At 42.3% G+C, this 123687-nt stretch overlaps 4 protein-coding genes, 2 long non-coding RNA genes, 1 other non-coding gene and 1 pseudogene across 8 annotated transcripts; 7 read left to right on the top strand and 1 right to left on the bottom strand.

Annotated features, from left to right (window-relative positions):
* Window positions 1-8300: 8300 nt before the first annotated feature.
* Window positions 8301-14871, bottom strand: zdhhc21 (zDHHC palmitoyltransferase 21). Its single transcript, XM_086284065.1, has 9 exons — window positions 14674-14871; window positions 14372-14437; window positions 13561-13737; window positions 13339-13437; window positions 13094-13205; window positions 12783-12921; window positions 12336-12452; window positions 11779-11822; window positions 8301-11474 (listed from the first exon to the last, which is right to left on the bottom strand). The coding sequence occupies exons 3-9, from the start codon at window positions 13712-13714 to the stop codon at window positions 11342-11344; spliced, it is 798 nt and encodes a 265-aa protein (XP_086140191.1). The 5' UTR covers window positions 13715-13737; window positions 14372-14437; window positions 14674-14871; the 3' UTR covers window positions 8301-11341.
* Window positions 14872-15090: 219 nt separating this feature from the next.
* plaa (phospholipase A2-activating protein) lies at window positions 15091-25615 on the top strand. The gene is made up of 14 exons (XM_086284004.1): window positions 15091-15321; window positions 15714-15907; window positions 16023-16123; window positions 16230-16350; window positions 16638-16805; window positions 16975-17110; window positions 17314-17483; window positions 17568-17719; window positions 17808-18027; window positions 18159-18224; window positions 18307-18378; window positions 24397-24501; window positions 24655-24825; window positions 24930-25615. Exons 1-14 carry the CDS (start codon window positions 15173-15175, stop codon window positions 25496-25498), a joined length of 2394 nt encoding a protein of 797 aa, XP_086140130.1. The 5' UTR covers window positions 15091-15172; the 3' UTR covers window positions 25499-25615.
* Window positions 25616-26602: 987 nt separating this feature from the next.
* Window positions 26603-34558, top strand: haus6 (HAUS augmin-like complex, subunit 6). Its single transcript, XM_086283982.1, has 16 exons — window positions 26603-27126; window positions 27278-27373; window positions 27475-27553; window positions 28340-28472; window positions 28631-28775; window positions 30500-30562; window positions 30638-30698; window positions 30877-31050; window positions 31352-31539; window positions 31923-32052; window positions 32220-32322; window positions 32414-32477; window positions 32837-32978; window positions 33116-33214; window positions 33372-33507; window positions 33606-34558. The coding sequence occupies exons 1-16, from the start codon at window positions 26984-26986 to the stop codon at window positions 34313-34315; spliced, it is 2466 nt and encodes an 821-aa protein (XP_086140108.1). The 5' UTR covers window positions 26603-26983; the 3' UTR covers window positions 34316-34558.
* Window positions 32535-32665, top strand: LOC147335928 (small Cajal body-specific RNA 8). The gene has a single exon (XR_015128676.1).
* Window positions 34559-35995: 1437 nt separating the features above from the next.
* LOC147335926 (DENN domain-containing protein 4C-like) lies at window positions 35996-74780 on the top strand. Of its 2 annotated transcripts, XM_086283964.1 has the most exons (34): window positions 35996-36349; window positions 51547-51857; window positions 55758-56010; window positions 56100-56169; window positions 57788-57957; window positions 58059-58300; window positions 58413-58479; window positions 58608-58666; window positions 59356-59500; window positions 61630-61805; window positions 61971-62071; window positions 62838-63062; window positions 63680-63825; window positions 64048-64086; window positions 64367-64497; window positions 65699-65831; window positions 65951-66157; window positions 66273-66401; window positions 66524-66671; window positions 67196-67345; window positions 67486-67605; window positions 67697-67822; window positions 67978-69068; window positions 69152-69347; window positions 69455-69552; window positions 69645-69820; window positions 69932-70090; window positions 70438-70636; window positions 70726-70836; window positions 70939-71076; window positions 71621-71738; window positions 72293-72449; window positions 72577-72641; window positions 72761-74780. In XM_086283964.1, exons 2-34 carry the CDS (start codon window positions 51559-51561, stop codon window positions 72895-72897), a joined length of 5781 nt encoding a protein of 1926 aa, XP_086140090.1. In that variant the 5' UTR covers window positions 35996-36349; window positions 51547-51558; the 3' UTR covers window positions 72898-74780. The 2 variants fall into 2 exon arrangements, with proteins under 2 accessions (XP_086140090.1, XP_086140096.1); XM_086283970.1 differs by lacking the exon at window positions 64048-64086.
* A 3521-nt stretch (window positions 74781-78301) lies between these two features.
* LOC147335925 (uncharacterized) lies at window positions 78302-79927 on the top strand. The gene is made up of 3 exons (XR_015128617.1): window positions 78302-78374; window positions 78576-78866; window positions 79572-79927. It is a non-coding gene; the product is annotated as an uncharacterized LOC147335925 (long non-coding RNA).
* A 14775-nt stretch (window positions 79928-94702) lies between these two features.
* Window positions 94703-97073, top strand: LOC147335924 (zinc finger MYM-type protein 1-like; annotated as a pseudogene).
* A 12383-nt stretch (window positions 97074-109456) lies between these two features.
* Window positions 109457-110992, top strand: LOC147335923 (uncharacterized). Its single transcript, XR_015128616.1, has 3 exons — window positions 109457-109529; window positions 109731-110019; window positions 110736-110992. It is a non-coding gene; the product is annotated as an uncharacterized LOC147335923 (long non-coding RNA).
* Window positions 110993-123687: the final 12695 nt, after the last annotated feature.

The following is a 123687-nucleotide window of genomic DNA, read 5'->3' as shown; positions in this document are numbered from 1 at the left end:
AAATCAGGTCTGATAATGTTAGTGTGTCAGTTCGCATTGTGCTATTTTCTCCTTGGAGGTTGAATAGATTTAGTCCCTCTGACTATTAGCCTTTGGATTTAAAAGCCCTCCTTCAGATCATTATTGAACGGAAATTTTAAATAAAAGTAAATAAATAATTTGTGACACGTTCAGTTCACATTTCTTAGAATGTTTTAGTCTTTGTTCATTTTACTTCTTATTTGCTGTTAATGTTACCATAAAAGGCCGAATCATTATCTCATAATGACTCCATTCTCTCTCTGCCTCCATTAATCCAGCCCTGTATCGTGCGATCCACCGGCGCACATGGCAGGAGCCCTCACAGATTCAGCACTCTCAACATGGAGCTACCGCCCCCATGTGGCCGCAAGCAAAACTGCAAGGTGGGGGAATAAATTCTGTGGTCGTTATAGTGTGGTACAACCAACACCAAGCGGGTTGTCACAAGCATGCACAGGACCCACAAGTATTTTCTTTGACTTACTAAAAGTCTGAATTTCTCATCGAAAATACAAATTTACTGTAGCTCTGCTCTGACTTGTCACAGTAGAAAAAGTGCAGATGTAACCATTAATTATTAACAGCAGTTCTATGAACATGTCAGTCGTTTGCAATCCAGCCATCTTTCATTTTATTATTCATTTATTATTCATAGAGCATAGACCTTTGAAAAACAAACTCTAAACATACTTTTTTAGTACAACAGTGTTATCATGGACCTACCATTGGATCTACCATTACGCTCCAGCAGTGACCTTTTGGTTTTAAACTCTAGCAGGTTCCACAGTTAAGGAAACAAGAACACAAAACACAATTTTTGAAATGTACATAATCTGATTTGAGTTATTTTAATTAAGCTGCAGTGTGAATAAAGGGCTATAATCAGGGGAATGTACGGTTGTACTTAATTACTTTACTTTATATGGAATTTTATCCCTTTTCCCTCTTATTCCACATACTGAGACGATGCACCACATTTTTACTGGCTTTAGCTTACAAAGCTCAACATGTAAGTCTCTCAAGACTTGTGGCTAAAAAAAGAAATTTAACAAAAAAGGAGAAAGATGGCACATTTTAAAGCTAAGATAAGATGACCTTTATTAGACCCAGAGTTGTGAAATTCACGTCATATTACTCAACACTAAATCATTGACATAAAGCAGCAGAGACACGACGTTTCAAACCAGGAACAGATCCTATGTGGTATACTGTACATGACAGACAGAAAGTTTTTGCATTGTAACTCTTTATATGACCTTTTTTTTACCCCTTCTAAAAACATTTGGTGTCAGTAAGAGGTTGTTTGGGTGAAAAGATCGTTCAAAGTAGGAACATAATTGATAAAAGTTTGAAAAATATATCCCTAAATATAATATAGGGCGCTGCTACTGCTATTGCTGCTTCTGTGTATTTAATTGTGCATTTCTCCTGCAAAAAAAAAACAAACAAACAAAAAAAACCCCAAAAAGCAAGAAAAACAATACAGATTTTGTGCTTAAATGGGTTGGATCTGCAACTTCCTACCAATTGCACAATTTCCTACTTTCATAACATCGTTTTTTATTGCAAGAGAGCAGCTCAGTGTATCTCAGCTAAAGCCTTCGCTATTCTAGCCTTCAGCATTCACATTTAATGAACTGCTGTTCCTGGCAGTGATGCACTTGACATCGTCTTCTGTCCCCTGTTTGCTTGGAACTGTGCTCATAATGAATCCCGAATTCTTAAAAGCACGTATTCTTTTTTTTTTATATCCTTCATAACGGCGTGAGGTAAATGTAATTCTGTGCAGTGTCCAATTAAAATTACTCACAAACCACGAGTGAAAACAGGAGAAAATAAAGTAAAAACCGAGGAAAGAATGGGGGGGGTTGTATACACTGATACACACAAGTTAAACCCTGGAGATGGGGCACAATAAAAGCTCGCCTGTGCCCGGACAAGTAAATAAATATTCAGAAAGAAATGTCAGCCTGTGTTGCCTCTTCAGCATGGGAAAGGCGCGGGCTGGACAAGGGCTCTTTGTGCAACACTAAATTAACACTGCTGAGGGTGCACGGAGAGGTGCACTTGAGGAGCGCTCTTATGCTAAAAGGCAGGTTGAATACTTCCTTTAGTTAGCTATCCCAGTGAAAATACAAAAAACATTGTTCCAGTCCATCCTCACCTTAAAATCCTCTATTGTGTGCAGCTAAACTGAAGCATAACTCAATTTACAATGATCTGAGTTAAAGCTACAGGCCTGAAGGAAACGAACGTCAGTGCCAAGGATGCTCTTAAAAAATGGATCAAAATGAAGGCTGTGAAAGGAACTTGACAAGACAGTTTGCTCTGCAGCCAAAATCTTTTATCGGGAAAGCTTTCCTCACTATATCGCTCTCTTCCACAAATCCTGACTTGGAAGCAGACACGGAAAAGACGCAGACTGGAACATGGACGGGAGAGCACAGGGCAAAGAGCAAAGAGAGCACTTACCATCCACCACGTCCTGGCTGATATATCATAGCAAAGCTGCCACTTAATGGATCTCTCAGTCAGTTTCTCAGCCATCACAGGGCTCTCAGCTCCAATCAAACTCAGCTCGGCGGTGGGTGAGACACCTAATCAAAGGGGCATCAGTAGAGGCATGCTGAGCCACGTGTAGGACAGTCCTTGATGATGTTGCATTATGGGAAGACAGAAAAAAAAAATCAGCAACAGCTTGACCAGTGACTTGAACCTGACTGTGGTAATTACAAGAGCCATGACCCAGTAACCCTCACCATCCCCCCCTCCCACACTAACCCCCCCTTACTCCCTCCCCTCTGCCTCTCTTACATTTGTTCCACCAAGTGCTCGAGATGAATTGCAGCAACATGGAAAAGAAATTTGCCGCTCAATTTACTGCCATGTAAAATGATCATCTGCCAAAATAAAAATCTGGACAGAGTCAAACCTTTTCATTTTGGAAGAATATAAAAGGTAAGAAGCAACTTGATTGTGACCCAGCGCTGACATTTTGGTCTCCCCCATCACTCAACCTCATTTTCATTCAAGGACAAACCTGCCAGTGCTGGGAATCACTCATCAATACAACCGAGGCGGTCTGATGTCACTGTGTGGGTATCTGAAAATACTGAGGTCCTCTATATTCTGCTGTGAGGATTTTAAGGTAAAGGATTATCAGATGTCACTGTTCCTATTGAAAGTTGCCTCATTTTATAACAAAAGCAGCAAAAAAAGCCATAAATATCAAGTAGTCATCATGAGACCTGTTGCTTTAGAGCTTCTTTCAGAGTCTTTGGGCTTTAATGGAACCCACTGTATTTTGATCCATATATTAAGATGTTAGGCGTGTCCATGTAAATGTTATCTGAATGCCAGCTGAAAAGACCTTTTCTCCTCCTGCCACATTCCAATCCTCCTCACTGAGGCCACTCCGTGGCAGCTGGATTTCCCAGCAACAGGGCAGTGGGTGGACTTAGCAACAGTAACTTAGCATTAGCTACAACAAATAAATGAGGTGACCTAAACAACAAGGAGACAGTGAGTAGAGGAAGGCAAATGTCCACTCAGAGCAGAGTTTAAGACAAAGGAACGTAAGGTGTCAGTGAAATCTGTGGTTTACATGTGAAAGGAACAGAAAGAAATCTGACCCATTCAGAAAAAAACAACTGTCCAAATGTGGTGCCGGGACCGTTTTCGTCCTGCTAAGGTTCTGAATTTCTGATATTTGCAAATAGCGATGAACATATAATGATGGTAGACTGACTGGATGTGAAAAAAGCTGAGACATCTCAGGCCGATCAAGTTGTAGCTCTTTAAATGAGAAAACAGAAGTTGGAAGATGATTTCTGTTATAGGTTATTGTGCAATGATTTTACTGATGTGCCCCAGCTGAGATGAGGCCTGTGAACTGAAACGTGGTTCGCATCTTTAGCTCGGCAACACACTTAACATTGTATATCGACACTGCGTGACTTTTTCCTCATTTGCAGAAAAGTACGCAACACCTATGTTTGGAGGCCCCAGCTGTTAAATACTGTGGAGTTTCTGTGTTCAGTTTGCATGTTTTCAATCTGAGATTGTCTTTTTAGGAGACTGAACTCAGTATATGTTCCTTCATTTGCTCTGTGCAAGTAAAAAAAGACAAAAATAAAAAATAAAAAATCAAACAAGACACCGGACACTTTATTGGGTATGCCTCTTCAGCTCTTGCTGGTTAATGCAAATATCTCACCAGTCAGTCACATGGCAGCGATTTAATGTATTTAGGCATGTTTGTATTTCAGAAACTGTTGATCTGCTGGGATTTTTCCCACACAACCATTTCTATGGTTGAGAGAAAAGAGAAAATATCCAGTGAGCACCAGTTCTAGGGTGAATATAAATGCCTCTTTCATGACAGAGATCAGAGAAGAATAGCCAGACCGCTTCAAGCTGGTAGAAGGGCAATCAAAGTAAATGAGTTAAAGCAGCAGAAGGCCACAATGAGAAGGACGGCTAAAACGGGAAAAAACAAAACTGGGCAAGTAGTGTCCAATTTTGGCCAAAAAAGTTCCCTGGTCTGCTGGTCAGAATTTGGCATAAACATGAAAGCATGTATCCATCCTGCCTTATATCAATAGCTCAGCCGGTGGTGGTGCTGTAACGATGTGGCAGATATTTTCTTTGTAGCTCATAGTACCAATTAAGGATTGCTGAAACACCACCACAGCCTACCTATTGCTGCTGACCATGTCCATCTCTTTATGACCGCCATGTACTCATCTTCTGATGGCTGTTTCCAGCACGTCACAAAACCCATATCATCTTAAACTGATTTCTTTAAGGTGGCCTTAAAGTCACCAGATCTCAATCTCACAGAGTACCTTTTGGGAGACTTGCATCGTGATGTCCAGCCAACAACTCTACAGCAACTTTGTGATGCTATCATGCCAATATCGACCAAAAATCTCTCAGGAATGTTTCCTGTTGAATCTATGCCACGAAGAATTAAGGCATCTCTTAAATGAGACTAGCAAAGCGTAACTAATAAAGTGGCAGTGGGTGTATATTCTATAGAGACATGAGGTATTGTTATGGGCATAATTATGGGTTTTTCTACAGTTGGGTCATAGGAAAAGTAGGATTTACATATATTTGAACAGAGCACAAGCATTGACACAGTTGGATGGATTTAAAGAATTTTCTTTCAGTAACTTGATATCCTGGCAGATAGAAAAAAAACCAATAACATTCCAGAGCTATTACTCAGTTGATGCAAAGCGTGCGCTTCGCTCTTTCGGAGAAAGCACTGAGCTCTCACGAGAGCGGCGTGCACCTTATTGATTTTGAGGTCAAAATCGATACATTTCATCGTCTTGAGTGGATTAACTTCAACTTTTAATTGGATTTCTACTTTCTACAATGAAAGCTTATTTGAAAATCAATACGCCAATCAATACCTCCATGTTCAGAAAGTTCAGCTGTGGTGCTGGAAATGGAGGAACGTAGCAGACACCTGCTACTGGAGAGGCGCGCACATGAGTCAGTGAGGTCTAACAAATCTAATTAGCATGCATTTGCTACTGATCTGCACAAATAACTTCTTTCTTCATCAGACAGCAATTAGACAGGAAGTAAGAATTGTCATTTTAGGTCTCAAAAAGATGTTAAGTTTGCTTTGTGTCCACTTTTGTAGATAAAAAGACCCAAGAGACCCCAACAGGTAAGGAAGCATGTTGGAACCAGCAATCGAAGCAAAGTATATCTAATGATGGGGGTGATTCTGCTCATTATGCCATTTCAGATACGAGGCCCATATGGATAGAATTATGAAAATGATCGTGTGCCTCATAATTAGCGTTCCAGTAATAAATTTCGGTGTTCCTTAGCGTTGACTTAATCCGAGTTTAGCCTGGGCAACATAGCAGCAGAACACGCCAAGCCACTAACTCTAATCCTAGACAGGTAAACAGCCTTATATGATAACTGTTCCAAGCACAGTTTATTTTTATGAAGCATGTGGCTAATTATTTCTTTTGTTCAGCCAGATGTCATAGACCATGAGACTAGCAGGTGGTCCCATATCTAATTAGTCCAGCTGACCAACTAGTAGCAGAGATTAGGAGCACATTTGACCCTGGCTGCTGCAGACTGGTCCGCTTAAATTAACATCCCAAAGCCCAAACTCACCAATTAAATTTAAGGCTTACTGAAACCAATGCGGCATTCTTGCGATAGTGTCGTTTATATGAAATGTAAAATACCTCTTGGCTTGACTTTTTAGTTTCTGTTGCAGTTTTCACATCATTAAAACACACAGGATGCTTCTTTTATTTTGAAATCTATTCCAAAATACCATAAAAAGTTTATATGAAGATCCAAGCACACTCAGGAAGCTGGACATATCTGAAAATCCTGGTGGGTGCTTTCTTAGAATTGGGATGATTATAATAGGTGAGCAAAATAAAGCGTATTGAGAAAATATTGCAAACAAGTATGCATGCTCAATTTCTTTAAAACCCAAATGTCATTAAGAATAAAAAAAAAGGACACATGCACACACAGAGTCTCGATCTCATCTTTTAAATCCATCCACGATGACTAGTTGTTGGAGCTGTAGACAGCTGAAGGTCAAAACCATGATGGCTATGTGTGTGTGTGTGTGTGTGTGTGTGTGTGTGTGTGTGTGTGTGTGTGTGTGGTTCAGAGTATGCTAAAAGCATGTAACCATTTTGGACGGCACACACAGATTATGTTCACGGATCGTGCACACATTAGGCACGCTTCACTGAGACTTAAGAACTTTTCAGAACAATGACCGTTTGGCTGGAAACAATCGCTCGTATGGTAATTGTACACAGAGACGCAAACAGCAATTAAAGCAGCCAGGCAGCCTGACTTTAGTGTCGCAGTTGTAGGACACTCACTGAAAAACTGTGAAATAATGTCAAAAAAACATTTATGCTCCTGTTTAAAGTGGATGTCAGTGTGCGCACGGCAGGGACCGTGCTGCTCTACTGTTCATTCAGACACCGAGATCCATTAAATTCAAGTAAAACTACATGCTCAGCAACTTAGTGGGATTAGTTTTGTGATGTTTTGTTGCTGGTCTACAAGTTTTAATATTATACAGACTGAGGTCTAAAGCAGATTTTTTTTATTTTATCCAAAACTCACAATAAACTCAATACATACAATATAATAACGGTTGCATATTCACTGGATTCACCATCTCATCATATTTCAGATGTCTATGAGTTATTCTTAACTCATATTCTTAACACATTTTGTTTTGTTTTTGGGTCAAAGAGAAAAAAAAAAGGGAAAAAACAGAAGGAATATCCACTAATCACCTCATGATTCTACAAATATAAACCTCAAAGCTGGCTTCGGGGTTCAAAAATCAGCTTAACAAAAACGATCAGAGTTTAACTTTATTCGCATCAGCTCCATCTCGATCAGTGGCAACGTCAGAGTGCTGCTAACCCATTAATGCTGTTGACATTAGCCGCTTAGCAGTTATATATAATAATACTCAAAGGACATTTTCATAGTAAAAGTTACAAATAGAATCCTGAGAAAATGTATTTTATTTGTAATGGAGCATTTGTACAGTATGGTGTAGTGTAATCAATCTGACTGTTTATTCTAACACTTTCTATGTGTAGTTATTGCTCTTTCACTTGCACTGGGAAGTTATTGCAATGAATGCTGAATCACATCCATGATGTGAATCTCCTATTTGACCACATCTCACAGGTGCTCCATTGGATTGAGATATGGTGGCAGGGGATGCCATCTCACTATGGTACTGGTAGTACTAACCAATATCCAGGTTGACTGTGGTGCTAAATCTTCAATTCCCATTTGGTATAAATGGGCCTAAAGTAAAGCAAGCAAATATCCCCTTCACCATTACACCAACAACAAGAGCCTGAATGGTTGATGGATCCATGCTGTCAGGCTGTTTATGTCAAATTTGCATTATAAATTGAGACTCGTCAGACCGAGCAACATTTTCCAATCTTCTGTTGTCCAATTGTGTTGTGGATTGTGGGCTCAGTTCCTGCACTAGCCCATCTGCTAAAAGGTTCAGAGATGGTCTTCTGCATACCATGGTTGGAACAAGCGGTTATTTCAGTTACTCCTGCCTTCCTATCAGCTTGAAGTAATCTGGCCTCTTTGATCTCTGGTAAACAAAAAAATAAAAACCTCCTTTCCATCTCTTACAAGCAACGTTTTCCTTTGATAAATGCCATTTAGCCATCATGTGCTACACTAACTTCTCAACTAACTTTAATTCTAAAAAAAAAAAAGAGGCTTCAGATGAAGCAAAGATGTAGGTGAAAAAGCACAAAAAAACAAATTACACAAATTTGTTCAGAATCAAATTTATTTGAATATGAATACCTATATACCTTTTATAATCACAATAGTACTTTTGTAACATAATAAATTGGCAACTTGTCATAGGCTTCCTAAACATAAAGAAACATATTTATGGAGTAACAAATTAACTTACAAAACATAACAGTTCCACTGTTTGAGGTCAGAATTAAACAAAATAAGGCCTGTAAACTCATTTCAAAAAACTGAAAATGAACAAGATGCATGGATTTAGAGATCTGGGGGTGCCAGATGGCAGCTGAGAGGGGAAAAAAGTAAACATATTAGAAATATTTAAACCTACAGCTTGCTGCAGGTTACGACTCAAAATAATTCATTTCAGCTATTCCAGTATAATCAACATGAGCTGTAGAGGCCAACATATTGTTAATCGATTACTTAACTAACTATTAGCTGACAATAAACACACACCAGTGTGTGCTGCAGAGGTTTACTGAAATAAGGACAGATGTTCAAGTCGTGTAATTACTGGTTCAGGAGTGATGACTGAAACCCATCCACTAGTTCATAAATTTCACACTACATGTCGGAATTTCACTAAAAGATGGCTTTACTGATACACAATGCTTATTGCTTCAAAAATGATAACAAAAACAAAAAAGTGCCAATCATGCAAATTTATCTCCTCATTAAACCGACCCCAAAATAATAATAAAAACACACACAGACACCCAGGAACCTGAATATGCATTATAAAAAAAATCACAGAGTCATCAATAATACACATTCATGCAAATGCAAACAACCTGAACACATAAATATGAAAAAAGGCTTCCTTTCATAAGTACCACGATTGCAATAAAACGAGACTGTGTGCGAATGTGAAATTCAGTGCATAATATTGAACCGCTACCTTCAGAAATTTGGTGAAACATGCACTTACTGTATGCTTGATGACTATTGCAACATTTCCCCAGGTCTTTGGCTTGTAGACAGCCATACAACGATGATTATGGACTGTGACAGTAAATAACAATGAAATAAAGTAGACAGGCACTTACAACTACTTGGATATTGTACTATTTCCCAACACGTGACAAGCTTTGTTTACATACAGGTTTAGCTAAGAGATTGCCAAGTATTGAAGACAACCACGCAATGCTAGTACTATCATTACCTTAAGTATCTCATTAATGAAGTCAATAAAATCTCTAAACAGTTCCACGCACTTACAGTAAAACCACCATAAATAAGTTGCCAATGTCTTGTCAAGGGTTAACTAGCTGTAAGTCACCACAAGTAGGCTAATCTGCCAGTTTTGCTGACAGCATTAACAAAGTTTGCGTGTTCAGATCCATTTAAGACCTACAGCAGCAGCAGCAAAAATATGGTAAATATCAATTAGAAATTATATTGTCAACAGTCTAAATTTAAAAAAAAAATTGGTCAAGTTGTTTTTGCTAACAGATTGTACTGTACATACATTTTAGCTAAACAGACTGACTTAAAGGAAAAGGCAAACATTTGGGGGAAAATCATGGTGTAAACAAAACTGATATCACTTCTACATCCTTCAGGTACTATGAGGCTATAAGCAAGCCATGTAACTTAGTTAAACTAGCCAGTAGCTACCTAGTTTAGCTTAGCATTACGCTAAACTAGCCAGTAGCTACCTGGTTTAGCTTAGCGTTAAGCAAAACTAGCCAGTAGCTGTGATCTTAAAGCTACCTAGCTTTAAGACCATAAACTAAAATTAGCTTGTTAGCTTGGTGTTATCCAAGAAAATCTCACCAACTGCTAGGATTTATCTTACTGACTTAAAATATTTTTTTTAAGTATTTAAAAAAATGTTAGTTGTTTATGTTTACACAGTTTACATCATGCTAAGCTAAGCTAACTAGCTGCCAGCTATAGTTTCACATTTGCAAACATAAGTGGGGCATGAGGTTAAACTAGGCATTTAAGAAAGGCAGCTTGATTTAAGTTATCTTTGAAGGCAGAACATGACACCTAAATGCCTTCTAAAACAAAGTAATACAATGTTGTAATCAAGTCATTACATTAATTGGCCAAGGAATGTTATATTCTTGATTATGCAGCAATCTGACCACAACATACAACATTGATTGTATAAGCTCGTTTCTAATGTGGATTTTTGCCATAGGAAAGTGGGAATTAACTGCTCTCCATAACACAGGTTCATACCAGGCTGCCTATTTGTTATAAAAAGGACTACAAATTGTCATTCAAATGATCAACTTTGTTCTGCTTCATTCTTCGTAAATTAATGGTTCACAGAGTACTTCTTCATAGAACAATCCCAAATTAAAAAACAACAACAACAAACCCCAAATGATTTACAAATCCTCAAATTATAAACAGGAAAAAAACATCGCTGATAATAGACAGATCCCTTTACAAAAAATTATAAATAAACAAACACAATACAAAAAAATAAAAAAAGCTTCCAAACTAGAAGTAGCTGGAAAACATCAAACAAACACACAAATTAAGAGGACCGCTAAAAGAAACAAGGCACAAACTTCTTACAAAAAAACGCCAGTCTAATAGACACACTAAAATAACCGTTGTTCTGTCTGTAGATGATTAAAGGTCAGTAGTCAAGGCTCTTTATTAAAGTAACCTGAGAGGGGGGGTTCCTTTGCCAGCTGCTTACAGATGAAAACCTCCATCCTTCTTTTGCAATTAGCCAGAAAAAGTGGTTTCCAAATGCTTAAAGTAGCAGTCACAGTGAGTTAAAAACACAACATTTCCCATTACTCCCAAAGGTGTTTCTTGACCCTGTTTTCTGCCAGTCTGGGCCTTGTAGAGAAAGGCAAAGGGAAAAAAACAAAAAAAACTTGGCATATCCACTGAAAAACCAAGACTGCTGCCCAGCTCTCGTAGCACAAAAGAGGATGGTGAAGGCGAGCAGATGGATTCTTAGGTGTGTATACAGTGTTTCATCAGGGCAGCTCCTACCATCTGTGCAGGTGGGAGCGCTACCGGCCTACACGTGTGAGCGGAACTGGTGGCTGGCGTTAAGTGGCTGTCTGCTTCGGAGTGGGATGAGCCAAAGGAGTTTCCAGCGAGTGCCACAAACTTCAGCTAGCGCCCACTGCCAGGATCTCTTTGCGCCATATCTGATAAGAAAAAACAGGTAATTGTTCAAGTAAAAATCCTTTTTGTACCAAACTGTCTGCCAAAAAGTGAACGAGGATCATAGATTGCATATAAAAGAAGGAGAGTGACACTGCAAAAAATAAAAAATGAAAAATCCCCCACTGATCTGTCACTCCCGTTTTGAAACCACAAGTTCCCTTCTGCTTCGCCTTTGGTATGCTATGTAAATGGCTGGTCTCTACACATACGATAGATTTATCTCCCAAAAGATCGGCCTATTCCTCTGACGCAGCTATTCCTGCTATAAGAAGAAACGGAACTTACGTTTCATTTGAAAAGTGAGCCATTTTCTCGATGGTGGTCATATCCTGTAAGACAAGAAAAATGCAACATGAGTGACTCATTTTAAAACATTTCAGATAACATCTTTTCACAGACCTGCCAAACTATTTAATAAATGAAATGTTTATTCATGTCAGCAGAGGTATGGCAGATGAACATGTTGCTGTTGTGGTTTATAGTAATATGAACGCACTCATGTGCACACTTTCTCCCCTGATTCTTTCCTATCTATCGCTGCATTACTGGCATTGATCGTTTTATTTCTGTACACCATGTCATGTTGTTTTGTCTGAAGCTGCTACATCATTTTTCTTCTTTTTTGTCTTCAACTTGCTTTCAAGAGGACATGCAAGCTGAATAACGCTGTGAATGACGCATTTACTGATCCTACAAACTGATATTCAACACTTAGCTTGGAAATATTAGCCGCATTTAATTAGTTAAAGACATAATCGCATCAAGACGATGGCAGCAGGAAATGGGTGGAGAACTTAAACTGTCAGCTGAAACGAGAAAATAAGTCTTTACTCAGTACTCACTGAGAGGATGCCAGTCATCTGTGTGTAAAACAAAGAAGACATGCCTCCAAACATGACCACGCCCATTAGCGCAGAGATTCGCAGCAGAGCCAGTTCGTGACGTGTAGTGAACTTTTCCTGAGTGAAAGAGAACAGTGCCCTTTGTTGTGAAAACCTCTTATCATCTTAAAGTTCCATTTGCTGATTTTCCCACTGTCAAATATGAATGTTTATAGTTTTCCATTAGTGTAGCTAAATCTCATAATAAACATGGCCAAAGTTTCAAATAATGAGGTCAGAGTATGAACATCAATCGCTGTAGAAGAAAAGTCATTTTTTATACTCTTGGCTCTCTGTGATGTAGGTGTGGGCAGATATCCCTATGTTTAAAGTTACTCAGCAGAGAATAAAATTATGAAGCTGGAAATGAGTAGAGGCCAACTTTTAAAAACAATCCCATGGACCTACCTGGTCTAGTCCTGTCAGAGGCTGGAAGTAATAGTACTGACAGAAGTCCAGCACCAGCGTGAATAAGCTGAGGACCTGAGCATAGAAACACAGCTGCAGGAAGAGCCAGTGGTTGTCCTCTCCCACACAGTTATTAATCCTGCAAAGGAAATAAAGTGCATTTAGCAAGTGATCACATATTTCTTTATCACAGCAGTGGACACACATGGCATGCTATGATATGTTCAGTCATTAAATAAGCTTTCAAATCTCAGTAATTGAATAAACAAGAATGGATGGGAGCATGAGAGTAGGTGTTCGTGTATGATTACCAGGGACAGTGATGGTCCATCCTGCGCACACAGTGGCCACAGCGACTGCAGTGGTGCGACCGTTTAGGTCTCATTAAGTTGCACTTATTGCACAACTCCCAGTGCTCTCTCTCTGAAACACAAAGACAACAAACACTATGTAACAATCATCGATCCGAAGAGAGTTGATACTGCTAGTCGGTACCGGAGTAACAGACAAACTGGACATATACAAACAAGCGGTAAGCAGTGAGAAAAGCATTTACCAGCATGAGGTATGTGTGGGTCCGCAGGAAGACGGCCTGGATCTGCTGTGGAAGCTCTGAACAGTGCTGCTAGGCAGAGTCCTGATGCTATGTAGTAACCTAAAGAAATACAGTGTGTTTTAATTCCACTGATGAGGTGTGATCGGGCACATTCATTTCCAATTTCCAAAGAAACTCATTTTCAGTTTTTCACGTGTCAACACAAAAGGTAAGGAAACTCACAAACAACAATGGCCCAAGGAATGTGTCCCTCATTGTAGTGTGGAAACAGAACCAGTTTGGGAACAAAAAAGGTGTTGTAGAGCCAGATCCCAAATACCACACTGATGCACAGCCAGCCCATAGGGTCCACCACGAAGTGCAATCGAAGCTTCATGGCTGCTGGGAATTCTGGGAAACCTACAGTGTACCAAACGCAAACACACACACAAACTTAAGACACTGACAAACATGTTTTGCAGTTCTTTAGTTTGCAGATACTTGAAATGATATGTTTCAGGCAAAATACCCATCAGTGAGACCTGCATTTTGCCCTGCACATTATAATAGATCTATAACTTAACTACAGAAGGATTAAGGATACCTTTATAAGATTTGTACGTACAAGGACATATCAGATACTGTGTGGAAATGGTCGTGGAATGTGTCTTAAACAAAGGCCTAACCTCTGTGTAATACAAAGCAGATGCTTATCAACCAGGCACTTGATACCCTGAGCAATCTACCCCCCAAACCTTACACTGAATCTTATTATCAGCATTATCTAGTACAGTAACACTGCTAGAACACAGTACGAACAGCCCTCGTAACCACGTAACCACTACCAGAGCCTCGTTATTTGTAAAGCCTCGCCTGCTCCATCATTCATACTGCTGACAACATTCACAATCGTGATGGGCTGGGCTCTAAAACCCTGACTGTGTTAGCTAACATCTACGGGCCAACGCTGCTCTTTACTTCAGTCGCGTAAAAATGAACCAACGCGTTTATTGTCAAATATACATCTCGTGAGCTAAAATGAAAAGACACTTACTTTTTTGTCAGCGAACGAATCAGTGAGACTACTTCCTCATCGCCTCTGTGGGACCTGTTTTGCTACCTGCAATGAAAAAAAAATCACATTTCCGATCTAAAAAAATAAAACCGGAACAAGCATTATTTGCATTTTTGTCCTGGGAAGCATCGAAATTGTTAATAAAGTTATTCTATTTCATATTACATAAAACGAAATAATGGAAAACTAAAAACAAACCAAGATACCGAAAATGTTAAATTACTCATTAAGGCAATGATTTGATTAAAGAAAATCACAAGTCATTTGCTAGCGAGACTTACGCGTTTATTAAGCTGTTCTAAGTCTACATAAAAGCTTGGTATTAGCATTAAACTCTCGTTTGACGCGATAGATAAAGCGAATATGATTTTTTTTTAAACAGCGGCACTTTTTACGTTTGAGCTGTTATTTTTACGTCAACATTCCTAGTTTCCTGCTCGGTCCGCGTAGTCGGCAGCTTGATATTGCTGATGTAGCAGGATGGTGGCGGCCTCGCTCTGCTGCCGCCCTCTGGTCAACTGTGGTCAATACATTTTGATAAAATATAATCGAAAATACAAACCTAAAATACAGTTGGAAAAACACTACTCTAATGTTAATGTTATAAACGTAAGACAATTTATATTCAACACAAATAATTAAACATTAGTTTGAAAGGTGCGCCACTCCTAATAATGACGTAATTCAACTTCCGCTAGCAATAGCGGCTGGTGTTTGTTGACAGCGACGCCGCATAGCTTAACAGTGCCACAGTAGTTTCATTGTGCTGTTGGAGCAAAAATGGCATCATTCAATTCGTACAAACTCAGGTGTTCAATCCCGGGCCACGAGATGGACGTCAGGGGACTCGCCGCTACTGTTTTTCCAGAGGGAGCGTTCGTGTCTGTGTCCAGAGACCGGACCGGAAGAGTCTGGGTACCAAACTCAAGGTAGCTAGCGCTAGCTTGCTGCTCAGAAACTGCTGCCTGGCTACGATTAATTTCAGGGTACAAGTCACTCTGCGCAAAGAGATTGACTTGTCCGGACAAGAAAAGTGTCAAGCCAAATCACGCCTTACTGAATATTTTACTATTTCTGATTTCATATGTATAAAAATGGTTAGTAGCTAAGTTAGCCAAAAAGCACAGTGCTAACGTTTGCTCAAATTAGCTTTGTCATTCATTCAGCTGCAACTGTTCTTTTACGAAACACGAAAGTGAAACAGATTCGGAGTGCTTATTTTTGTTAATTTGCCTATCCTTCTTACAGATTAGAGCCAAAGGGACCTAACTTCTTCCCTCAGTAATCATTGTTAACTTTCGTCTTGTTCTCCCTCTGACAGCTCAGACAAAGGCTTCACAGAGATGCACTCTATGTCTGGACACTCAAATTTTGTATCCTGTGTATGCATCATCGCACCCAGTGAAACATACCCTCGGGGACTTGTTGCTACAGGCGGGAACGATAATAATATTTGTGTTTTCTCACTGGATCGACCGCAGCCCCTCTTCACTCTCAAGGGTCACAAAAATACAGGTGAGTTGTGCTGTCCTCGCTGTTTGGATTTTTGTAGTAGTGAGGATTAACTGGTTGCTGTGTTACTCGTCACAGTGTTTCTGGTTCCTGGCTTTCTAACTTTAAACCTCCACAGTTTGCACTCTGTCGTCTGGGAAGTTTGGGACACTTTTGAGTGGTTCCTGGGACACTACAGCCAAAGTCTGGCTCAATGAGAAGTGCATGATGACCTTGCAGGTACGTGGTCCTCTACGCTTTTCAGCTTGCTTGGATGGTGATTAGTGTCTCCATTGTTTTGAAAAAATTGACAGAACATGTTTTGTGCTTGTTAATTTTGTTTCAGGGCCACACTGCAGCGGTGTGGGCAGTGGCTATTTTACCTGAACAAGGCCTTATGCTGTCGGGATCAGCAGATAAGACCATAAAGCTTTGGAAAGCAGGACGATGTGAGAAGACGTTTACAGGTGAGGATATGCAGGTGTATATTGGACATGGGTTTGTTTTTTTTTGTTTTGTTTTTTAATCTTTTTTTGGGGGGGGGGGGGGGGGTGCGTGTGTATACAAAAAGTAGACTGGCTGATGAGTAGCATGATTGGTTGTCTGTCTTTGATTATGTGGTTAATAATATAAACCAACAGTATTGTAGGATATGGGACAAAGCCATAACTTTGTCAAAGTAAAAATTTAAATTGGTAGCTGCATATTTTTTAGGGTTAAGTTATGGTTAAAAAAATATTCCCTTCCATTATAGGTCATGAGGACTGTGTGAGAGACCTGGCGGTGATCAGCAACACTGAGTTCTTCTCGTGTAGCAATGACACAAGTATCAGAAGGTGGCTGGTGACAGGCGAATGCGTACAGGTCTACTACAGCCACACCAACTTCATCTACAGCTTAGCTGTCTTCCCCAATAGCCAAGGTTTGTTGATTGTATCAATATTTAAAAACAAGGGATAGAACTGAGAGACTTGAAACCAGCAGTCAGTGATGCTCTTCTGTGGTTTATTCAGCCGGCTTCCATTTTCATACTCTGAGATGGTACCTACTTCCTACACCCTGCCCTCACCCTTTTTTTTTTTTTCTCTTAGATTTTATAAGCACAGGGGAGGACCGGAGTCTGAGGATATGGAGGCAAGGAGAGTGCTCTCAGACCATCCGCCTGCCTGCTCAGTCTGTGTGGTGCTGCTGTATTTTACCTAATGGTGACATAGTAGTCGGAGCCAGGTAATAGAGCTGCTTTTGGCATGTTAATATGCAGTCAGGTCATAGTGATTTCCTTGATCATGTTACACCATAAATATTTAAAAGCCCATTAAAGACAGTGTTCGCTGTCCTCATTCGTCGCATCTCTCCTGCATTCAAACAAATGTTGAATGAAGCAGTAAGTAGTTCTGTGGCTAAACCAGAAGCTTCTCCTCTGCCCACAGCGATGGCATTATCCGCGTGTTTACGGAAGCTGAGGACCGCATGGCTAGTGCAGAAGACCTGCAGGCCTTTGAGGATGAACTTTCCAAAGCCACTATTGACCCCAAGACCGGGGATCTTGGTGACATCAAACTGGAGGATCTTCCTGGAAGAGAACACCTGAACGAGCCTGGTAATGCAGCAGTCTGCTATTTATTTTGTCATATAAAACGGTGAAGCTGTTCTCTGTGCATCAGGGTGGTTTTGTTTACAACAGGGAATCGCGATGGACAGACACGGTTGATCAAAGATGGACAGAAGGTGGAGGCATATCAGTGGAGCGTCAGTGATGGCCGCTGGATGAAAATTGGAGATGTGGTCGGAGGCTCAAACCAACAGACCTCCAAGAGTGTCATGTATGAAGGAAAGGTGAGGCTACAAGCTCAGAGTTAGTAAGCGGGACGTCGCATATGAGCTGTCATTAATGTCCGTTCCCCCCCCCCCAATCTGCGTGCAGGAGTATGATTACGTGTTCAGCATTGATGTGAATGAGGGAGGGCCATCCATGAAGCTGCCTTACAATGTGACAGACGACCCCTGGCTGACAGCGCACAACTTTCTGCAGAAGAATGACCTCAGCCCCATGTTCCTCGACCAGGTTGCCAATTTTATCATTGAGAACACCAAAGGGCACGTGGTGGGACCAGCCCAGCCCGCTGGTGGTGACCCCTTCACTGGTGAGGTCCAAAAGATGGATACTGCTGCTGGCTTCTTTGCTTTCTTTGCTGTACATTTAGATTAATTTCACTGGAACGATTAAGGGATCTTAGATTGAATGTATAATGTGTTTCGCCTCTTTATTTGACAGGAGGAGCTCGCTATATCCCTGGTTCTTCCAGTGATACTGCAGGATTTGGAGCTGATCCTTTTACAGGTATAGTTTGTTTACTCAGAGGTGTTCATAGTCTGAACTTGACCTGTAAGTGCAGTTTCACAGCTGTGTTTTTTCTTCACAGGCACTGGTCGCTACATCCCAGGATCAGGCCCAAACCCAGGTGCTCCTGTTGGTGTAGCGGATCCCTTCACAGGTAACTTGGTATCGAAAGGAGCAATTGGGACTTGTGAGATACAAATCCCAGTGGTACCTTTCTATGGAGTTATGAGGCCTTTCTCTCTCTCTCTCTCTTTTTTTTTTTTTTTGCCTTTAACCAAATGGCTCCAGGACTGCACTAAATTATCGTTTTTTAAGTGTCCAAAACAGCAGTGTTTGTTGTTATAGTCACAGTAAAAATCTTTACTGGGAAAAAGATGGTGGAAGTCCTGAATGAAACTAGCTTTTCAACAAGCTCTAGCGTAAAGAAAAGGGAACTTTGCAGCTGCTCCCATCCACCACTGTTTATCTTACACAGTGAAAAGCTACAGAAGTTAAAATAAAAGTGTGTTTAAGCAGATTAGCTGTTAACTTAATCTGATGTGATGTTTAAATCAAGCAGCTTACTGAAGGCTGTCATCAGCCGTCCTGCTTTCTGTCACAGCAGCTAGCACGCGGCAATCTAAAGTGTACCATTATTTCAAGGCTTTAGTAACATTATTTTGTACATTTAGATTCATATAAAAAGGTTGGCCATTGAATGAATATTGGCATTAATTATTAACATTTACACTAGGGCTGCTCAATTAACGAATTTTAATCACGATTACGATCTGGGCTTTCAACGATTATTAAAAATGACTGACTGATTATTAGCCCCTCCCTCGTGCTTTACTCTCGCGCTGCTCCGTGTGGCAAATCCAGCGCACCGCTCTGCATTTCGAACACGCATCACAAAAATTAAGAGGACCCAAGGGAAGCTCGGAAAGCTAAGCAGAAGTTATTTGGAGAGGAGAGTGACTGCCATTGGTTGAAAAGAGAGGTAAAAAAAACTTCAGTGGTGTGGAAACATTGTGGGTTTGCGGAGTCAGACGTGGATCAAGTAGACATAGTGTGTAAACTTTGCTACAGTGTCATAGCTGCACCACAGAGCTACACTGCCAAGTTCACTAAACATAGATGTTTACATTTTTCATTTATTTTTTATATTGCAAACATTTGCACTGTTATCAGTATTTGCACAGTATTTTATATTATTTTTTAAAGTCATTATTCAATACATTGTTATTGTTAACCCTTTAAATCCCTGTAGAACCATAACCGCGTAAGCTAGCGCAATAATTTATTTTGCATATGAAACCAGAGGAGTTGTACTTACATCTTATGCCATCAGCTTGTCCTAGGTCACAGTTTCCTTCCACATATAACTTTGCAAAAATTGCATAAAAAGCGCTTGCAGGAACAAAAACATAATATTCCAGCTGTTCGTAACACTTCCCACAATGATAAAGATGTCAATGCGAACTATCGCATGTCCGCCATTTCCTGTCCGAAACCGGAAGTGACGTCATTTTTTGCGGAAAATGTAGTTTTTTACTTTTACCTTAAAAGCCTATACTGGTGTTTTTATAAGTCATGTTTGACTCTATACTTTTCTGAATAGTTTCTGGGATGCTTAAAACTCGAATTGCACTGCTGGAAATAGTTTATTTTGATGCACCTGCTGTTTCCTTTGCAAATTTGCATCATAGGATTGTTTTTTGTTTTTCCTGCAGTATATAAAAATTGCTATATCTCCAAAATAAATCTATGAAGACACTCAAAATAAATTTTCTGTGGTGGGAAACTATTTTTTGCAACTTTTTTGTATTTAAAGTTTTGAGGGATAAACCTCTTAAATTTCCCCATAAATAAATAAATAAATATATATATATAAATAAATATATATATATATATATATATATATATATATATATATATATATATATATATATATATATATATATATATATATATATATATATATATATATATATATATAGCAGCTGGATAGCGGAGCAGCTGGATAGCGTAGTGGTTAAACTACACGCCTTTGGAGCAGAGGATCGCAAGTTCGATTCCTGCCTGGGGCGTCTGTATCCAGTAAGGGTCCTAAGGCTAGACCCCCTATGCTAAGCAAGCCTACCGCAGACATGAGCGAGACAGATAAATATGAAGGCATGCCGGCTCGGACGTCGCCCGGATCAACAAGGTCCGCGTCAGGTGTTGAGGAACCAGGGCACCCTGACGAAAAGTGGGCTACTGGAACAAGAAGGCATCGGTGGGCAAGGGACGAAAACAGGGCGTTGTTGGAATGCTACTACGCAAGTAACCCCGGCGGAAGGGGCTACATGAATAGGATGAGGGACCTATGGATTCTTCGATACCCAACATCCACAATGACGGCGAAACAACTAGTAGCTCAGTGTTCCAACATTCGAAAGAAGGGACTGCTCTCACAGCTAGAGATTGACGAGGTACAACACAAATGCTACGGCAAGGAGGAGTCAGGACGCCAGGTCAGGGGGGAGATATCATCACCCCCACCCGAGATTGGGTACATAGCCCCAAGTGCGATAGGAGAAGGATCGTTGAGTGCGAGAGGAACTGACCTGAAAAATAGGATCATGGCCAAGCTTGAAACCTGGATCCCCCGTAGCCGGTTACCAAGATTACGTGAAGTACCCTCAGAAGGTCTGCTAGATGATGTTAATGCAGCACTACGGGCAATACCTACAACCACGATTACCGACACTAACAAGCTGATCTACAATACGGCAGCAGTGATCAGTGAGATGCTTGGCTACAAGTTGAACAGCCACAAGGGGCAGTACCCTCCATGGAGAAGGAGGCTAGAGGGCAAGATCAAAGTAGCACGGAGGGAGGTTAGCCAACTAACGGAGTTGCAGAAAGGTGCGACAAATAAGGTGCCTAAGAAATACAGCAAGTTGTCCATACCTGAGGCCTTGGAAACTGCCAAGCAAAGACTCACAGCCTTGGCCAGCCGCTTGAGGAGGTACACCAGAGAGATAGAAGGCAGGAGAATAAACCAGCTGTTCTCCACAGAACCAGCAAAGGTGTACTCTCAGTGGCAAGGGAACAATAAGAGAACAGCACCACCAAGGCTGGAGACGGAGCAATACTGGAAGAGCATATGGGAGAAGGATGCAACCCATAACGGCAATGCTCAGTGGCTAGAGGATCTGAGGGCAGACCACAGCGACCTCCCTGAACAGGGTCCAGTAACCATCACAGTGGCAGATATCCAAGAAAGGGTCTCCAGTATGAAGAGTTGGACAGCACCAGGGCCCGACATGGTTCACGCCTACTGGCTGAAGAAGCTGACTGCACTCCACGAGCGTCTGGCAGCACAAATGAACCAGCTGCTAGTTAACGAAAGACACCCGGAATGGCTAACTGAAGGCCGGACGGTCCTGATCCCCAAGGACCCCAAGAAGGGACCGGTCCCCTCCAACTACCGACCAATAACCTGCCTCAGTACTACATGGAAGCTCCTGTCAGGCATCATATCGGCTAAGATGAACAGGCACATGGGTCAATACATGAGCGGGACACAGAAAGGAATTGGCAAGAATACCAGAGGTGCAAAACACCAGCTACTGGTAGACAGAACAATCAGCCGAGACTGCAAGACCAGACTGACCAACCTGTGCACTGCCTGGATTGATTACAAGAAGGCCTATGACTCAATGCCCCACAGCTGGATACTGGAATGCCTAGAATTGTACAAGATCAATGGGACCCTAAGAGCCTTCATCAGGAACTCAATGGGGATGTGGCGTACAACACTAGAGGCCAACTCCAAGCCCATAGCACAAGTTACCATCAAGTGCGGGATCTACCAAGGAGATGCTCTGTCCCCACTGCTGTTCTGCATAGGCCTGAACCCCCTCAGTGAGATCATTAACAAGACTGGCTACGGATACCGACTACGGAACGGAGCAGTTGTCAGCCACCTCCTGTACATGGATGACATCAAGCTGTATGCCAAGAGTGAACGAGACATCGATTCACTGATCCACACTACCAGGCTATACAGCAATGACATTGGAATGTCGTTCGGACTGGAGAAGTGTAGTCGGATGGTAACAAAGAGAGGGAAGGTAGTCAGAACTGAGGGGATTGAACTACCAGAAGGCAACATTGCAGACATAGAGGACAGTTACAAGTACCTGGGGATCCCGCAGGCAAATGGGAACCATGAAGAGGCCGCTAGAAAGGCTGCAACCACCAAGTACCTGCAGAGGGTCAGGCAAGTCCTGAGGAGTCAGCTGAATGGTAAGAACAAGATCCGGGCCATCAACACATACGCCCTGCCCGTGATCAGGTACCCTGCTGGGGTAATAAACTGGCCAAAGGAGGAGATAGAAGCCACTGACATAAAGACAAGAAAGCTCCTGACCATGCATGGAGGGTTTCACCCCAAGTCCAGCACCCTGAGGCTGTACGCTAAGCGGAAGGAAGGGGGCCGGGGACTGGTGAGTGTCAGCACCACAGTCCAGGATGAGACAAGGAACATCCAAGAATACATTGGGAAGATGGCCCCAACTGACCGAGTGCTCAGTGAATACCTCAGGCAGCAGAAACCCAAGAAAGAGGAGGGAGACGAGGAACCATCATGGAAGGACAGGCCCCTGCATGGTATGTACCACCGGCAGATAGAGGAGGTGGCTGATATCCAGAAATCCTACCAGTGGCTGGACAAAGCTGGACTGAAAGACAGCACAGAGGCACTAATCATGGCAGCACAAGAACAAGCTCTGAGTACAAGATCCATAGAGGCTGGGGTCTATCACACCAGGCAAGACCCCAGGTGCAGGCTGTGTAAAGATGCCCCAGAGACTATCCAGCACATAACAGCAGGGTGCAAGATGCTAGCAGGCAAGGCATACATGGAACGCCATAACCAAGTGGCCGGCATAGTGTACAGGAACATCTGTGCCGAGTATAACCTAGAAGTCCCGAGGTCAAAATGGGAGATGCCCCCAAGGGTGGTGGAGAATGACCGAGCTAAGATCCTGTGGGACTTCCAGATACAGACGGACAAAATGGTGGTGGCTAACCAACCGGACATAGTGGTGGTAGACAAACAGAAGAAGACAGCCGTAGTGATCGATGTAGCGGTTCCCAATGACAGCAATATCAGGAAGAAGGAACACGAGAAGCTGGAGAAATACCAAGGGCTCAGAGAAGAGCTCGAGAGGATGTGGAGGGTGAAGGTAACGGTGGTCCCCGTGGTAATCGGAGCACTAGGTGCGGTGACTCCCAAGCTAGGCGAGTGGCTCCAGCAGATCCCGGGAAAAACATCGGAGATCTCTGTCCAGAAGAGCGCAGTCCTGGGAACAGCTAAGATACTGCGCAGGACCCTCAAGCTCCCAGGCCTCTGGTAGAGGACCCGAGCTTGAAGGATAAACCGCCCGCAGGGGCGTGCTGGGTGTTTTTATATATATATATATAAAACAAAAACGATTGTCAATTTTTTTTGTAGTTTATTGCACTTTTTTGCAATTGATGTAATTACTATGGATTTAATGCATACATATTATTAAAATATGGGCTACAACAGTTGTATTGATGTATAGCAACTTGAAATGCTCCCAAAAATGGCACTACAGCATGTAAAAAAATAAATAAATAAATAAAAATATAACCTCTGGCGGACTTGGTTCTATGGTAGGTCTTAAAGGGTTAAATAAATATCGTCAAATAATCGAGATCTCAATTTCAGTGAAAATAATCGTGATTATCATTTTTGCCATAATCGAGCAGCCCTAATTTACACCATCATAGCATTTATTTTCTGCAGTAGGAAACGTTGCATCAAAGCACAGAGCAGACCTCTGAGAATGCTGACATGCTCGCTTTTCTTCTTTGCAGCTGGCACATTCTTCTTTAAAGACTCACACACACTCATTCATTCACAAGCAATTTAAACACATACACGGGAACACACAGCATGCTTGCCTCATTCATGAGATGAGGCAATAGTGTCAAACTTTTTTTGTTTGCCTCCTGCTGATGTTAGAAAGTCTTCTAAGAAGTTAATGCTCTCTCTCTTTTTGCCTGAGTTTAGGTTGCATGTATAACTTATTAATAGTATACTTGTCATTGTTTTCGTTTTTTGTTTTTTTTTGCATTTAATATTATTTTTCCTTTCTGTCTCCCTGCTTTGCAGGAGGTGGTGCATACTCCTCAGCAGCCTTGAGACAAACAACCAACATCTACTTTCCTAAGACTGATGGTGTGACCTTTGAGCAAGCCAACAGCTCTCAGATCATTGGTAAGCATTTCAGTGTGATTTGTTAACTCTCGCTGAATAACTTGTGCTTTAAAGTGGGTGATATTTGGAACCTTCATATATTTTAAGAATGTTTATTTTATTCTTGTCCATAACGTAGTGTAAGAAAATGTGTTTTCCACCTGTCCTTAACAGCTAAGTTGAAGGAGCTAAATGGAGGTGCCCCTCAGGAGCACAAGCTCTCTGAAGAAGTTCTGGAAAGCCTTGAGAGGCTTTTGTTGTCTGTGTGTGGACTCAACTCCTCTGAGCCTGCTCCGACCATCCAACAGATCAACCTGCTTTGGAAGGCTTCTCACTGGCCTGAAGGTAATAAAAAAGTATCCCATCCCAATTCATGTGTGTTTTAATGCTTTTTAGCTAATTTCTCTTCACTAATAAGACCCTCCCCAATCTTTCTTCATGTTTTGTAGATATTGTGTTTCCTGTCCTGGACATTATGAGGCTGGCAGTGCGCCACCCGCAGGTTAATGAGAGCCTTTGTGGAGAGGCAGAGGGTGTACAACTGTGCAACCACCTCCTGAACCTAATGAGGCCCGAGGGGCGTCCTGCCAACCAGATGCTGGCACTGCGGACTCTGTGTAATTGCTTCAGTGGCAGGCATGGCCGAGCCCTCCTCATGGCCCAGCGTGAAACGGTGCTATCACGTGCTGCTGACCTGGCCACCGTCTGCAATAAGAACATCCATATTGCCCTGGCCACTCTGGTGCTTAACTACGCTGGCTGTCTCCATCTCCAGCCTGACCTTGAGGCCAAGGCCCAGTGCCTATCTGTGGCCAGTAGAGCCCTGGAGACAGTACAAGACAAGGAGGCTGTATTTAGGCTGCTGGTAGCCTTGGGAACCACAGTGGCCTCAGATCAAACAGCCCAGGATCTGGCTCGCTCGTTGGGAGTCAGCTCTCAGATTTCCAAGTACTCATCAGTGTCTGATCCATCGAAGGTGGGAGAGTGTTGCCAGCTGCTTTTAAAAGAACTACAATGATATGAATGATTTAGACAAAAAAAGAGCACTTGTTTCTATTACTCTGTTCTACTTAACCAGTTGTGGTGGAGATCTAAATAATTGTATGTTCCACAATAAAAGAAGGACAAGTGAAAATTTGCCATACGCTGACTCTGTTTTTATTACTGCAACACCTCTCCAAAGCCTTTTGACTGATTTATTTTTTAAAGTATGTGGTTAACAGTGTATGACTGATTTACACTGTAGAAAACAGTTTGCTGTGTAAAGTTACATCTCGATTGATCCATTTTCTGCTTCTTATCTGAGTCTAAGCAGACATATCCAGGCCTCCCTGTCCGCGGTGTCTCAACTGACTCAAAAGCTGTGACAGATAATGTGACGTGATGTCATTGTGTCCAATAAAAGAGCAAAAGCATTTATTTGAAGCTAACAGGACTGAATAAAGTTACGCAACAAAAAGCCATGAAATGTCAATAGTGTTGTCACGTTTGCACTCAGGAGCACTTAAATATCTTATTTAAAAAACAAAAGTTTTTTATATCAGGAAACACTGATGACCCAACCACATCCAGTGGGTGCCTTGCAACACACACAAAAGACCTGCCAGTCCTGCAACCAAATACTTCAGCTTTTTCCAGGATAACATCAAGCTCTTCAAGCTGGAGAAATATGCTGGGTTTGCTGCAAGACCTCATCTTGTTTGAACAAGACAAACGGAACTAAGGGCAGAGTTAGGTGAAGCACTTGTGGATGTTATGATTGCTGGACTTTGACCTGTGTACAATCCTAATAACCCAAGCAACTATGGGTAAAATACGGGATTTCTAGTATACTTAAGCTATAAGCTGCTTTTTAGGTGGAAGACTTAGCTGGTAATATCACACGTGGTTTTCTAGAAACACTGTCTTCCCAGTGAAATCTAAACCAGTAATAGCTTAGGAAATTTTTAGAGCATAGTACAGCTGCTCTTGCCAAAGTCCAATAAAACTTTGTATCTGTCAGGGCTACGCCTTTATATGTCAAATTTACCTTCGACAAAAACTGCAAAAAATATAGTTACTTATAGTGAAAAATACAATAAGAAGAAGCACGTTAAAATAGTGAGTTTTTTTTGTTTTTTAAATTTCCAATGGGAATCCCGTGCGTCGCTACCTTCGCTAACCGGAAGTAATTTAAAACATCCGGGTAATCTTTAGAAAAATTGGCGGTTTGTGTCCTTGCGTTACCTTTTTTTGTTTTCCAGTTCTCAGTGGACTATGAAATGTGTGAAATGTATATTAACAAACGTCAACGTGGATTTAACGTCAGCGGCAGCCTCTCTTATAATGTAACTGTTTCCTGGCAGTGTTTGTTATTGTGAATGGGCCTTGTTGGCGTAAGTTAGCGAAGAGTAAACGTCGTTGCTAGCAGGGAGGCTAGCGGACTAGCGGTTTTCTGTTTGCCAGTCTGGAGCTTTGAATTCGCCTCCGGACACAATCACGGTGCTTCTTACTCCTCTGAATAATGGCCAATCCTGCACTATTGCAGAAGAAGAATGGACAGTATTTGTGGTTCTCTCTTCTTGGGCTGGGATTTCAACCGGACGTTGCAGTGTCGTCAATCGCTGGCAAAACCAATATTAATGCTAAACACATCATCATGGGGCCGTGAGTTTGCTTTTCATGTCTTTATGAATAATACTAGCTATTTCTTACTGTGCGAAATGTCGCTACTTTAACTTTGCCTTGAATGTACGTTGCCATTCACTCTCCCTGGAGCGTAAGCGTTTCCTGCTAAGTTTAGTTTTATGTCCCACAGGAACATATTTGACAAACCCAACAAAGATGCTTTTTACATAGTGACCCATTTCCTGCTGGAGAAACTCAACCGGACACGGTTTCATGAGGCATATAGGTAAAGACAATTATAACCAGTCTTGTATGCTCAGATAGATGATTCATTGTCTTCGCCAGTATTTGTTTTTAATCTCTTCTCATTTATCCTTGGGTTTTCAGGCACTGCTGGCCAGTTTTAAACCCAAAAGCAGACGCCGAGTTCCGCAAAGTTACCTGCGCTTGGCTGCGAGAAATCATGGTGAGAATCAAAAGAATAAAAGAAATTGTACGAAAGTTTAAGACTGAATTAAACAGACAGGGCACTTCTTTAAGATTTGCATTGTGCTACATTTATGTTAATCGTTGCAGACGAATAAGGCGTTTATTCAAGTGCATCTCCTTGAAGCAAAGTACAGTGTTTTATTTCATTCATTGTTCCTGCATGATGGATGGGAATAAAACTCAAAGTAAAGAGCTATGAGATCCCTCTCTTATTCCCCCCTGATTTTAGAGTAAGCACAGGTATTTTCACTTGAGAAAAATGACTGTGTGTGTGTGAATAATATATCATTTGATTAGTATGTTGACCCATTTTCTTGAAGCTTTCATTACTCACTATGTTTGCTAGACACCTATTTTTGGCCAAATGGAGTTGCCTTGGTGTTTACAGACTCTGTGTGTGCTGTATGGATACGCAGATGTGCGGGATAGGGTCGCTTTTATTGATGTTGAAGATTCACATTAGCATTGTGAAGTCCACAAACTTCACACTGTGCTGTGCGAGAACAGTTGCAATTGGCACTTGCAGACACATCATTGGATGCTAATTCTGGGAGCGTTGCTTTGCGTTCTATTGACAGAACATGCATTTTGAAAATTTCTAATGGGGAATTTCTTGAAAAGCCAAAGTTTTGTTCAAGATTACAATTTGATTAATTTTGTGGGTCGTATAGTAATCTATAATGAAACCTTTTTATTAGCAAAAACAGTTTGTATTTAGGTCGCTGACAGCCATCTGTTTGTTTGTTTTTTTGACGATGTGCAGGAAGAAACTGCAAATACTGGATCCAGAGTGGTGGCATCATTGTTTCTCTCGCCTGGAGGCCCCAAGTTTGTCAGCTTGATGCTTCATTTGGCCAAGCATGTCATGCTGCAGGAAATGAAGACCTTTGCTACAGGTAGGTCTTGTGTAGCCTCTCGAATCTACAATCCCTAAAGTTTAAAGTGACAGAATTAAACATGACTTCTGTTCTCCTATTAATCTCATCTGCCATGGACCTGGCTTGCAAAGATGCCAACCAAATGATGACGTGATCTTGAACATTATTGTTGTCAGATGGCAGCTGGGTACCTGAGGCGGCGGCAATGTCGGCTTCGACGTCGAACTTGGCAATTAAGAGGTTCAATCTGGTCCGTGCCAGATTTTTGAAAACTGCAGTGGAACAGGATCGTTTTCTCCATGAATACCAGAGACGGGCCCAGTAAGTGCACTTTTGGTTTAAGCAGCTTTACAGAGTTGTAAAGTATATATATTTTTTGAAATGTCACCAAACTAAGAAGTTTTAGCTTTTTACCAAAATAAAATAATCAGGACTTGTATATAATTAAGAAAGGAAAAAAATGTGTGACTTAATTTATTCAAGTCTATGGGTTTGTTTTTCAAATGCCAAAAAATATACATGCTGCCATTTTTATGCCCCGGTGGGTATTGAAGTGAAAGGGGTCGTGGAAGACCTAAAATATAACCTTTAACATAATGGTAAACACAATAAGACAGAACAAAATGACTACATCAGGTAATAATTGCTCAGAACAGAGTACAGTTAAAATAGTAACAAGTTAAACAGTTCAATTACTAAAACTTGCTGTGAAATACAATAAAGTGCTTACTAAGTAAATGCCTAACAAATAAATTCAGGTATTGTGGTGTGAGGATTCCTGTATCAGGCTTTGTTGAAGCAGAACAGAAGATGTTAGAGAAGTACAAGGTATCAAGAAAAATGTAATAAATGTTTACTTAGTATAATGATATAAATGTACAGAAAATAAACTTCCTGTCACTTTAAATTATTTAAATTAGTATTAAATTGCAAATTGTACTAAACTAGTAAAGTCAAATAAATCTTAGTACTCCGTTTCACTGCTCTATCCAAGGATGTTTTGTCATTTCCTTATTCTATTCACTGCACTACTAAAATACAGCTGACATTTTTCCCACACTAATTTCCAAACCTAACGAGCTTGGAAAGAAAAGCAACTGGATTTCTTAAAGTTTCTTGAAGACGTTGCACCTTTCGCTGAAGAAGCTTCTTGGAGCTTCTTCAGCTCTAAGAACAAATGTTGGAGAGTAACAAAGCAAAAAATAAACACAGTGAGTGGATTGAAAGAGGAGTGAAAGAAGCGATCTATCCCCATTGTAAACGACCATCTTTGAACAGAGGTGGTGGCTTACGACACCAATTGTCTGCCATCTATAATCCAGTTTTGGGATCTCTTCTCGGATGCCTTAACGCCCACTCACATCCTGGGTAATTTGATCTCAGTAAATCACATGATAGGGTGGGGCAAGGTCTCACAATGGGAAACCCGAAACTTTGGCTGATTGTGACCCACACCCGTTTTCACACCTTTGCTCATATGATTAGGCAGATGATCAATACTGGCATCAACAACCCTCTTAGGGACACTGTGACTCTCAGGTGCTCTTAGAACAGAAGAAGCTTCTGGGATGAGAAGCCTTCAAGAACCTTAAAGAAGTCCAGACGCTTTTCTTTCCAACCTCCTTAGATTACCATGACCTGTAAGACTGAGAACCTTCACAGACAAACCTGTAAGACACAGCATTTTACTTTTAGTCTTTGTTCATTGTGTTATTTCAATTATTTTACTTGCTTCCTCTATTCTTATGTGGGTATAAATTTATGGCTGATGCTATGTATTTGTTTGTGCTTCACTTCCCTTCTGTGTGAAAGATATTTTGTAAACGACAGGCTCACTTCCGCCGAGTGTCTCAGTAACCTGTGAATGGAGGCACAGTACATCACTTCAAATGATGTGTTTCAACTCTGCTTCCTGAGCTCTGATATAGCAATGTATCCGCTGTGACTACAGCTTTGTTATGCTGAAGGTTTGAATGTAGAAATGGAAGTTAGCTTCTGCTACTTTAAAGTTGTTTTAAGTCTCTTTTTGTTTCTCTCTTGTGAAGACTTTTGGTGAAGTCTATGAGGGACATCAAAGCAGAAGGTGTCAAGTATGATGAGCTGCTTAAGTATGTATAATTTCTCTCTCAATATGCCAGATTTAATTTAAGACCCATTGAAGTAATGGAGCTGTGTCCTTTCAGGCGCTACAGCAATGATTGCACTCAGGAGAAAGGAACTTCTACAGCTGAGAAGCTCAAAAAAGTACGTAATGTTAACTTTTCAAAACGCTGGAGAGTCTTTGTACTATTTATTTAAGGAGCAACTGTGATGTGACAGTCTGTTTTCTAAATGCATTCATGTTATTTTCAGATGAGTAGAGACTCGTGTGCCGAGGTGTCTGTTTTTCTAAGTGCTCACAGATGTTCTCTGTTATCCTAAGGTGCGCTCCCTGTGGTCGGCCATTGATGGAATGTTGTCGGCCATCAAAGAGGAGCAAAGTGCTGTGGAGAGTGTCCTGAAAGGAGACGTAGATCAATACACCCTTGATGGGACTGATCAAGTTCTTAAAATTCCCCGCTGTCTGCTGGAGAGAATTGAACAGCTCCCACATCAGGTGAGTGAGAAGAGATGGATGGACTCTGGTTATTGCTTAAATACAACAGGGAAACTTCTTTGAAATCTTGTCTGTGCTTTTTCTTTTTCCCTTAACTAAAACTATACACTGTATTTGTCCCTTATGATTGATGATGATTAGGCATTTCGCGAGCGCACACAAAGCTACTGTCTCGAAACACTCGAGACAGCAGCTACAGAAGATGTGGAACATCTTTCAGGGCTAATATTGGTAGATTTGTGTTTCATGTATACTTTTATTTATATAATTTTTTTACATTTATTTTTTATTTTAAATCCAGTTAAGTTCTGGGAATGTGTATGAAGCCAACCAGCTGAACCTCCTCTGTGTGATGGAGCTGATGACCCACGCGGCGCAGCTCTTAAAGGAGGAACGTTGTCGGGTCTCTCACGCCCCTGTGCCCCAGCTCAACCTGCAGGAGACGTCTCGCCAGATGGCCCGTACGCTGCAGGACCTCCACCTCATCAGGTACCCATTAAGCTGTACTCGCTTGATAGTGCACACTTCTACCTGAGCTGATTAATTCCCCTTTGTTCTTCTTCCTCCTGCTGTTCCCTTTAGGGGTCGTCATCTACCTCCATGTCACCCTATCCCTAGCATCTTCTTCTGTCACACCAACCCTCTGCATGTCCTCCTTCACGACACCAATCTTCCCATTTTTCTCCTTCCTGGCAGCTCCATATTCAACCTGATATTTCCACTATTCCTCCTGTTGCACCCGCATTATCTGTAAATCCAAGTTTCTGGATGCTTGTCGTTTGGAAAATGCTGCGTTAATAGATTTGTGGTAATAACTGTTAACATTTCTTCTTTTAATAACTACAAATGTGTCCTTTAATCTCAACTCCCAGGCAGAAGATTTCTAAGGAAAAAATCCCTGAAGTCAGGAGTGCCATTCAGGATTTGGAGGCAGAGTGGGACAAGAAGTGGATGGACACTCTGAAAGAAACACCCCTAGTCTCTTTTCTGAATGAAGATCCTGTGAGTGGTTGCTTGATTTTTTTTGTTTTTTTTATTTTTATATATACATGCATCACACCACACAGGCACTTATTTTAAATTAAGTTATTGTACTGTGAAAAATGACACGAAGACATTCTATTGTTAATGTTGCTTGGAGCTTATGTGCCCGCCCACTTCCTCCTCAGGCTCTTGGCTTCCTCTCACCAATGGCTCCACTGTCTTTTGAGCCGGCGGCTGAAGCGAGTTATAAAAGCAGTGTGTTCTCCCAGTACCCTGCTAAACTTCTTGGTGAGCGGAATCGGATTATAATAAAGTTTTTATGAAGGTGTAACGTTTAAATTTTGTTTTTAATTAGCATTTATTTGTTTTCCCCCCTCAGAGGAGAAGCACTTGGAGAGAGGATCACAGGATGACGTCAAGATAAATTTTTCCAACCTTAAAAGGTAATATTATCAGGGATATTTGAACTTCATGACAGCATTATTCCTTTTGCTTTCTGCTGGGAGGCAGATACCTGGGCAGTCCTGAGCAGTGCTCTGCCTGTCACCAGTCCTCCCTAGAACATCCCTGCTCTCTGATGACCGCGGCGAATTGAGAGAAATCGCCACGGACAGATACGGAGCAGACACTTTATTTCTGTATAAATATGATGATAGAACAGCATGACGTGAATGAGCTTAACCTTGTTAACCTGGAGCATGTAGTGAAGTACCTACCTATACCACAAATTGATTACTTTTATATCAAAAGATGTGATGCGCAAATGTGTTTGGAATAATTAAGCACTTTCTTATCCAAACAGCACTTTACCGGTGACAGTCGAGAGGCCCGAAAGTCCTGTTGTCAAGACTGAAATGACACGAGCGAATACCTCTCTGGACTGGCTTTTTGACACGCCCCCATCTCCTCCTCCTCAAAGAGCTGCACCACGATCATCACCTCAGGCAAGTGTCATATTTCACATTTTCTCTGTTTTCAAAGTTAGTTTCATATTTACTGAATTCTGTTCTTGAAACAATGGTACACTTGTTCCACTAATATTTAAATAAATGAATACATAAAATCAATGTTTGTGCATCAGGTGAGTGTGAGGAAGATGACCCATACTGATTGGAAGGTGACTCCCTTGAGGACAAAGACTCAGATATTAAACATGGAATATGACAACCTTGCTGATCAGGTATTTTAAAGATTCTCAACTAAACTACTGAAATCTGTAGTAAATGCTGTATAACTGAGAATTTCATGAGGGTTCATACGTCTAAAAAGGGGCATAGCGATTGTTGAAAACAAGATTTTCTGATTCATTGTTGACATTTGTGTGCACGTGGTGTTAGTTTGCAGATGCTGTAACTACAGCCGCTCCTTCAGAGGGCAGGGTTAAAGGTTTGGAGCTGGAGGCTCTTCTCAGCAGTCTTCAAAGAGATCCCTTCTCTGCTCGTAAGCAGCTGCCACGTACCCCTGAAAGCTTGAGTAAGTGCTAAAATATAGGACCTGACATTCAAAAGCTTCCCTTAATGTGTTCCTTTACCTAATAAAATGGCTTTTGTCCTGGCTATTTCTTCCCAAAGTTATGGATGTCAAAAGCTCCTGGCGTAAGGCAGTCGAGGAAGACAAAGTGAAAAAAAATCAGCCTCCTGCTGAGTTTAATGACAGCATAATAGAGCAACTCACCCCGGTCAGTGAGCACCACGATGGGTCGCCAAGCTCAGAGTCCCCAGGTTCCGACACGACCACCCAGACTGTCCCATCGGCTGTCAGGAGCCACAGCAGCCCTCCAGTCTGCCAGCAGGGGGCCTTGCCCAAGTCCATTCTTGCATGGGACACCTTCATCACAGAGGCCCACGACAGCCCAGGTGGCACAGGCAGCAGTGTGGTCCACTTCAGCCTCGACCAAGAAACTCTGCCAGAAATTCCAGGGTGCGACAGTCTGCTCAGCCTCGATGACGAAGAGATGAAAAGCGAAGACGATGACGAGCAACTGATTCCCTTACTGAAGCTCGAAGTGAAGCAGCCACCGTTAAACTGCCATCAGCATGAAGCAAGAAATGACGGCTTTTTGATGGAGGGCACGAGGACGCCCGAGTGCCTTCTGTCAGATTACACGGTTTCTGGTTTGGACAGAGACTGGTCGGAGGAGCCAGCATCATCAAAGGAAGCCACAGATACGATTTTTTCACTCGATCTAGATGCACTGAAGACCCCTTCACCTCTAAAGAAGCAGGAGTACAGGCTTCCCGAGCTGATCACATTCTCCCCAATGGATGACATGAAGTGTTAGGAAGTGTCCAAGTGTCCAGTCTTCAGCCTCCTGTTTTGGGTCTTTTTTTGTTTTTTTGTTTTTTTTAAGTAACAAATATGAGCATGTATATATTTTTTTGTTTGTTTGTTGTGTCTGTCTGTAAATCGAGATTTTTGACTAGAGTGTATTATGCCTCCCAGCAATTTACACTGCACCACTGGCTCAGTTTCCAACATGATGGAAATAAAGAATTCTCTCAAAGTGTTACTTCTCCAATAATCACTCGAAGAATTCCTTGTTTTAGTGATGTTTAAGTTTTTCCTGTTAATTGTGATGCATGGAAGGTATAAAATGAATTGATATGAAGCTACTAGTGTTTTGTTTTTCTTCGTTTTTGTTTTGTCTTTTTTTTTTTAATAGGTGTGACTTGCAGCAATTTAAGATGGGGGCGTCAAATTAAACGTGAAGCAAAGCACTGGTAAAACCGAGAAAAGGGAAGTCGGCGTGTTACTCCTTCACAATAAAAAGTTCAGCGTATGGGCACAAACATTTGACTTGAGTGGTGCTGTGTAAAATACATGAAATCCTGAATGAAACGAATTTGCCTTCATTTCCCACTAAGTTTTTTTCTCCCCTTCTATAAAGTGGGGAAGTCTATATAGAAATATGGGCATTTAGTCCCCTCCCATCCAGATGTGCTGTTTGCAGTGGGAAGCTTAAGACTGGTAACTGGATCGAAATTACTAGAGGAATGAAACTTTTTCTTTTTCCCCCAGATGGATTTGTTTAATTTAATGAAATGAAAACAATTTAGAGACAAACTATAATCTGGGATTTAAAAAATTCTTTAAAAAGATATGGGTGGGTCATTACTCAGACTTGTTTTGCACCGAAGGGACAAGTGAGGTGAAACCATACAAACACCTAGATCCTCCCATTTGTATATATTGATTTACATATTAGTGTTGCATGACAATATATTTCGGCTGCATCTGGAATTTTATAGAAGTGAAGCTGGTTGGACTATATAGCTGGAATTTCAGACTCACTTTATATTGTGGGCCTACTTTGATCTTAAGTGGATCTTAAACTGCCCTTTCAGTCAGTGTAAAGACATTTACCTAAACATTTGATCCCTGAGATGTCATAATGTTATAAAAGAAGTCCAGTAACAGTACATCTCAGTTTCTTTACATGATAAATGAGTAAAATTTAACTGCCCAGACAGTCATGTATTTATAAAAACAATGTTTTTGTTAATTTACAGGTTTAACAAACGGGTTGTTTTTAATGTGGACCTATCATAATAAAAAACAGAAATTTCTGTTGTAGCTAGTAGAAAAACTGGAGCTTTTCTGTTATTCAATTGTTGATCTATTACATAACTACGTTAATGCGATATCAGTGGCAAATAAGGTGGAGTCTTTATCGATAAGAAAAGCTGCAAAACCCACGACAATGCAGCTAGCAGTTCAAAATCTATCACATTTTCCAAAGTCTTCCAGGGGGCCGGTTGGATTCTTTGCCCTCCACCTTATGTCCCCCCCCCCCCCCCCCCCCCCAATTGACAGAATATTAACTTATATAAAATACACACATGCAGCGTGAATTGCATCAAAAAGTTGAAAATCATTTCAAAGTCTTTTACTTTGAAAGGATTCACCAGAAGCGGCTCCTTGTTCGCGAGCGCGCTTGCTCGCGCTGTCAGTTGCAGCGGTGGTTTGTTAGCAGCGTTTCCTTTTCTCTGGGCGGTTCCAGTCTGAGAGAGAGAGAGCGAGAGAGAGCGAGAGGTTCAGAGGAAAGCTCTAACTCTATCAGCCCAGACACAAACATGGCGCCTGCCTCCGCCGACAACTTCAGATGAAAGTGTGGCGAAGAAGTAACTAGCAAAGTACAAAGGAGTATTTCCGAGTGGCGTTTTCACCCTTCTTTTTAACTTGCCGTTCTGGTTTGACCAGTTTTTTTGTTTTTGCTTTGCACAAATAAGTCTGCGGGGTACTTCGAGGAGGTAAAACAAGCAAGTTGCCTACATGTCAACATTGTCTCTGTTTCTCACTGCGGTGTAAACAGCTGGTAAGTACTCGTGTTTTGTTCCGTGGAGATAACCGTTAGGGATCGCGGCATGTTGTGGAAATGAGAGGGAGTGGATGAAGTGCATTAGGTTAACTTTCGCTGTGTGTGAGTGCGCTCAGCCGCTGTAAATGCATTTTCCTGGTGTTGCGCTGCTGCACTTTCAGCGTGTTATCCAACCACGGAAAGAGAGAGAGAGAGCCACGTATGAGCGCTCGGGGTGATCATGGGAGGAAATTTCTTTTGTTATACCCACGACGAGGTGTATTTCCTGCATCAAAGTTGACCTACTTAAGGTTGGGATGCAACAGTTGGGAACATAACACCCCTCTCCTCCGCCGCCTCCTCTTGCTGCTCCTGCTCGCCTCTCCTCCCCGGGCCCTCCCTGTCGCCAGATAATCAGACTCAGCTCTCCTGGAGTCTGTCTACCCTTGCAGGTGTCTGCTCCCAGAAACAAACCCAACTTCCTGCGTGGGATCAAAATGTGTGTTGGGGTTTAAAGCTCAATTTTAGCAGGACCTTCTTGTCATGCAGTCAGCGCCGTGTTCGTGTAGAGGATCAACTGGTCTGACTTCTTTGTGAGTTTGCTTTTCATCCTTTTCCTAGCCGTGTATGATGTGGCACTATGCAGCGCCAAGGTGCTCACATATCTATGCCTCAGCACTTGACTGCTTGCCAGTCAGCAGCAGTCTAACCCCTGAGGTTAGCAGAGTGCTCCCTCTGCTCCGTGCTCCCATCACAGCTGTGGTGAATCATGACTGGCATGTGATATTTCTGCTCCGATGGTACAAGTTCCAGCAGAGCTCAGCTTGGCACTTCCTCTTCTGTTGTGCTCAAAGTATTCATAATTTCAATTAGGTGTTTTACCAACTGAGCTGGCTGCAGGAATGCTGTGTAATGACAGGATAATCGAGGCACGCGGAGTGTGAAAAACATGGAAATTGCTCTGGCAGAATCCACTGAGCCGTTGCCACGTGGAAACAAAATAAAATAAACCCTCTTCCTTGACCTTGGCTTGCCCTGACAGGCGCTGGGAAAGAGGAGTGGAGCAAACGTTTCCTCCCACTATAACCTCTACAATACTGCAGGTATAAAGTGAGTCATGGCTGCGCGGTGGCTTTGTGTACATTGAACTTGCACTTTGTGGCCTTCCAAAGGCTCTGTCAGGTGACTGGGGGGAAGGAGGTGGATTGGCTCAAAGGAGCAGCAGCAACAGGCAGTATTTATTCAGTGGGAGAGTGATATGTTGAGATACGTTAGAGCGTACCCGTGTGATCTGCTTCATTCTTTCATTCACAGTTGTGTTCACTCTACCTCACCCGGCAAATAGCACGGTGGAGCTACCTTTATCCCCCCTTCAGCCTCCACTTGAGTTGACACTTTCAGGTTGATTTATCACCCACACTTTCACTGTCAGTTTTCTCAGAGTTTGAAGAGCTTATTGGAGTCCCAACATCAACTGACACTTTCATGTCAATGAATGATTCGTTCTATAAATGAAAGTTCAACTTGTTTGAGTCACATTGTTTTGACAGTGTTAACCACCCCTGCTTGCTTTAACTCCTTCCATCAAATTATACCACCCAGCATGGCATGCTCACTTTTTGAAGACAGACTAACGACTTAGAACCCTAGTTGTTGTTTTTTTAAATAAACTCAGTTAGCTAACATTTTCTTTTTAGTTTTCCTGTTATAGCAATACATAAATATGAAAAACAAAAAGTAGGCAGAATACACTAACATTTTCTGTTAAGTAGTGGGAATCACCAGACCCCCACAATACATTATCACAATATTTCACTCATGATCTGATGATAGCTTGATTTTTAACATTTTGTGATAAGCTAAAAACACGTAATACAATTTATCATCTTTTATTTCAACTGTAAGTTATGTCCTCAAAGTTGTTGTTGTTGTTGTTGTTGTTGTTGTTTTTCCAATCTGTTTTATCTAAGCAGATAAAGTTATCTCACTTCAGTGATTCTTTTTTGTTGCAAAATGAGATTGTCAAGCACACCAACACTGTCACTAAAACCTACTATAAATGCTGTCATAAGACATAATCAGCCTGCAGTCAAATGGGATCAAGCTGGCAGTTATGTACTATGTTAAGTGTCCAGTTGACCATCTAGCTTCTTTCGCTGTTTGCCGTTGGTGTGTACTGTTTTGTGGGGTTTGGCTGGCTGGAACTGAAATTTTCCGAGACATGGATTACTCTGTCTCACCTGTGTCTGCTGTCTTTTTCAGCCCTGCTTCTTTGCCTCTTTCACCAGGTGTCTCTACATCCTGATCAATACAGAATTTTTAAGACCGATGCCAATACTTGATGATTTAAAAATCTGATACATCGGCCGATATTTCATTTTCTGCCAGACGCACAGAACATAAACAGATTTCATTAACAGTTGTTGCGTGTCTTTATTTATGAGTCCTTACTAAGATAATGTGACAGTGCTGATTATGAATTGTCGTGTTTTACTGTCGAAACAACTCATGGATTATCAGTTAACTATCTGTCCAACTCAGATTGGATTAGCTAGTTGTTGTTGGTGAGTCCCTGGTGGAAAAACTACGTAACATCAACACTCATAACTTGATTAAAGGGTGTTTCTCTCATAGCTTCTGTACTCTTTAAATTTTCATGTATTGGCCGTTACAAATGCTGATACTGATATATCGCCAAATAGCCTAATATCATTCGAGCTTTAGTTGTCTGTATCTTCAGCTCATTCGGAGGTTGCAGAGAAACTCTTGTGTGTGTCTTTAATGGCATTTTCGTTTCTGTTTCCTTTCAGTATTCAGTGTTAAGCACATGTGGTCAGCCTTTCAACTATTTAAAATCTTTCAAAGTCAGATTTCGCAGTGTTTGTATAAACCATTCACTGTGTAATATTTGTGCTTGTGTAAAGAAAGTTTTCCTCCATGAAGAGCTCAGAGGTTAGTGCCAGCAATGCTGTAATATCTGAATCAAGGACGCTTTTGCAGGCTTATCATTTCATTTACAGTCACACTTTTTTTTTTTTTTTCTTTTCTCAAGGTGTTTCTACACAATTAGCGGACAGATCGTGGTTTCTTGTCTCTTTGGAGCCAATGTGTACCTGAAGAAGCACTGTGCGTTCTGTTAAGCCGCCTGTTTGCACCTCTTAAGTTAAACCAAACTCAACATAGTTGTTTGTAGCCAAAGAGCAGCAGGAAGGCACTTGTAATCCGCTCCTCTTCCCTCTCAGGTAACCTGCTTCCCTCCTCTGACCCTTGTACTCTGCTGTGGTGTGCCAGCATGTCTGTTGTTTTCTTTCAGTAGCTCTCCCTCTGAGTCGGTGTAGACCCAGCTAGTTAGTACGAGCAATGAGTTTGCCTTCTCTCTCCCGTCTCCTTACAGTGGAAAGAATGCTCTGTGTCCACCGGCTTGTCACGCTTCAGGAGGGAGGCAGTCTTGTGACGTTTCTGCTAAGCCTGCCTTCGCTCCTTGCATCTACCCAAGCGGATTTTAACTGTAAATAGTCATATTTTTGAGGGAATGTGTGGTCTAAATGCTGCTTTTGACAGGTTTCAGTAAAGTGCCTCGTTTTCTTAAAAAAGAAAAAAACAACCCCACCTGCTTCACACAGTGGAATTAGAGACCCACTGTGATCCAGGAAGAAAAGTGGAAAATTTTCTGCTCCGCTCATTAGAATTCATTCCACGTCACTCCTGACTGCCTTTAGCGTTAGCGCTGATGCTATCTCTGAAAGTGTTGGACTGCTTAGAGTTCAAGATTTAGAGTTAACATACTAGGAGGGAGCAGACAATATGGGTGTTTGTCATAGTGCTGAAACAGCAGGGATTCAGTTCATTTTTTAATATGTAAATATGTAATAATCTGTTACAAGTGGGAGACACACCTTGCTTAAAACCTGTAAAATTGTGAAATATAGAGGTGGGTTTTTTTGGTTTTTTTTTTAATAACTTAAGTTAGAGCTGATGCCCAAAAGCTCAAATTCAAATAGCCTGAAGCAGCAGCAACAACAAGCAGCGTCATCCGTTCTGTCTGTCATCAGTGTGATTTGCCAACCAGATGCCTATTCTGAGAAGCTTGTTGACAACTGCCGTCTGTGCTTACATGAAATTGAACTTTATGTAGACATTTATGTGTAAAAAAAGCAGCGTTCACGGCAGGTCTTCGGCTTTATTCAAGCACTACAGAGAGAGGGAGGTGTTGTTAGCATATGGATTTGATAATGCCGAGCTATCACACAGACTCCACCTCTCTCACACACACACGCTGAACAGCAAATATTGAATGGTAAGAGGCATTTCTTGCAAGTGCACATGACCTTGTTGGAACATTTCTGAAAGACTTTCCTTACTGTCGTAATTACTTGAAGGCTGATGTGGATCACTTCTGTTAAGTCTGGCTTTTAGGTTCATCACAGCGTGCTGTTGAGATTAATGAGCAGAGTGAGGTATTTCTAGACCGCACTTTAACAGCCAACTATGTATGTGCGTGCATACTTCAGCTCACGCCGTATGAATGCAATCATACATCAGCTCTACCGGCTTTCCTTTATCTGCCCTAAAAGCAGCATTCCATGTTTTTTTCTCTCCCCCTCCTGTGGTTGTCTCCTTGTAAAGTGGCGGTTTCATCACCTCACTGGCACCTTGTACTCAGTCTGGCCTAAGCCACTGACAGCACACTGTGATGACAGGTGGCAGAGAGGGCCACTTTGCTCTTCAGATCATCCAAAGCCCAGAACTACAGAGTGCCACTTGAAGCAGGCTCTGGTGCTGCAGAGTGTGATACAGCGTGGCTCAGCAGCTGTTTCAGGCAAGCTGTGAGTGGATGTGCAAGGCAGGGCTCCTGCTGAAGTAACCGAGACGGACACAGCACTCGCTGTTGTCCAGCATCGCGCACAAACACACACAATCTTGTGCATGCGCGTAATCGCAGACAGGCTCTTTGGTTCCCCCCCCTGGGGAACGAGCCTCCAAGCTCTTTTGTGTAAAAGGGATGAGATCATCGTGGGGCATACCATGAGGGGATAGAGTAAGGGGTTCCACCTAAATAGAGAAATCTCTGTTTTTTTTTTCTGTCCCTTTCTCTGCATTTCTCTAGCCAACTTGAGTTTCCCTCTGCCCTCAGGGGTTGTTGAGGTCCCTTTGGCATGTTTGCAAGTGAGTTAAGACCAGTGTCCCCCACAAACTCCTTTGTAGTGCAGGAAAATCCAGTATTTTAATGAATGGCTTAGAGTACTGTTAGTGAGCTGATTTGAAATGTTGTATTACAAGATACGGATTCCTTTTTTTATTTTACATTTTGGGGTATTCACTGCACCTTGTCTGGTCCCATAATATCTGTATAGGTGCCCTCCCTGTCCCCTCCCTATTGATCACAGTTGCTTGAAAGTTCTGATTATATTACAAACAAGCCCTACTGAGGGATGACAATGCAGTTGTTGTCACTGCAAATCCAACTAAGACAGGAAGCTGTGCTCCAGGAGTTGTTGATTTGGCTTTTTCAGGGGTTATTGATTTAAAAAAAATGGTGGTTATGAATGCTGAAAAGGCACAAATTGTCTTTCCATCAAAATAGTTTGCATCCTCCTTTTTTTTTTTTTTTTTTTTTAAAATATTTGGTGGATATGATGGGATAATCAGTTTATCTAGATCTTTAACTCTCAGTGAGAGTATTGCTATAAATTGATCATTTTTGGTCGGAGGTTTTTTTGTCTTTGTCACGGTTCTCTGAGTGAAAACCAGACAAAGAGCGTGTCACACGATCATCAGGCCTCACGAGTAACAGAGGAACAGGTTTTCAAATGGAAAGGGAGGGGCAGGGCACTACCTTTTTAGAGGCATGGTCTCAAATTACAACACAAGACTTCAGTGTAGTGAAAATGTAATGGAACAGTTTGTCTGCCAGTTTGACCCTTGAACCATAAGCACTGTAAGATTTTCTTCAGATTAACAGGTATTTTTTTCGCCCCATCCCTCTCATGTTGCTTGCCATTAAAAGGGCAGACAACCCCGGATGCAGCTTTCACCTCTGTTTATGAATACTTTAAAGCTTTTAGCTCTAATTTCTTGTCAACACCGGCGTTTAAGACGAGTACATAGTTTTATTTGCTCGCCAGACGATAAAGGTAGCAATAAAATTTGCTTTGCTGCTATTGTCTTTCATGTATGTCTAAAACTAAAACTAGGCTTTTTTCAGAAGTCTCCGAGTCTGCCTTTACAGAGAGCATGGCAGCTAAGCTGAATGTACCCTTGAAAGATCAATTTCCTCAGCCAGAGTAACACTAGTCGCAGCTCAGGGTCGTGCAGCCTGGTATTGTTGGGCCTCGGTTGCTATGGCAGCGGCATGTATTATAAGCTGTCGAGAAGAGATATTTGTATGGTTGTGGGGCGTGTGGTAAATGCACGTGGGACTCTCTAGGGCTTCATGCTTTAAAGTATTGTGCCCGCCACTGTGGGCGCACCTGATGACATCAGGGGATGTTTGGCCCTGCGAGAAAAGAAGATAAGCAATGTCAGTGCCGTTGGTGGATGTGACCTGATTGTGCTCCACAGTGACAGATATCAGTAGCTGTATGAGCTATTCAGTGGCTAACCTACCCTCTTTAGTGCACACAATCAATGTAGTATAAACTATCACAGATTAATCCCAGTTCTAATAGCAACCTGGTAACAGCAAATAACGTGTTCCTTCAATGACCCATTTTCTGAAAACAGGAAATGATATGCGGTGGTTTCTCTGTGGTGGATGTCATTGATCATGGCTCAAAATGACAACAAGTATTTACGTCAACCTGCATTAACTTCTGTTAACTTATTAGAAATAATATTAATGCAGCACAACAGTGAAACCTAGGTAATATGATAACCGCAGTTCAGTTTTATTTACATAGTGCCAAATCACGGCAGCAGGTGCCTCAAGGTGCTTTATATTGTAAGGAAAGAGCCTACAAAAATACAAATATGACCTGAACATCCACTTGTTGACAGTAGGAAGGGAAAAACCCCGGTTTAACAGTAAGGACTCTCTAGAAGGGTTTAAAGAAGGGCGGACAAAAAACACTGAGTGGAAGAGAGCCAGAGATGAATAATAACTAATGATTAAATGCAGAGGGTTGTGTAAATACATAGAGAGTGCATCATGGGAAGCCTCATGCAGCCTAGGCTTATTGTAGTGTAACTAAGGGAGAGTTCAGGGTCACCTGATGCAGTCACAACTTTATGCTTTATCAAAAAGGAACGTTTTAAGCCCAGTCTTGAAAGTAGAGAGGGTGTCTGGCTCCTGGATCCAAACTGGGTGCTGGTTCCAGAGTAGAGGGGTGCTCATTTGGGATGATATGTTACTATGAGTTCTTTAAGATAAGATTACGCTTGATTATTCCTGATTAAGGATGTTGGATTTAACAGGGAGCCAATGAAGAGAAGCCAGTTTGGTCGAAACATGCTCTCCCTTTCTAGTCCCTGTCAGTGCTCTCGCTGCAGCATTTGTTTAATTCAGTACTGAATTTATTTTTTTTTTGAAAAAAGGGGGGCTAATTGCATGAAAGCAAAATGTCATACCAAGTGTCATGAATGGCACGCCAGCCTCGATGTTGTATTTTAGCATTTTTTGTGAAGTGCTTCACTGGTTTAGTGAAAATTCACAGGGAAGCAAAACCCCTAAGTGGTAATCTATGCCAATTATCTTAGGAAGCTGTATGACTCACAGCCTTGATATTTTTCATGCCAGCATGACTGTTTTACAGGAGATGGCATGCAGAGGTTAAACTGTGCATGATATCCAGCAAAGCCGACTCTTACAAGTCAAGAAAAGGAACCTAAAGTCCTTTCCTGCTGATCACTTTCTTCTAAATACAAGAAAACGAGGCACTGTTGAGTAGTTGCTGTTACATGACTGGTCCACAGCCTGAACTACTGTAACAATGAAGGCAGTCGATGAAAATTACATTTCATTTGCCTCACTGTATCTCATTAGGGATATATTCAGGTAGTCAAACCTACCCAACTCCCTCCTTGTATTGTATCCAGCTATAATCAATATTTTTATCTTATGGCTCAAATGATCATAACATAAAAGGTTTTGCTCAAAGTAACTGCAGTTCCCTTTAGCATAAGTACACGAGGGCTTACACTGTGTCTACACTGGGAGCTTTGAACTTTGCTTTTATTTCATTTTCACCGCTCACTCTTTTGGCCACTGCCACTCTTTGTTGCTTTCTTGCTGGCATAGCCCCTTTAATGGGAAATAAATGTGTATGCGTGTGTCCCTCTTGCTCCTACGCCACCACAGCTCAACTAAGTGTTTAGCCTAGCTTGACTCCTCTGGGAGCATTGACGTGTACTCTTATTTGAGCCAAGTTCTAACATAAAAAGAGCTGAAGTGAAACTGAGTATTGAAAATAACGAAAAGTGTCCGTGGAGCTGCTGTCTGTATTTTTGGTGCCGTGAACTCAGTTTTTCCGGTCAACTTGTCAACCAATCAGCATACGGCCGACACACTCGAACAATGTGCAGTTGAGATTTGGAGGCAGCACGTTTCCATTGGTTGAAAACCTCTCTTCGTAGGCAAATACGCACTTGCAGCACCATAAATTAAGTATAATGGCTTTTTCATGGTTTTATGGTTTTTTGAGGTTTCATATTTGTCTGCTGTCACCAGGGAGCCGTTGCTGGTCTATCAATCAGCCAGAGAAAAGAGCCAAGTTACAAGATACAAAGAGCTGAAATGACTCTGACTGTTCTTCATGTCTGTGCTTTTCATGCTGTCTTTGATGGTTTTTCACGCTTCTGCAGTTTGTTAACTCCACAGTCACTTCCTTTATTGTTTCAGCCAATCAGCGTTTGACCTGCACACGAGTATCTTCCACATTAAGCTGTGGTCTGTTGTGGTTTGTGTAGCATATACCCATGGAAACAGATACAAATGTGGTACTATAAAGCCAACATAACGTGTGGTGACAAAGAGAAATTTTGGGAGAAAGTAGTGTGAACTTAAATTAGGTGAATAATTTTTATACTTTTATTTTTTCCTTTTTATGTATTTTTTACACCTTTTTGCTTAATGATATTAGGAAACATTGGCACTGTACTGTCTGCACCTCACAATTACTGCCTTTGTCCTCTCCACCACTGCCACCACCACCATTATCACTACCACCACTACTATCTTGACTTTGTTTTTAGTATATTTTTCAATTAATTACTTACACAAATGTTTCTTTCAGTGTGGTTAAAATATTCTAGCAGACCACCTAAGAATGTATGTTTTTGCGAGTGTTTGTCCTGTCTTCCTCCCCTCACCCCCAACTGCTCGTGACAGATGGCTCTTCCTCCTGAGCGTAATTCTGCTGGAGGTTTCTTCCTGTTAAAAGGGAGTTTTTCTTTCCCACTGTCGCCAAAGCACTTGCTCTTGTTGGGGGTTTCTCTGTTTTCTTTGTATTAATGTAGGGTCTTTGTTTTGGAGGTAAGTTGGCATTAGCTGATAAATTGAAACTCATTTGTTTTCTGGCTCCACAATATCAGACTCCAAACTCCTAAGATGTATTTTATAAACTAATATGTGCACCGCTGACTATATCCATCTTTTACATACAGTCTATGGGTTTAGCATATTGTAATTGTAAATTAAAATAAACGTTAAATTTCAGTTACTGGCTTAGAAGCTGATGGTCAGTTCATGTTTGTGGACTAAACTTTTGAAACAACTGCTCATTTGTAACAGACTCCCTGGACCATTTTCCATGTCAAGTGTTTTGGCTGTAAAGAGGCACTTATTTACCCACAAACACAGAAAGCCCATCCAGTCAATGTTTAAACCACCAGAGAACATTTATTGGCCACTTTGGTGAGAGCACATTTAACAGTGTGGTTTGTTGCTGTGCAAATATGGAGAAAACGGCATTTTGCTTTTAAACAGGTTTTTGACAAGTGAGATGTAGCCATGGATACTGTGCAGTAAATCTTTTCAGAGCAATAAGTCTTAACTCTGCCTCTGCAATGATGTTGTCACATAATAGTAGTGATATGTAGACACAAAAATAAACAAGTATCGGGGACATGACTAAACGTAGAGCAAATAAACACACGGCCATGAGTACAGAGATAAATAGACGTTATTGACTGAAGTGAGTAAACCCGGTCAGATAGATCTCGATAGATCGCGGATCCCTCCTGCCTCTTACCTCCTGTCCTCATTAATGCACTTTTTTATTGCGTTTTCTGTTGGTGGTAAAAGTAGAAATCATTCCGCCACACGACATTAACCTTTACTGGTTTCGCTGCTTAAATGGCTGTGTTGACGCATTGCACTCGGCTCTTTTTACTGGAGCGTTTTCCCAGCATTGTAATGAAAAGGAGGCCATATCCTGGGAAGATGTCCAGTTTTAACTGTTGAAAGTTACCTGGACCGTAGAGCTGGCAGTCTTCTCGAAACAAATCAATTTTGGCACATTCTCATAGGCAGCAAGCCAAGTTTGAGCCCAGAAAGTGGCACTGCATGAATTCTTCGTTTCAATGAGTCATGTCCTGTGTGACAATAATGAAACATAACTTGAAATGTCTGTGACACAGATTATACCGTGGTTGTCCCAGAATGTATGCTGTCAGTGGTTGAGAATCTAGAAAGGATTTGAAACTGTGTGGAAAGTGTGTTTGGTGCGTTTGCCTCACTGTAGCTGAATATTTCCTCCCAGGTAGGCCGATCTACCACACCTTGAACTGCAGCCTCCTGCACACAAACGTAGCCTCACGTGTATTCTTTTTGATTTTTACCTCTCCCAACTTTCAGATTGCCTGCATTGTTGCTTCATGATAATACCGTGGCATTATTGCAGTGCGTTATCATGTCGACCGGTAAAAATAGAAACAAGAAGACTACAAAGAACTGCATTAAGCTGTGTCATAAAGTTCAGGGCTGTCTGTGGCTGTACAAAGTGGCTTCTTTTTCTGTCCTGCTGCAGATGCTGACTCACCAGTGGAAAAACCGAACTTCCTGAGTTGGTCCTAAAAGCTCTTTGAAGAGGGCATAGACGCGCTTGCCTTAAGACTCTAATGTGGAACCTTTTCCCTTTTTAAACACCCCAAAATGACTGGTTTTATATATTTCTTCACTTGCCTACTTACATTATGCTTCCAAAAATGTAAAGACCAGGAGAAATACATAATTATATTTAATGTACCGCTCTGTTTTATTTGTAGTTTCCTGCCGAGTATAACATTATGACAATAATCAACATGCTAGTAAAGAGAACAGTGGCAGGCTGCCCCACTATTGATTTTAACTCATAATGTTGTCTGTGGTGGCTTTATGGGTGGTCGTTGGCTTATATGATCTTCAGGAATTACTCAAACTAACGTCATTTGTGGCTCGCTCATTAGAATGAAATAGCAATAAATGACTGAGTTACTTCAGATAGATCATCACTGGCAGTGATGAAGACATCCCATGATCCCATGCTACTTAATTATGGCTTCAAGCTGCATCTTCAATAAGTGATTTGATTGTGAAAACCCTTGTGGGAGAAATTATAAAAAGTAACTAAGTCACCTTCTCCTTGTTCGCTCTGTTTCTTAACTGTTTAAGTGGCAGATTTGAGATGCATATTTACCTCACTATCTACTGAGGGACCACCTGTTATAAACTGAACAGGAAACAAACTCTTTAGTTTTAGCCGCAGAACCATCCTGCGGATGAACCATCGCTCTCTGCATTTTTAACCATACAGCAGTGTGTGACTGTGTTGCGTCTTGGTCTGTAACTGATTACTAAGTCCCTGACAGTGAACTTTATACTTGGCATTGTGACTCAAAGGTTTACTGGGAAAGCATAAACTTCTATTAGAAGTTCTCCTCGAAAACATGCAATACACGATGCCTAAAGGCGCATTATACCAGTGCCAGCCCAGTTTGAGACCATATTTCAGCAGTTTTGTAGACTTGGATGTCTGCTTGATTTACACTCTCAGTGGCATTTCTGAGCATTCCTCCAGCCTCGGCCGCTCTGCCTTGGCTCGTCGCAGCCACCAGAGCTTTAACTCTCTCGACTTGTTTGGAGCATTGCGGTGATATACAGTGACAAGGGTGTTTGGGAATGCCAGCAGATCCAGTCCCCTCGTTAAATCTTGCGTTTCCCTAGTGTGTGTGCGCTCCGGTGGGGTGCGACAGTCTTAAAGGATCCTTTCATTGCATTGACCACAGTATTTATTTTCTGGGGAATGCATGTGAAACCCATCCTACTGTGTCAAAGTCAAATGTTCTTCTGGCTAAGACGTACTTTCTGCTGCAGTTATAGTTGCAGACCTGCAGATCTTTGATGTACGTGACCCACATTAAGGATGTCATTTTACCTTGTGTGCCACATGCGGCCCACTTTGATCTTCAATCTGGCCTTTCTGTCAATTTAAAGAAGTTTAACTACAGATTTAATCTCTGACATGTCTTTAATGTAAGATAACGAAGTGCAGTTTCAACAACACATCTCGCTTTTTCTAGGAAAATAAATAAATATGTTAGTGTAACATGGTAGACTAATGTGCCTGTGTTAATTCAGCTCCATATTATTGTGTGAAGTTGCACTGGGTTGGGAGTGGTTTTGTGTGTGTGTGTGTGTCACATTTTTGGTGAGCCAATGGCTGGAATGGGGTTGGACTAATTAGAGGCAGGTGTACTTGATTGCACTGATACACTGGTCTACTTATAGCCCACACTACAAACACTGCTGTGTCGTTTTGTCTCTCTGTGCAGGTATGTAATGTGATGAAATCAGATATGTTTGGGATGGATGGATTTTGTGCTATGAATTCTATAGTGAAAGTGTCGTTTTGTCTCTCTGTGCAGGCCAGGGCCTATTATATGCCACAGCCTAAAGGTAGCAGAGTTGCAGAGGCTGGAGTGACCACTGGCTATATGCTTGCAGGGTGGTGGGTCTCCAAGGACAACTTCTAACCCTGTTACAGGCAACACGTGGAGTGCAACTGGCCGTGTGGCATAGCTGGCTCTGGCCTTGGGACTGTGTTTTTTATATAATTCATAAATGGGACACTGGACTGTTTTATCTTTTATCTCTTGATATATTTTTTTGTCAATAAATTATCTTTTAGAATTTTATTGACTGTCATCTTTTTGCCCACGACAGAGACGGTTGGTCAGACCTAGAATCTTTCTTTGGGTGTGTTACAACTGGCGTTGCCGACAGGATCTGGCTACCATAATCTGTAGTGGGCAAAAGCAAGATGACTGATCAGAGTGAATCACAGTCTGGCCCAAATAGAGAAGCACCAGTTTCTAGTGCAGGGTTTAGGCCCTTTGGTATGATCCCTATGTTTAATATGGTCACAACTAAATTTAGAGGGAAGGATTCAGATATTAGTCTAGGTGAATGGAAAAGTAATTTGCAGACAACATTTTCTTTGCAAGGAGTTCCTGTAGATTTTAGAGCAGAATTAACACTGTTGCTTGGAAGGCAAGGCTAAAAGAGAGATTTTAATTCTAGCACCAGAGAAGCGTAATTCACCTGAGCTAAATTTTAATGAGTTAGATAAGTTGTATGGGGATAAAACAACTGCTTCGGTCCTGCGCTCTCAGTTCTTCAACGCTCACCAAGAAACACATGAAGACATCAGTTCATTTGCACTGAGATTACTAGAACATTTTCTCAGGTTAAAGAGGAAGGACCCTAGAGGTATGAATGACGAAGATATTCTTCTCAGAGATCATCTGGTTGAAGGCTTGAGAGACACTGCCCTTAGAGGTGAATTCAGAACAAATTCTAATGAATGATCAGTTGACTTTTGCAGAAATTAAAGCAGAACTAATCCTGAGGGAACACGTTTATGGTGAAGTGGTTGATCCAGTCCAGTGTTTTGCTGCCAAAGGTGAAAGATACAAGACCTGTAATGCTAAGGATATGGAACAGATCAAATCAGAGTTGTGGGAGGACATGAACAAGCAAATGACCACACAATTCAATAATTTATCACAGACTTTGATCAAAGAAATCCGATCAGAACTTCATCAAGCTACACAAAAGACTTTGGACATTCATATTGTTTAATTTAAAAGATATGTATTCATGTAAAATATTTATGCACATATAGTTAAATAGCCCATACATAAGATATAAAATGTTAAATGGAATAAAAACAACACTATGGACAGTGTGTTCGCCACCATCTGAATGGCCCTGAACGAAGAAGCTCCCGTTGATCGACGCGCTCATCTTCTGCTTCATGATTGCTCTTTCTGTGTCCATCTTGTGTTTACGAGCAGTGAGGCAGTAAATACTGTGGATCCTATCCAAGACCTTGGGTAGCTTTTTGACCTCCTCAGTGCGTTGCTTGTCCTGCAAGCATATAGCCAGTGGTCACTCCAGCCTCTGCAACTCTGCTACCTTTAGGCTGTGGCGTATAATAGGCCCTGGCCTGCACAGAGAGACAAAACGACACTTTCACTATAGAATTCATAGCACAAAATCCATCCATCCCAAACATATCTGATTTCATCACATTACATACCTGCACAGAGAGACAAAACGACACAGCAGTGTTTGTAGTGTGGGCTATAAGTAGACCAGTGTATCAGTGCAATCAAGTACACCTGCCTCTAATTAGTCCAACCCCATTCCAGCCATTGGCTCACCAAAAATGTGACACACACACACAAAACCACTCCCAACCCAGTGCAACTTCACACAATAATATGGAGCTGAATTAACACAGGCACATTAGTCTACCATGTTACATTAGCATGCCTCTTTGGGATAAATTGTAATAATTGTATGTGTAAAATTGTGAAAATGCTCTGTTAGCTCATTGCACAGACTCTCCTGTAATTGTAAAACTTTTTTTTTTTTTTTTTTGAAAGCTGACAGAATATGTCCCGTTTTACTTTGAACCTAAAATCATAAATCATACATTTCTACAGTAGATGGTGAAAAAACAGGAAATTTTCTGTCATTTATTTGTTTATCTGTTGCTTCACTACATAAATGGAGGTCTGTACCACTGGTTAAAAATCCAAAATGTATCCCCTCCTTCACATTTTCCAGAGCCACCCAGTTGGACTGGATTAGAGTCTTTTGCAGGCTAATTCTGTTTGACACCCATGTGCTTTGTAAGAACATTTAAATACAGTATAGCATAGAAGGCTACAAGAAGCTTTGCTGTATATGAGGTTGAAATCAAAAATGTAAATTTTTTGTTCTTTCTTCTCAGGTACATCCAGCCATGATTGAGGACAAGGGTCACCGCGTGACCGACTACTTTGTGGTGGCCGGGCTGACCGACAAGTCCACGCCCCTGGAGCAGGACCTGTCGGAGACTAAATCCACCGGGCCCAAAGCTCCCATCACTGAGTTGGCCGTCATTAACAAGTCAGCAGGGGAAACAGTGCCTGAAGGCTTCACTTGTATCGAGAGCACCCACAGCGGCCAGCCAGCCAACCTTAATCATGGCAGTCTCAAGAGCCCCGAGCTCTTCCTCTGCTACAAGAGAGGACGGGGTAAACCTCCGCTGATTGACATCGGGTGAGTCAGCCATTTATTTACAGTATGCTGGTGTTTGTAATCACAAATGCCCATTTGCCTGCAGGAGGAGGAGACCATTATAAGTGGGGTTATTTAGCAATTTTAGAACTAGGTTTAACTGATGAATAGCACGAGAGAAAAAAAATCCTACATCATTTTAAACTCATGTGTTTAAAATGATGTAATCGGTACACAAGTTCTCCTGTAAGCTGTAAATTCAGACAGATGAAATATGTATGGTTCATCCAGCCAAGTATATAAAAATGAAGAATGAGATTTATTTTTTTATCCACTTTGTTGTGAATCTTTAGGTTCATCCTACTGCTCTGATTTCTTGCTGTGTTATTGTGATTAAGGCAGGTTAGAGAAGTGAGCTTGTGTGGAAGAGAAACAAGCTGATCAATTACACCTGCTACAAATTGCTGTCATTGCTGTGCAGATTGCTAGCTGACATGCTGGCAGTTGATCATACGCAGAAAGCAGCCCTGTGGTGAAAAATCTGATCAATCAGCTAAGTGGATCGTTAGTGTGCCGGTGCTGTCACGTCATCATTCAGAATTTCACATGAAAAAACCTTTTCAGCAGCGTCATTTGATGACTGTCACTGTCAAAAACCCCTTTTTTGTTTTTTGGGGGGGGGGGGTTCCCCCCTGCCAATCAAAACCTGCCACTGTTAGGTTTGTCAGTTTGTGTTTTATACCTGACAAAACATTACTGCAGACATTCAGGAAGTAGGCGAGTTAGCTGTTTATTCACTCTCCCCTATTTTGTGACAAAGTTCCCCCTCTCCGCCACGCCTCTTGGCTCGTATCTGACAATAGAAATTTCCCTGCTTCCTACTATTATGTTTTAAAAGGGAACTCCAATATATTTCACTTCACGCAGCGAGGTATGCCCTAAGCCTTACTAGCGTCACAGGAAGCCGAACTTTTAATCTACATCTCATCAGCAGCAGCATTTTATCCTGTTACCTGAGTGAAGGAGCAGTATCTCATGCAGTAATGCATCTTTCAGAACAGTGATGCAACCTCTTAAGGCATTCACGTTCTTCACACACCTGAGCTTTGTCTAAAGCCTGTTTTTTTTGGGGTTTTTTTTTTTTGTTTTTTTTTTTTCCTCCTGCTAACAAACTGGAGATTCCAGTTACAACTGCCAGCATTCTCCTGCTCCCTCTCTGAAAGATTCCCCTCCTCTCTGCAAAATCAAGACTGGATTAAATAAAAAAACGTCGATCTGGTGCCTCAGACTTTATTTCCATTCTGTAAGGAATCTACTAATGTGATTTCCTCCTCCTAGGTATCGCTTTATAGCCGTGACTCCCTGCACACACAGAAGATTGTATGCAAAGTCATATTTCCTCCATGAGATTGTGCAATCCCCCTCAGCATGCAAATAGGAAAAAAAATAGAAGTAAACTTGTAAAGCTGCTTTGTACTTTCATCATCAGTTGAGACACTTATGCCTCTGATGAGGCTGAATAACAGCGTGGTCTTCTTGCGGGTTACTGTTAACAAATATTTAGACTCCTAATGTAAAATTTGTGAATTTAATACAAAAGCTGTTTGAGAAGATGCTTGCTTTTACTCCACCTTCCGCTTGTCCAGTGAATAAATGTAAATCTAGTGAAGCGTAAATCATTTATCGCTCCTTCTGTTGTCCAACATTCCCAGCCCGGGGCTCCAGAGCATGACTGCTTACCGTGCCCATTAAGACCCTGTTTTTGTTGCCTAAATGAGAATTTTGCTGGCAACTGTCCTCCCGGCCTCTTTTGATTTGTCCTGCACTCTTTTCAGAATAAATGGAGTGTTTCAGGACTATTATATCTGCAACGGCTGGCTCTACCCGTGGATCAAAAAGTGTGTTTTTAGTCCTAGTTTGTAGAGGGTAGGAGTCAAAGCTTTTGGCCTCCCACATGGCATTGTCCAGATGGAAAGGGAGGACATGGAGCATGCTGCTACAGAAGCCCTGCAGTCATGCAAAAAATAAAAAAATCCAACACAGTGGGGCAGTGATTGCTTTCCAGACTGCAGCTCTTGGCTGTGTGAAATTCAACGTGGGAGCGAGCAGGTTGCAGAGACAGGTAGCGCACAGAACGTTTTAGCTGTAACATCTAAAGGGTTTAATCTGTTGTGAGCTGGATACGAAAACCACTTTACTGTCTGGGATGTGAATGAGTCAGCTACTAAGTCTGAATCACATCACTCACTGAAGACAGACTTACCGAGGCTTTAAAGAGAAACCAGAGCTTTCAGAATAAAGTAAGCAGTGCTGACCACACACTGATCCTCTCTGTAAAACAGGAGAACCAGAGATTATTCTTACCACAGAGCCACAGTTTAACCCCTTTATTTAGTGTCTCGCTGGCATACACTTTGTTTCCCATGGGAAGGATGCTTTCATATAGTAGCAGTGCGGTGCTTATGCTTTGTCAGATTTGTGCGCCTGAAGAAATTGTAGTTTCTTGCATTTTAACTACGTAATTGCACTGAAGCAAAGCTGCGTGGAGTTTACAGAAATCAGTCCTTCTGTGTTTTTCTGTAAGCATGTTTCTGACAGCTTACGAGACTCAAAGCTACAGTTACTAGTATAAAACCCTTAGATCAGATAACTCCGCCTGCAGTTCCTGCTCATTTTAGCACCTTTCTGATTATTATTTGGGGTTTACAGCTTGCACGGTTACTGTTTAGGTTGATCAGATTTTAAAAAGCAAACACCTGACTCAGTAGCTGCTCCACACAGCAGAGCATTTAGCAATTAAAGAGGCAGATATCGGTGTAGCCCTAAAGAGGAGGAAGGAAAATGACTCTTTGATTGCTAATGTTTGTTTTTCCATTGTGGAAATATGTTTCCCAAGACTGTGAGCATGTGATGTGTTAATATTTAGTGTGCAGTTTGTGGTGGTAACAGAGTGTCCAGATTAACCGTCTACGCAGTTTAGAGAATAATGTGATGTTGTAAGGTGACTTTATATCATGCAGATGGAGATTGAAATCAGGCATGTTGTTCTAGGTCTTCTTATGAGCAGCACAGGATTCAAGTAATAGTAAATGTGTTTGTTTTTTTTAAGACGTGGGTAACTTTTCTGTTAGATTGTAGGTTTCTGTCAACTTCAGTCTTCTCTTTTTTGGGTTTAGCTGCTGTTTATTTCTTATCTATGAAATAATTTAGTTGTTTATCTCTTTTATATCAAATATGTCCTCTTATCAGTTTCGGCGCTGCTCTGTTTGTCACTGTTTTCTATTGTCTGCGTCCAATCAGGAAATAAAAGTTGGTACACGGAAGATGGAAATAGCTAGTAGGCATAGACGTAAGACACCTGGGAATTTATCCTGTCAATAATTACTTTGGAGGATTCTGTGGAAACCTTCACTTCAGACTGTTAAGATCATTACTTGGAAAATTTACTGCTAGGAAAATATAACCAACCAGAGAGAGATGCTATTTTTTTTCCTTTGGTTTTGCAGGGGGGCAAAGCTGTATTAGCACCCATAGTGTCCCTGCATTCTCTTATTTATGATCTTCTTATCCTTCTATGGTTGTGTAAGTTGTATTTATTTATCACATTGATTGGGAACAGTTCCCCGATTCTTTTCATTGAGTTCCATGTCTGTACCTCACATACCAGTGTGGTGGTGCTCTGCTACTTATGAGATGAAGTTGGTGGTGAGTTTAGCCTCTAACTGTGAATGTAAAACTATGTACTGGTCCTCAGTGAGGACAAAAAGTGAATATGCACGAAGACCAAACGTGGCTACAATATGTGTAAAGTGAACTTTAACAGATTAAAGTTGCAGTTTGATTTTGGCAATATTGGATTTGATGGAGAGAAAAAAAAGTAAATAAATAAATATTCAGATGTATTAAACAAAGTAACATTTTTACTTACTCTTTGTCTTTCAGGGTGCTCTATGAAGGTAAGGAGCGTCTCATCCAGGGGTGTGAGGTCATCCAGGCAACACCATACGGACGCTGCGCGAATGTCAACAACAGCTCTGCAACCTCGCAGCGCATCTTCATCACCTTCCGCCGAGCACCACCCGTCCAGCCGCAGAATTCGCTGGCCGTGACGGACATTTGCGTCATCGTCACCAGCAAAGGCGAGACGCCGCCGCACACCTTCTGCAAAGTGGACAAGAACCTCAACTGCGGCATGGTGCGTCTGAATTTAGTTTCTTAGCTCTCTTTCAGTAGCATCATTCATGAAAGTTCAAATGCATAATAAGAGTGTGATCGGTCTTTCAGTGGGGCTCCAGCGTGTTCCTGTGTTACAAGAAGTCTGTGTCCGCGTCAAATTCCATCAGTTACAAAGCCGGTGAGTAAAAGTGATCAGTTTCAAAATGCCATCTTCAGCTGCTATCTGTTTCCTGCAGCTGCTGAACAGTGGTTACTGCTGTCACATTGTTGTGTCCGTCTTCGTGTAATTCAGTTTTTAGTCTTTGATTCATCTGATTTCACCTCACTATCTCTCTCTTTTTTTTTTTTTTTAAAATGATTTGCTCATGTGGTGTTAAAGCTGTTTACAAGAGCAGGTAGTTAATATATATAACTGAAACAATGTTTTGCCTTAGTTAAAACTGTACTGTAATATTATGCAAAACGTAAAAGGTTGACAGTAATAGTAAATACAATATATCAGTAAATCACTTTGATCATTGTGTTATTGACACAATGATGTGTTATTATTGTGTTATAGTTAGATAATAGTGTTTTAAACAGTAGAAGCAAGCAGAGTGTGTGTGAATGAGAGAGGCACATGTAACCGTTGGTTACACGTGGACTAGTTTAAATACCTGGGTCAGCCATCCAAAGCAACAGACTGTGCACAGGTGAGGTGTGTGAGAGTGCAGGCAGGGTGGAGATGGGTGGTGATGCGTGTCAGAGGTGAACTGTGATGGAAGGATTGCAACAAGAGTGAAAGGGAATGTTTATAGGACAGTAGTGAGACCTGCTCTCGTGTATAGTTTAAGGACAGCGGCACTGACAAAAGGATAGGAGGCCGAGCTGGAGGTGGCAAAGCTGAAGATGCTAATACTTTCATTGACCAGGATGGACAAGATTAGAAACGAGTGTATCGGAGGGACAGTTCAGGTTGAGCAGTCTGGAGACAAACTTGGAGAGCGAGGCTGAGATGGTTTGGACCTGTGCAGAGGAGGGACAGCAGGGACACTAGATATACTGGACAAACAGTGTCCAGGCAGGAGGAAAAGGGGAGGATGTTTTGCAGTCATGAGTCTTTCCACAATGTGCATTTATGTTAAACACTGATAACAAAACTGCAGCAGCGAGACGTGTTGGGGCATTGTGTGTCGTCACAATGGCCACTGCTTACGTGTTTAGGTCACCTTCAGCGTGTATCGCTGATCTTTGGGTGACATTTTCACTGACTGAAAGCTTCCGCAGTAGTTTGGCCTTCTGAGCGCTGCGTTGCGTAACATCATCAGGGTTAACATGTGCACACACACACAAACATACACGCCCTGTGGAAACATGCAGGCTGGCTTTATCTTCTGGCCGGCCTTTTTCCTGTGAAGTGGCTGTTTATTCATCTCGGACAACTGCACTTCCTGCCACGCCCTTTGGTGCGTCTGCTGTGCACGCACGCACATGTGTGCATCCATGCATGCTCAGAAGAATGTGTGTGTTTTTTCATAGTGACAGACATCAAGTTGAGCTTCTTATTTCCTCAAAATGAGTTATACAGGCTGCTGACTGTAAGAGCATCAGAGTTGCAAAATATTGATCTCCCTTTTCTTAAAGGTAAGAGTTTAATCCCTGCAGGGAGACTGGGATTAAAGGCCTGCCTGGAAGTTTGAAGACCTATTCAAACTATTCAATAAACTTAAACGTTACCATGTGTCTTGCTTTGAACAACCACATTGTTTCATCATGTGATTTTTATTTATTTGTTTGTGTGTTATTCTGTGCTCCAGGTCTAATCTTTCGTTACCCAGAAGAGGACTATGAGTCTTTCCCTCTGTCAGAGTCTGTACCTCTGTTCTGTTTGCCCATGGGTGCCAACATCGAGTGCTGGGCACCGAACACTCGTGACCCTCTGCCTGTCTTTTCTACATTTGTCTTAACCATCTCCTCTGGTGAAAAGGTAAGACATAGCTACCAAAGGAAGATTTAAATTTAAGTGTTTAAAACTCTCCGCCGAGCCAAAATGTTTCAAACACTTTAACGTCCACCTCTTGTTGCCAGGTGTATGGCTCAGCCATCCAGTTTTACGAGCCATATCCAGCAGATCTGTTGAGCGAGAAGCAGAAGATCCAGCTGGGCCTTCTCACCACGGTGGAGAAGAAGATGATCCCCAACCGGCCTGTGAACACCAATAAATGCATCTGTCTGCTCTCCCGCTGGCCCTTCTTTGAGTGCTTCCGCAAGTTCCTGATGTTCATCTACAAGTTCTCCGTCTCAGGCCCGCACCCACTGCCTATTGAAAAGTAGGAAACTACTTGGCAGCTGTGGAAACTTTCAAAATCATTCATTGGCCACTTTAATGCCAACCTTTTAAAAGGAAACATCTAACATGAGTTTTATTATTTCCTTCAACAGGCACATCTCGCACTTCATGCACAATGTCTCATTTCCTTCCCCACAAAGACCCAGAATCTTGGTCCAGGTCAGAGTTTTTCTCTCTTGCTGTCGGTCAAAATAGATCAGAGTTTCCACATGTGCAGTACTCAGGGAACATTTGTTGTGATATTTTTGTATTTTTCTGTCACTGATGTTATTTAATGTCCTCTGCAGCTCTCTGTAAACGACACTTTGATCCTCTCCCAGCCTGTGTGTACACCCTTACCGCTCAGGTACCTTTGCCTACTCAATAAATGCATAACAAAGTCATTTCTCTACAAAAAAAACATGTTCAGCTAATTCCTGCATCGTTGTCTTTTTTTAAAGCCTTTTTCTGCTGCTACTTCTGCCATTTTCCAACTGATATGAGTAATTCAGCTACTTTATTTTCCTTTTTGTAGTTCTGGACGCTGCCTTATGCAACCTTGAAACCTCATAAAAATGGTGATTGACGGGCTTTTGTTAAAGCTAGCACCGGCTGCTATTGATATTCAAAGTAATGTGTGCGGCAGTCTCTACAATAGAGATTTAAAGGAGACAGAATTACTGCACAAAAGGCAGTCACTTTTAAGTTGTGGTTATGAAGGCTTTTAAAATGATTGGTTTGTTAGATTATGAAAAAAAGCATCTGAAAACAGAGCGCTTTAGCAAGCTGAAGCAGTAAAGCAGACAGCGAGATTGTTAAACAATACATTTTATGTTGATGGTGTTATTTTGACTCTGTGCCTGTATTTCTGCCTTTTCCTTGTTTCCCATTTGATTAATTCCGGTTACATTTGGTTACAGACCCAGCAATGAACTCTTCTGTTTCCAAATTCTTTTCCCTTTATTTTTCCCTCTCCTTTTCTTTCTGCTGTGCTTTCCGTTCCCTGTCCGAACTCATCACTTCATTCCTCTCCTCTCTTCTCTCCCTCCGTGCCAGCGGGGCAGACTATGGCACTCTGCTGATGAATCTGGGCTCGGAGAACTGCGCCACACTGCTGCACTTTGTCCTGCTGGAGAGCAAGATCCTGCTGCACTCGCTCCGACCCGCCGTGCTCACCGGAGTGGCCGAGGCTGTGGTGGCTGTGAGTAGGCTCCAACATGCACTCTCATATTGTCATACTCAAATGTATTCAAATATACTCAAATAGATATAATTTATTTGCTGGATTGGATTTTAGCAAAGCTTTTCCTGCTTAGTCTGATTACAGTTTTAGATTAGTTTTAATGTCTTTTATTTATGGCCAAAATTCGGATTTTGTTCATTTCTCAGTGTCGACAATTATAATGGCTGAAAACGGGGTGAGAGAAAACAAAAACAAACAAGAGACGAGAGAAACACCCTTCAGCTGTATTATCAGTATTGACGTCGCCTAGTTTGTCCACCAGAGGGCACTCTGAAACGTCTCTGTTTGCAGCACTTTTTTTAAATGTCACAAAACAAAAGAACCAGCTGATCCGAGCATAGTCAGGCAGAGTGTAAATGAGTAAATAAACATCCACAAAAAATGTCAATGAAATCTATTTATTTTCATTGTGTCTGAAAGAAAATAACATCATTGTTTTTGAGTCCATTTAGCTCATATTTGCCTGCAGTGTTTCATTGCCTTTGCTGTCAGTATGGAAAGAAATGAATCATCAGCTTGACCTAATGCTGACATGCAAAGCGACCACACAGCCACTGTTTCTGCTCATAAATACAGAATATGTCCTGTAAGTGCCTGGGCTGTTTTGAAAATCAATCTAATATTAACCATGTGATTAAAATGAAAAACATACACATTAAAAGTCAAGAAAACAACATTATGACTGCAGGCTGTGGTGTCTCAGTTGTGCAGTTGTTTAACTTTTCAATCTGCACATGCGAAACATTGACACTTGCATTTCCTTGACTTATCTGAACTTTTTAGATAAGAAACATATGGTTAGCACTATAAAGTGTTGCACAATAACATCTCATTAAGGAACACGGCAACAAAAATATATTTGCAAAAGGATTAAATGAATAACACGCTGCAGATGCACTGTTTAACTCCACTGTGTTTGGATAACCCAACACTTTCCTTTAAAGTGACATAAGTAGTAGTCACTATTGTCGAGTCAACATTCATCAGAACTGCAGAGAAGAAAACTGTCTGCTTACTTAAATAAAAACACTAATTAAGAGCTTACAGAATGCACAGCTTGTTATTTAGGCACTCGATGCTCAGACAAGCCTTACATGTACAAGCAGATGGAGAGAGAGATACAGCACAGTGACATAAGCTACATTTAGTAAATGATATATGCTGTATATGTAACAGTATCAGTAATTAGTCAAAGACAGCTCAAATGGTCCACATGGAGGAACTGTAACTATTAGTTTCATTTCCTTTCACTTATGTTTTATGGCTGTAATGAAAGAGCATTAAGATGAGTCAGGTAGAGCAGTTTAATCCAGAAAAGCAGCAGCAAGAAGAGGAACAAGTTTCTGAGCAGTGATGTGAGCAGCACTGCACGTCTTTTTTATTTATGTAGACACAAAATCAGTAATGGAGCCCGAGTGACGCCTACACTGTAATCAATACTGTAAACATATTCAACTCTCAATAATGTAGCCCTATTGAGTATTGGTAATGGTGGTTTCCACTTATCCATTTATTGCCTAATAATGTTGCAACACAGTACCATGAAGTCCAGACAATGTTAAAGTAAAGCATCTTTCTTTTAGCTGAAAATGCCTGTCATGAATGACTAGAACCGCAAGTTAATGACTTCCTTTTTAAACTTGTGACAATTTTAAATTGCTTTTATAGCTGATCATTACTTTGTGTCTCACATGCCCCTGCCTGCAGGCAGCGAAGTATCCAAATAGCTCTGGAACTACTCAGGCTTTTTGAACTTGAGTTTTTTTTTTCACTAATGTAGTTGCTTATTCTCCAGTTCCAGAAAAGTAAGGATTTCACAATTCTCAAAATCAACCCAAATAGGTTTCAGCTGTTACAATAGATCAGTTATGCAAGTGTGACACCCCCCCCCCTAAATTTGTCTTATTTACCTTCGGTGTTCAACTTATAGATGTTCTTGAGGGGTGGAGCAATATGAAAAAATGGGCTCGTGAGTAAGGAAAGAAATATGCTGCTGTTGTTTTTGGGGTTTTTTTACACATGGGAAACCCTTTAAAAACATCTGTTTGGGAGTAATAATCCTGATTCTGGCTTTTGTCTCCTTCCAGATGATTTTCCCCTTCCAGTGGCAGTGTCCCTACATCCCCCTGTGCCCGCTGTCTCTCGCAGGCGTCCTCAACGCGCCGTGTCCATTTATAGTGGGCGTGGACTCCCGCTACTTTGACCTTTATGACCCCCCACCAGATGTTGTTTGTGTGGATCTGGACACGAACACTATCTACCTGTATGTTGTGCTTTGTTGGAGAAAAACACACTTTGTCTTCTACATTAACAGCTCTCATTATGTTGAACAACTCTTTCAGCAGCAGATTTGTGAGCCCAGATTTTTGTTTTCAGCTGTCTTTTGGTTTTTTCCAGTCTACAAACTTTGTGGTTTTGTATGTTACAGGTCAGATGAGAAGAAACACAGCAACTGGAAGAACCTCCCAAAGAAGCCTTGCAAGAGTCTCATTAACTCACTAAGCAACTTGCACCACCAGCTGGCCACTGGTACAAACAGCATCTCATTTGTATAGCAAAACCTGGATCACTTACCTGTTATACCAAGTTACCACAATTAACGTGGACAGGATTCTTAATCTTTACCTGAACACTGTAAGCTTAAATTACAAAATGCATCATGGTATTCTTTTAGTAAATATGGTAGTCCAAAGCTGAAAATAAAACTATACCTTTAAAAAAAGCTAACAATGCATTACAAAACTTTACATAATGGGGAAAAAAAGCATCTGAACTATATGCTATTTCCTTTTAAAAAACAAATACGCTTTCATATTTTCTTTTCTGGTTGCTCGGTTGATAAAATATCAGAATTATTTTACTATGTCAAATTTTTGATGCAATAAAAAGTACTTACAAGCTAGCTAGCTTAACTGTAAACACTTTTGTCAAAATCCACACTGAGCATGCTCAGTCTCCATTATAAAACAGCAACAGTTAATGCATTTGATTCTAATCATTCATACGCTGTGCTTATATAGACCTGTCTGAACTTTTTGACAGCACCTGAGGCGTTTTGGTCAGAAAGCTAATGCTAACAGCGTTAGTAACCTCATTGTTCTGTGACTCTCATAATTTTCTCTCTGCATCATTACATTATCTCCATCATCAAGCATTATTACAGAAAAGTAAATGTGGGGAGACCTAATTAATAAACGTATTATTAATTAAGAGTACATTTAATGACACTTTATAAAAGGAGAGAGCTGAGAAATTGATATAAATTATTTAAACTGACCACACTGGCTTGTTTTAGTTTCGCTACGCCCAGTGATGCCGGATGGCTTGGCTGTCGACATGACTCCCATGGACGCGGACTTCACCTGGCACAAGAAAAGGACGGCCCTGGAGATGGAAATCCAAGAGGCCTTCCTTCGTTTCATGGCCTCCATCCTGAAGGGCTACCGCTGCTACCTCAAACCCATCACCCAGGCGCCCTCTGAAAAAACCACGGCTGCAGACTCCCTCTATGACCAACAAGGTAAACACGTGATTCACCAAACACTATGGATTTGTTGATGGCTTCCTGGATCTGTAACCTTTGCATAATTTACAACTTTAATTCAGATGGGCTCAACTCATGCATACTTTTATTGGCATCTCTGTTTCAAGGAGTCAGGTTGACCGAATGGTTGAGAGGCTGAGCACATTCATATGCCCTTTAGTCCAATTCCCTGCCCTCCCTTCCATGTACTGTAATGGTTTAAAATAGACCATTAAAGGTGTTTTTAGAAATTAATCACCTTTCTCATCAGCCATAAGAGTGTTTGTTGCTGGGAAATAGGCTCCTGGCTCCATTTAATTCCCCTCTCAAAGATCAATTTTAGATGATGTGAAAGAGACTCTTCTTCACGCCACATAGTTTAACACTTTTATAAATAGCTGCACATTGATTTGATGAGGGTCACTCAGGAATAATTAATATAATGAGGCCAAAAAGGACAAAACGTCTTATGTTTGTCCTTTTAAGATGCAGTAAAGACTCTAATTTTGTTCTTTGCTAAGTTACGAAATTAACGAGTGACACTGAATTCATAAATTCCGTAAACTGAGATGACCGTGAAGCTGACGCCGCACTCTCTCCTTCCCTTCCTGCAGGGTTCCTCAAAAGCAGAGACCGTGCCCACCAGAAGTTCTACTCCCAGCTCACCAAGACCCAGATATTCATCCGCTTCATCGAGGAGTGCACCTTCGTCAGCGACAAGGACACAGGCCTGGCCTTTTTTGACGATTGCGTCGAAAAGGTGATTACCATCCCGGCATCATGCTGCCTCCAGGCGTGTAAAAAACGCATGCTGGTCTTTGTTGTTTTGTTTTTCTCTTCCGTTGGAGCGTTGCTTCCAGGAACAGGCCTTTGTGTTACAGTGGTTCATTGGCAAAGTAACATTTGTACGCTGGGAGGCTAAGGAAGCCATAATTTCCTTTGATTCATTCTGTTCCCTTCGCTCTCTTCCCTCTACTTGCAGCTTTTTCCCTCTGATAAAATCACCGACAAGGGCACCAAGGTAATTGCTGATAATGTAATCAGATTTCCTTGCACCTTTTTTTTCCCCCTCTTCATATATTTTTAATTTCCCCCCATCTGATGAATGCATTCAGTCAAGAGGCATGGATTTTTCCTGCTTTTCCTCTAACTTAATCACAATCAAATAAGCATGCTTTACTGCTTAATTACAAAAGCTTTATAGAGTATCCTCGTAACCTAGTTTATTTACTGGTATCAGACAGGAAATGGTCTACAGCCTGTGTCGTTTTCTAAATCTCTGGATGTGATCCCCTCTGCAGGTTGAAGGAGAGTCATCTGAGGACACAAGACTGCTGGAGCTGGATGAGTCTCAAAAGAGTGAGCACACAGTCTTTGTAATGCCTCCTGAGCCTCCAGTAGATGATGGACCGGATCCTGCTCCTCAGTACACGTAAGACTTGTAGTGCTTTAAGCGTACACTCCACAAAATTATAGTAACACTTTAAAAACACATCAGAGCTCAATAGGGGAAAAATCATGCTGAATGTCAACACCGATATGGGCATGTGATCAGTCTACAGAGGGCTGAATTCCAAGACACCCCCAAAAATCACAGTGATAAAATGATGCAGCAGGAGAGTCCATTTTGTCACCGCGTGCTTACATGTGTGCCTGAGAATGTCAGGGGAGTGCTCATAATAAGAAAACGGATGGTGCATCGATGAGCTCCTGGACAGTCTGAGGTGCAACCTGGTGGTGTTGGATGGACTGAAACATAATGTCTCAGAGGTGAATTTAGGTCAGGCGAGTATGGGGGCCAGTCATACAGTTTCTTCATCCGCCAGGAGCTGCCTGCATACTCTCCCCACATGAGACTGTGCACCAGGAGGAACCCAGGACCACCTGCACCAGTGTAGGTTCAGACAATGGATCCAAGGATTTCATCTCAATACCTAATGGCACTCAGGGAGTTGTTGCCTAGCCTGCAGAGGTCTGTGTGTCCCTCCACTGATATGCCTCCCCAGATCATCGCTGACCCACCACCAAACTGGTCATGCTGGCAGCAAAATGTTCCCCACGGCTTCGTCAGACCCTTTCACATCTATCACGTGTGCTCAGGGTGAATCTGCTCTCATCTGTGAAAAGCACAGGGTGCCACTGGTGGACCTGCTATTCTGGTATTTTATGGCAAACGTAATCGGGCTCCAAGGTGCAGATACCGCTCCTGCTGATGGGTTAAGGACCTTCTGTGGCCCTGTCCAGCTCTCCTAGAGTTAACTGCCTGTCTCTTTCTGCCAGTGGTATTAATGTGTCAACCTGGAGGAGTTGAACTACCTGTGCAACCTCTATAGTGTCTATGCATTGCCCCATGCTAACAGCAGTGACACTGACCCTAGCTAAATGCAAAACTAGTGAAAAAACAATCAGAAAAGAAGAGAAGTGGCCTCCATCTGTAAAACCATTCCTGTTTTTAGGGTTTTCTCGTTGTTGTCCCTCTAGTTCACCTGTTGTTAATGTCATTAACACCAAAGCAGCTGAAACTGATTAACAACCCCCTCTGTTACTAAAACGATCAGATCAATATCCAACAAGTTAAACTGACTTGATGCTATACTCTGGTTTAAAAGTGTTCCTTGCTTTACATTCTGCAGGTATAAAGGGTTCCCCAAACTGCAGTTAAATCTATTTGACCGTCCAAGAGAGTTACGTCCTGCACTCAGCACCAGAGCAGCAGGGGCCAGTCTGTCCAGCAGCCCTGCACTACTAGCAAAGAGGACAAAGCAAGTACGTACTCACACTATCATCCTTAGCAGAAGTAGGAACGATACCTGCTTTGACCATGCTCTTCACCCTTTGTCTTTATCAACGTGTTCATCTGACGTGTGCCCGTACTGCTCCTATAGGAGGTCAAGCTCTCATACAAGATGGCAAAGCGTTTCTACTCCAACCCGCCTCTGTGGGCCCGCTGTCTGTTCAGTCACTGCTACAGTCTGTGGTTCATCTGCCTGCCAGCAGCTGTACGGATGGCCAAGTCAAAGACCCGGGCAATGCAGCAGGCGTACAACATCCTGTTGAAGATGAGAACCACTGAGGTGGAGATACTGGATGAGGTACGTTCACATTTTGTAGGAATATGTTTAGATTATCACTTCTCTTTAGATTTTTGGAATTTCATAGACAATGCAAAACATATAAAGTAATGATCATGTGTTTGTCTGCTGTCAGGTGTGTTACAGAGTGGTGATGCAGCTCTGCGGCGTGTGGGGTCTGCCTGTGATGGCTGTGCGAGTCCTGGTTGAGATGAAGAAAGCTGGAGTCCATCCCAACGCCATCACATATGGATACTACAATAAGGTTTACATATATGGCTTATCACTTTAACATATGAAATGTGTGTGTGTGTGTGGTCTTGCTGATATGCTGGTTTATGGGATTTATTAAGCAATCCCATCTCATCCTTCATCTGTTCTGCGCAGGCTGTCTTAGAGAGCCCGTGGCCCAGCCGGAACCAGAGCGGCCTGATCATGTGGACCAAGTTGCGCAACGTCCTTCGTGGAGTCACGCAGTTTAAATACGGTTTAAACCGCACATCTTCTGAGAAGGGATCAACACTGACTACCACAGGTGTGACTCAAATGTACAAGGCTGTGTTCCTCTTGTTCCCTTTTCTTGCTTTTTTTTACCTCTTCTAAGCAGGTTATATGATTGGTTTGTTTGTTTACCTGTTAGCAGGGTTACTTAAACTAGTGCTGTCAGCGTTAATCTTGTTAAAATGACGTTAACGCCATAACCACATTAACGCGGCAAATCTTGGTTAGCGAGTTATTGCGGATCGTCCCATGTGTGGGGCTGCACAGCGTTAGCTCGTTAGCGCCGTCCAGCCACACGCACAGGGCGATCGGCGTTAATGCGGTTATGGCGTTAACGTCATTTTAACAGCACTAGTTAAAACCTGAAACTTTATCAGACAAGAGGTTGACTCTACTTAGATGTTATAGGACACTTCTTATCATAGCTTCATGATTACATATAAATTGGAATTTAAAAAAAAAATGATGACATTAACTTGATGTTAACTAGAAAATATCAGAAGTCTGCTGCTATACCACATACAGTCTACTCATGTTTCTTCCTGCGTCCTTCTTTAGGTGCTCCAGTAGCTGCCTCAGCAGTCACTGATGCCGACTGTTTGAGTCATGGAAGTGCAGACAGCTCGAGCGAGGTCAACGGTGAGGAGAACAGTGTATTTGCCCCCAGCCATGACATGGAAGACGTAGCAGATAACCACTGCAGCGCAGGTACTGATTCCCAAAGCATCGGTTCTCTGTAACACAAGGTTCAGCTGAGTCTCTGAGGAACAAAAACAAAAGCTTTCTTAAAAGCGTACATTTGTGATTACAGCTGTGTTTGTGGTTTTTTTAAATTCTGTGCTCTCCAGAGAGACAGTGTGATCAAGGATATGGATCCAAGGATGAGCTGCACCAGGAGTTGGCTGAACCGTTGCACGCTGCACTTCCGCCGGCTGATGAGAGAAACGATACCAAAGCACAGCATAATGGTAAGAAAGGCCCAGCCTCAGGCCTTCACCTCCAGTATTGTGTTGTATGCACCACAAACCACTACTTTTATTTTTGTTTCTTTTTAACCAGGAGGGGACATAGCTGGCTCAGTGGACAGTGCAGTAGCAGTGGGAGAGCCCCACAGTCCTGTCGATGGGTTGCCGCATGTCCACAGTATTGTTAGGCTGTCCACGGGAAGCTTTGACGGAGAAACGGGTAAGAAAGTACATTTAGCTCAAATACTTTAAAGGTTTTGTTGGAAATTCTGTGAAATTGGCATCACCTTTGAATTTGTAAAGATTATTTGTTCCTGTTTCAATTAAGCTACATAAATGTAATTGTTGCACTACAATAACTGTATCTGTGTGCAGGTAAAGGGAAGCTGTTCAGGAGACACAGCAAGAACGATAACGTGTCACTTACCGATGACGATCCCTCGCTGCCGTCCCCGGCCGTAGCTCACCAGTCTCAGCATCAGCGGCAGAAATCCTTCTCTGAACGCAGCTGCAGCTTCAGCGCTGAAACTCGTGCTGGAATGCTCTCTGAGGCAGGCATGGACCACATGGCCAGCCGAATGGGCGCTGATGCTCGTATCCTAGCTGGAGTCCTCTCAGGAGGTCAAAGCCCACCCCCTAATATTATGCCCAAACCACTTTTTAAAGACTTGGAGGAAGAGCCTGAGGAAAATCAGGGTTTGAGGCTTAAAAAGCTTCCAGAAGAAGAGGACCCAGAAACCGCAGAAGAAAGAAAGACAGACGACAAAGACCTGAAGGTTACCGAAGTAAATAGGGAGAAACAAGTAAGAAAAAACACTGAAACTAATGAAGATGATTCTGGAGTGCGAGGACCCATTTTGGAGAGGGCCGACGTGGAAGTGGGAGCTGACCCACTGTCACGTCTGGTGTCAGAGAGCGAAGAGTCGGCCTCTGTCAACAGTCAGGAACCGCCACGCTCCGTGCCTGCTGTGGTGTCCCGTAACCTGGCTGAGGAGATCGAGCTGTACATGAGCTTGAAAACCCCGCTGGGTACCAAATCCTCCAGCATGGAGCTCCAGCAGCCGCAGGTAGACTCCACGGATGCACCTCAGCCCAAACAGACTCTGGAGCGGAGGTCCAGCCTCCCAGTGCCTCCTGTGAAAACCCCAACTGGCTCACCGAGCAACACCCCCAAACGCAGCCCCAGCACTGTAACCCGCTCCAAGACTTTTGCAGTAAAGACAAAGACGCCTGCGAGCTCTACAGCGAGCCCGGGCCAGCGATCGTCCTCACTGACTGCACTGGTCAAGTCCTCTCAGGGGGGGTCGCTGGGCTCGGTCTTTAACACCATTTCAGGTATCAAGATGGACACGTTCTTAACAGGACCTAAAATCGATGTGCTCAAGTCAAGCATGAAGCAGGCAGCAAACGTGGCCAGCAAAGTGTGGGGGGCAGTGGCATCCGCTTACGCCGATTCAGATGATGAGGTGAGGGTCATTAAAAGGTCATTCCAGACATTGTCAGCCTGTTCTGCATAAAAGGGAAGATTTAAGGTAACTTTTCTCTACAGGATGAAGCTCAGGCTGGTGGCGGTGGCTTCCCAGCTCGTCTGGATGAAAATATGCTGGCTGCACATGACTTGGATGACAGTCCTGAGAGAAAAGGCATCCCAGGTTTGGTGGCTAATGGTCTGAACCAGAGCTGCACCAGCCTGGGCGGCAGCAGCAGCGGCAGCAGTGACACGGGCCGAGGGACCACACAGACACGTAAGCACTGACTCTCTGATGTAAATGAAGAAGCAAGGGAGGGGCAGTGAAGTACTTCTTAGGCCAGTGATGCCAGCTTTCAATATTGTTTTCATGTCGGCCTGCAGATCTGATTCCAGGGCGCCCGGGCAGAGGTCCTGACTCTGAGCAAAGCTCCTCGCATCACGCCTCCTCCTCGAGTATTTTCCAGAACTGTGCACTGGAGGTAGGACCTGCATGAACAGAGTCTGTTTGCGCTGCACTCTCACTGCTGATGTTTAAAATACAGCAGGGTTTGACGCGTTATCCCACTTACAGGTGCTGATGTCCAGTTGCTCCCAGTGTCGCTCCTGTGAAGCGCTGGTGTACGACGAGGAGATCATGGCAGGCTGGACAGCTGATGATTCCAACCTCAATACCAACTGTCCTTTCTGTCAGACGGTCTTTCTTCCCTTATTGCACATCGAGTTTCACGACCTGCGCACGATGACAGGGTAGGAAACTGTCAGATGAGATTTTTTATTTTTCCTGTGTTGTAAAACACAAACATATTCTTTGTGGCAACTCAAATTTAAATATCCCTGTTCTTTTATTTTCTCTTTAAGGTTTTATGTGAATCCCAGTGCCTCAGGGGACAGCATCCACAGCACAAGCACCCACCCCACAGCTAGCAGCGCGGCTGACATTAAGACACCAGACCTTATCACTTTCGCTGAAGATGAACCGAGGGAGACCGCTGAAAATACTCCAGGAGCACAGAAGAGGTACAACTTCATCTGAGTACCCTGAATGCACCTCAGGTTGCATGCACGAGGAGATGCATTTGCATGTTTGTTTAAATCTTCAGCACCGCCTTACTAGTGTTTTCATAGTAAATGCCATCTAGTGGTAGAAACTACCACTAGATGGCAGCATAGATCTTCTAATATGATCTTGGTGCCTTTTACTTGGTGACTGAGAACAAAAAGTTATTGGAATAAACTTTAATAACAAAAATAATAATTGTTGTTGTGGATCATTGCATTATTGTAAGGTCTTTACCTTATAATATAAAGTGCTATATAATGCTAATGTTTTGGTGCTATATAAATAAGTGAATGGTTGTTTCCAGTTTGATTCCAGGGCCGGTACAGTCAGATCCCCTGGGTCTCCTGGAGCACCAGGCAGCATGTAAGCAGCAGAAAGGCACCGGGACATCTTTGACACGTAGCAACAGTGTTGGAGGACCTCTGCAAAGCCTGGACTATTCTCAGAGACCTGGACATGGTGTTTCCACCACCAGCCTTCCCTGCAGTTTGCAGGAAGTGCAAGTCAGTGCCTCCTTTCTGTTCCAAGCCTTCACTGACAGTAGTGCTTTTACCCTCATGGAGTCAATGAGTGGAATTCTGTGTGTTTACAGGACGGCATGGGGACAAAGCGGCCAAATCCCAAACCAGTGTCTGTGCCGTACCTCAGCCCCTTGGTACTGCGCAAGGAGCTGGAAACCTTGCTGGAGAATGAGGGAGATCAGGTATAAATATAAAGACATTCTCTCATGGTTTGATGTGTATAGCAAGTGTCAGCCAGCAGATTCAAGATCCTTTGAGTTACACTTTGTGGTTTATCTGTCCAGGTGATCTACACCCACAAGTTCCTCAGCCAGCACCCAATCATTTTCTGGAACCTGGTGTGGTATTTCCGCCGCCTGGACCTGCCCTCTCACCTGCCCGGTCTCATCCTCACTTCTGAACACTGCAACAACGGAGTGCAGGTTAGACATAACATCTGGTTAAATGCAGTTTTCTCTTCTTCTTCTATGCTTTCCAATCTCAAGGTATGCACTATTGTCCACAGGAACTTGTACCAGGAACTAGGAACTTTTAGACCAGAGTGTAGATTAGTTTCAGAACATTGGGTCGTGGAATATTTTAGCTATTTCACAATAGCTGGTAAAAAGTATTCTTGCTCTGTGGTGTGCTGCTTTTTTACTGTTTTTAAAGATTAAAAAAAAATCTCCTCGATCGCTCTCATCTTTATATTCTTTGTTGTTGTAAGAAAACTGTGACATCATCCATCAGGTGGGCATACAGTAGAGGACTACGTCCAAATGAAGCTGTGAGGAATGTTTATATGAAACTGACCCACACATAAAAGATGAAATGCTGTGACTGTAATAGACTGAAGCCAGCAGTGATGTGCACACCACGTATAGTCATCTAGACCCAACACAGCAAACTCATTCCTTTACAGAGGATGTCCTGTAATTAGCGAGCACCATGTAAGCTGTGCTATAATGTCATGGTTTATTCTTGCAGCTGCCTCTGACGTCACTGCCACAGGACAGTAAGCAGGTGTACGTACAGCTCCTGTGGGACAACATCAACTTGCACCAAGAACCCGGAGAACCACTTTACCTGCTCTGGAGGACCTTTTGTAAGTGTGAAGACAGACATTATCAGTCATTGTCCATCAGTATAGTGTCAAGTGTAGAACCTGTATTTGCAGATTGAATTGTGAGCTTTCAAATTATTAGGATGCACTATACTGCATAATCACCACTGGGGGGCACCAGAGTTGGGCCTTTAAACCTCAAGCAAACACATTTTAGTTCACATTGAGAATGAAGTATTGATTTAAAAGGTACCCCCCCCCCCCCCCCCCCAAATTAAGTCAAAGATGTTTTTTTTAAATGTAAAGTAAATAACGAAAGGACTTAAGACCATACATGTATCTACTAAAAAACACTGAACCTCAGTGACCTTGACCTTGAGGTTAAAGGTCAAATTTTCTGAGAATCTTGTCAATCTAATAACTTTGGAATGAGACAAAAAGGGATTTTATAATTGATACCTTCGGTGCATGTATTAGGAGATTGAGGGGTATTTTTGTTAAAGTGTCACTGCTGAGCAGAACAGATCAGAGTGGAGGCTCTTTGCTAAAAGAATATTTCAGCAGACTCTCTGATGCTTTGGTGTTTGTGCTCCCAGTGGAGAAGAGGGGAACTCTGGGGCCAACAGACCACCAGGAGAGCCGCACTCTCCTCAACACCATTGTTCGCAACATCCAGACCAACGACGTCTACGGGCCGATCAACCTGCTGATCCGAGAGATCAAACGGCGTCCAGAAGGGCTCAAACGACAGAGGTCAGTTCTGCTCCTTCATCTATACTCACTGTTTCATATTTAGTCTTCCTTTAAGCTCTTAGTTATGATTTTTGCTGCAGTGCATTAGAAAAGTGTCTGATGCCTCGTGTGTGTGAATGTCTCACAGGAGCGTCTATAGAGAAATACTGTTTCTGTCACTGGTGGCTTTGGGACGGGAGAACATCGACGTAGGTGAGTGAGATTAACTAGTGATGTCAGCTGTGACCTCTAGTGTGCTGTAAGAGTTTGAAGGTGATGAAAAGCGATGACGTGAAACGTTCCTAACTCATATCTGTGTCGTCATCATGCAGAGGCCTTCGACAGAGAGTACCACAGCGCATACAACCAGCTGAGCGCGGAGCAGCGCAAGTCTCTGCACTGCATCGATCGCCCGCCTACTCCCAGCGTCCAGTGGTGCCTTAAATGTTTTGGAGCGCCTTTCGTCTGAACTGATCCTCTCAGCAGCAGAGACGCAAACTCTTACTGTTCCTGCTTCAACTTTGGGGAACAGGGAGACTTTCGGACATCTCCAGCTGGACGAACATGGTACTGCTTCTTCCGTTTGCCTTGGAAGATGACGTTGGCCGTTTCATGTTTCTTTGCTTTGCTTTAAAGAGGTTTTCCAAGCAGCTGCCTAAAAGTGGAACTGTTGTTGTAAACTTCCTGGAAAGCTGTATTGAATCTCTTCAGACTAGTTGAGTTGCTTTTCCTTACAGAAGCTGTATAAAGCGATTGATCACTGTACAGAATATCTGTGTGTGTGCATGTCAGCAGCTTTGCTCGTAGCCTTTTGCCTCCTTAAATCTGTCGTAGCTATACTCGTATCAGCTCTGTGTGAGACCGTGTACAGACTCTGACTCTAACTTTGTGCACTTTCTGAAGAAGAGTAAGTAAATCAAGTTCACCTGACTTTTTGTACAGTTTAAGGAAATCTCAGTCGAGGTTGCATTTTTGTCAACAACCCTGGTTGTTGTGATCAGAGTCTTAATGAATGTTCACATGTACAGGCTCACACTGGGGCTCTGTGCAGCTCTGTGTTGGAGCATCACATTTAAATGGGAGAGGACTGAGGCTTTGGACAATCACTAATTATCAATCACTAAAATAGATTCATAACATTCCAGATGCCCTGTGCTCAAAGCAGGAGTATTGATCTCTGTGATAACACATGTGACAGCAGCTGTTTGGAAAGTAGAGATCATGAAAAACAAAGACATCAATCTGAAGCATGAAGGTGCCACACCACTGATTAAAAACATCAGAGGAACACAGACAGCAGAGGTGTGCTGGCTTCAGTCGGCCTTTTTAAAGCTGCATTTTTAACAGTAACATACTGTGTTTGTTCAGCTAACATGTCTTATTCTGATCATAACTCAGAGCTGTGACTCTCATTCTCTACTCTAGCACAGAGTGAACCACGACGGTTCAGACAGGATCTCTTTTATGGTTTACATAAAAGTGCAGAGGGCTCTTGATGAGTGCTGAAACTGTGTCAGGACAGAAGGCCTTTGATATTTGACATTCCACTAAAAACAGTGAAACAGGCGGGAAAACAAAGTGCTGCGATGAATTGTTGGGTAAAGATGGACCTGTGTGTTGACTTGAGTGTGAGTGTGGCGCTGTACTTGTACAGATGAGAAAATGTGTTGTAAAATATTCCATTTGCACTGCATAGATTAGAACCTGCTCTTAACCCACATCAGAATATTAACAATTTACACCATTTTTCATCCAGAAAAAAAAATCTCAATTATTTATTTTTGTATTGTTGACATTTGGATTGCAGCTGCTGTGCTAACTTCGAGTTTTTATAACTAGCTGCCCCCGTTTTCCCCTTGAATCCGTGTTAGGGGACTCCAGCCGGTGTTGACTTAGTAAATCTCCTCTTGGAGGATGTACAGAAAAGTTTTTTAAAGGTTCTCTTACCGTCCTGTGGAAAGGAAATGAATGTCTACACATAAGTGCGCTGCAATAAATGAGTTTGTGAACTGATTGAAAGTGAAATTTGTCCTTTTTTTGTCTTTGTGTTAAGAAGAGTTTGTATTTATTGCCAGATTTAAACATCTGCCTTTGTAACACTGCTGTAGCTCATTTCTGTTTTCATGGAAGTAGATGTGATCTTAGTGGGAAAAAAGTTATACTCATGTCAATTTATTTCAAAATCTGCCTTTGTAACACTGCTGTTGCTCATTTCTCTTCATTTCTGTTTTCATGGAAAAAGATGTAAACTTCCTGTCATCCACTGCCAGGAAATCCCATTTCTCCCAAAAGATCCATCCACCCAGCCAGTTTTAGAGTTGTGTGGGGCTCGAGCTTATCCTATCAGAGGTATCCCCTGGATGATGATCGGCAGTCTTTCGAGCCTTTTGAGCTCACACAGAGACAGACAACCATTCATACTCACATTCACACCTATGGGAAATTCAGAATAACCTGAATTTTTTAGAAAAAAATGACTTTTTTAAATACAAACACTTGATGGTATGTGTGTGTTAGATCATTTTTTCTAAAAGCCAATAAATAAAACACACATACACAAGTTTTCTTGCACTCATTTTCACTCTAGACCAGGGGTGTCACTCGAGGGGATGCACAGTACAGTAGTGCAATTCATCCTGATCGGTGATTGGTCAAAAGTCTTCTGTGTTTACGTTAAGTTACAGAGTCTGGATTTAGCTGAATAACGCGTTTTTCTTTGTGGTAAATGTTAGCCGCGCGCTATGACATCTAATGTATTACGCTCATTTCTAGTCTTTTCAGTGGCTACAGCTGCTTTCCGTGGCTCGTTACAAACGATCTGAGATATAGATCCACTTCTGTCTGGCGTAGGCTGCTCACTAGGGCTGGATATCATCACTGATTTCTATAATCCATTCGATTCCGGTTCTCAAAGTCCTGATTCGATTCAACTTAGCCTCAGACAGTCAGAAATATTATAATTCTGATAATTTATCAGTACTGACTTCATCAGAATTGTGAACATCACAGCAGATCCCTTTGTTTTAAAGTAACTGAGAATAAAACACAGAAAAACATGAAGGAGATTTTCCTGGTCTGGCTTTTTAGAGCAGATAACCTTAAAAATATTCTGCAATATTCTGCAATTTTGCATAATTTAAAGAAGTTTAAATTTCTTCAGTATTGAACAGCAGAAATGAGGCTTTCTTGTCCGAGGTCATTTAAGTGAAAAAAAGAAAAAGACAGCGCTGTAAACAACGGTAGACTGGTGGGTAATAAGCGAATGAATAATGCAGAAAACAGATTTGAGACGGGAAACTGTTCTTGAAGTACACACAGAGAGAGAGAGCTGTGCAGGAAGTGTGATTTTTATCGTGGTGGAAGCAAAACAGCAAAAGTCAGAGGGAATTCATGACGACATTGATCAAATGTGAAGCGTAGTTTGCTGCTTCTTTTGCTGCTGGCTCGGCGAATTTTGTGTGATGACACAGCCCTCACTTCTAAAACTTGCGCACAGACACACCCCTCACAAGCTTGCAGACACACCGCTCACTTCTAAAAGGTGGGGGGATGCACAGTACAGTAGTGCAATTCATCCTGATCGGTGATTGGTCAAAAGTCTAGAGTGAAAGGAGAGGCTTGTGATTGGTGGAAAATGTGCAATGAAGAAGCCTTCTTTTATTCATTCAGTCTGTTGTCTGTTTTTTCTTTATCAAAAATATAAAATTATCAAAAGTATACGAGCGGAGTGTAAAGTAGCAGTAAAAACGAGGACTGGATTTTCAGGCATGTGGGTGTCCCCTGTGAACAACTGGAACGGATTGGATAACGAAGCACTGACGCTACCTTAACAGTGTAAAGTGAAAGGGACCAACCGAGTTATGATCATATTTATGTGAATAGCGACAGGTTTATATTATTATTTCTTTAAACTCATATTCCTGCATCTTTATGTTGAATTTGTCTGCAAGTTCTGTTAAAAAAATCGAATAAGTTAAAAAAAACAACTAAAAAAAAAACAAAACACCAAATTATTTAGGGGGGCTTAAGAATATTTTAGGGAGGCTTCAGCACCCCTAAAATAGGCCTAACGACGCCACTGAGGTTAGCGCTATGAACCCTCATAGCGCTGTGGGTTTGTAGGCAACCTGTGGTTTGTAGTGCCTACAAACCACAGGTTGCCTACAAACCCACAGGTTTTGACGATAGAGGGGAAAACAAATGCGAAAAAACTCTGCCTGCACACTTGTTTGCTTCTTGCCATTCCCCAAAAAACCTTAGACTTTTGCTTCTTCAGACACACACACACAGACAGAGAGAGAGAGACTGGCTGCCCAGCCCCCTTCAGAAAGAAGCCACTTTCTCTGAAGCTTTGTCCACAATTCACAAATAATTGTTGATCTTTGGTGCTTTGTATTTAATTTTAAAAAACTATACCGTGAACATGGGTTTAATAGTGCTCTGCACTAGAGGGTTAATTATTCTGAGAACTACACATTAACATCCATTAGTTTTTCCCAAATTTATATTAGAAGTAAACTTTCATATTTTTGACGTTTTTTAATCGCCTACTTTTGGCGCAGATGCGCATTAAAGCTGGAAAAGATGACAAAGAACATTTTATTACATTTTATTACATTTTATTAGCCTATTGGCGACTTCTTCAGGTTCTAGAACAAAAATTGGTGCATGGATTAATAAAATGAAAGATAACTGATGTGTGTTTTTATAATATTCATTTATTTATGGGATTAAAAATACAAATAGGTCTACAAAGATACAAACTCCAACTGCCCATGTCATATTGAGGTAAGGCGGCTGGTTTCTCCATGTAAGCTCAGGCTCTGACGATCTCGGTCACACACTGCTATGCTTGCGATCCCATTCTGGATGACCGCCGTCAGGACTCTTCTGAAGAATACGACAGCAAGCCTCTGTGTCCTTCTGTACAGCATGGCAACAAGCCCGTCAGTCTGGTCGTAGTAGAGATGCAGGTGAAAGGAGCGCAGCTGCAGGACACACAGCTGTGCCCGAGCGGCTCCTTCACCGTCTCCATCCATTACGGCTTCAAACCCTGCAGAAAGAAAACAAATCACAGATGAGTCAAAGATCATATAAAAACTTTCTTCATCCCAAACAATGAACGCTCCTGATTTTATAATAACCCAAACCCCTTTGACAAGTTCGCAAGTGTGATTAAAGACTGAGAGCCCGAGGAGTAACGTTTGTCCTAGTCCCAGTCTAATGATCAGTTCTCTCTGTTGAACTAACAACACTGAAAAAACTTCAAAGAAAACTTCCCACCTTCAAAAGCGCACACGGCAGCTGACTCAGTGAAACAAATAAACGTTAAAGGGAACTTGGGAAAGCTAAAAGGGCTCAAGTTTGCCAAAAGTGGGAACAATGAACTTAAGTCGCTTACCTTTATTAACAATGCTGAAGATAATGATCCTTTTCTTATTTTCTTCTGTTTCAGCCTTTAGAAGCGGGGCCAAAGTTTGTCTTCTTGCCCTTCTTCCTTGTCAACGTATAAACGGCATAATATTCTGATATGAGTCGTCGGTAAGTTATCGCACTTAGTGCACAATTGTGCATCGTAAGAAAGGGGATGAGTATGTGAGACCTGTCAGTGTCTCTCCCCTTAGAGAGAGACGAGTCTTGCACACTCTCTTACTTACCTCTTTGCACAGTAAGAGGGGTCTGAGAGCTATGTGGGGATGTATTACTGGGCTTAAACCCGGGTTGTTTTTTCAGAAGCCCGGGGTCTTTGGGAGTGTAGGATGCCCGACTGACAACTGTATAAGACAAAAACTACACACAATATTCAAAGCACATAGCGCACAGTCCTTAATTCCCCCTAATTTTGGTATGATCCGAGCTCAGGCACTTGGCGACTGAGCATTAGGCGTGTGAGCGAGGGCGAAGAAGTGCAGCCGGGCAGACAGAGGAGAGCTTGATTTTGACCAGGTACCAAAGCAAATCATTCGTACTGTACAAATAATGTAAATATGACGGTGTATCACAGAAGATATCAAACTGATCACTTGACCCATATTACGTTAATTGCTCTTCGAGTGAATCAACAAATGGCGAAATGAAAAACCGAACAACAACAACGCTGTTTCTTTAGAGTCTTGGCTTACATGTGTGTTTATTTCATATTTTCAGTTGTTAAAATAACATCTACCTGAGAAAAGGGGAGAAGAGAGAGCAAAGATCGAACAATGCGTGCAAGGAGTTTCCCCTCGCTCATATGCGGAAGTGCTGTGCTCAGTCGCCTAGTGCCTGAGACTGCGGTCAAGTCGTTCCAGTAGTCATATTAGAATATTATGCCGTTGGCGTAATATATACGTTGACAGGGAAGAAGGACAAGAAGACAATCTTTGGTCCCGCTTCTAAAAGCTGAAACAGAAGAAAATAAGAAAAGGATCATTATCTTCATCTGCATTATTAATAAAGGTAAGCGACTTTGTTTCGACTCATTGTTTCTACTTTTGCTGTTTTTTCCCCTCTAAGTTCCTTTCAATGTTTAGTCGTTGCAGTGAATCTCCGTGCGCTTTACTTTTACTTATTTACTTATTCTTTACTTATCTTAATGTCTTGTCTTATTTTTATCCTTATTTATCTTATTCCTTCCCCTAACTTGGCATTTGTGTATGGACAGCAAAGGAAGAATTTCATTGCACAGAGAAATGCCATTTCTTCTACATGACAATAAACACTTTGAATCTTGAATCTTTGAATCTTTACGGCAGTTGACTCACAGCTTCAACATTGGTTTTCAAAGCTTGTTCATAATGATTGTGTTAACAGATTTTTCCAAATTTAAAAAAAAAAATCATCTTTAAAAGAATCAGCTCAATACCAGTAAAGACTGGATTTTAGTTTCAAAATGTATATAAAGTTTGAAACTCAAATCTTACGAAACCTGGTTCCTTCCAGCGCATTCCTTGACGGGCTGCGAGGCCAGCTCCTTTGAACTCCGGCTAGCTGCTCTCACAAGCAAACATTCGCACATAAAAGCCTTGGATAACCCGATAACCGGTACAGATTTATAAAGACTGTTATTGTTGTGAATCAGCAGCTATCAAACAGAGCTCTGATAAGTTACAGCGTTTAACGAGTAGTTGCTGCAGCTGACTCATTTGTTCTTCCTTCTGACAGACTTGAAGCTGAAATGGATGGACACGGTGAAGTTGCCACTCCGCTGTATGTCCTGCGTGTTGGTTAGTCGTTTCGTTACCACCTCGTCTACGACGAGACTGATGGACTGGCTGTGATACTTTATGGTGACAGAGAGAAGCTTGCTGCGATATTCCTGCAGAGGATGGTGACGGAGTTCTTCAGGAACTGGATTCACAGGCCTGAGTGACCAAGACCATCAGTGACCTGTGTTCGCACAGCCTCCACGCAGAGCTGGGAAGCAGGGGCCTTCAGCATCCAGCAGTGCCTTCACAGATTAAACATTGTTGATGTTGTTTAAAGTTTGATAATGAGTTCATTAAAATAAATAATTAAAGGTTACCTTTCTTTGTTATTATTCCACACATTGATTTTTAACCTGCACAGAGTCCTCCAACAGAGCTCTTAGATTTTCAAAAGCTGTATCTATCAGTGAGTGAGTGATGGGGAAGCCAGATTTGAATGACCAAAATAACCAAATTTGATAATAAAATAATATTGATATGTGATAAAACAAAACTAATATTATCTGCCAATAAGTTGGTTTAGTGTAGTTTTGCGGCCCTGTTGTAGCGCGGCCGTTTCTGTTTAATTCCAGCGTTGCAGAGAGAGGTGCTCGTTATCTCCACCAAAGCGCCTCCGGTCCTGGGGTAAGCCGTTAGAACTGCTTTTATTAGCATTCACAGCTACAAGAGGCTAAGGTTACATTTATCCTTTGTTTTAGGGTTTGATTGCTGCCTTCACCTCTCCGTGGCAAATCGCCTAACCTTAATTGGAGAATCAAGACGCCTGCCTAGTCGGTTTGAGGGCTCCTGCTCGGTGGAGCTGCTCTCTTGTCTTGTCTCGTCTTTTTGGTCTCATCTTTTATTTTTGTGGAATTGTTTTTATTAAGTGGGCTAACCTTTTTCTGGTGCGCCTGGTTTTATTATATTCTGGATTGTTGCTTGTACCCACGCCTCGGTGATCGGGCTGGAGCGATCCTCTGCCCGCGTGTCGTGCTGGGAACTTGAAACCGCCTCAGTTGCTGATCTCAGCCTGTGGGGAGCCAGACTGGCTTGTGATCAAGGCCTGAACTATTGCCACCAGCACGAGTTGTAGTTTGATTTGTGGGATGTAAGCCTTCCAGTTTGGTGTGCATGTGTGATTTCTTTTATTAAAGCTATTAAAGATTGAAGTTTTAGTTTTTATGATATGTAGCGAGCCTGACGCTCAGAGTCCTTTTACTCTTTTAACGTATTGCTCTGTTTTATTTCAGTGAACAGAGGCAAGTCTGTCAGTCTGGCCTGGGACGCTACATTTTGTTTTCTAATATTTCATCTATTTTCACTATAAACAAAATTATTGATATTGGAGCCAACCTGCGTCGGTGTGCATCCTTGAATCTGTGCGGCCTCTCTTATTCCTTTAATCTATTTTCCTTAAATAGGAATTTCCTGGGGGTGAAATTCCCCTTGGTGGCGTTGTCATTTTATTACCATTTCTTTTATAACCCCGCCGACCACTTGGTCACACTAATGTAGTGGCAGCAGGGCTCTGAGTATGTTGTTCACTCAATAGCAGGAAAATTGAGAGAGACACACACCAAAAATGGGATTTACGAAAAATGATAATTAAAAACACGGAAATGTAAAATAATTAATGTAAAATAATGTAAAATAATTAATAATGTTTATAAAATGATAACAAATTAACAAGTTGTTTTTTCCATATATTTTTATTGAAATTTTTTATAGTATAATACAAACAAATGTTGAACACCCTCACATTCACACATCCATCCATACATCAGACCTGCCTACATCACATTCAAATGTAGAAATGAGCATAGTTCTCACAGTAATACAAAAATACAAGTTGTTGTCGATATTCATTTTTTATTCTACATGCATTTAATTGGATGAGAGCTTCTTTCCGTTGCTTCCTTATTTTCTTAAGTGTTTCATCTATCAGTTGGATTATTGGACTTGGACTTGCTATTTCCTGAGCCAAATTGGGCTAAGTTCACACTGCAGGTCTTGATGCTCAATTCCGATTTTTTGATCAAATCTGCTTGTTCACACTACAAATAAAATGCGAGAGAGAGAGAGAGAGAGAGAGAGAGAGGGGGGGGGGAGAGGGGGAGGGGGACGGAGAGAGAGATCAGGGAGAGATGCACAGGGAGAGAGAGAGATCAGGGAGAGATGCACAGGGAGAGAGAGAGATCAGGGAGAGATGCACAGGGAGAGAGAGAGATCAGGGAGAGATGCACAGGGAGAGAGAGAGATCAGGGAGAGATGCACAGGGAGAGAGAGAGATCAGGGAGAGGCGCACAGGGAGAGACCTCTTCTCGGCAGTTCCTGCCGGGCCCTGCCTCCATACACGCGGAGTTTGCATACACGCGCAGAAGACTCCGCCCTGGCAGGTATAAAAACAGGCACACTTCACTCCTTACACCGGCTCAGACAAACCTCGGCGACGCTTATAGAGGTCGAAAATGAAGAAATAAGAAACGGATTATTATTGTAAGCATTGTGGATAAAGGTAAGATTGACTTTTGATTTCAAATACAAAACCTTGAAGGTAGTGTTTGTACGTTAAACAAAACTTGTCCGTAATGATAGTGTTAACAGATTTGTCCAAATTTAAACTTAAAAAAACAAATCAGCAAGTTGCAGTAAAGACTGCATTTTAAAAAAGGTTCTTTGAAAAACCATTAAAGGTGCCCCAAAGAACCATCAAGACCCATACTTGTGTATAAAAACTGCTGAAAGCAGGTATTTGAGACCTCCTCAATTTCCCGTACATCTGCGCACTCTCTCCTTTTCCTGTATCCTCACAGAGTTTAATGTGACGGAAGCCACAATTTTTTTTTCAACCGCATCGCTTAATCCCACTCTTTTACATGTTCACTTAAAAAAAATGCTGTCAATACCGACGATATTGATTTATAAATGATAAACTAATAATCTTGTCAACAAAGTTCTTTATTTGGAGCACATTTCTACGAGAAAGATAAGTTACTGAAAAGGTGCTTGCTCTGTGGCAATATCGTGTTTAGATTTATAATGCAGCCAGTTTCACTGCAGTGAACCCTTGAAACAGAAGGATCTCTAATAAAGGGAATTAACTTAAGGATTAAATGTACTGGTTTAACGTTGTTCCTAAGTTTGGTTGACTTTTGCCTGTTAGCTGCTCCAAGTTTCCTTCAGGTTTACTTGTTTAAAAGGTACTACAGTGTTTTCTTTGACGTGTCTGCAGCTATCGCTGACTGTGACTTATGGTTTGTTCTTCCCTCTAACAGACTTGAAGCTGCAATGGACGGACACGGTGAAGATGCCACTCCGCTCTTTGTCCTGCCTGTGGGTTCCTGGTTTCGTTTCCATCTCATCTACCACCAGACTGACGGACTGGCTGTGATACTTTATGGTGACAGAGAGAAGCTTGCTGCGATATTCGTGCAGAGGATGGTGACGGAGTTCTTCAGGAACTGGATTCACAGGCCTGAGTGACCAAGACCATCAGTGACCTGTGTTTGCAGAGCCTCTGCGGGACTTTCAACACAGTCCTCTGGTGACGCCTGATGGCCAAAAGTATGAAGAGCAGCTTGAATATGGGGCGCCGTTTGTAAAGTGAAACATGCTTCATTATGACGAGTTCACAATTCTATCTGATATTGGGCTGCCGTTGCTTTGCTTTTTGGGAGGTGAAAAAAATGTTACGTCTATTTGTTTAATAGATAAATTTGGTCAATAAACGTTGCTTATGCGCCATGGTGTGGTCTTTCTTTGCTTGTGACTTCTTGATGTTGGTAAATACAATACATGAAAAATACATATAATATACATATAATAATGTACAACACATTATGGAGTACGCTTCTGCTGTGAGGTCCTGCCTCCATGAACTCATGCAATTAATCACTGGACAGAAAGACAGCTGTGTGTATAAATAATATGATACTGGGCCAATTTTCTTATACATATGTTTGACCAGGAGGTAGAACTGAAAAGGGAGAATGCTTATGAACTTGTAAAGTAAAAACGTGATGCATTTAAGGTTATCCGTTTGGTTTTTGTTTGAGAAGAGAATTTGTTCCACTGTGTGATGGTCGAGTTTCTTTTCTTGGAGATAATTTCTCCTGCATTAGAGGAAATGTGGAACAAAGAGGCTGGAGAGCCCAGAAACTGCAATGCAAGTTGGTAGAGATGCAGGTGTACGGTCTTCCTGGTGTCACAGACGATCAGCTAAAACTATTAAACAAATTAAATTGCTGCCATTTTTGTACAATAATATTTTAAGATTATTTTACATATAAAATAGATATTTTTATTATATTAAATTTAAAGCATCAAATGGAAATCTTTTAAAGTTATTTAATGATATTAATATTATGAAAAGTACATTTTTGTTATGTAATGTTCTCTATATTTTCAGAGAAAATAAAAACGCAAAAATGGTGTTACAGGGAGATTTATAACAATAACTAAATATGCAGTTTTTACAGTTTTCCCAAGCTGTAAAAATTACAAATGAATCAATAAATAAAAACTAACACCTGCTCCTTTTATGCTACTTTACACTGCCGTAGTACACACACACACACACACACACACACACACACACACACACACACACACTGGGTTTTAAAGAAAACACATTAAGAACAGCTATATTAGAATTATATTTCAAATATGACAAAATGCTGATTTTACAGCAGCAAAAATATTGTATCTGTAAAATTTAAACATTTAACAAACTTTCTCCTTTGCACTGAATTGAAAGACAAACTGAATCATCATAAATACATTATTTTATATATAATGGAAATCTTTTAAAGTTGTTTAATGATATCTATCTATCTATCTATCTATCTATCTATCTATCTATCTATCTATCTATCTATCTATCTATCTATCTATCTATCTATCTATCTATCTATCTATCTATCTATCTATCTATCTATCTGTCTGTCTGTCTGTCTCGATAGATAGTCTGGAAAAGGTATAAAATGTAACTATATGTGCTTTATGTGTACAGATTTTCTTTTTAAATTATCACTCAAGTATAAAAACAATAATAAATAAAGTTGCAATGTTTTAGTTCAATAAAAATATTTCTATCATTACTTTTTTATGGATTAGGTTCAAGAGTTATTAAGTGTGGATAATTAAATAACAGTTTAATGCAACAGCAGATTGTGCCTTGTTCTCAGATGGACAGAAAGTGGAGAATGATAGATGAGATGAGGAGATGAAGGAAGAAGAGTGAGTCACAGGCAGAGCCGAGTTTATTCCCCACAGTTTTATTAATCTCTTGCCTCATGATTCCAAGTGCTGTCATTTTATTATTATCTCATAACACTTGTTTAATCAGATACAGTGTCTCCTATGGACTTTTGAATGTCTACTTTCTCAGATCAGCACAGCCCTGCCCTGCAGCACAATCAGCAGCAGGAGCAGCAGCAGCAGCAGCATCATTGTAACCATCAGGTAAAACATAGGCTACGTTTGCTTTGCATTGTTCCCACCCGATGACAGTGATATAGTATGATATGATTTTATATTAGATTCTTGATTAATGTGGGTTGTCGTTATTCAGCCTATGTGCTCCTTTTTAACTCTAAGCACCCTCCCCTTCGGACATCTCTGCACAGCCCTGATTACATGTCTGTATTGTATGTTTAGCTGCTGCACTTTAGCCCTCTGTCCTGTAACAGTGCTGCTAACAGAGCTGCTCAGGGCCTCTGCAGGCTCATAATAGACAACCTGTTAGCCAAGCTGTTGTCCATAATAGATGTCAGTTTGGCTAACATCCTCCTCTCACCCACCATCTCTATGCAGTCGATGAGACTGTCCAGGAAAGAGCTGGTCCTCTTTATCGGTGTGTTACCCCCCATTCCTGGATGATGACATGATGTAGAAGCTAAGAAATTCTTGTAGTAAAAATTGAAGTAAAAAATTATAAAACTCAAACCCCAGACACTCAGTGGATGTTTCACTGATGCACCTCCAGTGGAACCAGATCCCACAACAATGTGTGCTCTTAATCTGGCAGGAAAGGAAAGGTTACTCACGTGGCGCTTTATGATTAACAAAATATAATTAAAAGACTTTAGCAGCCGTAGGTTAGTCAGTTTGTGGACATTTAATTTTGCATATGAGACATAGATGTGCCCTTAGGCCTCCTCCTCAATTCAGAGATGGTCTTTCCCTTTTCACGTAAATGGCCTCCTTGACTCTGCGCTCAAACCAGCGTTCCTCCCTGTCCAGGATGTTACATCCTCATCACTGAAAGAGTGTCCACTGGCCTGTAGGTGTGAATAGACTGCAGAGTCCTGGCCTGACCAGGTAGCTCTCCTGTGTTGTGCCATCCGCTTCGCCAGAGGTGTTTTGGTTTCCCCGATGTATAAATCATGGCAATCCTCCTGGCACTTAACAGTGCACACTATATTACTCTGCTTGGGTTGGGGACCTGCCAATCTTTGACATAGTGTTTGGGGTTTAAAAGCCACAGAGACGCGTTGTTTAGAAAAAATATGTCTCAGCTGTTCCGATACTCCTGACACGTACAGGATAAGGCAGCAGTTGTCCTTCTCTCCTGGATCACCTGGAGCTTTCTTTAGGTGCCTTCCCAGCTTTGACAAATATCCAGCTGGGATAACCACATTTACTCAAAGCGTTAATATGACAATTTGTAAATTAATGATCATAAAACTGACCTCATAGCCCGCTGTTTGTCAGTGGTGCTAGTTTAAGTCATTATGCAAATGTACTGTTTACAGGGTCAAGGAAACCTGCAGTCAGCTGAGACTGAAGAAGTCACTTAGTAGAATTTCTTCGACTGAAAACGCCACGTCCAGATGAACAGAATAATTTTTAGGGATTTCCTTACCTGGATGACTGAGCATGAATCAAGACAATAAAAAGTGATGTTTTTTTTGTTATGTTGTCCTAATTTTTTTTCTTAAAAACCTTTCAAGATACACATTTTGAAGTTGATAGAATAGAATAGAGCCTTTATTATCCAATTGAAGAGAAATTTCGGTGTTACCGAGCTCTTACAGCAAGGGAAAATAAAATATAAAAGGAAGACACAAGGTGGTCCTATAAACATAAGCAACTGAAGATGCTCCATTTGGATTTACACACCGGGAAAAACATTATATTCTATTTTTTTATGTATTTATTAATTTTGTGATGGCATCTCAAGGTCACCAGTCGTAATCATCCACTGGCTGAATCTGATGCTAACCCTGGATGAAGAGACGTTGATGAACACACACTCACAAAAACACAACTCAATGTCATGTTCAGAAACCAGTTTGAGATGATTTGAGTTTGTAGCATGTTGTGTTATCCTGCTGGAAGCTGTCATCAGGAGATGAATACACCGTAGGATGGAGATGGTCAGCAAGAATACTCGGGTGAGCTGTGGTGTTTAAATTGTGCTTATTTGGTATTAAGGTGTCCAAAGTGTGGCAAGAACTTATCCCCCAACGCATTACACCAGCAGCCTGAACAAGGCAGGATGGATTCATGCTTTCAAGCTGTTTACTGCAGACTCTACCATCTGAATGTTGCAGCAGAAACTGAGACTCATTCAAACAGGCAGTATTTGTGCATTTTTCTCCCATTTTGGTCAGCCTGGGTGAACTGTAGCCTCAGTTTTTTTGGGCTGACAGGAGTGGCGCCTGGTGTGTTCTTATGCTGCTGCAACCAGGTTTGATGTACTGTGATTTAAGAGATGCTCTTGTGCAAACCTAGGCTGTAATGGCTGATTAGTTTAGTTGCTGTTGCCTTCTTATTAGCTTGAATCAGCATTTGTGTAGCAACAAAGCATTTTCACGCAGAGAACCACGGCTTGTTGAATATGTTCTCTTTTTGCTATTTCCCCTCTCTTTCAGTCTATCCTGTATGAACAGCTGCTGAAAAACAAAACCTGCCACCTGGAACCAACGACGACGCCCTAAACTCACTTAAATCACCTTTTTTTAACCACTAACCACTTTTTACATTCAAGGTATGCAGAAGAGCATCTCTGAATGCACAGCACGTTAAACCTTCACGCTGATGTGCCATGTTAATGAGCTCAGATCGTCTCAAAGTGGTTTCTTCAACATGACAGTGAGTTTGTACCCCAATGGCCTCCACAGTCACCAGAGTCAGTCTCAATCCAGTCGAGCACCTTTGGGATGTGGTGATACAGGAGATTCATATTGTGGGTGCACAGCTAACAAATCTGCAGCAACTGTGTGATGCTGTCATGTCAATGTGGAGCAAAGTGTCTCATTAATGTTTTCAACAGCTTGTTGAATCTGTGCCATGGAGAATTAAAACAGTTCTAAAGCCAAAAAAAGATCCAACTCAGCACTGATGTAGCCGGGTGGGCTACTCGCGCCTCCCCCCCCCCTCTCTCTCTCTCTCTTTCTCTCTCTCTCTCTCGCTTGCTTTACCGCCCTCGCTCTCTCCTGCGCTCGCTCTCTTGGCTGCGCAACTCGGTTAATTGGGAACCCACATGCATATTGATTGCAGGGTGGCGTCAGTCCGTATAAAGTTAAGCCGGTGTTCTCCTGGATTATTCCTCCCATGCGTTTGGCGCAAAGCTGCAGTAAATGCTGGCGGACCGCGACGGATTGATCAGCAAGCGAGTAGATCCTATGACAGCTATAGGTAGGCTCTCGCTTAACCTCCGAGTACCGAAATTTGTATTAATGTAGTTTTGCGGCCCTGTTGTAGCGCGGCCGTTTCTGTTTGAGGGTGTAAGCCTTCCAGTTTGGTGTGCGTGTGTGATTTCTTTTATTAAAGATTGAAGGTTTAGTTTTTATGATATGTAGTGAGCCTGACGCTCAGAGTCCTTTTACTCTTTTAACGTATTGCTCTGGTTTATTTCAGTGAACAGAGGACGTGCCAGTGTCCCTGGGACCTCAGGTGGTGGGTCGTTTTCACACTTTCCTTTGTACAGCACTGGGTGGGCTGTAGTGATTTTCTTGTGTGATTTTTCTTTTGGGTCCACGGCTGCTGGTAAGTCCAAGTTCCATGATTGTTTTTAACTTCCGGACACTGTCAACAACGACGCTACATTTTGTTTTCTAATATTTCATCTATTTTCACTATAAACAAAATTATTGATATTGGAGCCAACCTGCGTCGGTGTGCATCCTTGAATCTGTGCGGCCTCTCTTATTCATTTAATCGATTTTTCTTAAAAAGGAATTTCCTGGGGGTGAAATTCCCCTTGGTGGCGTTGTCATTTTATTACCATTTCTTTTATAACCCCGGCGACCACTTGGTCACACTAATGAAGTGGCAGCAGGGCTCTGAGTATGTTGTTCACTCAATAGCAGGAAAATTGAGAGAGAGAGAGAGAGAGAGAGAGAGAGAGAGAGAGAGAGAGAGAGAGAGAGAGAGAGAGACCAAAAATGGGATTTACGAAAAATGATAATTAAAAACACGGAAATGTAAAATAATTAATCATACATGTTTATAACATGATAACAAAGTAACAAGTTGTTGCCGATAATTATTTTTTTTATTCTATATGCATTTAATTGAGAGCTTCTTTCCGTTGCTTCCTTATTTTCTTAAGTGATTTAGGATAAGTTGAACAACGATGAAGTGTTTCATCTATCAGTTGGATTATAGGACTTGGACTTGGTATTTCCTGAGCCAAATTGGAGTCGAGAAGAGGAAGGGCCCTGCCTCCATGCCACAGCGGAGAACGTGAACTTGCGCGCCTGAAGCCTGCCTCCATGGGCAGGGCCTCCACTCCGCCCTGGCAGGTATAAAACGCACAGGCACACACAGAAACACTTCACTTCTTACACCGGCTCAGGCAAACGCTTATAAGGTAAGATTTACAGACTTTTGATTTCAAATACAAACACTTGAAGGTAGTGTGAGTGCGCCGCGCCGCGCTCTGAACAGTGCGGAACAGTGCCCCGCGGAACAGTGCGCCGCGGCGCCGCGGAACAGTGCCCCTCGGAGGCGCGGTGCCCCCTCGGAGGCACGGTGCCCCCTCGGAGGCACGGTGCCCCGCGGAGGCGCGGTGCCCCCTCGGAGGCGCGGTGCCCCGCGGAGGTGCGGAGCCCCCTCGTAGGCGCGGTGCCCCCTCGGAGGCACGGTGCCCCGCGGAGCCCCCTCGGAGGCGCGGTGCCCCCTCGGAGGCACGGTGCCCCTCGGAGGCGCGGTTCCCCTCGGAGTCGCGGTGCCCCCTCGGAGGCACAGTGCCCCGCGGAGCTGCTGACGCGCCGTGCCCCTCGGAGGCGAGGACGCGCAGTGCCCCTCGGAGGCGAGGACGCGCAGTGCCCATCGGAGGCGCGGACGCGAAGTGCCCCTCTGAGGCACAGTGCCCCGCGGAGGCACAGTGCCCCTCGGAGGCGCGGTACCCCCTCGGAGGCGCGGTACCCCCTCGGAGGCAAAGTGCCCTCTGAGGCGCGGACGCGAAGTGCCCCTCTGAGGCGCGGACGCGCCGTGCCCCTCGGAGGCGCGGACGCGCAGTGCCTCCCGGAGGCGAGGACGCGCAGTGCCCCTCTGAGGCACAGTGCCCCGCGGAGGCACAGTGCGCCTCGGAGGCGCGGTGCCCCCTCGGAGGCGCGGTACCCCCTCGGAGGCAAAGTGCCCCGCGGAGGCGCGGACGCGCCGTGCCCCTCGGAGGCGCGGACGCGCAGTGTCCCTCGGAGGCGCGAACGCGCAGTGTCCCTCGGAGGCGCGGAGGCGCAGTGCCCCTTGGAGGCACAGTGCCCCTTGGAGGCACAGTGCGCCGCGGAGTCGCGGAGGCACGGTGCCCCGCGGAGGCGCGGTGCCCCTCGGAGGCGCGGAGGCGCAGTGCCCCTCGGAGGCACAGTGCGCCGCGGAGCCTCGGAGGCGCGGTGGCCCCTCGGAGGCGCGGAGGCACGGTGCCCCGCGGAGGCACCGTGCCCCCTCGGAGGCGCGGTGCCCTCGCGCAGGCGCGGTGCCCCGCGGAGGCGCGGAGGCACAGTGCGCCGCGGAGGCACAGTGCGACACTAAATTGAGTACAATTAACACTGAAAAGTTAACACTGGCCATAGAGTAAATTTAACTCTAATTCTGAGTGGTCCGGGACATCATAATGTCTAACTCGCGTGATGATTGTGATAGAGAAGCAGCCTATTTTGTTTTTAATCAATATCTGAACGTATGAACAATAGACTGTCAAATCAATGAAAATACAAGTTCATTTCAACAAAATGTATTGTTAACACTGAAACACACAGTAGGCCTACATTAGATATAGGGCTGCATTTTAAAATGAATTAGAGAAAATAAAATGGCTAAATTGTGCATCTTAAAACAAAGTGCTTAATTTCAGGAAAAAAATAGCAGCAGCTTGAGTTTCCCTTTTTCTTTACCTTTTACATCTCGTCTCAATACATTTTGAACAGATAACATCAAAACATCTTAACAATTTTGCAGTTTCTTTCTTTCCCCCTTGTATTCCACTTCCCCACTTTCTGTTGTTCAGTGAGAGAATTGAGCTTCAGTTTGCCCTTCCAGGATTTTAAATCTGGGCTGGAATGGTGTCAGGGCCATTCTCACACACATGTGTAGGTGCTCGTTGGTGAGCCTGGAACGATATTTAGTTTTTATTATGTTCATTGTGGAGAAAGCTGCCTCACAGCTGTATGTGGAGCCAAACATGGTCAAGATGTACAGGGCTACTTTTCTCAAATTTGGGAAAGCTGTCTCAGACCATTTGGAGCCAGAAAGTGGCAGGTTCAGTTCTTCCAAACTGCTTTCAGGGCCACATCTGCTTAGAGCCCAACCAGTTGCATTTGAAGAGGCCCAGCATTTGCCCTCTTGAAGTGCTGTGTGACTTCCTTTGAGAATCGTCTGACATCAGTGATGAGAAATGGGTTCTTTAGAATCAGAATCAGAATCAGAATCAGAAAGGGTTTTATTGCCAAATGTTGAGCAGGTTTACAACATTAGGAAATTGCTGCGGTGCTTCAGTGCAAACATACTGTCATAAAAATATAAAAATAAGAATAAGAATTAAAAGTGCTAAGTGGATAGATATATACATGATATATACATGAGTGCAGGTGGTGATCAGTGCCAAACATGGAATGATGCAGTGAACACAGCGTAGGGTCATGTGTTAGTGGTGGGAACAGTCATACGGTTATTGTTCATGTGTCCGACAGCAGAGGGGAAGAAACTGTTCTTATGGCGAGAGGTTCTGGTGCGAATGGACCGGAGCCTCCTGCCTGAGGGGAGCAGGTCAAACAGACTGTGTCCAGGGTGAGAAGGGTCAGCTGAGATCCGAGCTGCACGCCGCAGTGTCCTGGAGGTGTACAGGTCCTGCAGAGATGGGAGTCTGCAGCCAATCACCTTCTCAGCAGAGCGCACAACACGCTGCAGTCTCTGTTTGTCCCTGATAGTGGCTCCAGCGTACCACACGGTGATGGAGGAGGTGAGGATGAACTGCTGTCCAAAGCTGAAGCTATCAAAACGTTTGCTGAAGTTTTCAATCAGCTTATCAACAAAGTCAACAAAAGAGGACACATCTCTCTGTCCCTGAACCTGTTCCTGAACCTGCGCTTTGTGCGCCGAGCTTCATTTACATTAGTCCTTCATCAGTCCTTCGTGCTCATGTTTAGATTAAATGTCAATCTTAGGAATTTCAGAGTTAGGAAAAAAACGTTTTGATCAGGGGCGGATAGTAAAACTTTGTAACATCTCTGGGAGCTGCCAAGATCTAGAAAAAGCTCCTGAGACAAACCCGGTGTGTCTGATTACAGCAGTGGAAAACAGAGCAAAAGGGGCAGGTGCTAATTTTTATTTATTAGTATTTTATTTATTTATATTTTAAACATTCAGGGACAGGTGTCTGCGAGGCAATGACATCCGATGGGTCCAAAGCAACTTGTTTCATTCAAAAACCTTTTTTCTGTGTAGGTGCGTTTAGTTGATGCTCACATGTCAGTCGCTGGCTAACCAGCCAATTTGTCTGAGTGAAAAATATGTAAGAACCAGTGAGAGGCAAGCCAACAAGACAAGAATATGAAGATGAGTACTCAGAGAGAGCGTAGTCTGTGGTTCTATATTCATTCTTCTTTTACATTCTGGTTTAGATTTATAATCCAACCTGTTTCACTGCAGTTGATACTTGAAATGAAGGATCAGGACATAATTATCTTCTTCAGTTTACAAAGCTAAGTAACTTAAAGATAAAATGTACCAGTTCTTAATTTTGGTTTATCCATTAGCTGCTCCAAGTTTCAGTTTTACTCGTTTAAAAGTACTACAGTGTTTTGTTTTGGGGTTTTTTTTGGACGCGTCTGCAGTTGTCGTGTTTGTGACTTATGATTTGCTCTTGTTTCTGACAGACTTGAAGCTACAATGGATGGAGACGGTGAACAAGCCGCTCGGGCAGAGCTGTGTGCCCTGCACCTGAGATCCTTTCAGTTGCATCTCATTTACGACCAGGCTGACGGACTGGCTGCGATCCTTTACTATGACAGAGAGAAACTTTGTGAAATATTCCTCCAGACAATCACGATGGTGTTCTTCAGGAACTGGATTCACAGGCCCGAGTGACCAAGACCATCAGTGACTTGCCCTTATACAGAGAGGAGCTGGGAACCTCTGAAGGGCCTCCAGCATCCAACAGTGCCTGCAGAGACTGAACATTGTTGATGTTGTGTAAACTTCAATAATGAATTAATCAGAATCAGAATACTTTATTGATCCCTGGGGGAAATTAATTAAAATAAATAATTAAAATGTACTTTCCTTCTTATTATTCCATACATTCATTTAACCAACACATTTGTTATATTGATGACTGCTATTCAAGGGCTGATCACCGCTACTAACGTCCCTGGATGGACTGACAACATCCGAACAATGACAGCAGTTCTCATGACTGAGGGCTTGGACCAACTGCAATATATAGTTTTAGAATTGATATTTTGTGTTAACTGCAGTTTGGCTCAAAGTGTTACTGCTATCTTATTTTAATAAACAACACTGCCATATGCAAAACTAGGGGAGGCAAGAGATTATGTTAGAGACAGTGGCATCGTTAGGCCTATTTTAGGGGTGCTGAAGCCTCCCTAAAATATTCTTAAGCCCCCCTAAATAATTTGCTGTTTGGGTTTTTTTTTTTTTTTTTTTTACAGAACTTGCAGACAAATTCAATATAAAGATGCAGGAATATGAGTTTAAAGAAATAATAATATAAACCTGTCGCTATTCACATAAATATGATCATAACTCGGTTGGTCCCTTTCACTTTACACTGTTAAGGTAGCGTCAGTGCTTCGTTATCCAATCCGTTCCAGTTGTTCACAGGGGACACCCACATGACTGAAAATCCAGTCCTCGTTTCACTGCTACTTTACACTCCGCTCGTATACACCTGCGGACACACTAGCGTACATGCGGCAAACAGCAAGAAATCGTGGATATACGCAAGTTTTTCAAGAAAGTAAGTCTTCATCACTGGCTGGTAGTAACAATTAGTTAGCTCCAGCTAACAGCAGAGAGTCCCATGTAAATAATGAACCAGGCGCTCCCCATTTTGATAAATAAAAACCTGGCTAGCGCACTAAGTTAAATTGTTAGCATAATGTTAATTTCTGTCACTCGTTTTAGCTCTGAAAAATCGAGCTGAGCTCATTCAGGTATGGTTATCATCAGTGGAAATAATAATAATCACTCCATCCCCATTAACCTGTAGGAGTCAGGGCAGAGGAGCACAGAGAGGCAGAGGGGAGAGACGTCTGCTGGAGAGGTGAGTCAAAGGATGGAGTCATTTGTGATGCAGACAGTCTGATTAGAATTTTATGGGACTCAATATGGATATGAAATATGAAACATTTCAGTCACGGTACAACATATAAGACCTGTTTAACTTGAGCTTTTATTTAGGAGAGTCAAGGTTAGAAAGTGGAGAGAGCAAAGAGATATATATATATATATATAAGTCAAATTAGCCTGACTCACATATTTTTGAGGGTTCTATTTTAATTTTACTTCAATTCAAGTAATTTAGTAATTTTTTCAGGGGTTTAAATTGCAACCATTTTAGTCACATGCGTGCTCAAAATATAATGTTTGTAACTTCAAAATATTTGGGAGCAACAAATTACTGTGGAGCGTGAGCAGAAGTCATGATATTAGCAATTTACATTACAATTCAGTATGTTTTAATGTATCTTGAAGGGTGAGGCAGAAGGAGTGGCTGAGGGAGAAAAAGGTCAACAGGCAAGTTCAAGTCAGAGAGAGCAAGGAGAGACAGAGGAGCTGCAGCAAATAGATCGAGAGGCAGAGGAAGATCAAGTTATTACAGAGAGAGGAGAGCAAACAGGCCAAGAGAGGGAAAATGATGAAGCAGCTGCAGCAACTCATTCTACTACAGGGTTTGATTTAGGTGACAAAGACACAGGGCCCAGACAGGTGAAGCTGAAGAGCTATCCACATGATACTTTTGGTACACAGAAGCGAGCATTTAACCACAGCTGGTTTGAAAAGCACAACTGGTTAGAATATTCAGTCAACCAGAGTGCAGCTTTCTGCTTCCCATGTAGAGTGTTTGGCAAAAACATCAAACATGATAGTTTGGTCAGTAGCGGTTGCAAGAACTGGAAGAAAGCTTTAGTCATCTTTGGCAAGCATGAGATGGCTGAAACACATAAGGACAGTGTTGTTACATGGAAAAGCTACCAGGGAACTAGCAAACAGGGAAACGTTGCACAGGTGATAGCAACTGCAAATGTGAGTGAGATAGTCGAAAGAAGAGAGTATCTCAGACGAATTGTTGCAGTCACCTCTGTGTTAGGGAGACAGGGACTCCCTTTTCGTGGCCATGATGAAGGTGAAGACAGCCCAAACAGAGGGGATTTTCTTGCGTGCATGGAGCTTTTGAAGGAGTTTGATGCTTTTCTTCAAAAACATAATCCCCCATCAAATGCACAGTATATCTCGCCAACATCCCAGAATGACCTGATTGACTGTTGTGCCCAGGAAGTTACTAGTGTCATTGTATCTGAAATGACAAAGTCTAAAGTCTATTCCATCATGGCAGATGAGGCAAGGGATGAAAAGGCAGAGCAGTTAGCTGTTTGTGTCAGGTACGTGTCAGAGGGGGCAGTGAAGGAGCGTTTCCTTGCACTTGCAGAGATAAAATCATTTGATGCCCAGTCCATTGCAAATGAGATTCAGCAGCAGATCCAAAACTATGGTCTTGCAGAGCTTAAGTGTGTAGCACAAACATATGATGGTGCAGCCGTTATGAGTGGCTCCACCGGAGGTGTACAAGCACATTTTAGAAGGCTCCATCCTGAGGCTATATATGTGCATTGTTATGCTCATCAACTCAACCTGGTTTTGTGCAATACTTGCAAGGCTGTCCCAGAGGCTGTGGAGCTTTTCAGCTTGTTGGAGTGTGTGTATTCTTTCTTCAGCACCTCCCTAGTCAATCATCATAAGTTCATGGAGACTCAGGCAAAGCTTGGATTGACAAAAACTGAGCTTGTGCAACTTTCAAACACTCGCTGGGCATGTCAGTTGCGATCAATCAGTGCAGTTCTTGAGACATTGCCTGCCATTTTGGAGTGCCTATCTGCAATTGGATCCCCCATAGCTGTTGGTCTCAGAGCAAAGCTCTACAAGTTCTCAGCAGTCTATGCACTACTGATGTTTTAGTCTATTCTGTCGGTAACCAAAGGACTCCACAAATTCCTGCAGAAAGAGACTTTAGACCTGGCAGAAGCTTTCATCTGCAAACAAGCTGTGTGTGACACACTTGAGGGCAAACACTCAGATGCATTTGCTACAGAGCTGTATGAGAAAACCAAGGCCCTGTGTAACACCATCAGTATCCCTGAACCAGGTGCCAAGACAAGGCACAAACAGAGGGAAATGGAGGATTTTGTCCTGGAGGCAACTGTGGGTTCACGCACTGAATTGAACAACTCAGACACATTGAAAAGAGAGTTACTTTTCCCTTGTGTGGCTCGGATGGTTGGCGAGCTTGATCAAAGATTTTGCAGTGTAGATGCAGGGCTGCTAAAAGGCGTCCAGGCATGCAGTCCTAAATCTGAGAACTTCTTGAGTGAACCACACTTGAATGAACTTGCAAAGCACTACAGACTTGACCTGAAAAAAGAGGAGGTTCTGGTGGCCAGGAACTTTCTTACCAAAACACAGAGGCTGGATGTCCACCCAAAAATATGTTGTCTGTGTACAACCTCCTTGATTCAGACATGTTTCCCTCTCTGAGGGCAACCATCCAAGTTGCCCTAACAGTGCCTGTCAGCAGCTGCTCGTGCGAAAGGTCCTGTAGTGCACTGCGTCGGCTGCACTGCGTCGGCTGCACTCCTGGCTGCGTCAAACAATGGGTCAGAAAAGACTTCACAGTCTTGCAGTCATGTCTATTGAAAAAGACACGCTTCAGCATCTGAGTCACAACAGAGTGATTGACCGATTTGCCACTCTTAAAAACAGACGTCATTCTTTGATGCTTCCACCCACCAAGTGATTGCAGCCAGAAAAATGTACTTTTTTATTTTCAGTTTTTTTCTTCTTATTGATGCGGCAAACACATTTCCTCTGTTTTCTTGTTGTACTGTATTATAAAGCAGACTGAAATAAAACAATAGATCTATTGGTGGCCTAGGATGTTTAATCTGTCCAAAAAAGTAGGAAAACAATTTCTCAGTCTTTGTTTTCTGTTTGTGAAATTTTGTGCTCATTCACTACGTTCGTTCATATCGTGTGTGTATCTCTTGGGGGTTAAGCCCCCCCCTGTCCTTAAAACCTAGTGACGCCCCTGCTATCAACTTCAAAATGTGTGTTTTGAAAGGTTTTTTAAGAAAAAAAATTAGGACAACATAGCAAAAAAACCCATCACTTTTTATTGTCTTCATTCATGCTCAGTCATCCAGGTAAGGAAATCCCTAAAACTGATTCTGTTCATCTGGACGTGGCGTTTTCAGTTGAAGAAATTCTACTACCGGTAAGTGACTTCTTCAGTCTCAGCTGACTGCAGGTTTCCTGAGCCTTTTAACAGTACATTTGCATAATGACTTAAACTAGCTTCACTGACAAACAGCGGGCTATGAGGTCAGTTTTATGATCGTTAATTTTTATATTAATGCTTTGAGTAAATGTGGTTATCCCAGCTGGATATTTGTCAAAGCTGGGAAGGCACCTAAAGAAAGCTCCAGGTGATCCAGGAGAGAAGGACAACTGCTGCCTTATCCTGTACGTGTCAGGAGTATCGGAACAGCTGAGACATATTTTTTCTAAACAACGCGTCTCTGTGGCTTTTAAACCCCAAACACTATGTCAAAGATTGGCAGGTCCCCAACTCAAGCAGAGTAATATAGTGTGCACTGTTAAGTGCCAGGAGGATTGCCATGATTTATACATCAGAGAAACCAAACAACCTCTGGCGAAGCGGATGGCACAACACAGGAGAGCTACCTGGTCAGGCCAGGACTCTGCAGTCTATTCACACCTACAGGCCAGTGGACACTCTTTCAATGATGAGGATGTAACATCCTGGACAGGGAGGAACGCTGGTTTGAGCGCAGAGTCAAGGAGGCCATTTACGTGAAAAGAGAAAGACCATCTCTGAATCGAGGAGGAGGCCTAAGGGTATATCTGTCACCATCTTACAATGCTGTGATTGCAGCCATTCCCCAACTCTGTGTGAATGGTACTCATGACCATTGATAGCACACCGATAAAGAGGACCAGCTCTGTCCTGGACAGTCCCATAGACTGCAAAGAGATGGTGGGTGAGAGGAGGATGTTAGCCAAGCTGACATCTATTATGAACAACAGCTTGGCTACCAGGTTGTCTATTATGAGCCTGCAGAGGCCCTGAGCAGCTCTGTTACAGGACAGAGGACTAAACTGCAGCAGCTAGACTGTACAATATACACGTAATCAGGGCTGTGCAGAGATGTCCGATGAGGAAGGTGCTTAAAGGAGCACATAGGACCAGGCTGAACAAAAACAACCCACATTAATCAAGAATCTAATATAAAATCGTATCATACTATATCACTGTCATCAGGTGGGAACAATGCAAAGCAAATGTAGCCTATGTTTCACCTGATGGTTACAATGTTGCTGCTGCTCCTGCTGCTGATTGTGCTGCAGGGCAGGGCTGTGCTGATCTGAGAAAGTAGACATTCAAAAGTCCATAGGAGACACTGTATCTGATTAAACAAGTGTTATGAGATAATAATTATAAAATGACAGCACTTGGAATCATAAGGCAAGAGATTAATAAAACTGTGGGAAATAAACTCGGCTCTGTCTGTGACTCACTCTTCTTCCTCCATCTCCTCATCTCATCTACACACTGGGTTTGTCTCAGTAGAGGAGCTTTTTCTAGATCCTGGCAGCTCCCAGAGATGGTACAAAGTTTTTGTCACGGTTCTGGGTCCGTTGGACCCAGTATTTTGAGTTTATTATATTTCGGTTTAATTCTGCTTCATGGATTGTTTTCTTATTCTCGTAGTGATGATGATTATTATTAGTTTCTTGTTTCTGTTTATCCGTGCTTAAGGATTTGTTCTCGGTTATATCTCACGTTTAGTTTAGTTCAGGTTCCATGTGTCGTTCTCTGTCTGTCTGTCTCTCAGTGTCAAGTCTGCGTGCTTGTTTAGTAATTCATGTTTCCTGTTTTATTGTGAAAGTCTTTGTCTTATGTTAGTGTGTGCAGCTTGGTTCCCCCCGTCTCGTTAACCCCGATCTCTCCCAGCTGTGTCTCCCTCCTGTTCCCCATTCCCTGATTCCCACCCTGTGTATATTAGCCCTGTGTTTTCCTGTGCTCAGTGTCGTACCGTCAGATTATGCCTGTGTGTTTTTTGGTTTCTGTAGTCACGGCACTTCACGTTTGGTTTTCATGTCAGCAATAAAGCTGAGGTTTTGATTTACAATTCTGTGTTCCAGTCCTGCGCTTGGATCCTCCTCTCTGCCTGCCCACACACAGAGCCCTGACAGAACGACGCGACCAGTAATGGATCCAGCGGACTCACGCTTCGCCTTTGAGGGAGAGAATCTCGCGCTCCTTTGGGATTACTGTTGGAGGGTAGTCCACGCCGCGAGCCCCTACAAGAGGCAGCTGGAGGTAGTATTTTTTTTTGATAATTTTTTTGTCGTCTACTGCCTCCACTGTCAGTTTTCTAAAAATAAATGGACTCAAACAAATAATAACAGCTCTAAGAGCGAGGTTAAGTTTTGAACTGTTTGGCATGGGTGGCCCAGGGAAAGAGGATTCAATTGTTCTCCTGGAGGCCCTCGCCACTTGGTACTCTCACTGACAGCAGCATTTTTTACCAAGGTTTATCGCTAAATCGTTTGATCCATCCTTGAAAAAGAAATGCAACCCTCGCCATCATCACCCAACCACACTTCCATTCTCTCCTGTAGTACGGACGGGTGCAGTTTTCATTTCCATACCCTCAGCTCAGTTAGCTGATCAGCAGCCACCCTCGGCTCAGTTAGTTGATATAGCTGTTTCTTTAAAACCGTGTGTGTGGCTGGCTGTGTCTTTGAAACCTTACATAAAAGGAGCAGGTGCTAATTTTTATTTATTGATTCACTTGTAATTTTTACAGCTTGGGAAAACTAAAAACTGCATATTTAGTTATTGTTATAAATCTCCCTGTAACACCATTTTTGCATTTTAATTTCTCTGAAAATATAGAAAACATTACATAACACAAGTACTTTTCATAATATGAATATTATGAAATAACTTTAAAAGGTGTGTGGCAAGAAGTAAGGGCAAGAAGTAAGGGCAAGAAGTAAGGGCAAGAAGTAAGGGCAAGAAGTAAGGGCAAGAAGTAAGGGCAAGAAGTAAGGGCAAGAAGTAAGGGCAAGAAGTAAGGGCAAGAAGTAAGGGCAAGAAGTAAGGGCAAGAAGTAAGGGCAAGAAGTAAGGGCAAGAAGTAAGGGCAAGAAGTAAGGGCAAGAAGTAAGGGCAAGAAGTAAGGGCAAGAAGTAAGGGCAAGAAGTAAGGGCAAGAAGTAAGGGCAAGAAGTAAGGGCAAGAAGTAAGGGCAAGAAGTAAGGGCAAGAAGTAAGGGCAAGAAGTAAGGGCAAGAAGTAAGGGCAAGAAGTAAGGGCAAGAAGTAAGGGCAAGAAGTAAGGGCAAGAAGTAAGGGCAAGAAGTAAGGGCAAGAAGTAAGGGCAAGAAGTAAGGGCAAGAAGTAAGGGCAAGAAGTAAGGGCAAGAAGTAAGGGCAAGAAGTAAGGGCAAGAAGTAAGGGCAAGAAGTAAGGGCAAGAAGTAAGGGCAAGAAGTAAGGGCAAGAAGTAAGGGCAAGAAGTAAGGGCAAGAAGTATCGAGGCGTCTGGCAGGAGATATAAATTTTTACTGCAAGAATTTTCACAATAGACATAATGTCTGAATATGCTAATATTCTCCTAATTATTACTGTTGATTTCTTGGTAGGCCAAAACCCATAAAACATTTCAAAATAATTTAATAATAAATTATAATCATAAGTAATACAAAAAATAAATAAACACCAACCTATGCAAATGTATTCTGTCAAGGAAAGACGATCGTCTATATAAATATGTGTCTGAGAACAGGAAAACTGTCTCACAGCTTCATGTCATCATCCAGGAATGGGGAAAAAGCTTAGCAGACTGATAAAGAGGACCAGCTCTGTTAGCAGCACTGTTACAGCCATGGTGTAGGACGGAGGTCTATTCCATGTCTTTGATCATCAGCCAGACTGTACAATACGGACACATGTAACAGACACATACGAAATTATATGCGCGTGTTGTTATAGCTGTTTTATCCCTACACCATTTATTTTCTGTTTCCATTTTTTCTAATATATTTCTAATTCACTTTTCCTCAATGACCCTTGTGCAGCTGCGACATTTCAGCTTCCACAGTGGGGGGATATTAAGTCTACGACTGTGATATAAACACGTTTGTGCTCCTTTGTACTTGAATCAGGTATTTAAGTAGGCCACCTGACTACGGAGGATATCTCCTTCCCATCTCCTATCTTTCCCGGTCGAAAAAAATGGGGAAATGTGGAAGCCACTTCCTGCGAAAAAAGGGGAGGAGATACCGTAAGTGCACCATTTAAGAGCTTGCAGCTCCTCCCCTCCTTCAGTTTCAGGCGTTCTCCTCCAGCCACTGTCCCCTTTTTGCATATATCACCTGCTGAGACAAACCTCGGTGGCGCTTATAAAGGCTGAAACAGACGAAATAAGAAAAGGATCAATATCTTAAGCTTTGTTAATAAAGGTAAGCGACTTTAGTTCATTGTTCCTACAAAAATGGCGAACTTCTGCCATTTTTATTTTTTCCCTTTAATGTTTATTTGTTGCACTGAATCTGTGGTCGCTGTTGAAGATGTTTTCTTGGAAGTTATTTCAGTGTTGTTAGTTCAGCAGAGAGACTTGATCATTAGACTGGGACTAGGACACGGACAAACGTTCTCCTCTGGCTCTCAGTCTCTTCATATTTGAAATTGTATAATGTGCCAAGATTAATTAACTTCTAAAAAGCTGAAAAGCCTTGCTTACTCCATACCTGTTGACGTTTGAGATTCAGAAGTCGAAAAGTTATTCAGTCACAGTCACAGACGACTAAAGTCGCTTACCTTTATTAATAATGTTTAAGATAATGATCCTTTTCTTATTTCTTCTGTTTCCGTCTTTATAAGCGCCACCAAGGTTTGTCTCAGCTGGTGTAATGAACAAGAGGTGCAGTGACTGGCAAGAGTTAGTGGGAACTGAGAGTTGAGTTAAAGGGAGGGGGGAAATGAAGGAATGTAAGTGTATCATAGACGAGTGAGCCGGTGCAAAGGACGGGCGGATGGGGCATGTGCCACCCCATGCCACCCCATGCCACCCTATGCCACGTGATGTTTCCTTTCCTGCCATATTAAGAGCACATGATTTGCTTAGGCTGCTGCCCCCGCGACCCGGCCTCAGATAAAGCGGATGAAGATGGATGGATGGATTTGTGGGAACTGGTTCCACTGGAGGTGCATTAGTGAAACACCCACTGAATGTTTTGGGTTTTAATTTTTTTGTACTATTTTTGGGTAATTTTTTACTTCAATTTACATTCATCCATCTTCATCCGCTTTATCCGAGGCCGGGTCGCGGGGGCAGCAGCCTTCAATTTCCGCTGCAAGAATTTTCATGATAGACTTTTTATTTAGATATTTATTCATTTATTTTTATTTTAAATATTTGCTTATTTAAGAAAATTGATGTGTCCAATGCCTATCTAGTTACACTCATAAAAATTTGTCATTAGTCAAAAATTAGTGATTTATTATTCATTATTACTAATTTGATTGTCTTCGCATTGAAATTATTATTTTAAGTTCAACTAACTCATAATTTTAATTACCAGAAAACTAATTTAATTATTGAAAGGATGACAAAATGAATTTTCAACTCAATTTTATTCACTTGAATTAACAGCAGAAACAATATTTTTGTGAATAAAATATACATGTCACGTGGTCAGATTAATCTTAACAAAATTAAGGTGCAAAGAAAAAAGTGCTGTCTTACATTTGAAATAAACATCAAATCTGAATAGGACACACCTTTGTATTACTAGGCAAGACTGAAAACAAACCTGTCCCCTCAGCATAAAAGAAAATCTGTGTTCTTGCTTTTTCAAATGCAATTTGTAAAATCAGATTTCACTTAAGAATCATTGTGTATATATTTATAGTGACACTTGCAGTTAGCTGTTCAGCAAATTCAGTGATTACCAACTTAAAAATTACAATTCACACCATGTATAGTAGTAAAAAATAGATAAAAAGGCCAAAATCAACTTTTGTGCTGGGGTCCTCTTTGCCTAAGCAAACATCTTCATTTTCATTTGCTGCATCTTTGCACTGAGCCTTTGTCCATTCAGATTCATTAAAATCTTCTGACAAAACTCAAACGTGTTCTTGTGGTCATTTGGATAGCTCAGATCAAGTGCATAAATCAGTCCAAAGAGGGCAATGAATGCCATGATGACACTACCGAGGTTGTTCATAACTGTACTACCTTCAAGGACAACTCCCACATCCTCTGGCCCCTGAACGCTTTCTCTTCCGATGGCGTAAATACCAGTATACAAACGCACAGGCTTTTTGCGTGTGCGTGTTACTCTCTGCTTTTTACTTCCTGACAGGAGTTCTACCAGAAAGTAACACGCACAGGCTTTTTGCGTGTGCGTTTGTGTTACTTTCTGGTAGAACTCCTGTCAGGAAGTAAAAAGCAGAGAGTAACACGCACACGCAAAAAGCCTGTGCGTGTTACTCTCTGGTAGAACTATGATCAGCCTGCCGGGCTGGTTCCCAGCCATACTTGACAGCGGGACACAGAAAAAACTCAAGAGAGAGTGTTATAAAGACCGGCGCAGAGGAGCGGCACAGTTCACTTCTTACAGCGGCTGAGACAAACCTCAGTGGCCCTTACAGAGGTTGAAACACAAGATACAAGAAAGGGATCATTATCTGAAGCATTGTTAGGTAAGCGACTTTAGTTCAGGGCTCCAGAGTAACTTTTGCATAGCAACTGGTGTTTATTTCCTCTTTTGAAGGTGGGATGTTTTCTTGGAAGTTATTTCAGTGTTGTTAGTTTAGCAGAGAGACTTGATCATTAGACTGGGACTAGGACACGGACAAACGTTCGCCTCTGGCTCTCAGTCTCTTCATACTTGTGAACTTGTGAAAGTCTTTTGGATTATTAAAAACTGACGAGCGTTCATTGTTTGGGATGAAGAAAGTTTTATGTGATCTTTGTTCTCCTTCTGTCAGGTTTGAAGCCGGATGGATGGAGACGGAGAACGAGCTGCTCGGGCACAGCTGTGTGTCCTGCAGCTGCGCTCCTTTCACTTGCATCTCTACTATGATCTGACTGACGGCCTGGTTGCCATGCTGTACAGCGGGACGCAGAGGCTTGCTGTCATATTCTTCAGGAGAGTCATAACGGCGATCATCCAGAATGAGGATCGCAAGCACAGCAGTTTGTGACAGAGGCAGTCGCGCCTGTGTTTACACGGAGAGAGCAGTTCGCCTTATATCTTTGTTTGTTTGTTTTGTTTTTTTCTTTTCAAAATCCCATGAATAAATAAATGTTATTTTAAAAAACAAAACATCACTTATCTTTCCTTGTTATTAATCCATGAACAAGTTTTCACTCTGGACCCTGGAGAGGTCGTCAGTAATGTTTTTTTTTTTTTTTTTTTTTTTTTTTTTTTGTCACCCTTTCCAACTTTAGTGTGCATTTGTGCCAAATGTAGACGTTTAAAACAAAAGTAAAAAACATAACATTTTATTTTTAATATTTTTTTCGGGAAAAAAGTAATGGAGGTTAATGTGTAGTTCTTAGAATAATTAACCCTCTAGTGCAGAACACTATTTTCTTTTTTTATTAAACCCGTATTCACTGAGTTGTTTTTAAAATAAAATAAAATGAAATAATAAAAAACCCACTAAAGATCAACAGCAATTTGTGAATTGTGAACAGAGCTTCACAGAGCTTCTTTCTGTTTCTGCGCCATTGTCTGACAAAACCAGCAGTCACCGCGCACCGCACTGTCTCATGGTTGAGCTTGTTTTATATCACCCTTCAAATGAAGCTGTTTGTTGCGGTTGATCAGTTTCTGCTGTATCAGGAAACTGTCTCTACACCACAGCCCTGTCTTACAGCTCACAGCCCTTAAGGTTGTAAGACACTGTGTGATGTTATTCAGCTCCTGCTCAAACTGTACGATTGGCTCGCAGGGGTTAGAAATTAACTCCATGACACACACACACACATAGCGGGAGACAAAAAAGCAGTGAGTAAAAATGGGATTTACGAAAAAAAAAAAACAAAAAAAAAACGGTGAAATAAAATGTAAAACAATTAATCATACATGTTAATTTGTTATCATTTTATAAACAAGTTGTTGTCCACGTTTATTTTTTTATTCTATATGCATTTAATTGGATGAGAGCTTCGTTCCGTTGCTTCTTTCTTTCTTTTTTATGTACTTAAGTGATTAAGGATAAGTTAGACCACGATGAAGTCTGGGTGTGGGAAAAACGAGGAACTGTTTACTGTGATCTGGTATTCTGATTAGTGTTGGTTCCTTTCAAGTTTGCACTTTGAATCACCTTGCTGTTGAATTGTGCTATACAAATAAACTTGCCTTGCCTTAGTGGGAAAATATCTAAGAAATTCACAAAGCTTTATAATGTCCCAAGACGAGTACACTTCTAAAGAGCTGCAAAGTCTCGCATACTTCAGACCTGTTGACGTTTGCGATTCAGAAATCGGAGAGTTCTTCAGCCACAGTCGTAGACTTAGTATCCCTCCACTGTGGAAGCTGATATGTCGCAGCTGCACAAAGGTCAGCGAGGAAAAGTGAATTAGAAATATATTAGAAAAATGGAAACAAATAAATAAATATTGCACAAATAAAACAGCTACAACAACAAATATAAAAACCACACTGTACTTGTTTGAGACGTAATATTTTAACAACAAAAGTATAGATCCCCCCCCCCCCCCCAAAAAAAAAAAAAAAAAAAAAAACCAACAACAAAAAGTTTATTCCAGCTTGCCTCTTTCCTGCTCTGGCTCTAGCGCAGCGGAGTGGAGGTGTAGGTGCCTGCCTTATAACAGGACATATTAGCTGCATTTAACCTTCAGTTACTCTTTATATAGTCAGGAAGTTGTGGGGGTTATCATTTTATTACTCTTTCTTTTGCAAACTCCCGCCGTTTCACCCTTCTCCGCGGAGGTGTATGCAAACTCTGCGCCTCCTCTCGGCAGTTCCTGCCGGGCCCTGCCTCCATACACGCGGAATTTGCATACACGCGCAGAAGACTCCGCCCTGGCAGGTATAAAAACAGGCACACTTCACTCCTTACACCGGCTCAGGCAAACCTCGGTGACGCTTATAAAGGTCGAAAAAGAAGAAATAAGAAACGGATTATTATCGTCAGCATTGTTGATAAAGGTAAGATTTAAAGACCTTTGATTCAAATACAAACACTTGAATGCAGTAGCGGTTTTAGATACGGGCGACACGGGCGGTTGCCCGGGGCGGCATTGTGGTGGGGGGCGGCATAAAAAAATAAAAAGAATTGCTCGTACTCGTGCTGCGCGACGTCAGCCAGCGCATATTGGGAATGGCACAGGCACCGATCGGTTTTCTATCGCCCATTTGCTGGGTGTAAGATTGTTTGGGATGAAGAAAGTTTTTATATGATCTTTAACTCATCTGTAATTTGTTCTCTTTGTCAGGTTTGAAGCCCTAAATGGACGAAGACGGTCAACGAGCTGCTCGGGCGCAGCTGTGTGTCCTGCAGCTGCGGTCTTTTCACTTCCATGTGTACTATGATCAGACTGACGGCCTGGTTGCCATGCTGTACAGCGGGACACAGAGGCTTGCTGTCATATTCTTCAGAAGAGTCATAACGGCGATCATCCAGAATGAGGATCGCAGACACATCAGTTTGTGACAGAAGCAGTCAGCGCCTGTGTTTACATGGAGAGAGCAGTTCGCCTTATATCTTTGTCTGTTTTTCTTTTCAAAATCTGATTAATAAATAAAATAATGTTATTTAAAAAACATCAGTTATCTTTCCTTGTTATTAATCCATGCACTAATTTTCACTCTAGACCCTGGAGTAATAGTGCAGTAATAAAATGTTTGTGCGGTTGTTCTTTTTTTGTTTGTGTTCACCTTGTTTAACTTTAGTGTGCGCTGTTGCAAGACGATTGAAACAAACAAACCTACGAAAAGTAATAAAGCTCATCTTAAATATTAAGCCATGCCAGTATAGGCCTACCCTTCAAATGAAGCTGTTTGTTGTGGTTGATCAGTTTCTGCTGTAGCAGGAAACTGTCTCTACACCACAGCCCTATGTATTAAGGGCTGTGGTGTAGATGGAAGTACACTGTGTGATTCTTTTTTTCAGTCGCCTTATTCAGCTCCTGCTCAAAATGTACGATTGGCTCGCAGGGGTTAGAAGTTCGTAGATCACGATGCAGGGTCTCACACTGTACGGCCCGATGCTCTCATGCGACCTGAGTGCTCACACTGTGCGTCCATAAAAAGGTTATAACGGAAAGTCTGTCGCTCGCTCTGCGTCTCTGTCTTTCACTCACACAGACACACACCACCACCATCAACTTTGCTAAATTGCTAATGAAAAACACTGATCAGGCAGCTGTGATTGAGCAGCAACGCAAATCCAACTATTTTCACGGTTGTTGTGGTCGTGATGATTTTGTGAGGCCACATCGAAAAGACTCAGATGAGCTTTCCAAAGTTCTACAAGTGCCTCCATCGCTTGTGTCCAGATCACACCAAATCCGATTTTTTTTGACCCGATTTAAAACAGTTCTAAAGCCAATAAAGGGTCCAGGCCAGGATGGCTCTGGTGAGTGTTGATCACAGGGAAATTAACTCCATGACACACACACACACACACACACACACACATAGCGGGAGACAAAAAAGCAGTGAGCAAAAATGGGATTTACGAAAAATAATTAAAAAAAACGGTGAAATAAAATGTAAAACAATTAATCATACATGTTAATTTGTTATCATTTTATAAACAAGTTGTTGTCCACGTTTATTTTTTTATTCTATATGCATTTAATTGGATGAGAGCTTCGTTCCGTTGCTTCTTTCTTTCTTTCTTTTTTATGTACTTAAGTGATTTAGGATAAGTTAGACCACGATGAAGTCTGGGTGTGGGGAAAAACTGTTTACTGTGATCTTGTATTCTGATTAGTGTTGGTTCCTTTCAAGTTTGCAGTGTTAGTGGGAAAATATCTAAGAAATTCACAAAGCTTTATAATGTCCCAAGACGAGTCACACACTGCTATGCTTGCGATCCCCATTCTGGATGACCGCCGTCAGGACTCTTCTGAAGAATACGACAGCAAGCCTCTGTGTCCCTCTGTACAGCATGGCAACAAGCCCGTCAGTCTGGTCGTAGTAGAGATGCAGGTGAAAGGAGCGCAGCTGCAGGACACACAGCTGTGCCCGAGCGGCTCCTTCACCGTCTCCATCCATTACGGCTTCAAACCCTGCAGAAAGAAAACAAATCACAGATGAGTCAAGGATCACATAAAAACTTTCTTCATCCCAAACAATGAACGCTCCTGATTTTATAATAACCCAAACCCCTTTGACAAGTTCGCAAGTGTGATTAAAGACTGAGAGCCCGAGGAGTAACGTTTGTCCTAGTCCCAGTCTAATGATCATTTCTCTCTGTTGAACTAACAACACTGAAAAAACTTCAAAGAAAACTTCCCACCTTCAAAAGCGCACACGGCAGCTGACTCAGTGAAACAAATAAACGTTAAAGGGAACTTGGGAAAGCTAAAAGGGCTCAAGTTTGCCAAAAGTGGGAACAATGAACTTAAGTCGCTTACCTTTATTAACAATGCTGAAGATAATGATCCTTTTCTTATTTTCTTCTGTTTCAGCCTTTAGAAGCGGGGCCAAAGTTTGTCTTCTTGCCCTTCTTCCTTGTCAACGTATAAACGGCATAATATTCTGATATGAGTAGTCGGTAAGTTATCGCACTTAGTGCACAATTGTGCATCGTAAGAAAGGGGATGAGTATGTGAGACCTGTCAGTGTCTCTCCCCTTAGAGAGAGACGAGTCTTGCACACTCTCTTACTTACCTCTTAGCTCTCAGACCCCTCTTACTGTGCAATGTGGGGATGTATTACTGGGCTTAAACCCGGGTTGTTTTTTCAGAAGCCCGGGGTCTTTGGGAGTGTAAGATGCCCGACTGACAACTGTATAAGACAAAAACTACACACAATATTCAAAGCACATAGCGCACAGTCCTTAATTCCCCCTAATTTTGGTATGATCCGAGCTCAGGCACTTGGCGACTGAGCATTAGGCGTGTGAGTGAGGGCGAAGAAGTGCAGCCGGGCAGACAGAGGAGAGCTTGATTTTGATCAGGTACCAAAGCAAATCATTCGTACTGTACAAATAATGTAAATATGACGGTGTATCACAGAAGATATCAAACTGATCACTTGACCCATATTACGTTAATTGCTCTTCGAGTGAATTAACAAATGGCGAAATGAAAAACCGAACAACAACAACGCTGTTTCTTTAGAGTCTTGGCTTACATGTGTGTTTATTTCATATTTTCAGTTGTTAAAATAACATCTACCTGAGAAAAGGGGAGAAGAGAGAGCAAAGATCGAACAATGCGTGCAAGGAGTTTCCCCTCGCTCATATGCGGAAGTGCTGTGCTCAGTCGCCTAGTGCCTGAGACTGCGGTCAAGTCGTTCCAGTAGTCATATTAGAATATTATGCCGTTGACGTAATATACGTTGACAGGGAAGAAGGACAAGAAGACAATCTTTGGTCCCGCTTCTAAAAGCTGAAACAGAAGAAAATAAGAAAAGGATCATTATCTTCATCTGCATTATTAATAAAGGTAAGCGACTTTGTTTCGACTCATTGTTTCTACTTTTGCTGTTTTTTCCCCTCTAAGTTCCTTTCAATGTTTAGTCGTTGCAGTGAATCTCTGTGCGCTTTACTTTTACTTATTTGCTTACTCTATACTTGTCTTAATGTCTTGTCTTATTTTTATCCTTATTTATCTTGTTCCTTCCCCTAACTTGGCATTTGTGTATGGACAGCAAAGGAAGAATTTCATTGCACAGAGAAATGCCATTTCTTCTACATGACAATAAACACTTTGAATCTTGAATATTTGAATCTTTAAGGCAGTTGACTCACAGCATGTAGACTCACAGTTTCAACATTGGTTTTCAAAGCTTGTTCATAATGATTGTGTTAACAGATTTTTCCAAATTTAAAAAAAAAATCATCTTTAAAAGAATCAGCTCAATACCAGTAAAGACTGGATTTTAGTTTCAAAATGTATATAAAGTTTGAAACTCAAATCTTACGAAACCTGGTTCCTTCCAGCGCATTCCTTGACAGGCTGCGAGGCCAGCTCCTTTGAACTCCGGCTAGCTGCTCTCACAAGCAAACATTCGCACATAAAAGCCTTGGATAACCCGATAACCGGTGCAGATTTATAAAGACTGTTATTGTTGTGAGTCAGCAGCTATCAAACAGAGCTCTAAGTTACAGCGTTTAACGAGTAGTTGCTGCAGGTGACTCATTTGTTCTTCCTTCTGACAGACTTGAAGCTGAAATGGATGGACACGGTGAAGTTGCCACTCCGCTGTATGTCCTGCGTGTTGGTTAGTCGTTTCGTTACCACCTCGTCTACGACGAGACTGACGGACTGGCTGTGATACTTTATGGTGACAGAGAGAAGCTTGCTGCGATATTCCTGCAGAGGATGGTGACGGAGTTCTTCAGGAACTGGATTCACAGGCCTGAGTGACCAAGACCATCAGTGACCTGTGTTCGCACAGCCTCCACGCAGAGCTGGGAACCGGCATCCAGCAGTGCCTTCACAGATTAAACATTGTTGATGTTGTTTAAAGTTTGATAATGAGTTCATTAAAATAAATAATTAAAGGTTACCTTTCTTTGTTATTATTCCACACATTGATTTTTAACCTGCACAGAGTCCTTCAACAGAGCTCTTAGATTTTCAAAAGCTGTATCTATCAGTGAGTGAGTGATGGGGAAGCCAGATTTGAATGACCAAAATAACCAAATTTGATAATAAAATAATATTGATATGTGATAAAACAAAACTAATATTATCTGCCAATAAGTTGGTTTAGTGTAGTTTTGCGGCCCTGTTGTAGCGCGGCCGTTTCTGTTTAATTCCAGCGTTGCAGAGAGAGGTGCTCGTTATCTCCACCAAAGCGCCTCCGGTCCTGGGGTAAGCCGTTAGAACTGCTTTTATTAGCATTCACAGCTACAAGAGGCTAAGGTTACATTTATCCTTTGTTTTAGGGTTTGATTGCTGCCTTCACCTCTCCGTGGCAAATCGCCTAACCTTAATTGGAGAATCAAGACGCCTGCCTATAGTCGGTTTGAGGGCTCCTGCTCGGTGGAGCTGCTCTCTTGTCTTGTCTCGTCTTTTTGGTCTCATCTTTTATTTTTGTGGAATTGTTTTTATTAAGTGGGCTAACCTTTTTCTGGTGCGCCTGGTTTTATTATATTCTGGATTGTTGCTTGTACCCACGCCTCGGTGATCGGGCTGGAGCGATCCTCTGCCCGCGTGTCGTGCTGGGAACTTGAAACCGCCTCAGTTGCCGATCTCAGCCTGTGGGGAGCCAGACTGGCTTGTGATCAAGGCCTGAACTATTGCCACTAGCACGAGTTGTAGTTTGATTTGTGGGATGTAAGCCTTCCAGTTTGGTGTGCATGTGTGATTTCTTTTATTAAAGCTATTAAAGATTGAAGTTTTAGTTTTTATGATATGTAGCGAGCCTGACGCTCAGAGTCCTTTTACTCTTTTAACGTAGGGGAGACCGGGGATAGTTGTAACATTTTTGACATTTTTGTCTGTAATTTGGAGCTCGTTTAAGGTAGTGGATTCAAAATGTAATCCAAAGTATTTACATGTCTCGGCTATTAAATAGTGCAGCTATTTTCTCTGCAGCACAATTACCCATTGCATGGTATGGCCTCAAACACAAAGAGTGAAATGTTACAATTAACCCCATAGTCTGGGTTAGTTGTAACATATCCTGGGGTGAAATGTAACACAATGAAATAAGGGTACTGACAAAATATTAATATGTAATCTTTGTTTATTCAACACATGAATGCACTTAGAGCCATTTATGTAGCTATGTGTGTGTGTGACAGAATGCAGAAATCTAGCTTTTGAACATATTCCAACCCCCCCAAAAAAGACAAATTATGGAATTTTCTGCAACTGAATATTTCATTAATTTTGGTTGGTCTTCCTTGAGTTTGGCCTCATTGGCTCAGTGGGCATTATAACCTACAACTCTTGCACCAATTTTGAACATAACAATGAAGCTGAAAAAATGTAGTTGTTCACCAGCATCGCAATTCCATTACTTTTTATCCTGGCTTACCTTGGTGTGGTTTGCAAAGTGAGGAAATCTGTTTCTTGCACCCATCCTGATTTATTTCCACTACCAATACTTCCTACTGGTCCATCTCTGACAGTGGTCTGTGGCGGTCCCAGGGCCACTTGGTGAAGCACGTCTGGCAAGTCTGTCAGTCTGGCGGGCCACTGACAGACTTTCCTTTGTACAGCACTGGGTGGGCTGTAGTGATTGTGTTGTGTGATTTTTCTTTTGGGTCCACGGCTGATGGCAAGTCCAAGTTCCATGATTGTTTTTAACTTTTGGACACTGTCAACAACGACGCTCCTTTTTGTTTTCTAATATTTCATCTATTTTCACTATAAACAAAATTATTGATATTGGAGCCAACCTGCGTCGGTGTGCATCCTTGAATCTGTGCGGCCTCTCTTATTCATTTAATCGATTTTTCTTAAAAAGGAATTTCCTGGGGGTGAAATTCCCCTTGGTGGCGTTGTCATTTTATTACCATTTCTTTTATAACCCCGCCGACCACTTGGTCACACTAATGTAGTGGCAGCAGGGCTCTGAGTATGTTGTTCACTCAATCGCAGGAAAATTGAGAGAGACACACACCAAAAATGGGATTTACGAAAAATGATAATTAAAAACACGGAAATTTAAAATAATGAATGTAAAATAATGTAATAATGTAAAAAATAAATGTAAAAAATAATGTAAAATAATGTAAAATAATTAATCATGTTTATAAAATGATAACAAATTAACAAGTTGTTTTTTCCATATATTTTTATTGAAATTTTTATAGTATAATACAAACACATGTTGAACACCCTCACATTCACACATCCATCCATACATCAGACCTGCCTACATCACATTCAAATGTAGAAATGAGCATAGTTCTCACAGTAATACAAAAATACAAGTTGTTGTCGATATTTATTTTTTATTCTATATGCATTTAATTGGATGAGAGCTTCTTTCCGTTGCTTCCTGGGCTAGAGAGAGAGAGAGAGAGAGAGAGAGAGAGAGAGAGAGAGAGAGAGAGAGAGAGAGAGAGAGAGAGAGAGGTGTGTGTCCTGCCAGCGGCAGAGGCACACACTGACAGAGAGAGGGAGGGGGAGAGGTAAAAGTGTGTGTCCTGCGAGCGGCAGAGGCACACACTGACAGAGAGAGGGAGGGGGAGAGGTAAAAGTGTGTGTCCTGCGAGCGGCAGAGGCACACACTGACAGAGAGAGGGAGGGGGAGAGGTAAAAGTGTGTGTCCTGCGAGCGGCAGAGGCACACACTGACAGAGAGAGGGAGGGGGAGAGGTAAAAGTGTGTGTCCTGCGAGCGGCAGAGGCACACACTGACAGAGAGAGGGAGGGGGAGAGGTAAAAGTGTGTGTCCTGCGAGCGGCAGAGGCACACACTGACAGAGAGAGGGAGGGGGAGAGGTAAAAGTGTGTGTCCTGCGAGCGGCAGAGGCACACACTGACAGAGAGAGGGAGGGGGAGAGGTAAAAGTGTGTGTCCTGCGAGCGGCAGAGGCACACACTGACAGAGAGAGGGAGGGGGAGAGGTAAAAGTGTGTGTCCTGCGAGCGGCAGAGGCACAGCGAGAACACACACACACGGACAGGGAGGGGAGGCGTCCATCACCAGTGTCCTGTGTTCGTCGAAGAACGCCGACACCGACTTGGTGAAGTCTGCCTCTCTTGTGGATAAAGGTAAGATTGACTTTTGATTTCAAATACAAACACTTGAAGGTAGTGTTTGTACGTTAAACAAAACTTGTCTGTAATGGTAGTGTTAACAGATTTGTCCAAATTTAAACTAAAAAAAGAACAAATCAGCTCAGTTGCAGTAAAGACTGCATTTTAGTTTGAAACTTTATATAAAGTGTTCATTCAATGTTTATGCTGGATTGAGCAAATATGACAAGTTATACAACAACTACAAAACTGTGTGAGTGCGCGCTCTCTGTGCTGCTGCTGCTCTCTCTGTGCGCTGAATATTTTTACACATTTTGTTGTTAATTTTGACACTAAATTGAGTACAATTAAAATTGTCCATAGAGTAAATTTAACTCTAATTCTGAGTGGTCCGGGACATCATAATGTCTAACTCGCGTTATGATTGTGATAGAGAAGCAGCCTATTTTGTTTTTTTTAATCAATATCTGAACGTATGAACAATAGACTGTCAAATCAATGAAAATACAAGTTAAAAACATTTCAACAAAATTTGTTGTTAACACTGAAACACACAGTAGGCCTACATTAGATATAGGGCTGCATTTTAAAATGAATTAGAGAAAATAAATAACATGGCTAAATTTTGCAGTTTCTTTCTTTCCCCCTTGTATTCCACTTCCCCACTTTCTGTTGTTCAGTGAGAGAACTGAGCTTTAGTTTGCCCTTCCAGGATTTTAAATCTGGGCTGGAATGGTGTCAGGGCCATTCTCACACACATGTATAGGTGCTCGTTGGTGAGCCTGGAACGATATTTAGTTTTTATTATGTTCATTGTGGAGAAAGCTGCCTCACAGCTGTATGTGGAGCCAAACATGGTCAAGATGTACAGGGCTACTTTTCTCAAATTTGGAAAGCTGTCTCAGACCATTTGGAGCCAGAAAGTGGCAGGTTCAGTTCTTCCAAACTGCTTTCAGGGCCACATCTGCTTAGAGCCCAACCAGTTGCATTTGAAGAGGCCCAGCATTTGCCCTCTTGAAGTGCTGTGTGACTTCCTTTGAGAATCGTCTGACATCAGTGATGAGAAATGGGTTCTTTATGAACTGCTGTCCAAAGCTGAAGCTATCAAAACGTTTGCTGAAGTTTTCAATCAGCTTATCAACAAAGTCAACAAAAGAGGACACATCTCTCTGTCCCTGAACCTGTTCCTGAACCTGCGCTTTGTGCGCCGAGCTTCATTTACATTAGTCCTTCATCAGTCCTTCGTGCTCATGTCTAGATTAAATGTCAATCTTAGGAATTCATGAGTTTGGTAGATCTCATTCATGAATTTGAAGTTTACTTCTTTTACTTTGGGAGAAAGGGGAAGAGAAATTTCTTTTCTTCAGAGAACCTTAATCTCCTCATTCTCAAAAAGTTTCAGAATTAGGAAAAAAACGTTTTGATCAGGGGCGGATAGTAAAACTTTGTACCATCTCTGGGAGCTGCCAGGATCTAGAAAAAGCTTCTCCACTGAGAGAAACCCGGTGTGTATGATTACAGCAGTGGAAAATAGAGCAAAAGGGGCAGGTGCTAATTTTTATTTATTTATATTTTAAACATTCAGGGACAGGTGTCAATGACATCCGATGAGTCCAAAGCAACTTGTTTCATTTAAAAAAAAAACCTTTTACTGTGTAGGTGCGTTTAGTTGATGCTCACATGTCAGTCCCTGGCTAACCAGCCAATTTGTCTGAGTGAAAAATATGTAAGAACCAGTGAGAGGCAAGCCAACAAGACAAGAATATGAAAATGAGTACTCAGAGAGAGGGTAGTCTGTGGTTCTGTATTCATTCTTCTTTTACATTCTGGTTTAGATTTATAATGCAGCCAGTTTCACTGCAGTGAACCCTTGAAATAGAAAGATCTCTAATAAAGGGACTTAACTTAAGGATTAAATGTACTGGTTTAACGTTGTTCCTAAATTTGGTTGACTTTTGCCTGTTAGCTGCTCCAAGTTTCCTTCAGGTTTACTTGTTTAAAAGGTACTACAGTGTTTTCTTTGACGTGTCTGCAGCTATCGCTGACTGTGACTTATGGTTTGTTCTTCCCTCTAACAGACTTGAAGCTGCAATGGACGGACACGGTGAAGATGCCATTTTGCTCTATGTCCTGTGTGTGTGTTCCTGGTTTCGTTTCCATCTCATCTACCACCAGACTGACGGACTGGCTGTGATACTTTATGGTGACAGAGAGAAGCTTGCTGCGATATTCCTGCAGAGGATGGTGACGGAGTTCTTCAGGAACTGGATTCACAGGCCTGAGTGACCAAGACCATCAGTGACCTGTGTTTGCAGAGCCTCTGCGGGACTTTCAACACAGTCCTCTGGTGACGCCTGATGGCCAAAAGTATGAAGAGCAGCTTGAATCTACAAAATGAACTGCTTCATTGTGACGAGTTCACAATTCTCTCTGATATTGGGCTGCCGTTGCTTTGCTTTTTGGGAGGTGAAAAAAATGTTACGTCTATTTGTTTAGTAGATAAATTTGGTCAATAAACGTTGCTTATGCGCCATGGTGTGGTCTTTCTTTGCTTGTGACTTCTTGATGTTGGTAAATACAATACATGAAAAATACATATAATATACATATAATAATGTACAACACATTATGGAGTACGCTTCTGCTGTGAGGTCCTGCCTCCATGAACTCATGCAATTAATCACTGGACAGAAAGACCGCTGTGTGTATAAATAATATGATACTGGGCCAATTTTCTTATACATATGTTTGACCAGGAGGTAGAACTGAAAAGGGAGAATGCTTATGAACTTGTAGAGTAAAAACGTGATGCATTTAAGGTTATCCGTTTGGTTTTTGTTTGAGAAGAGAATTTGTTCCACTGTGTGATGGTCGAGTTTCTTTTCTTGGAGATAATTTCTCCTGCATTAGAGGAAATGTGGAACAAAGAGGCTGGAGAGCCCAGAAACTGCAATGCAAGTTGGTAGAGATGCAGGTGTACGGTCTTCCTGGTGTCACAGACGATCAGCTAAAACTATTAAACAAATTAAATTGCTGCCAATTTTGTACAATAATATTTTAAGATTATTTTACATATAAAATAGATATTTTTTATTATATTAAATTTAAAGCATCAAATGGAAATCTTTTAAAGTTATTTAATGATATTATTATTATGAAAAGTACATTTTTGTTATGTAATGTTCTCTATATTTTCAGAGAAAATAAAAATGCAAAAATGGTGTTACAGGGAGATTTATAACAATAACTAAATATGCAGATTTTACAGTTTTCCCAAGCTGTAAAAATTACAAATGAATCAATAAATAAAAACTAACACCTGCTCCTTTTATGCTACTTTACACTTCCGTAGTACTCTCTCTCTCACACACACACACACACACACACACACACACACACACACACACACACACACACACACTCTGGGTTTTAAAGAAAACACATTACGAACAGCTATATTAGAATTATATTTCAAATATGACAAAATGCTGATTTTACAGCAGCAAAAATATTGTATCTGTAAAATTTAAACATTTAACAAACTTTCTCCTTTGCACTGAATTGAAAGACAAACTGAATCATCATAAATACATTATTTTATATATAATGGAAATCTTTTAAAGTTGTTTAATGATATCTATCTATCTATCTATCTGTCTCGATAGACAGACAGACAGACAGACAGACAGACAGGGAAGGACAAGGACTGGATCAGCACAATGATGTCATCTTGTGGCCATGGTATATACAGTATTCTGGAAAAGGTATAAAATGTAACTATATGTGCTTTATGTGTACAGATTTTCTTTTTATATTATCACTCAAGTATAAAAACAATAATAAATAAAGTTGCAATGTTTTAGTTCAATAAAAATATTTCTATCATTACTTTTTTATGGATTAGGTTCAAGAGTTATTAAGTGTGGATAATTAAATCATAGTTTAATGCAACAGCAGATTGTGCCTTGTTCTCAGATGGACAGAAAGTGGAGAATGATAGATGAGATGAGGAGATGAAGGAAGAAGAGTGAGTCACAGACAGAGCCGAGTTTATTTCCCACAGTTTTATTAATCTCTTGCCTCATGATTCCAAGTGCTGTCATTTTATAATTATTATCTCATAACACTTGTTTAATCAGATACAGTGTCTCCTATGGACTTTTGAATGTCTACTTTCTCAGATCAGCACAGCCCTGCCCTGCAGCACAATCAGCAGCAGGAGCAGCAGCAGCATCATTGTAACCATCAGGTGAAACATAGGCTACATTTGCTTTGCATTGTTCCATTGACAGTGATATAGTATGATATGATTTTATATTAGATTCTTGATTAATGTGGGTTGTTGTTATTCAGCCTGGTCCTGTGTGCTCCTTTTGAACTCTAAGCACCCTCCCCTTCGGACATCTCTGCACAGCCCTGATTACATGTCTGTATTGTATGTTTAGCTGCTGCACTTTAGCCCTCCGCCGTGTAACAGTGCTGCTAACAGAGCTGCTCAGGGCCTCTGCAGGCTCATAATAGACAACCTGTTGTCCATAATAGATATCAGTTTGGCTAACATCCTCCTCTCACCCACCATCTCTATGCAGTCGATGAGAGCTGGTCCTCTTTATCGGTGTGTTACCCCCCATTCCTGGATGATGACATGATGTAGAAGCTAAGAAATTCTTGTAGTAAAAATTGAAGTAAAAAATTATAAAACTCAAACCCCAGACACTCAGTGGATGTTTCACTGATGCACCTCCAGTGGAACCAGATCCCACAACAATGTGTGCTCTTAATCTGGCAGGAAAGGAAAGGTTACTCACGTGGCGCTTTATGATTAACAAAATATAATTAAAAGACTTTAACAGCCGTAGGTTAGTCAGTTTGTGGACATTTAATTCTGCATATGAGACATAGATGTGCCCTTAGGCCTCCTCCTCGATTCAGAGATGGTCTTTCCCTTTTCACGTAAATGGCCTCCTTGACTCTGCGCTCAAACCAGCGTTCCTCCCTGTGCAGGATGTTACATCCTCATCATTGAAAGAGTGTCCACTGGCCTGTAGGTGTGAATAGACTGCAGAGTCCTGGCCTGACCAGGTAGCTCTCCTGTGTTGTGCCATCCGCTTCGCCAGAGGTTGTTTGGTTTCCCCGATGTATAAATCATGGCAATCCTCCTGGCGCTTAACAGTGTACACTATATTACTCTGCTTGGGTTGGGGACCTGCCAATCTTTGACATAGTGTTTGGGGTTTAAAAGCCACAGAGACGCGTTGTTTAGAAAAAATATGTCTCAGCTGTTCCGATACTCCTGACACGTACAGGATAAGGCAGCAGTTGTCCTTCTCTCCTGGATCACCTGGAGCTTTCTTTAGGTGCCTTCCCAGCTTTGACAAATATCCAGCTGGGATAACCACATTTACTCAAAGCATTAATATGACAATTTGTAAATTAATGATCATAAAACTGACCTCATAGCCCGCTGTTTGTCAGTGGTGCTAGTTTAAGTCATTATGCAAATGTACTGTTTACAGGGTCAAGGAAACCTGCAGTCAGCTGAGACTGAAGAAGTCACTTAGTAGAATTTCTTCGACTGAAAACGCCACGTCCAGATGAACAGAATAATTTTTAGGGATTTCCTTACCTGGATGACTGAGCATGAATCAAGACAATAAAAAGTGATGTTTTTTTTGTTATGTTGTCCTAATTTTTTTTCTTAAAAACCTTTCAAGATACACATTTTGAAGTTGATAGAATAGAATAGAGCCTTTATTATCCAATTGAAGAGAAATTTCGGTGTTACCGAGCTCTTACAGCAAGGGAAAATAAAATATAAAAGGAAGACACAAGGTGGTCCTATAAACATAAGCAACTGAAGATGCTCCATTTGGATTTACACACCGGGAAAAACATTATATTCTATTTTTTTTTATGTATTTATTAATTTTGTGTTGGCATCTCAAGGTCACCAGTCGTAATCATCCACTGGCTGAATCTGATGCTAACCCTGGATGAAGAGACGTTGATGAACACACACTCACAAAAACACAACTCAATGTCATGTTCAGAAACCAGTTTGAGATGATTTGAGTTTGTAGCATGTTGTGTTATCCTGCTGGAAGCTGTCATCAGGAGATGAATACACCGTAGGATGGAGATGGTCAGCAAGAATACTCGGGTGAGCTGTGGTGTTTAAATTGTGCTTATTTGGTACTAAGGTGTCCAAAGTGTGGCAAGAACTTATCCCCCAACGCGTTACACCAGCAGCCTGAACAAGGCAGGATGGATTCATGCTTTCAAGCTGTTTACTGCAGACTCTACCATCTGAACGTTGCAGCAGAAACTGAGACTCATTCAAACAGGCAGTATTTGTGCATTTTTCTCCCATTTTGGTCAGCCTGGGTGAACTGTAGCCTCAGTTTTTTTGGGCTGACAGGAGTGGCGCCTGGTGTGTTCTTATGCTGCTGCCTCCAGGTTTGATGTACTGTGATTTAAGAGATGCTCTTGTGCAAACCTAGGCTGTAATGGCTGATTAGTTTAGTTGCTGTTGCCTTCTTATTAGCTTGAATCAGCATTTGTGTAGCAACAAAGCATTTTCACGCAGAGAACCACGGCTTGTTGAATATGTTCTCTTTTTGCTATTTCCCCTCTCTTTCAGTCTATCCTGTATGAACAGCTGCTGAAAAACAAAACCTGCCACCTGGAACCAACGACGACGCCCTAAACTCACTTAAATCACCTTTTTTTAACCACTAACCACTTTTTACATTCAAGGTATGCAGAAGAGCATCTCTGAATGCACAGCACGTTAAACCTTCACGCTGATGTGCCATGTTAATGAGCTCAGATCGTCTCAAAGTGGTTTCTTCAACATGACAGTGAGTTTGTACCCCAATGGCCTCCACAGTCACCAGAGTCAGTCTCAATCCAGTCGAGCACCTTTGGGATGTGGTGATACAGGAGATTCATATTGTGGGTGCACAGCTAACAAATCTGCAGCAACTGTGTGATGCTGTCATGTCAATGTGGAGCAAAGTGTCTCATTAATGTTTTCAACAGCTTGTTGAATCTGTGCCATGGAGAATTAAAACAGTTCTAAAGCCAAAAAAAGATCCAACTCAGCACTGATGTAGCCGGGTGGGCTACTCGCGCCTCCCCCCCCCCCCCCCCTCTCTCTCTCTCTCTTTCTCTCTCTCTCTCTCGCTTGCTTTACCGCCCTCGCTCTCTCCTGCGCTCGCTCTCTTGGCTGCGCAACTCGGTTAATTGGGAACCCACATGCATATTGATTGCAGGGTGGCGTCAGTCCGTATAAAGTTAAGCCGGTGTTCTCCTGGATTATTCCTCCCATGCGTTTGGCGCAAAGCTGCAGTAAATGCTGGCGGACCGCGACGGATTGATCAGCAAGCGAGTAGACCCTATGACAGCTATAGGTAGGCTCTCGCTTAACCTCCGAGTACCGAAATTTGTATTAATGTAGTTTTGCGGCCCTGTTGTAGCGCGGCCGTTTCTGTTTGAGGGTGTAAGCCTTCCAGTTTGGTGTGCGTGTGTGATTTCTTTTATTAAAGATTGAAGGTTTAGTTTTTATGATATGTAGCGAGCCTGACGCTCAGAGTCCTTTTACTCTTTTAACGTATTGCTCTGGTTTATTTCAGTGAACAGAGGACGTGCCAGTGTCCCTGGGACCTCAGGTGGTGGGTCGTTTTCACACTTTCCTTTGTACAGCACTGGGTGGGCTGTAGTGATTTTCTTGTGTGATTTTTCTTTTGGGTCCACGGCTGCTAGTAAGTCCAAGTTCCATGATTGTTTTTAACTTCCGGACACTGTCAACAACGACGCTACATTTTGTTTTCTAATATTTCATCTATTTTCACTATAAACAAAATTATTGATATTGGAGCCAACCTGCGTCGGTGTGCATCCTTGAATCTGTGCGGCCTCTCTTATTCATTTAATCGATTTTTCTTAAAAAGGAATTTCCTGGGGGTGAAATTCCCCTTGGTGGCGTTGTCATTTTATTACCATTTCTTTTATAAGAGAGAGAGAGAGAGAGAGAGAGAGAGAGAGAGAGAGAGAGAGACACGCACACACACACAAACCAAAAATGGGATTTACGAAAAATGATAATTAAAAACACGGAAATGTAAAATGATTAATCATACATGTTTATAAAATGATAACAAAGTAACAAGTTGTTGCCGATAATTATTTTTTTTATTCTATATGCATTTAATTGAGAGCTTCTTTCCGTTGCTTCCTTATTTTCTTAAGTGATTTAGGATAAGTTGAACAACGATGAAGTGTTTCATCTATCAGTTGGATTATAGGACTTGGACTTGGTATTTCCTGAGCCAAATTGGAGTCGAGAAGAGGAAGGGCCCTGCCTCCATGCGATAGCGGAGAACGTGAACTTGCGCGCCTGAAGGCCCTGCCTCCATGGGCAGGGCCTCCACTCCGCCCTGGCAGGTATAAAACGCACAGGCACACACAGAAACACTTCACTTCTTACACCGGCTCAGGCAAACGCTTATAAGGTAAGATTTAAAGACTTTTGATTTCAAATACAAACACTTGAAGGTAGTGTGAGTGCGCCGCGCCGCGCTCTGAACAGTGCGGAACAGTGCCCCGCGGAACAGTGCGCCGCGGCGCCGCGGAACAGTGCCCCTCGGAGGCGCGGTGCCCCCTCGGAGGCACGGTGCCCCGCGGAGGCGCGGTGCCCCCTCGGAGGCGCGGTGCCCCCTCGGAGGCACGGTGCCCCGCGGAGGCGCGGAGGCACGGTGCCCCGCGGAGGTGCGGAGCCCCCTCGTAGGCGCGGTGCCCCCTCGGAGGCACAGTGCCCCGCGGAGCTGCTGACGCGCCGTGCCCCTCGGAGGCGCGGACGCGCAGTGCCCCTCGGAGGCGAGGACGCGCGGTGCCCCCTCGGAGGCGCGGTACCCCCTCGGAGGCACGGTGCCCCCTCGGAGGCGCGGTACCCCCTCGGAGGCGCGGTACCCCCTCGGAGGCAAAGTGCCCCTCTGAGGCGCGGATGCGAAGTGCCCCTCGGAGGCGCGGACGCGCCGTGCCCCTCGGAGGCGCGGACGCGCAGTGCCCCTCGGAGGCGAGGACGCGCAGTGCCCCTCTGAGGCACAGTGCCCCGCGGAGGCACAGTGCGCCTCGGAGGCGCGGTGCCCCCTCGGAGGCGCGGTACCCCCTCGGAGGCAAAGTGCCCCGCGGAGGCGCGGACGCGCCGTGCCCCTCGGAGGCGCGGACGCGCAGTGTCCCTCGGAGGCGCGGAGGCGCAGTGCCCCTTGGAGGCACAGTGCCCCTTGGAGGCACAGTGCGCCGCGGAGTCGCGGAGGCACGGTGCCCCGCGGAGGCGCGGTGCCCCTCGGAGGCGCGGAGGCGCAGTGCCCCTCGGAGGCACAGTGCGCCGCGGAGCCTCGGAGGCGCGGTGCCCCCTCGGAGGCGCGGAGGCACGGTGCCCCCTAGGAGGCGCG

The sequence above is a fragment of the Aulonocara sp. 'chitande type north' Nkhata Bay genome, linkage group LG3 (assembly GCF_057382095.1).
Source record: "Aulonocara sp. 'chitande type north' Nkhata Bay isolate Kocher_YH1m ecotype deep benthic linkage group LG3, A_spYH_male_GT1.1, whole genome shotgun sequence".
Taxonomy (NCBI): domain Eukaryota; kingdom Metazoa; phylum Chordata; class Actinopteri; order Cichliformes; family Cichlidae; genus Aulonocara; species Aulonocara sp. 'chitande type north' Nkhata Bay.
The sequence above is the reverse complement of the archived record's forward strand: the minus strand, read 5'-3'. Positions and strand labels throughout refer to the sequence as shown.

What these genes read in the sequence shown, in the direction of transcription:
- zdhhc21 (XM_086284065.1), bottom strand. Translation starts at nt 13,714, where the DNA reads ATGAAGCTTCGATTGCACTTCGTGGTGGACCCTATGGGCTGGCTGTGC. An exon ending in TCCTTGGGCCATTGTTGTTT is followed by an intron (nt 13,438 to 13,560) that starts GTGAGTTTCCTT and finishes GTATTTCTTTAG; the next exon opens with GTTACTACATAGCATCAGGA. An exon ending in CCCACACATACCTCATGCTG is followed by an intron (nt 13,206 to 13,338) that starts GTAAATGCTTTT and finishes TTTGTGTTTCAG; the next exon opens with AGAGAGAGCACTGGGAGTTG.
- plaa (XM_086284004.1), top strand. Translation starts at nt 15,173, where the DNA reads ATGGCATCATTCAATTCGTACAAACTCAGGTGTTCAATCCCGGGCCAC. An exon ending in AGTGCATGATGACCTTGCAG is followed by an intron (nt 16,124 to 16,229) that starts GTACGTGGTCCT and finishes ATTTTGTTTCAG; the next exon opens with GGCCACACTGCAGCGGTGTG. An exon ending in GACATAGTAGTCGGAGCCAG is followed by an intron (nt 17,111 to 17,313) that starts GTAATAGAGCTG and finishes CTCTGCCCACAG; the next exon opens with CGATGGCATTATCCGCGTGT.
- haus6 (XM_086283982.1), top strand. Translation starts at nt 26,984, where the DNA reads ATGGCCAATCCTGCACTATTGCAGAAGAAGAATGGACAGTATTTGTGG. An exon ending in CTTGGCTGCGAGAAATCATG is followed by an intron (nt 27,554 to 28,339) that starts GTGAGAATCAAA and finishes GACGATGTGCAG; the next exon opens with GAAGAAACTGCAAATACTGG. An exon ending in ACGTACCCCTGAAAGCTTGA is followed by an intron (nt 33,508 to 33,605) that starts GTAAGTGCTAAA and finishes TTCTTCCCAAAG; the next exon opens with TTATGGATGTCAAAAGCTCC.
- LOC147335926 (XM_086283964.1), top strand. Translation starts at nt 51,559, where the DNA reads ATGATTGAGGACAAGGGTCACCGCGTGACCGACTACTTTGTGGTGGCC. An exon ending in AGGTGGAGATACTGGATGAG is followed by an intron (nt 66,158 to 66,272) that starts GTACGTTCACAT and finishes GTCTGCTGTCAG; the next exon opens with GTGTGTTACAGAGTGGTGAT. An exon ending in ACGGGAGAACATCGACGTAG is followed by an intron (nt 72,642 to 72,760) that starts GTGAGTGAGATT and finishes GTCATCATGCAG; the next exon opens with AGGCCTTCGACAGAGAGTAC.